The sequence below is a fragment of the Telopea speciosissima genome, chromosome 1 (assembly GCF_018873765.1).
Source record: "Telopea speciosissima isolate NSW1024214 ecotype Mountain lineage chromosome 1, Tspe_v1, whole genome shotgun sequence".
NCBI lineage: Eukaryota > Viridiplantae > Streptophyta > Magnoliopsida > Proteales > Proteaceae > Telopea > Telopea speciosissima.
Window position 1 is genome coordinate 36,615,979 of NC_057916.1, and position 144,179 is coordinate 36,760,157.

General features: G+C 42.1%; 2 protein-coding genes and 1 long non-coding RNA gene across 4 annotated transcripts in view; 2 read left to right on the forward strand and 1 right to left on the reverse strand.

Moving 5' to 3' along the window:
• Nucleotides 1-13,692: 13,692 nt before the first annotated feature.
• Nucleotides 13,693-14,481, forward strand: LOC122643502. The gene is made up of 2 exons (XR_006330179.1): nucleotides 13,693-13,994; nucleotides 14,349-14,481. It is a non-coding gene; the product is annotated as an uncharacterized LOC122643502 (long non-coding RNA).
• Nucleotides 14,482-27,873: 13,392 nt separating this feature from the next.
• On the reverse strand, nucleotides 27,874-101,465 carry LOC122643488 (5'-nucleotidase SurE-like). 2 transcript variants are annotated; one of them, XM_043837108.1, is made up of 10 exons: nucleotides 101,237-101,464; nucleotides 100,331-100,425; nucleotides 100,010-100,074; nucleotides 99,708-99,751; nucleotides 84,034-84,111; nucleotides 75,089-75,242; nucleotides 41,567-41,746; nucleotides 28,566-28,634; nucleotides 28,366-28,480; nucleotides 27,874-28,129 (listed from the first exon to the last, which is right to left on the reverse strand). In XM_043837108.1, exons 1-9 carry the CDS (start codon nucleotides 101,371-101,373, stop codon nucleotides 28,370-28,372), a joined length of 933 nt encoding a protein of 310 aa, XP_043693043.1. In that variant the 5' UTR covers nucleotides 101,374-101,464; the 3' UTR covers nucleotides 27,874-28,129; nucleotides 28,366-28,369. The 2 variants fall into 2 exon arrangements, with proteins under 2 accessions (XP_043693043.1, XP_043693047.1); XM_043837112.1 differs by lacking the exon at nucleotides 41,567-41,746 and having other exon boundaries at nucleotides 101,237-101,465.
• Nucleotides 101,466-124,751: 23,286 nt separating this feature from the next.
• Nucleotides 124,752-144,179, forward strand: part of LOC122668779 (zeta-carotene desaturase, chloroplastic/chromoplastic) — a 22,278-nt gene continuing 2,850 nt past the window's right edge. Inside the window, exons 1-10 of the mRNA XM_043865314.1 lie at nucleotides 124,752-125,036; nucleotides 126,036-126,160; nucleotides 126,552-126,686; nucleotides 130,831-130,903; nucleotides 131,003-131,076; nucleotides 131,318-131,422; nucleotides 131,719-131,963; nucleotides 132,087-132,174; nucleotides 143,721-143,763; nucleotides 143,884-144,040. Coding sequence (XP_043721249.1) covers nucleotides 124,865-125,036; nucleotides 126,036-126,160; nucleotides 126,552-126,686; nucleotides 130,831-130,903; nucleotides 131,003-131,076; nucleotides 131,318-131,422; nucleotides 131,719-131,963; nucleotides 132,087-132,174; nucleotides 143,721-143,763; nucleotides 143,884-144,040 — 1,217 coding nt within the window. The 5' untranslated portion in view covers nucleotides 124,752-124,864. The remainder of the gene's footprint in view (nucleotides 125,037-126,035; nucleotides 126,161-126,551; nucleotides 126,687-130,830; nucleotides 130,904-131,002; nucleotides 131,077-131,317; nucleotides 131,423-131,718; nucleotides 131,964-132,086; nucleotides 132,175-143,720; nucleotides 143,764-143,883; nucleotides 144,041-144,179) is intronic.

A 144,179-nucleotide genomic window follows, 5' to 3' on the forward strand; every position in this document is an offset into this window, starting at 1 on the left:
GACAGCAGTATTCACCATAATCTCCCACTTTGATTGGACCGTATGCCACGTGTCAATCAACCATAGGTGGGTCATTTTTATGCATATCATGATCTATTGAGTTAGTTGATGGCTTTACATGCTTTCGAATAAGAATGAGGGGTGCAAGACAGAACCACCACAAACCCTTATAGAGGCTTTCTTGCTGTTAATTCCACTTTTTTACTTGTAAGATAATTACTTGTTTGCAGCTGCTGCACTGCTAATTGTTTTGGTTGTTTTATGTGCAGTCATGTAACCTCTTAAACTACCAATGTTGGAGGTTGTCTCTTATATATATGGATCAGCATCTGCTAAATTCCTTCACAAGGGTGGTCAAGAAATCAAATTAAGGAACAAATTATAGCATTGCCACGTGTGCTTAGCATGCAGTTCGGAGTACTGAGGATTTAGACTACCACCAATACACTGGTTTTTTTTTTTGTTGGGGGGGGGGGGTGAGGGTGTTGGGGTTACTGAAGGATTCATGTTGTTGCTGTGGTTATTATATATTTGTAACTGTTGCCAGTGTTACCATCTGATACATCCAATATCCACCGGGCCAATCAACGACCGCCACGTGTCACAGGGCGACCCGCTCCAGAACCAAGGGGAACGAACTGGGGTCCCAGCACCCGGGCGCGGCCAGCACCCAGGCGCGGCCTGCACCCAAGCGCGGCCACCACTCAGGCGCGGCCTCACCAAGGCTTGGCCACACCCAGGCGCGGCCTCTCGTCCAAGAGCGGCCTGCACCCCGGCAGAGCATCGTGGGCACAGACGTGAGGTGGGGGCTACTCACCTATGACCCGATCGTATCGCTACAGACTCATGTCACCACCAGGACTCTAGGCCACCGCTTAGAAGTCACGTCACCCATACGGATTCAAGCACCAATGACGTTATCACCACACGCGGGTATCTATCCACCAAGGATCTTGATACCACTAGGACACTCCCTCCCTCGGGGAGATGGTCAATCAGGATAGAGCCCCGTTACCCAGGGCCTCTATCCACTCAACGGCACAATCGCCATCAAACTGGGACTCTCCACACCGCCATACACTACTATAAAAGGCAAGGTACACAACCCCATCAAGGGGATCTAAACTCATATTAAATAATCACTATTCATCTATTTGCGCCAGGAGATCTAACTTTGGCATCGGAGAGCCCTAGGCCGGAACCACACCGGTTCTCTCTGTTGACCCCTTGGTCCACTTGCAGGTGACGGCACTCGCAGGACAGCTCGACAATTTCTTGACACAACAGATTGGCGCTGTCTGTGGGAACGACGCTAGCCATTACAGCTACTAGCTTGCTTCCATATTCATTCAATGGCACGAAGGAAGACTACCACCACCAACAACGGAGCAAGGAATGGATCACCACCCCTAGAGTGCTCTCGCCGCAGAGCCAACGACCAGGACCATGTCCCTTTGGAGGAAGAGATCCCCCTTAATGACCAGTTCGTGGTCGACGAGCCCAACAATGACGAGGCAGACGATGTGGTGGTGGAGGTGATACCTGACCCCAATGCTCCAGCCACTGTGGGTCAGATCAACGACATGCAACGACAGATCCTTGATGAACAACGACTCTTTCGAGAATGCTTGACGCAGCGTGCGACGTCTCACCGTCGAAGGACTTCACCATCAGCAAGGGTGGAGTCTGTACCTCGACAAGAGCCGAACCCTAGGAGATCATCTCCCAGGGGCGTGAGATCAGAGAGACTTGCGCAACGGGCAACCCCCACTCCACAGCGGGGGGAGCCTTCCCAGCATCCCAGGAGAACAAGAGACCTCTCGCCACGGTCAGAACGTGGGAGGACGCTAACACCCAGGGCGAGAGTGTCTAGCCCACAGAGATCGGTCTAGAGGTCTGTGTTCGATGGACGACTTGAAGAAGGTCACATACCACGACGAAGCCGGACCTACAGAGAAGAAAGCCCCTCACCTTCACGACAGGGTTCATCACGGCGTGACCATTCACCATCCCGCCAACACTCAAGGCGGGAGGGGACATCCAGGAGAGAGCGTGAATGGGGTCGCAGCGAACGTCTGGCCAGGCGTGAGGGACAGACACGGGATGAGGAGCTCGATCAAAGACTCCGCGACCTGGATGAGAAGCTGGAAGGGTTGAAGAAGCAGACCAAAGGCGAGACACATTCCATACCTGGACAACACCCATTCTCGGCAGAAATCATGTCAGCCACACTACCTTCCAGGTTTCGACTACCCACCTTTGAACTCTACAGTGGCACCACTGACCCTAATGACCACATCAACTACTTTAATGGCATGATGACGCTGTATGGTGGGTCGGACGTGGTCTCTTATCGGGCATTCCCTGCATCCCTCAAGGGAGCAGCCACATCATGGTTTTCCAGGCTACGACCGAGATCTATATGCTCGTTCGCAGAGCTATGCGAACAGTTCATCACCCATTTTTAAAGCAGCGTTAAGCAGAAGAAGACCACCGTCAATCTACTGAACGTGGTACATAACCCTGGGGAATCTCTCAGGGAATACGTTACCAGGTTCACCAAGGAGTCCCTGGAGGTTCGAGACTTGGATGACCAGACACAGCGTGCAACCCTAGCAGGAGGTATTAGGGACTTGGACTTGATCAAGGACCTGGCACGTCATGAGACCAGGACTATGAAAGAGCTTCTGGAGCGATGCAACGAGTTTGCAAATATGTCCGAGGTACTACAAGCTAGAGCAAAAATAATCGAGGCCAAGCCACAGGACAACAAGAGGTCAGCACCTGATGACCGCAAAGAGGGTAAGAGGTCGAGGACAGAGCGTCGACAAGAGAAGAGTGACCACCCATCTAGGAGGACAGACCGCCGCCCAGAGAGAAGTGAGAGGGCAAGTACCCCTGAGTTCACACCACTGAACACCACCAGGTCCCAGATACTCATGCAGATCCAAGACCGTGACCTACTCCATTGGCCACGACCCATGCTAGCAGGACCAGAGAAGCGAAACCCTAACAAATATTGTCTCTTCCACAAAGAGAATGGGCACGACACAGAGGAGTGCTATCAATTGAAGAGAGAGATAGAACAACTGGTAAGAGCAGGAAGCTTGAACAAGTATGTGAAGGGGAGACGTGACAACTACTCAGGCCAAGGAGATAGAGGTCGCGACGGAGACAGAGTGGAACCTAGACGAGAAGAAAGAAGAACAGATCGAGAGAGAGACCGCCCAGAAGAGCGGAGAGATGCAATAGAACCTAGTGGCACCAAGGGACCTCCTATCCTCACCATACTTGGAGGACCGGGGCAAGAGTCCACCAGAAAAGCTAAAGCTCATGCCAGGTTCATGGGAGTGGCAGAGAAGCCAAGCAAGATAGCCAGGACCGAGGCGGTGATCTCCTTCTCGGATGAAGAGCTGGAAGGACTAAACTTCCCACATGAAGATGCCCTGTTAGTACAGGTGGAGGTAGCCAACCGACCTGTACATAGGGTACTGATAGACACAGGGGCATCTGTTGACGTACTCTCCTTGGACGCCTATCAACAGTTCGGGTTCGGGGACGACCAGTTCAAACCAGAGCCCACTTATCTCCATGGATTCTCAGGTGCCACCGCCTCCATCAGAGGTACCAAAGAGCTACCCGTCACCTTCGGGGTACACCCTCAACAAGTAACCATCATGGTGAATTTCATGGTAGTCAAATCCGTGGTATCCTTCAACGGCCTCTTAGGGCGACCATCACTAACAGCCCTTAGAGGAGTCATATCACCACTTCACCTGAAGATGAAGTTCCCCACCGAGAATGGGGTAGGCGAAGTCCAAGGAGATCAGAAGAAAGCAAGGGAGTGCTACGCCACCTTCATGAAAAAGAACAATGGTAACACCCGTGGAATGGCACTCTGCCTAGAGAGCATGGTCAGTGACCAGAGAGATGAACTGACAGAGAGAAGGGGAAGGCCAGTGGAAGACCTCATCCCAATGCCCCTCAGCCAGGACGACCCCTCCAAGGTCGTTCAGGTCGGCTCGCTGCTAAGCAAGGAACAGAAAGAAGGGCTTGGACACTTCCTCCAAGCAAACATGGATGTCTTCGCATGGTCGACCTCAGACATGCCGGGAATACCACGTTCTATAGCAGAACATCGACTACATGTCGACCCAACCAGGAAGCCCGTTCAACAAAAGCGGAGTAACTTCGCCCTCGACAGACAAGCAGCAATCAAGGAAGAGGTCAAGAAGTTAAGCCGATCAGGGTTCATCAGAAAGGAGAAGTTCCCAACCTGGCTCGCCAACGTGGTCATGGTACCAAAGCCAAGTGGGAAGTGGAGGATGTGTGTCGACTACGCCGACCTAAACATGGCATGCCCAAAAGATGAGTACCCACTGCCCAGGATCGACCTACTGATCGACTCCACCGCCGGCCATGAGATGCTAAGTTTCATGGATGCCTACTCCGGATACAACCAGATCCTCATGTATGAGGATGATGAGTCTTACACCGCATTTCGGACGGACAAAGAGAACTACTGCTACAACGTCATGCCGTTCGGGTTAAAGAATGCAGGGGCCACCTATCGGAGGATGGCCAACAAGATGTTCGAGGAGCAGATCGGGCGCAACATGGAGGTATATGTGGATGACATGCTCATGAAAAGCATCCACGCCAACCAACACCTGATCGACCTAGAGGAAGCATTCACAGTACTGAGGAGGAACCAGATGAAGCTAAACCCTGCAAAGTACGCCTTCGATGTAACGTCCGAAAAATTCCTGGGGTTTAAGGTCTCAGTCCGTGGAATAGAAGCCAACCCATCCAAGATCAAGGCCATCCAAGAGATGGCACCTCCTCAGACGGTCAGGGAAGTGCAAAGGTTGAATGGAAGGGTCGCCGCCCTTTCCAGGTTCGTGTCACGATTAGGTGATAAGTGCTTACCATTGTTTAAAATGTTGAAGAACCTCCGAAGCCCTAAAGATTCCACATGGACAGAAGAGTGCCAGAAGGCGTTCGAAGAATTGAAGGAGTACCTAAAGAGCTCACCACTGCTTGGGCGACCAGAACCTAACGAAGAGTTGCAGCTCTACCTGGCTGCCACCTCTGTCGCGGTCAGCGCAGTACTGCTGAAGGAAGAAGACAAAGTCCAGAGGCCCATCTACTACGTTAGCCATGTTCTGATCGATGCAGAGACCAGGTACACTAGGATCGAGAAGGTAGCCTATGCATTGGTAATAGCAGCCAGGAAGCTACGACCATACTTTCAAGCCCATACCATCATAGTCCTTACAGACCTACCTCTGAAGAAGATACTGCACAAGCCGGACGTCTCCGGGCGATTGATAGCATGGGCAGTGGAGTTAAGTGAGCATGACATCAGGTTCTAACCAAGGACAGCCATCAAAGGCCAGGCTCTTGCAGATTTCATTGCAGAGTGTACCCTGTCTGAGATCGAATCAAAAACAGGGGAGCCCGAAGAGAAGGATCATGGATCGGGGGACATGTTCGTGGACGGGTCGAGTAATGTGGCAGGAAGCGGCGCTGGTCTCATATTAACCAGCCCCAAGGGATTTCGTATCCAATATGCTCTCCGATTCACCTTCCAAGCATCCAATAATGAAGTAGAATACGAGGCATTACTAGCTGGACTCCGGGTGGCCAGAGCCATCCAAGTCACACACCTATCCACCCGGAGTGACTCCCAGCTCGTGGTGAATTAGGTGAATGGAGAGTATGAGGCGAAAGATGATAGGATGGCATCATACCTAGCACGTGCTCAAGCATTGATCGAGGGTTTCGTGAAGTTCGAGATGGTTCGAGTTCCCAGGGATGAGAACGCCGCCACAGCCGCTGCCCTATCCAGGGTAGCCAATGAGGAACTCCAAAATTTGGCTGGCGCAGTTTATGTTGAGATCCTGCATGAGCCAACGTATAAGGAAAAGCAGGTTAACGAAATCGAGGAGGGACCTAGCTGGATGGACCCTCTACTCAACTACCTCCAGAACGATGTCTTACCAGAAGACAAGGCCGAGGCAAGAAAGATCAGGATGAGAGCTACAAAGTACACTGTCCTAGACGGGGTACTGTACAAGTGGGGGGCAACAACACCACTACTCCGGTGCCTAGGACCCAAGGGGGCAGAGTACGCCCTAGCCGAAGTCCATGAGGGGATATGTGGAAGCCACATGGGGGGACGAGCCCTAGCCTACAAAATCCTCCGCCAAGGACTATACTGGTCACGAATGCAAGAGGAGGCGATCCAATATGCCAAGAAGTGCGAGCAATGTCAGTTGTTCGCCCCAATACCCCATCTATCCGCCACCAAGCTGACATCAATCCTCAACCCCATACCTTTTTCCATGTGGGGACTAGACATCTTAGGCAACTTCACCGTAGCACCGGGAAACAGAAAGTACCTGGTCGTCGCGATCGACTACTTCACCAAGTGGGTCGAAGCTAAACCCTTGGCCAAGATAACAGAGACAGAGATGGAGAAGTTCGTCCGCGACGACGTCATCTACAGGTTCGGGGTACCACGGATCCTCATCTCAGACAACGGCAAACAATTCAACAACCCCAAATTCCAAGCATTCTGTCATAGCTACAACATCGACTATCGGCCTGTGTCGGTAGCATACCCACAGGCCAATGGTCAGGTGGAGGTCACCAACAGAACACTACTGGAAGGAGTCAAGAAAAGGCTAGAGGGAGCCAAAGGAAAGTGGGTCGAAGAGCTACCAAGCGTCCTGTGGGCATACCGAACTAGAGTACGGACGTCCACAGGAGAGAGCCCATTCCGCCTAGCATATGTTACTGAAGCATTGGCGCCAGCAGAGCTCTGCGCCATGTCCCATAGGGTTCTGCACTTCAACGAACGTACCTATATCGATGGACTACGGGCGAACCTAGACTTTATAGATGAGGTCCGTGAGAGAGCACTACTAAGGAACGTCGCCTACCAGCAACGTACTGCCAGGTACCATAATGCCAGGGTCAAGGAAAGGCTATTCCACCAGGGAGATTTAGTCCTACAGAGGGCAAGTGCATCACAGCCACAGAAGCCAAGGAAGCTGTCACCCAACTGGGAAGGACCCTACATAGGCTCCAAGCAGATACATCCAGGGACCTACCGCTTGAAGACTCCAGGGGGCAAGAAGGTAGACTGTACCTGGAACTCAGAACATCTGAAGAAGTATTACCAGTAGAAGCAAACAGCTCCATCAAGAGTAGCCATCAAGAGTAGCAGTAGTGGTAGTGATAACAGCAGCAGTAGCAGTAGCAGTAGCAGTAGACGACATCACTGTTTCAAGGTCAATTTGAATTTCATTCAAAATAAAGAGATGTTTTAGGAATACTTGTCTTCTTCTACCACTCAATCGAATCACTGCCACTACATCAAGGCATCATGCCATCCCAGAGGCTTTATGCCTAAGGCAACGTACCACCACTGAGGCTTTATGCCTAAGGCAACATGCCAACACTGAGGCTTCATGCCTAAGGCATCACGCCACCCCAGAGGCTTTATGCCTAAGGCAATGTGCCAGCACTGAGGCTTTATGCCTAAGGCAACATGTCAACACTGAGGCTTCATGCCTAAGGCGACATGCCACCACTGAGGCTTCAGGCCTAAGGCGTCATTCCACCACTGAGGCTTTATGCCTAAGGCAACATGCCAACACTGAGGCTTCATGCCTAAGGCGTCATGCCACCACTGAGGCTTCATGCCTAAGGCATCATGCCACCACTGAGGCTTTATGCCTAAGGCAATATGCCAACACTGAGGCTTCATGCCTAAGGCGTCATGCCACCACTGAGGCTTCATGCCACCACTGAGGCTTCAGGCCTAAGGCGTCATGCCACCACTGAGGCTTCATGTTTAAGGCGTCATGCCACCACTGAGGCTTCAGGCCTAAGGCGTCATGCCACCACTGAGGCTGTATGCCTAAGGCGTCATGCCAACACTGAGGCTCTACGCCTAAGGCGTTAACCCACCAAGGTCCGAGGATTACCAAGGCACGATGCCACTACCAAAATCCCATGGCTATCAAGGTTCAGATAGCATCAACGCGCAAACAATCACCAGGAGACAATGCAATCAAAGAGAAGCAAAAGCGATCACATAGAAAAGTCATAGTAGTTACAACTCAAGTTCAAAAAAGGAAAAAGGTTGAGACATCTACAGGATCGGTACAGCCGTAGGGTCAAGGGACCACAGAGTGGTGGGTACCTCCGACCCAGCAGGAGACATCATGTCCACCTCAAGAAGATGCGCAACAGCACCCCCCTCAGGTATGGCAGCCTCCACCTCTGACACTGGAACGCTCTCCACCACAGCTACACCCGAAAGCACCGCAGCAAACTCAGAGAACCCCAAGATTGAGAAGTCATAATCGGGGGTCACCTCCAGGACACAAGCGGCTAAGTCCCGGACCCCTCCCTTATAGGCGGGCTGAAGCTGCGCCTGATACAGCGTCGAGAACCCAGAGGACGCCTGGAACTCAGCCACAACTCGCTCACCTACAGATGCCAGCTTCGCCTCATGCCTTCCCCTCAACGAATGAAGCTCCTCCTCCAAGGCAAGAACCCTAGCCGAGCTCTCGGCCGCACCAGCAGAGGTCACACGCAGCTCCTCAGACACCTCCAGGAGCTTCCCGGACGCCACCGTGAGCTCCCTCGACGCCCTCTGCGCGTTGGCCTCGGCCCTCTCACGAACATCGATCTGTCCCTAGAGCTCCCTCTCCACGTCACGCAGGGTGCGCTGCATCTGCACCTCACGAGAAGCGTGACCCTCCAATCGAAGCACCGCCTCAGCAGTATGGTGATGGACCTACAATCAACATGGCAAGCGATAAAACAATCTAAGAATAAATGGAGTAATGAACATGACGAGACAAAAAAGGGATAACTCACCGAAGCCATATCATGGTAGAGAGTCTGGGCCAGACAAGCATCGCTAAGCCTCTGCAAGGCCACCCTCGCGGTAGGGAGCCTGCCCCTGTCCACCCACTCCCGCGACACGCCGGCTCTGGCCAAGGTCGAGCCCTCCGACACGCCCAAGGTGATCACCAGGGACTCATCTAGCGTGGGAAGATCAGTGGCAGTACCACCAGAGGAACTCACACCTTTCCCCTTGGAGAGGGGCAATACAGAAGACCCAAAAGGAGCGATAGAGGGAGGCAGAGGCACAGAGCCCGGAACTCCATCATCATCAGGAGAAGTACGGGGAAGGAGGACACGCACACCAGAGCTCGTCACGTGGGCATGTCCTGAACCACCCTTCCGCTTCGCTCCAACAACCACAGGCGCAGAAGCACCACCAACATCGGTTACTCCAGCAGATGGACCACCCTGAGAAGCGGCCTTCCTCCACAGATTGCCACGAAGCAAACTGAAGTCTGGACGCGTATCCACTACATAGACCGCCCAACCAATCAGATGACATATATATTCAAATACCAACATACCAATCAAGTACAAAAGACAATGCTCTTACCAGGACTCAGCTTCCAGAGAGATAAGAAGGCCTCCGAGTCCAACTCCTGGATGTGGAACAGATCGTGACCCAGACACAGCTTGAGGGAGTCACCCTCAAAATCACTCAGCTCAAGCCCCTGATTGACCCTCTTGAGGTCAATAACTTCCCTAACAGTCCGTAGTGGGCATCGGGGGACCGTGGCAAAAAAGAAGCGATCCCTCCAATACTTCACGTGGCTAGTGATCCCCGTGAGAAGCTCCACAGAGGCATAGGGCCCCTTGAGCACGCGGCGAGCAAAGTGATAACATCCATGGTTCCCCTTCTTCAACAGATAAAAGTGGGAGAACAGGGGAACAGTGGCGGCACGCCCCAGGCGGGCGAAAAAGACATAAAAACCCAAGATCACCCTCCAAGAGTTGGGCAACACCTGCCCAGGGGTGAGGTGCCAATGCTCTAACACCAACTCGATAAAGCGAGGGATAGGAAGGCGAAGGCCCTGGAGAAAAAATGAACGGTAGAGACAGATCTCATCCGCACGGTGAGAGAAGGCATACTCGCCAGACCCAGGAGTACGCAACATGACCTCAGTGGGAATATGGAACTCCTCACGGAGGGAGACCATGTCAGAAGGTGACAAGATGCTAGCAACAGGCCCAACCTATCAGAGGGACCGGCGGCCGAGGATGCCGCCCTGAGGACCGACGATCCCTACTGGGACCGGAGACACTAGAAGGTCCCACACCTCCATCAATAGCACTAGGGGAGGGTATAGAGGATGGAGTACCCACAGAAGAAGGCGATCCTGGGGAACGCTCCTCTGAAGATCCAACCCCGACTGAAGCAGGGCCAAGGTCACCCGGGAACGACATGAAGGACAAGAGAGGAATGAACTACTTACTCGAGAAAGCGATCTCCTAGAAGCTAGCAAGAAAAAATGAAATGAAGGCCACCTGCAAAATATAAACAGCAGATCCATCACATACAAGAAGAAGAAAAGTGAAGAAGCATGAGGGTCCATCACACCCACGCCGCGGCCACCATAGGTGCGGCCTCACACCCACAAGCGGCGGCCACCCAGGCGCGACAACCAGGCAGCCTCACGCCCCACAAGAGCGGCGACCCCGGCCTCATGCCCACAGGCGCGGCCACCCAAGGTGCGACACACCTCAGGCACAGCCACCTAGGCGCTGTCACCCCAGGTGCGGCCACTCATGCTCGGCCACCCCAGGTGCGGCCACCTAGGCACGGCCACCCCAGGCGCAGCCACACTCGCAAGGCGCGGCCACCCCAGGAGCGGCCACCCAGGCGCGGCCACACCCAGGGGCGGCCACCCCAGGCGCGGCCACCCCAGGCTCGGCCACCCAGGCGCGGCCACACCCGCAGGCGCGGCCTCACCGAGGCGCCGCCCTACAAAAAAAAAAAAAAGGAAAAGAAAGAAAAGGGATCGAACTTACCTCAGGGGGAAGGCGATCGCACGGGGAGGCAGGCACATTACGACAAGGCCACACCACTAGCACGATCAAGTGAGAGAGACCACCAGAGGCAAAGCACTCAAGTCAAGCACCACTCAAGCCCTCCCAGCAAACAAGACACCAAGTGAGCACAAAGACAAACACATGGTGGGCACCAAAAAGAGGACAAAAGGCAAAAAGTGGAATGCAAAGGAAAAGTTAAAGAAGAGCAAAATGGGAGACAAAAGCAAGAGAGAGGAATGAGAAGTGAAAGAAGAGAAAGGGAAGGAGAGGGACATATGTCTACAAAAAACCAAAGATGAAAAAGTGCAGGAGAAAAGGTTTGAACCCCCAGCCTCTCCTACCTCATTACTAGATTTACAGGCAAGCCCCGCAAGGAAAGTCTATTCGCAGCGGACCCCTCACTATGTAAAGGCATCTACTCTCTTGGACATCTTATCCCAAGAGAGTGGGGGGCAAATGATACATCCAATATTCACTGGGCCAATCAGCGGCCGCCACGTGTCATAGGGCGACCCGCTCCAGAACCAAGGGGAACGAACCGGGGTCCCAGCACCCGGGCGCGGCCAGCACCTAGGCGCGGCCTCATCCAGGTGCGGCCACACCCAGGCGCGGCCTCATCCAGGCGCAGCCACACCCAGGCGCGGCCTCACCTAGGCGCGGCCCCACCCACGCGGCCACACCCAGGCGCGGCCTGCACCCAGGCGCGGCCACCACTCAGGCGCGGCCTCACCAAGGCGTGGCCACACCCAGGCGCGGCCTCTCGCCCAGGCGCGGCCTGCACCCAGGCACAGCATCGTGGGCACAGACGTGAGGTGGGGGCTACTCACCTATGACCTGATCGTATCGCTACAGACTCATGTCACCACCAGGACTCTAGGCCACCGCTTAGAAGTCACGTCACCCAGACGGATTCAAGCACCAATGACATTATCACCACACGCGGGTATCTATCCATCAAGGATCTTGATACCACTAGGACACTCCCTCCCGCGGGGAGATGGTCAATCAGGATAGAGCCCCGTTACCCAGGGCCTCTATCCACTCAACGGCACAATCGCCATCAAACTGGGACTCTCCACACCGCCATACACTAATATAAAAGGCAAGGTACACAACCCCATCAAGGGGATCTAAACTCATATTGAATAATCCCTATTCATCTGTTTGCGCCAGGAGATCTAACTTTGGCATCGGAGAGTCCTAGGCCGGAACCACACCGGTTCTCTCTGTTGACCCCTTGGTCCACTTGCAGGTGGCGGCACTCGCAGGACCGCTCGACGATTTCTTGACGCAACACCATCCTTGTCTAAACAGTTACCATTGGAGTTATGATTATTTAGCAATATGAGTTCACTTTGCTTAATGGGGTGCTTCTAAATAAACCTATTTAGAAGGTTAACTATTTGTGAATTTGCAATGAACCCAGTTGCATTCCAGATGGCGGAAGTCACAACTGGACATTTGTTGTGCAGTGCTCCCAAATACATTGTTGACCATTTGGTTGGATCACTTAATGTGGGAACCCAGCCTCTTAAAGGTTCAGTGGATCTAAAAATGTACCTAAATCGGAACAGGCTTATACATCTACCACTTGAACCATTTGTTTTTTTTTATAATCTAGAAGTTTTAGTTTTCTTCTCATTAACCAGGTAAGATAGAAGTTTTAGTTTTCTTATCATTTCTAGGTCAACAAATATTGCAAGCTTGATCCAAGTCAACACAATGGCCTTGAACCCAAATCTGATATATTGAATTTGTGACTCTGTTTTTTCTAACTTTATATTTTGAAGGTATCAACAGCACAGCTGGTAAGGGCCTTGGGTGGTGGTAGTCAGGTCTTGGGAATTGAATCCCATTGTAACTTCTCTCCTTCCCTCCTAATAAAACTCTCAAGAACCTTTGTATTTAGAAGACGAATTTTAAAAGCCTAATGAAGAGCCATCTCTTACTAAGAATCATATGATCTGTTGCCACTAAAATCTGAACTACCACATACTTGGGAGGACCTGCACACAACACACCACAGGCTAAGAATTGAGCAAGAGAGAGGACTGGAGCTGGCTCCAACTCCAGGGTTGGACTCTCCGATGCTAAAGTCAGTAATCGAAGCAACAACAGTGAGAGTTGGGAACTTAGTGAGTAGTTGGGTGAGAGTATATATATAGGATGTACAACGGTAGAAACGGGTATCGTGCTGATGCAGCAAGGTAAATTCTGGGGTGGAAGTTCCCATATCACAACTGCAATTATATGAGGAGGGTTCAAGCTTCGATGGATGACATCAGCATTCACTTCAATCTCCCACTTTGATTGGACTATATGCCACATGTCAATCAATCACAGGTGGGTCATTTTATGCCACGTGTCAAGCTTTACATGCTTTTAAATAAGAATGAGGGTGCAAGACAGAAGAACCACAAACCCTTATAGAGAGGCTTTCTTGCTGCCAATTCCATTTTTTACCTGTAAGATAATTAAATTTATCCATACCCAGAAGGCAAAAAGATTCTTGATTCATATTTGATTAAAATTGAAGTCCTTGTAGGAGACTCTTCTTGGGGCTTGGTGTTACTTGACAAACAAGAGGGATAATACTGAAAGGGAGAAAAAAAAAACAGAGTTTCACAAGTGGATGTATGTATGAAAAGTTAGTGTAGGGAAGTAAGTGTGGCTTCAGGCACAAGGAATTTACCAAATTCATGATACGAAGTGCAACCAATAGAATTCTTTGTAGTGTTAAAATGACTGAAACCCCTCTTACAAGCTAAAGAAGTAGTTGAAAAAGACATTGCACCAACAGGAAAATGTTTTAATCATATGATTGGCCTGTAAGAGAATGAAAAAAAAATATATGTGATGAGAACAGTGATCCAGACTTCACCCTTCTCTAAGCAAACCTACAGTTTCTACCTCTCTTAACTTCTCTCTCTCTATTTCCTTCCCACATCCTCTCACCTACCATGAACCACACCCACTTCTCCAAATGGGGTGGCTGCAATCGCTCTTCTCTCCATTGAAGAAGCTCTGGGTTCGTCTGCATTCAGCCCAGAAAAAGAGTATATCCTCCTCCATCCAACCCATCTTCTATTTTCCACATTTTCAGTTTTACTTCTTGAAACCATGCTTTCTTTTTTATAAGTTCTTGCCATGCTCTTCACTGTTTTCTCTATCCATTCTAATCCCCCCTCCCCTCCTCTGCCACTTCTATTTTTATTTTCTTTTCATGGGTTGTATCATAACCAAATTGCAGTCTCTCTCTCTCTCTCTCTCTCTCTCTGGGGATATAAGAGAATGTCATTCTTTTATATTCATTAGCAACTAGTCATTGTACTTACAATACCTTTTTTCAAGCTCTTCTCTCTTTACAATCTCACCTTTCCTTTAACTGGATTTTCTCCTCTGTTTTGCAGGTAGAGGAATATACATACTGTATGATGATGTCAAGTCCTGCCCTTCTGAAGATGTGCATGTCTTGTGGTCGATTTTGGTCCAGTCAAACACTCCTGCTTTACCATCAAAACAATGAAGCACTGGAAGACCTGCAAAAGAAACTACAGAAAGAAGGCTTCATGTACAAACAACACATACTTAAATCTCATTCAAATGCTCATCTGTAAGCCTTTTTTCATTCTCCATCAGCCTCAGGGGAACCAGTTTCTTCCTTTTCTGATCTGTAACTAGTTTTTTAGCAGATTTGGCTCCCAATCTCATGAACATATATTTGTTGTTGTTACAATCCAAATTAGTTTTGATGGGTATCTTTCATATATATAAAAGATGGGTTTCTTTCTTTCATTCAAGTAATCTCTTTCAGAAGGATAGGTGAAACTTTGTTTCTGTCACCAACTAGTCATGTGGCAAACATGTGAGGGTCCATGTTTATAGAAATCAAACTCAATCTCAGTGGTTAAGTTCCAAATCCTAAACAAATAGAAGCAAATCATATGGGAGTTTCTAGCTTATTGGATTAAGCTCCCTGGGACCTTCAGAATGTTTATGTCAATAGTTTGAACTCTTTTAACTGTGAAACTTTATAAGAGACCAATTTTTTCATCTTTTACATCTTTATTGTTTGTTGGGTCCTATTTAGGCTCTTTTTTCCATTTATTGCTCTTACCCTGGGATTTTAGCTTTGGCTTCCCCTTCTCTTCTTCCCCCAAAAAGAGAGAGAGTCATAAAAATGTGTTGCCATTATTGAAACTTTATAGTACATCAAATAAAGATCAAACTCACTTTTAGTCACTACCCATGAGGCTGAAATTTGATCTGTTAGATTGGGATGGGGTCCTCTATGACACTATCACATGTGCCACTCTTGTCCATACACGTGGCAAAGGATGTCGAGCTAGTGACAAATATTAAGTTCACCAAGTCTTGTGATGGTCAGATCCTCTCCACCTTTTTTGTGAATCTGAGTTTATGTTTGAGTTAGCTTATTTAGTATACATTTATAAAATGGATAGTACACCTAACCTGATTTTGAAGTCTTCCAAACAACTTCTTAAAAAATCTGAAACTTTTGAGAAACCTAAACAATGATAAGGTCAACATATTCTGATCTTATGGTTATGGTATAAGGCTTTAACCAGGTTTTTCAGGCTAAAACACAAGAGCCCTTAATGGGAGTATAGAGTTAATTGAAACTTTTTAGGGGGTAAGGAGTAATCAAATATGTTCCTTTTGCTCGTTTAAAGTATTAATAAGCTCATGATTTCCGACGGAAGGAGACTTTTTAATGTCTTTATCTGTATCAGATAACCAGATTTCCATTTTAGGGCCCTTAATTCACAAGTTAGTAGCTATGGACTCTTTTTCATTCCAACTAACGAAGTCAAATGTCCCAACATGAAGCAAAAAGATTCCATAATAACGTTGCCGACAATTTTTGTTTTTTTGTTTGGGAAATTCACATCCCCTCCCTTTACTTTGCCCCAATTATAAAGTCTTCCCCTCTATTTTCAATTATTACAATCCCTCCCCTACAATTTATATTGTATTATAAGTAGACTCAGGCCCTTAGTGTTCCTCTGTTAAGTCGTGACGTAAATGAGGAGTAACACCTTTAATTCCCAAAATACCCTTCTTTCTTCTTCCTCCTGCAACCCCCACCCTCTCCCACCCCTCCGCACCTCTGAGTGACCAAACATCGCCGCTCTCACCACCGGTATCTTAGCACCCACCCCTCTATATCTGTGAATGACCAAACAATGTCGCCTCACCACTGATGTCGCCCTTGCTGAAATCAAAGTGCTGTCGTCTAAGTCTTAGTTGCCACAATGCAGGGCATTTCAAAACTACTTAGGCACTTGTGTTTTTTTTTTTTGGTAAGACACCCAGGCACTTGTTTGAAATATACGGTACATGGCGACGATAGTAAATATGGGAAATACACAAAGTTATGAGCCTTATGCCCCCTCGAGACCTCCACATAGGCATGGAAGTCGTTATGGCCACAAGCAAATCTTCTAATCACGAGTCTCAATTGGATCCGGGTCTTTTCCAATTACTTGGGCGTCCAATTCTTCTCTAATAACCCATCCAATTATTGGGAAGATTTGAACATACATCCCAACAGTTACAAAAAATAAAAAAATAAAAAAAAAAAAAAAAAAATCAAACAAACTTAAGGGCAATCAAAATTGAAAACTCCTAATTCCCTGGTGCTCCTTTCCTCTGCTCTGCTTTCGTTCAAATTGGATTTTGAGAGGCAAGGGTGGGTAGGGGAAGAAGTTGTCATGGGCCAGTCAGGTATAGGGGTGTCACAACCTAGTCCCAACCGATGAAACCGAATTGATCAAAACCGAGATGAGCTTATTGGATCATGTTTCGTTTTGGGGTATTGTGATAATGAAACAAAATCTGACTGCACTAAAACCACTAAGGCACCGAACCAAACTTACAAATTGATCCGAAACCTATATAACCCTATAAAGTAAACTTCTACCCTCCCTTCTCCCCTGAGGTTTTAAAATGCCAAAGTTATCCCTTATTTTTTTCCACCTGTTATTGGTTACTCTATTTTTAAATTGACTGGTTCAAAAGACAACTGATTTGAATTAAAGCAATTGAACCAAGAAAATATCTAATTCCAAATTCAGATTCCCGAACTCTCACAATCAACAACATAAGAACATTGAGCCGCAAATGAAGACGTTCTTCATAATAAAGTATGAAGTGTGGTTATTTTATTTTATTCTTTTCCTTTTGTCTCATCCATCCTTGTCTTTTCCTCTTACCACTAAGGTTTTAGTAATCGGTATCGGCCGACCATGGTTTCATAAAAATTCTTGATTTTTTTTTGTATATTTTAACTTTTGTCCGTATTGATCCACTGATATGAGATTGATCAGGAATCGGTATCGATCTCCACCAATATTGATACCTACATGAATCGGTCAATCCTGTCGATCCGATACTGTAAGAGTAAAATATCATGGGCAGCAAGTATAAGACTATAAATAAAATAAACAAATAGTAAATACAAGACTTATCTGATTGGTATGGCAGATAGTATCGCACCACATCAATAATACACGTCCTCTTGTGTAAGTCGAACAGTAAATGGTAGAGTTGAATCGCATCAAACGATGCTCTTCTTAAGGTTTTTAGATGCCCCAATTCTGCAATCTGGGTTGATCATGTATCTATACCCCCAAGATAAAACAACTCTCTAATCACATAGTTTGCAGTTTCAAATGTGATTACAAAGGGCGTCCAAAGGCTATATTCACTAATTCATCGACACTGACCGACTACGATGGAGAAGAAAAAAAATGTATTTCCAAAAACAATTGTTAAAGAATGAGCAAGACCTCCTCTCTTTATATAGGAGAGGAAGAGACACCCCTAAGGGATGTCTCCAAGAGATATGTCCCAATTCATGTTTTTTCCCATAAGACTTGTTTGTTAGCCACTCAAACAAGTCTTCCAATAGGCACCTATTGGCTATTTAGGTGTCTATTAGGAAAGCACTCAACCCTCCAACAAAATCTTATTTTGAATCTTTAATTTTAAAACAATTAAAAATCCAGCAATCCCTCACAGATTCAAAATACCGATAAAACAAAACACTAAATTAGTGAATATATTAAACATAGTAGAACACATCGTTGCATGTGTCTTTCGGACTTGAATCTACACTAGGTCTAATGAACTTCGCTACAGAGTACGGGTAAAGTCAGACTTCTTGAACCTTTCCTCATTGGCGTAGCCGACAAGCTCACCATCCATATCCTACCAGTCGACCTTACGTGACTTAACCCGTTCATGACAAAACTGGACATTTTTAAAATTGACCTTGTCCCTTATCTTGGTCTCATGGATGTTTAAAGAGTTCACCTTTAAAACTCTCATCGGTAGGCAGCCTCACCTCCTACATCCACTAAGGTCAGCCAGTGTGCACCACAGTTAACACACCCCCACATTTCGTAGGATTTGGCTTGATTAAGAGTATCTAACTCGTCCTCATTTCATTGTGGTGGTACTACTTTCCCACGTAATCAGAATGAGTAAATTTTAGTAGTACTAGTTAGGTCATCGGTGACTTCGTTTGTACCCTTTGAACTTAATTCAGGAGTTAAACCTCTTCACATAGATTGGGTGTCCATCACATGACCTATGACACAGGCTTTAAACTCATTTCTTAAATGTATACCACAATAATGGTCAGAGTAATTTTCTGTCCCGACTATACTGAGCTGATAATGCTACCTTCCTTAGCCTCACCAGATATATGTAATCAAGACATACTAATCTTTATTTCTCTACTGACCATGCCCTTTGTATTTCGTGACACAATATGGCTTTGGTCATCATCATATATCTATCATTTATATTCATAGCATTATGGTTCCAGATCCGATTTTCTTACGATGCCATAAAATAAAATCATAGTGGAACCTATAACTTAGGCTTATATTATTGATTCTATAAATCACCCCACCAACACTTGTTTATACATGCCACCTTTGAACCAAGGTGTTGTTCCAAATACGTTCCATATATACTTGACTTCCTTTCCAAGTAGAAATCAAACATTTTACTTGAACTATTTCTTTGAAAAGAGACTCTGCATACGAATACACGCATTCTCATAATAACCCCCACATTTTGGGTTTATCACATTCAGAAATACAAGCCAAAATAATATGAGAATGCCCTTTGTGGGAAGATTATAACCCCCATACTTCCATACTAATTCAACTGTGCAACTTTACTTGCAAATCAAAATATAGCTTGTTAATAAACAGTCATCCACCCATGCACAAATACTGATAGAATAAGCATCCGACCAATATGTATACAATATCACTTGTCTCTATCAACAATCGATTTGATCAACAAATACGGTCACTTGGCTTTACTTACCAATAGTTGGATTTATTATAATCCAATCAAAATAAATGCCTATTAAACGTGATCAACCAAGCATTCAATGATAACATATGACAATTATGGAAATATCTTAAACCTTACATCATAAACATGTGTCTAAAACATGTAGCACCATTCATATAAAATATGAAAATCATGATGTAAATAATCCACAAATAAAATCATCAAAGCATTGAAACAGGATGTACAAAAAAGAAATAAGAATATTAAATTCTTAAAATAGAGATTCTTAATTCTCTACACTTATAAGTATTTGAATAAATGCAATCCTTAAATAAATACCCATCTATGAACATCACATGCATTGGGCTTAACAAACCAATCACCGAAAAAACAATTATGATGTTTGAAATAAGTTGCTAGATACTTTCAAGACCATTGCCACATACTCATGATCCAAAAAATCATTTAGTTACAAACATAAACAATTAAAAAGATCCACAACATCACATATACATTCGACCAGATCCTATGTATGCATGAAGACAAATATGCCAACAATAAAAGAAAATAGTAAGCAACCCACAATCCCATTCATTCAAAAGAATAAAAAACACTGGACACATCTCTTCTGAATGGATTGCTATTCAAAGTCCTTTAAGTATACTTAAAAGAATCCATCCCTTGCTATCCTTGGGAATTGTGTCTTACGAGAGGCATAAAATCAAGAGATATCCATTAAAAGACTCTAATAAATCGAAAAACATCAAATGAAACCCAATGGTTATGATGAAAAATCATGAAAAAATGTCATAAAGTACAACTGGCTCCATAAGATACATGAATCAAATAAAAACAAAGTTGGTGTTCTAATGGTTCATCCGTTTAAGCATATGCAAAGACTTTGCTATGAGGTCAAATAGGTGAAGTCCATTTATAAAACAGAACATAATGGAAGACACATTATATAACATAACTGTTAAAAGATCAAATTACCGTTACAGAGCGTCAATCCATTTGCCATGTGCCCCTTGCAAACTACATCGGACGGGTACGAGTATGCAACCCCCGGCCCCTTGTGTATATGCAAGCCCCGATGCCTTTCAAGTGTTGCTCCAGTACAGTTTTCCACTTTCAATGTAGATGTAGATATACCAAGTGTACAATCTAGAATAAATTGAAATCTCATACGGTTTCATGGCAACCATTCAAGGCATCAGTCACTATTTCAAGAATAAAATGAAATCTCATACGATGTATAATATTATAATACACCCATTACAAACATGCGTTGTGATCATGAAAAGTTGAGTCGGTCTGAAACGGATGTCGTTTCACATGAAAATGGAGGTCACCCTTTCAAACCGTTGCACATACCATGTTCTCACTCTCCATTACCACAACCAGCAATAACTCGAATACTGCTGTTGCATCAGGCATAAAAGTATCCCCCACCACGCCTCGAGTGATTCTGATCCCTCTCACGGTATCTTGAACCCATTACGCGGGAACTTTCAAAGTCGTCCTCCGGTTTGTTATTGTGTGACCCAACCACTTGGTACTCATAATGTGAATTCTGCCTCTTCCTATCCCCATTTCCAGGCACATAATTTTGCTTGCTGCTATCTTGCTCTGTTGGGTTCTGGCCTGCAGAAGGTGATTCCAGTCGCCCATGTTGGGTATCAACATTTACAGAACTGATTTCACTATTGTGAACAGAAACTTGGTTTGGGAAGACTGCACGCTCTTTGAATGAATCTACACCCTTCTTTTCTTTACTCATACTCAGCAGAGAAACACTTGTTCCTAGTTCCAACATACTTTCAATAGGTTTGTCGTAATAATCAGAATTGCAAATAAAAGACAACTCTATAGTCTTATACTCAATTCTAAAAACCTTAAGCTTGTAAGAGTAAAATAGCATGGACAGCAAGTATAAGACTAGAAATAAAATAAACAAATAGTAAATACAAGACTTATTTGATTGGTATGGCAGATAGTATCGCACCGCATCAACAATACACGTCCTCTTGTGTAACCCGAACAGTAAATGGTAGAGTTGAGTCGCATCAAACGATGCTCTCCTTAAGGTTTTTAGATGCCCCAATTTTGCAATCTGGGTTGACCATGCATCTATACCCCCAAGATAAAACAACTCTCTAATCACATAGGTTGCAGTTCCAAATGTGATTTCAAAGGGCATCCAAAGGCTATATTCACTAATTCATCGACACTGACCGACTACGGTGGGGAAGAAAAAAATGTATTTCCAAAAACAATTGTTAGAGAATGAGTAAAGACCTCCTCTCTTTATATAGGAGAGGAAGAGACACCCCTAAGGGATGTCTCCAAGAGATATGTCTCAATTCATGTCTTTTCCCATAAGGCTTATTTGTTGGCCACCCAAACAAGTCTTCCAATAGGCACCTACTGGCTATTTAGGTGTCTATTAGGAAAGCACTCAACCCTCCAACAAAATCGTATTTTGAATCTTTAATTTTAAAACAATTAAAAATCCAACAATACCGATTCCTAAAACCATGCTTGCCACCAAGGTTCCTAATCTCGGTCTCGGATCAGAAAAATCACCCGAATCGGATTGGTATCGGTTGAGACCGATTCCGATACAGCTCTGATACACCTGTACGGACAAGGGTAAAATGATAATAAAATCAAGGTTTTTTATTTTATTATGAAAAAACACAAGTAAATGCAATCGATCGATATCGGCTGAGATCGATCCAATACACTTGTACGAACAAGGGTAAAATGGTAATAAAATCAGATTTTTATGCAAAAAAAAAAAAAAACAAGGGTAAATGCAATTAGATTGGTGTCAGCCGAGTCTGAGTTAGCTGTCGGGATGTGTGCAGCATAGCCCAACGGCTGGATGCCCCCTTGGGCACTCCTCAGGTACTGGGCTCCCTGGAGAGGAGCACGATCCGTATCCTAGCCACTCAACTCCCATAGCACGGCAGAGATAAGTGTTTGGAACCCCTTCAACCATGTTTCTTCAAACTTAACTGTGACGCCTCATTATTCGAAGATAAGAAGCATAGTGGTCTGGGGTTTCTCATTCGAGATCATACAACTTAACACTGCGTTGCAGTCTCAAATCCGATTTCCTTTAAGGATATTTTGGTAGGGGAAACAATGACAATCCAAAAAGGTATGCTTGAAGCCATCTCTGAAGGAACTTATAAGCTGTTGGTGAAAAGACATAATCTCGATGTTATGTCATGCTTGCAATCAATGGATATGCTTCTAGCTGCTAAGATCCGCCCTATCATTGAAGATGAAGATATACATTTCCTTGTATCTTTGTTTGATCTCTAAAAGTTTCAATACATTTCAAGGGCTGTTAATTGTACAATAGACTCCCTTACTAGGAGGGTTCAGTCCATTGTGAGTAGGAAAATTTGGCCTATTTTTTATCCTTTTTTGATGGAGCACTATGCTCATTTCAACATTTTTGTTTCTCGCTTTCTGAAGTAGATGGCGATTGATAGAGTAACACTTGATCATAATTTTTAGTATGAATACTGTGTCCAAGATGAAACTTGTGATTGATAGTAAAACATCGATTCTTTTGTTGAGGCCCAATTCTATCTTTATAGATTTCTTAGGATACCTTCTTACAAAGTTTTGTTATAGCATACTAAAATGCTTCTGATTTAGGTGGGCAGCCCGGCAAATAGATATTCGTAGGAATTAGCTTATCGACTCTATGAACAGTACTATAAGAATCAGTACAGAACATCCCTAATGAATAGATTCCTTTCTACCATTAAAAAAAAAAAAAAAAAAAAAAATCCTTGATCCGTCTCCCTTTTTGTTAATGAGGTTTAAATGTAAATTTGACCTAATTATCTCTTCGATGCCTTTTCTCATCCTTTGAATGTAGCATACAAGCTTTCACTAAAAAAAAAAAACTAAATAAATAAAAAAATGGTAGCATACAAGCCATGCCTGAAACATGTGTTCCAAAAGATCTGGAATCAAAATTGGGCTGCTGCCCCATGGGACCTTTCTTTGACATTTCTAGTGATTAAAAATCACACCACGATGTAGAAAAACCAGCAAGAACTCCGCACAGAAAAAGGACACTTCACCAGAAGAGACTATATTTTATTACTTTGGTTGCTACTTGCTACTCAGCATTTCCGTTCGTGTCTCCTTTTTTTAAGAGAAGCAACCATATAATCAATTGAGTTGGTTACTTTTGACTTTTACGCACAATTACACGAAAAAAAAAAAAAAAAAACTTTTACGCACGCACACAACAATCCAGAAAAAAACCCAGTTCAGTACGGTAGGAAAATTGCTAGTCGGCAAGGGTTCCACAAAACTGAACACTCAATTAGAAATTTCGCCCCTCGAAGGGTTTCTGCACCGAAAAACAAAAAAAAAAAAAAATATCACCATGAAGGCAAAGCCAAATATATATATATATATATAAAAGGAACGTAAAGATCACAGGCGTATTGTATTACTCGTAACAGACGATATGTACTAGTTTTGCTAGTCACCGATACCGTATTGATAGCACAGTACGGACAAGGGATAAAAATTTCAAAAAACTCATTTTTAAAGGAGAATGATGGACAAAGTTGTCCGATACAGTCGATCCAGATCGATACTGTATTGGTATTGCATCGATTTTACAGGTTACCAATACCAGATTTGATACCATGCACTAAAACCATGCTCACAGACCAAAGCTGATTTTAGAAGTGTATTGTTTGGCTCGAACTGATTAAGAGTGCCAATTTAAAACCAAAATCGACCATATAAAACCGTACGAGTAAAAAATGAGTACAATTTCTGTATGGGAAAATAAAATCTCTCTCGATATGGTACAATATTGATTTCTAAGACAATACCATCTGTACATACTGATATAGTACTAAATTTTATACAATAGCAACAACTCAACCATATCCCAACTAAATGGAATCGGTACACGGATCCCCGCAAAGACTATAAAGTAAAAGAAAAGAAGCACAACACCACAGCTACAAGCCAGTCTTAAACAAACTAATTCAAGTTGGCTACACGGATCCTTGCCCTCCAATCAGCTCTATTCGATGTCATATTAGAAACAAAACCTACATTATATATGTTTTTCCTCACCAATTATCCAGTTATCCTAGGGTCATTTTGGTCCTGCTGCTAGCTCTTTTAGTACCTTCAATCTGAATCAAGTCACCCCTCCAAACTGGAGCGTCTGAAGACCTCCACTGAACATGGCCATGCCACCTCAAACGACTTTCTCATGGTTTATCTTGAATCGGGGCTACTCTGAAAGTTGACCTAAAATGATCATTTGTTACTTTATCCTTCTTGGTTTTGCCATTCATCCATCTCAACTTCCTCATCTTTGCTACGCTTAGCTTATTTATATGACATCTCTTAACTACCCAACACTCCGCACCATACATCATAGCCGGTCTAATGACTGTCCTGAAAACTTTCGTTTAAGCTTTAAAGGGATACGTTCGATCATATAACATTCTGGATGCTCCTCTCCAATTCCCTATACCATTCCAAATTTGTACCTAACCGAGGCTAAACTGTACCGAATTTCATCTAGAATTCCTCTTTCCCCTTCTCCACATTCTATTGGAATTCTATAACTTACATCTTTGGTACATTACTCCTACAGAATATGAATTTTAATCATTTTTAATCTTTCGGTAGACTTTCTGCTTTTCATGAAATTTTGGTTGTGACAATGCTCGTATTTGAACAAAATAAAGAATCGTATTTGATATCGAATAAAAACCATTTTTGATATCAAATACAAACCGTACCAAAATTGTATTGAATCGATACGATATTGATATTGGAAATACAATTTATATTTGATACAGTATGGTTTCGATATTTGCTATACTATCTTCTGTATCGTACCAGATTCCCAATACCGTACCTACTAACACTCTTAGTACCGATTGGACTAACGTTTAGAACAGAATTTTGGCAGAGGAAGCAATAGCTTGAACCACGATCTTATACATAAGGAAGTGGAAGTCTATGTTGACGATATGATTGTCAAGTCAAATACTAGGCAGGGGCATGTGGAAGCTCTAAGAAAGTTTCTAGAAAGGATCAAAGAATCTGATATCTGCCGGGGCTCAAAGCACCAGCTCTGAATGGTGTCGTGTTTAAGAATCTTCAGATAATTAGGAGGTCCATTGTATTGCTAAAGTGAACTGCTAAAGTGAACTGGGTTTCTATTTCTAATTTATACTTCCCCTTTGTTAGTTATCTGCTACTACAACTATATTATAAATAAATTCCATTTTATGTTTAGGCAAAAGTTTTCATGCACTAACGGCATTTAATGTCGTCAGAATACAAAATGACATAAAAAGTCATGCCCCTCTATTTGACGGAGTCGATGAAAAGAATCTCTCGTGTATGAATACCTTTCCTTATATTTATATATAGGGTGCAACTTCATGTCGTCAAAGTGGCGAACTAAGAAGTTGTAACCTCCTTTTAATTGCCTCTTGTTTTATTCCCCAAAATTATTTAATGCAGGAGTAAAAAAAAAGGTTTAATAAAATTTTAATTCAATACTTTATATGAAATGACAAGATTTACCCTCATTAAAAAGGTGTATTATATTCTGCCCCCACGCTAGTATCTCGGGGGCAGAATATCCGCCTTTCATGGGAGGTGGGGCGGTCAATTCGCCCCCGCTGTGTTTGGGCATGGCCCAACCCCCCAATAGATAACATTTTCCCTAACTTAAAACCCAAACCACCATCAGGAACACTTGGCAATCAGCTACAGGTCTAATGCACCATGCAATAGATATAATTATTGGTAGGGTTAATTTCACAGACACCCCCTGTAAGTATACAATATATCACAGACATCCCAAACTTTATCAAAATATCAACCTTCCCCTTGACGCTAAGCACAGTTAACACTCAAAGTTGAAATGTCCATTTTACCCCTTTAGTTATTTAAATAAAAAACAGATAAATTACATCTAAGGTGCCTTAAGTTTGGAAAAGTAACATTTGAGATATCCTAACTTTGAAAAATGACATTTGAGGTGCCTTATTAAGGTTAGTCCTACTCCAAACTCCAACCACTGCCACTTCCACCACCACCGCCATTTTGGTTTTCTAAAACAGAGTCGTTGAACGAAGGATTTGAAACCCTAAAATTTCAGACTTGTTTTACTGTTTGGAGCTCCTGAAATCTTCTTCCTCTTAATCTTCACTCCTCTGCAACGAAAAAAAGCTTCGTTGCATCATTGAAGAAGAAGGAACTTGGACAATTGTCGATTTACCAATTGATGTCTTACATGACAATCACCAATTTTCATTCCCTATGTCCAGAAGAAGGCCATCCGGTTGCATCATTGAAGATATGTCTAATGGATATTCGAGGGTATGGATTGAAATGTGCTTAATTTATTTGGCTTTTTAAATGGCATTTCTTCTTAGTTTCAAGTTGATGATTTAATGGAACCATTTCAACACAAGTTAAATGGGTAGAACATATAGAGATAGAGAATAAACCAGTTCATTAGGTTTTCAATCAATATGTAACTAGTGGACTGGTATTTGGGGCACAATGCTGGCTAATAGTTTTACAAATGCAGTGTGAGAGGTTATCAAGTCTTATGGCCAGAAAAAGTGATTCGTTTTCCCCTAAATTTCCCATTCTCAAATCTTCTCAAAACCCTAATTTCATTTGTTATCGAATCAAGCCTTGTGTGATCTACAAACACCGTTCTCGTCTTCGGATCGCCATCTACGATCAAGGATCTACTCATCTACATATCTCGATTTAGGGTTCAGTTGCAACATCGGCCTTTCATGGAGACGAGAGATGGAAGCAGAGCAAAGGAGAGATCTGAGAGGAAGAAGACGATGGATGACTTAGGGTTTTGTCTTGGGGTTCAAGATCGGTTTGGTCCTTTTGGTCTGATCGAACCGGTCCATGTTGGTTTGACAGGAGAACCCATTGTTTAATACCTTAAGGGTATTATGGGAAGTTCACCTGTGGTAAGGGTAATTTCGCCAAATTAACAGCAACTTAATTGCACAGACCTAACGAGGACTAAGTTGAAATAAAAACATAAAGTAAGGGTAGTCTGTGATATTTTTCCAAAGTTTGGGGTGTCAGTGATATATTGTAATCTTACAGGAGGTGTCCGTGAAATTAAACCCTATTGGTATGACATAAATCGAGCTGTCTTGGAACAATCTCGAATAAAAAATCGTCCCTTACTTCCCAGAGCGAAGCCAGATACATACATCTCCGAAGCTATTTACCCCTTTCAATCGACACCAAATCTGAAATCCTCCTTCTAAAAGGAGCCAACTAAAGCCAAAGGAATTCAGAAAATTATACCAAATCTTTCTAGCAACATCACACCCAACGAAGAAGGCCGTGACTGATATTCCTTACTCCTCACACAGAAGACAGGCATTAAGGATAATATGAACTAATGGCAAAAACAAAGCTGACATATCCCATTGAGTCACATTCCACTTATTACCAGACACAGCAAGTAGATTAGTACACTTCCCAAAAGATTTTATCACCAGGTGAAGGAAAAGCTTTTGAAAAATATTGATCACTGAAAATATATCTTAAAGATTTATTTTATCTTCAAAAAATGGTCAGTTTGTTACAATCGACAGTAAAAGTCACTCTAATAGTAATTCTTATAAGTATGCCATATGTGTCACTTCATTGTTCTCCACAAAAGCAGACTCTCTTGATAGAAGACTGAAACAAGGCTGGGAATAATGATATAGTATAGACGGGACACCCAAAGAATGTCTTTAGCAATGTCTGAACTTGGAAGAACACATGCATGGAGATCCTATACAAGGCAAATTTATAGAGTTTCAGCAAAACGAGTTTGAACTGAAAAGGTCACAACCGTGAAATATGATTGAAACTTCATAACAAAATGGTACAGAAGTCTGACAACAGGTTTAAAGTTAACTAAGTTAACCCAAGTAGAACAGAAGATGTATTTGAATTGTTAAAGCTTCATTAGAGGGAAAAATTAACATGGTATAGATGCATTATGTTTGATTTCGTAATAGAACTCACGACATTATAAGGCTGATGAAGATGGGCATTCAACTGCACGTGGCAACCAATCTTTGAAATAGGCCTGACAATCCATCTCAGCATGAGAGAGGGCACCAATAGGAGTTATTGTTATCTGAAAAGGGACGGTGAAGACCATGTTAATCATTGATTGCCACTTCCAATCACTTTCAAGTAAGTTTTAGTGAAAATTTACATACATATCCTTCTTTAAGATATTCGAAGTCTGTATCCTGACTATCCTCCACTTCAAGTTGTGGACCTAACACCTAGAGAAAAAAATTAATGATCAAAGAGTTAATATTCTGCCAAAATAAGATTAGAACCAAAGAAAGAAATATCAAGATCAATGAAAATGTATACAGAATTGATGAACTGATCAGAATTTCATGTATTGCATGGTAATTTTCCAACTTCTCCACAATTATTAGGCATGTTGATAGTCAAGAATTATATATGGATGTAGAAAACCTAGGACCTGTAACCAGTAACTTGAGAGAGAAGAAAAGAATGAGGAAGAGGAGAGAACTGTTAAACTTATCAGTCTGCCTCATAATGCTTGTATTTATAATCTCAAATTACAATAGAAAGGGGAACTCCTAATCAGATTAAGAATTCCTAATCATGATAGGATTCCAAGTTACAATAGGAAAAGAACTAGAACTAACAACTCAAACTGAAACTAAGACTAACAAGTCACAGTAGAATTAGGACTTGACATAATTAGAAACTAGGACTCCAACTAGGACTAGGAAAATAGAAGATACATATATCAACCAAATCACTGTTCACGTGAACAGTGTCACATGAACAGTACTTCAACACTCCCCTTCACGCTGGATTATACAAATGAGGAAAGAAAGAAGATCCAGCTTGAACTAAAAGGAAAAAAAAGAACTCCATAATAATGCAAACACTCCCCCCTCAAGTTGGCGCATACAAGGTATTAATGCCCAACTTGAACAAAATGAAAAGAAACTAAGTTGCAGCAGAATCCAGCTTGACAGATGAATGTAGCTCCCAAATAAACCTTCAAGAACTTGAAAAAATAGATCTTCAAAACTTGGACAGACATGATCAGCAAACCGGGACTGGAATGTCTTCCAAAAAAGGTAGCTTTCAACGATCTTCAATAGCTATCCAGTGATGAATCTCAGATTGTCATAGTGACTTAGAATCTTGAAGTGAAATAACTAGAGCAGCAAGCAGCGGACATGTTAATTCTGAAATTAGTAACCTAATCATATCTCTAAACCCTAGAATCCCCTTCTCCTACCTCCATTAGGAATTGTCTCAAATAACCTTATCTTGCTGCCCAACTTACCTAACCTGCTTCCATTCACTCAAACATCATAAAACCTATACCATTAGACTTCCCTACACCTGCCCATCATTACTATATAAGACAACCCTAACCTAAACCTAAACCTAACTTTAACCCTAATTTTGACCTAAACTCAAGTTTCACCCATTCGGATGACCTATTCAGACTAGATCCTGGTTGAACTGGCTCCTAGTAGGTCTCCTACCTATCTAGGACTACATTAAGTGGTATCAGAGCCATGGATGTACATGGCAATCCAGTTCTGCCCCCTCCACTTGATCCTATGGCTGCTATAATGGAGATGCTACAGAAGTTGAATGAAAATGTGACACGATTGGAAGAGAAGAGGACTACCCCTCATAGGGACATCAACATTCCCCTAGAAAAGGACAAATATCAGGTCAATTCGGTGGTACGAAGAGCCCCAAGGAGAGATCAATACAGAGAAGACAGAGCAAACTGAATTAGGCAGCGGAAAAAATACTGTATCAACCCAACTGAAAGTCCTCAAATAGGCAACAATCAAATATCTTCAATACTCTTCAATACTTTAATCTCCCCCTCCGGCAAACTCAACCCAATAACGAAGGATACTCAATGGCAATGGTGGAGAAAACTGATCTTCTATGTTTTGCACCAATGTTCCTGCAAGTTTTGCGTTCTTCAATGTCTGCAGCTGTATTGCACATAATCCCCCTCCTCACGTGGACATAATAGAGATGATGTAAGAGATAGGGCAAAAACATAATATTTCAGAATTTTCCAAAGGTGTTATAGGTAAGTAAAAAGGAAGGAATGGCAAAATTATAATTTACTAGAAGTTTCCAAAGGTGTTATGGGTAAATACCAAAGGTATGGGATATGAAGGGAATTAGAATTATTGAAAGAGAATGTTGGAAAAAAAAATGGCATGGCTGTAATTTGGTGGAAATCCACTTTTAAATACAATCCAAGCCAACGGGCAAACTGGTAATAAACCAGAATTTTAAGGGTCAATTGGATAGTCAAATAGGGGAATGTATGAAAAAGTAATGGCAGTTTGGTAAATAACCAGAATTTTGCAAGGGGCCCTTGGTAAATAAGAAAGTAATGGGTCATGTAGGGAATTAGATTTATAGATGAGGGACATACTTGGAAGGAGCAAACTCTTAATGGCAAGATGTAAATAATCATAAGAAGGATGGGTACTAATAAAGGTAGGGTAGTAGGCTAGTAGCATTAAATACCTAATAAGTTAAAACTTAAAAGGAAAAGGAAAAGGAAACGTGAGGAAGGGGAGTCAACAAGAGGTAACGTGATATGGGTAGTGACATAAGATGGCGTTAATATGGGAAAATTAGGTTAAAATAAAATAAAAGGAATCATAAAGAAGGATGTCAACTTCTTCCTTATGACTCAACAGAACCAACAACGCAAACCCAACATGATTCAGGTAATAGATCTCTCTCTTGCAAGCTTGGTTCAACCTAAAATTTAAGATGTTGTAATGTAATACCAGGGCCTATTGATTCCCACAATATTGAGTCCAGAGAGTACCGATAGAGTTGAAGTGGTGATTCTGAAATCAGCCGTGGCAGTAGTTGCAGCTCAGGTCGAAACCAGGGAGAAACCATAAACCAGCAAGTGATCGATGCAGCCAGTCAAAGAAGAACCAGAAAAAAATAGTTCGATATTTGGAGAAATCGATTCAAGAGAGTGAAAACCTTTGATAGATGCTGTCCATGGCTACTGGAATGAATCTCCAATAAGAACAACCAATCTCCAAGGCAAAAAAGGAGACTTGGTCTTCAAGGGAATAGAGACTCCAAAAAACGCAGGTGAAGAGGGGCAGCAGCTACCGCAGGAAAAAGAACTTCTTCAAACCATTAATTGATGAAGTTGAGTGTCTCTCTTGATGATAGTAATCCTCCAAAAAATTACTGCAACAATAAGCAAAGCAGAAAATCGATTCTCGAAGGTAGGCCAGCAACATCAGCATCGATAGGAGCATTACAAGTGCAAATAGATTCAGCAAATCAATGCCCAGATAAGCAAACAAAGCAGCAATTGACTCCAGGAGACAGCATATACTCCATCGACCAAACCTTCGAACCAACAAATATCAGAAACCATAACAGGGACCGCAATAATCGAAGAACCAATGAACCCCTCAACATCAAACAGAAGGGGTTTCAACAATATCAAAACGCCATCAACAATCGACTACCATATTCAGCGATTTCAGAACCCCAAAATCGATAGCAGAAACCAGACAATCCATGCGGCAGAATAAACACCACGACCAGCAAACCTTCGAATCAAATATGTATGATTCATCATATGAAACCCTAGTTCTTCTTCTTTTATGAACTAAGGTTTCCTTCTTCAAACCAAAAACTTAAAATAACTCTCAAAACGGCTATTATGAAGAGAATTAGTACTGGTTACAATAGCTCTGATACCATGTAGAAAACCTAGGACCTGTAACCAGTAACTTGAGAGAGAAGAAAAGATGAGAAAGAGGAGAGAACTGTTAAACTTATCAGTCTCCCTCATAATGCTTGTATTTATAATCTCAAATTACAATAGAAAGGGGAACTCCTAATCAGATTAGGAATTCCTAATCATGATAGGATTCCAAGTTACAATAGGAAAAGAACTAGAACTAACAACTCAAACTGAAACTAAGACTAACAACTCACAGTAGAATTAGGACTTGACATAATTAGAAACTAGGACTCCAACTAGGACTAGGAAGACAGAAGATACACATATCAACCAAATCACTGTTCACGTTAACAGTGTCACATGAACAGTACTTCAACAATGGAGAACATCCGTTTTGGTAAGGGGGTATTCAAGACCTATCTGCTCAGAAATTGCCTGGTAGATGTTTTGCAAATTCACAAGATTAGATTTATAGTTCAGTATATACATATTGAAATCCAAATCTAAATCTGAGGTTTGTATATTTTTCTTATTAGTGATTTTCAGTAACTCAGAATTGTTTCAGGATAACATGTACCAGTGGGGAAGTGCTCATGAAATCAAGATGAATTTACACACACACATAAAGAGAGTTTATTAACGTGGGAAATGGAAAGACTATTTGAGGAAGTTGTCTATGATTAAGCTTCATAACATGTTGTTAGAAGAGGGAAAAAATTAATTTTAAAGGACTATTTAAAGGACTATTAACTGTAAATGAAATGACCTAGAATCCTAGATAGGTTATTAGTGGGCCAGAAACATGTATGGATTAGTAAAAAAACTAGCGAAATAAACATCTTATAATGGGTTCATCAGTTTGTAACTACTGAAACTGATTCCCCCCCCCCCTCCATATAATAACATGGCACTTTAATAGAATGTCTACTGAAGTAATTTCACATTATAATGCAATCTACATATAAAAAAAAGGGAGAGGGTTGGGCACGCCACAGGCTTTCCTGGAGCTAGCGGCTGTGCCCAATGGAAAGGGTGGGATGGGGAGGGCAGGGGGGGCATTTCCAAAGGGGTGGGAGAGAGACAGACTCAGGCTGGGCACAGCGCCGGCGTGCCCAGCCTTTACCCAAAAAAAAAAATAGTGCAACCTCCCCTTTCCTCTCGCTCCTTCGACCACTTCTCGCCAGCACTCTAATCCAGTCCGCTCCAACTGCACCCCTGACCGCCTTACTGCTGCAACGCTTGCCCAATAGATGAGTGCCCCAATTGATCAGCTGCACCTTTGTCTTGTCATCGAAGACAATCAACTGGAGTCAAAGATGGACCTTTCACAGAAGAATCATCACTTGCAGTCTTAGATTCATTATGAAAGAATCGGAACTTGCCTCACTCCAGCAAATGAAGACAACGAGCCATTCAGTCCTTTCACAATGTGGAGTTTAGGCCTAATGTGAAAAAAATGGAGATATGGAGCTGAAATGCAGGCTTAAGTTACAATGGCAGTTGGCTAGGTAGATTGGTCAGATGACTTGGGTTGAGACAGGGTGAGGACCGAAGGTTCATGAACCTCCCATTTTCCTTCTACAATGTCACAATAGATGAATCAGAAAAATTCCATTTCCATATTCACTCCACTTCTTTTCCGTTAATTGCTTTTAAATGAACCATACAAGCATCCACAAGAAATGAAAAACCTGCTATTCTTCTTTGCCTTCTTATAGAGAAATGAATTCTCTCCCTCAGCCTCTTTCTCACTGGAGTCCCATGGTTGGAATAATTAAAAAGGAAGGGGAGAGAAAGAGATAACAGAACAAGTGAGATATGAAAGAAAAATTAGGGGGGGAGAGATTGAAAGGTAAATAAAATAGGGGGGGAAGGTGTTAGAGTTGTTAGAGTTGTTAGTATATCTTGTGGGGGTAGTTCTGTCATTGCCATATTATAAGACATGACCAAATTGTATTTTTCTTGTTCTTATTTTATTTCCCTTTACCTCCTTAGGGAGGCCTGTGTAATTTAGAAGAGATTATTAATGAAGTAATATGTGTGTTGAGAATCACTCAACACACACAATCGATTCTCTCATTCCTTTCTGTTCTTCTTCTCTTCTCTTCTCTTCTATCCTTCTTCTTCTTCTTGCTGTAAATCTCATCTCTCTTACTAGATTCGATCCATCTTTAAGTTCCAACTTGGTATCAGAGCTAAGCAATCTGGTTTGAGAGTTGACTAAGCTTTGCTGTCTTGCTCTTCACCTCTCTTTGGGACCCTAAGAGGACAAAGGGGTTCCATTAGAGGCTGTACTATGTGAAGCTTACACATACAACACTATTTGGTGGTTCATTCTTCAAACCCACACACCATGGATGAAGTTTAGTGGCTGTTGTTGAAGATTGAAGCTCTTACAGCCACCCTGTTTTTCCGCCAGCTGAAGGGAGTGTTTCTCTCATTTCTCCCTCATCTTCTCATCTTTTGGGAAGAGGTTTGCTGCTTGTGGATCGCCTAGGGGTACCCTTTTGAACCCCCCACCACTCGGTTGAAGAAAGAGCCTGTTTGAGGAGCATAGCTCCAAACTGTGACACTTTCAAGGTACCGTCAGCTCTGTTTTTTTTTTGTCTCTGGCCTGTTTTTTTTTTTTGAAGCTCAGTATCGTGGATGTGTTTTGGTGTATCCGAATGGAGTTGTTTGTTCTTTTTACACCTGTTGTTGCTATGGACTGAAGGTTATTGGGTATTAGAGCAGTTTGATTGATGTTATACAAGCCTTTACTGCCTATACACTTGCTGTTTTTGGTATTGGTTCTCCGTTTGGTTGCTTTGGCTGTTGGGGACTTGGTTGCTGGTCTGCCTACTTTGTTTGGGTTGAGGGTACTCCCCATTTGAGCAGCCCACTATTGTTTGTTGGAGTGTCTGCCCATGATGTCTACTGTGTCTGGACAAGATTTAGAGGTTAGTGGACCAACTACACCTGGCAGCCTAAGTAGTGGTTTTCCAACCATGGCTTCCTTTGATAACCCCAACACCCAAATCTCTATTGTGAAGTTGGACAATACCAACTACTTGGATTGGTCTCGGTCTGTGAAGTTGTCCCTACGCAGTACGGGAAAGTTGGGTTACATTACTGGGTCTATCACAGCTCCTGCTATAACTGATCCAGGCTATCTCAAGTGGGAGACTCAGAACTCCACTGTTATGACTTGGCTTATATTCTCCATGAAACCTGAGATAGGTAGGAGGTTTATGAGCAAGGAGACTGCGAAAGATGTTTGGGATAGTGTCTCCAAAGTTTTGATAGAGTTGGAGATGCAACAAAGGTGTATCAAATTCTCCAAAAAATCATCCATATGAAACAGGGTGATAGGAGTATCTCTGAGTACTACAACTCTGTTATTAGCTTGTGGGAGGAATATGATCATTATAACAACCTCCAGTTGTCCAACTCTGATGATCAGGCAAAGGTCTACAGGAGTCAAGAAAAGGAAAGGATCCTTATTTTGCTTGGAGGTCTTAAACCAGAGTATGAGCCTCTTCGCCTGCAAATCTTAGGAAGATATCCCTTTCCATCTCTGGATGAAGTGTGCAGCTACTTGCAAAGTGAGGAAACCAGGAGAACCACTATAGATATTGCACCATCAACAGAGAGATCTGCTCTTGTTTCCAGTTCCCACAGAGACTAGAAAAGTGGGGGGAAAGGCCAAGGGCTACCTCGTGGAGATCACCGTGAGAGATACAAGTGTGATCATTGTGGCAAGCTTGGACACACCAAGGACATGTGTTGGGATCTTCATGGACAGCCTCCTGGTATGCGTGGTAGTTCATCCAGTGCCCGGGGAGGAAAGCGAGGGGGAGCTAGGGCTCACTCCGTGACATCTGAGTCTGAGTCACCTGGACCCCAGCCGGCCTCTGATTCCCTCTCACAGGATGATATTGCAGCCCTCCGTTGCCTGATGTCTCACCTTGGAGCGTCTGCTACTGGTTCTCCCTCTGGAGGGTCTTCTACTTCTGCCTCAGCTCTGCAGGTCTCATCTGCCCCTCCTACTGCACCCACCTGGATTATTGACTCTGGAGCCTCTGATCACATGATTGGTATGTCACAGTACTATGATTCCTATTCCATTTGCTCTGGCTGGGACAAGGTAAGGGTTGCTGATGGTTCCCTTTCTTCTGTCTCTGGTAAGGGTAATGTGCGAGTTACTCCTTCTATTTCCCTTGAGTCTGTCCTTCATGTTCCTGATTTTGCTACTAACCTATTATCAGTGAGTCACCTAACCAAATCCTTACATTGTTGTGTCACTTTCTTTCCTTCCTATTGTGTCTTTCGGATTTGGAGACAAAAAGGGTTATTAGCAGTGGGGACCGAGAAAGGAGGGCTATATCTTCTTGAACCACGGTTACCGCCCAATCTGCTGCAGCTTATGTTTGTGGTCGGAGTGACCGTAGTACTTTGGAGTCATAATGCTTTGGCATCAGCGTTTGGGTCATTCCTCTTTTGTTGTTATGAGGAGACAGTTACCCCACTTGTTTACTTCTTTTCCTTCATTTTATGTTTTTCAGTGTGAATCTTGTCTTTTTGCTAAACATTGTCGCACATCTTATCCTTATCGTGGTAATAGATCTACTGCACCTTTTTCTCTTGTTCATACTGATGTTTGGGGACCTTCTCCCACTACTTCTTTATCTGGATTTCGTTACTTTGTTTCATTTGTAGATGACTATTCTCGGTCTACTTGGACTGTTTTGTTGAAACAAAAGAGTGATGTTTGTGATGCTTTTAAGGATTTTTATCATCTTATTAGCACTCAGTTTGGTACCCGCATTCAAATTGTTAGGTCTGATAAGGGGGGTAAGTACATGTATAGGGGGCTCCAACAGTCTTTACTGATAATGGCATCCTCCATCAACTGGCTTATGTTGATACCCCACAATAAAATGGGGTGGCTGAGAGCAAAAATCGCCATTTGCTGGAAATCACCAGGGGTCTTCTCTTTGGTATGCATATGCCTAAGACCTTCTGGTCTGATGCACTTCTTACCGCTGCATTTCTTATTAACCAGATGCCAACTCCACTCCTTGGCTCCAAATCTCCCCTAGCTCTTCTTTCTCCTCAATCCTTAGCTTTCTCCTTGCCTTCGAGAGTCTTTGGTTGTGTTTGTTATGTTCATGTCAACAAATCAGCCCGTACCAAGCTTGACCCCAAAGCTCTCAAGTGCATCTTCTTGGGCTACTCTGATTCAACCAAAGGGTATAAGTGCTACCATCCTCCTTCCCGAAGGCGACTTCTCTCCAAAGATGTCACCTTCTTTGAGTCTATCCCTTACTTTTCTTCCCCTCAACATTCTGTTCAGGGGGAGAGTACTAGCAGTGAACAGAATGTTGATGTCATTCCCTTTCTATCTCCCTTGCCTACCTCCACTTCCCCATTCCTATCTCCCTTGCCTACCTCTACTTCCCCATTCCTATTTGATATTGGAAAGTACAAAGAAGTGGATGTTGTTGATGATGCTGATGCTGATGGTGTTGTTGATATTGATGCCAGTAGTGGTGGTGATGCTAGTAGGAAAAAAGAATACAAGGGAATAAGATTCAAAGAAGATGGTGTATTCACAAGAAGTGAATGCTTGTTGAAGGAAAAAGGGAAGCAACCATGGTATAAGCAACCCTGCCGAAACCCCTCTTTGGATCCACATCCTCAGTTTCATCCTCTTCCGTCAGGTAATTCCTCTCCTTCTGAATTAGACCTTCCCATTGCTATGAGAAAGGGGAAGAGAGCCTGTACTAACCCCATAGCCCAGTTTGTTTCCTATGACTCCATTTCTCCTACAAGTATTGCTTTTTCCACTGCCCTTGAGTCTTCTTCTATTCCCAAAAATGTCACAGAGGCCTTCTCTGATCCAAAATGGATGCAAGCAATGACTGAGGAAATGGTGGCTCTAGAGAAGAACAATACTTGGACACTAGTTGATCTTCCCAGGGGGAGAACTCTAGTGGGATGCAGATGGGTTTATACAATCAAGTATAGATCCGATGGTACAGTGGAGAGGTACAAAGCTAGACTGGTTGCAAAAGGGTATAGTCAGGTGTATGGCATTGACTACCAGGAGACTTTTGCCCCCGTAGCCAAGCATAACTCAATCAGGGTTCTTCTTTCGGTGGCAGCCAATAAAGATTGGCCAATGTACCAATTAGATGTGAAGAATGCATTTCTTCATGGAGATTTAGCAGAGGAAGTGTACATGCAACCTCCACCTGGTTTTAAGTGTCCCTCAGCTGAAGGGAAAGTGTGTCTCTTGAAGAAGGCTCTCTATGGCCTCAAGCAGTCTCCTAAGGCCTGGTTTGAGAGATTTAGACAAGCCCTCTTGAAGAATGGGTATTATCAGAGTCAAGCTGACCACACCTTGTTTATCAGGAGAGGTAATGGTACAGTTACAGCCCTCATTGTCTATGTTGATGACATTGTGGTGACTGGGAATGATGTTGCTGAGATAAACAGATTGAAGTCTTATCTGGCTAGACAGTTTGAGATCAAAGACCTTGGACTTTTGAAATACTTCTTGGGTATTGAAGTATCTAGATCAAGGAAAGGAATCAACATTTGCCAAAAGAAATTTGTCTTGGATCTTTTGAAGGAGACAGGGATGATGGGGTGCAAACCAGCCACTTCCCCCATTGATCCGAATCATAAACTTGGTGATGAATGTGGTTCTTCTCTTATAGATGCAAGCAAGTACTAAAGGTTAGTTGGGAAACTAATCTATCTCTCCTTGACTCGACCAGACATCTCCTATGCAGTTGGAGTGGTGAGTCAGTTCATGCATGCTCCCAGAAGTGGACATCTGGATGCCGTGTATCGCATCATTAGATACTTGAAATCCTGTCCAGGAAAAGGTCTTCTATTTTCCAGGCATGACCATTTGCAGATTGAAGCCTACACAGATGCTGATTGGGCTGGTTCAGTTTCTGACAGGAGATCTACTTCTGGGTATTGTACTTTTGAGGGTGGTAATCTAGTTACCTGGAGGAGCAAGAAACAACCAGTTGTAGCTAGATCCAGTGCAGAAGCTGAGTTTAGGGCCATGGCCCACGGAGTATGTGAGCTTATATGGTTGAAAAGGCTTCTTCAAGACTTGAGCTTTGAAACTGAAGGGCCAATGAGACTTTATTGTGACAACAAAGCCGCCATAAGCATTGCTCATAATCCGGTTCAACATGATCGAACCAAGCATATTGAGGTTGATCGTCACTTCATCAAAGAGAAGCTGGATTCTGGGTGCATTTGTACTCCCTTTGTGAAGACAGGTGATCAAGTAGCAGATATCTTCGCCAAGGGTCTCACTCTTAGTCTATTTAGTGCCCTATTGTGCAAGCTGGGAATGTATGACATTTATTCTCCAGCTTGAGGGGGAGTGTTAGAGTTGTTAGAGTTGTTAGTATATCTTGTGGGGGTAGTTCTGTCATTGTCATATTATAACACATGACCAAGTTGTATTTTTCTTGTTCTTATTTTATTTCCCTTTACCTCCCCTAGGGAGGCCTGTGTAATTTAGAAGAGATTATTAATGAAGTAATATGTGTGTTGAGAATCACTCAACACACACAATTGATTCTCTCATTCCCTTCTCTTCTTCTTCTCTTCTCTTCTATCCTTCTTCTTGCTGTAAATCTCATCTCTCTTACTAGATTCGATCCATCTTTAAGTTCCAACTGAAGGTGTGGGAGCTTGTGGAGAAAATTGATTGGATGGGAAATATGGGGGCAGGTCGGGGATGTTGTGGGGAGTGGGGGCAGGGCGAGGGAGGGGATGCTGCTGGAGTGGGGGAAACAGGGTGGCAGCTACAGGAGCAAAGGTCGGGGGCCGAGAGTCGCAGGGAGAGGGTGGGGGGGGGGGCAGGGAGTTGTAGGGGGGAGGGTGGGGTCAGGGGTGGGGAGTTGCAGGGGGAGGGAGATACGGTGGGCAGGGGAGGGGGATGAAGATGCAAAGGGCGGGAGTGGAGAAGGAGAGGGAGAGGCCAGAGAGAGAGGAAGGGAGAGGGACAAGGGGAGTCGGGGCCAGGAGGGAAAGGAGAGGTAGAAATAAAATTACAAGAAAAACCTCCATTTAGAGAGAGAGAGAGAGAAGAAAAGGGAAAAAAATAGTTACAAAAATAAATTGTAATCACTTTGGTTACAAACAGATTTTCCTTCATATAATAACTCCAAATAATAGTTTTATCCAAACAAACACGTCATAAATAAAATACACTTAAAAGGTTCAAACAGTCTCAGATTTTAGAAAGAAGAGAGTGTGATCCCAACAACTGAAACTCAGGAAGTCCAGAACTCAAGTTAGGAATTCACGTCAAAATCTTAGACATAGACATTAAAGTTAGGAATAAAATTTAAAAAAAAACGAAAAAGGAGAAATAAATCCCAAAAGAAACAAAGAACAAGGAGTTATGGAATATGGACCACCAGTAGGTCTACTCTTGATGCTATTTTATTAATATTCTGGAATGAAAAATACTCTTTTTGATAACATTTATGACTTTGACGAGATGCTTATGCACAATAAAACGACCATTTCATGTTCAATGACTTGAAATGTTTCCAAGAAAGGACAATGCATTGACTTCAGCCAACCAGCAAGGCTTGGTAATGGTAGAGGGTGTTTGATAGGAGCCATCTTCTGGGCAGGTCATGTGGTTTCTCTGCTAGGAATTTTTCCAGGTTTGGTGCTTTCTTGATTATCCTCTCATGTTGCCATGTTTGGTCACCAAAAGGCAGGGGGAGAACATCTGGGGTGTTGTAAACAAAACATGTAAACAGCAACTTGAAGGATTTTGAGCACAAATATGAACAACATAACCCACATGTTCGCAACATATTTGGCATGCTATTTTTCCGATGCCAAATATAGATAAATTAAATCTCAATGACAAGATGCCCAGGATAGTCAATGGGAACTGCTGTTGGTAGACTTTAAGTCCCCTTATATTGATTTCTTAGTTATTTTTTCCTTGATGGTTTAAAATCTATTGTTGTTGAAAATGGAATCATGGAAGCTTGAACTTTGGTCAGTTTGTTGATTATTAAACTGATATTATTCCTCTATTCTTCTTATTCCTCTATTCTTCATTGGCATTAGAATTAGCCTTTTTTTCTAAACAAAGAACGGAGGAGCTAAGATTGCTGTACGTAAAATAGCATAACTAGACAAATAAGCATCCAACAGCAATATAGCTTTTCCAGTACACATTATCAACATTCATTGTTTTAGATTCGGAGATTCTACAGAATAACCAAATAAACATCAATATTATGCTCTATGGTAAAGAGGGAAATTCCTACACACATACAAGAAAATAAATGAGAACTATCAGATAAGAGAAATAAGAGTAATCTAAGCAAAGGCTGGGAGAGTATCATTGAAGAGAATAAAAGATCAAAGTAAATAAATAATGAGCAAGAATAAAAAGGGCCTCACTTCTTTCTTGAATAAAAGTTGTTCTTCTGAAGCTGGTGAGTCTGCCTCCATCTCGGTAGCTGCTGGTGTGTCAGTCTCCATAGTCATTGTTGATAATATATTTCCTCCTTGTGTCTCAGAAGTAACCTGCTTCCATCCCATTTTGATAATACTCTTCCCCTGTTTAGTCACCCTATATCCCTATTGAAGGCACAAGAAAAAAGCGGGGAGACTAAATCAACATTGCTACCAGCATATCTCTATTGGGAAAAGTTGGGGGGGGGGGGGGAAAGATTGCTTAATAGAATTTGCTTTTGAGGATGACTATTAACCTCAATTGGTAGATTTATTATCATATTCTTTTTATGGATAACTAGATAAAGTTAACGAAAAAACTGGAGTACATAACGGTGAAGATACTGACACTGTTAAGAATGGCTGTATTGTATCAGGGGTATATGTGTAAATATCCCCTTGTATTATTTTCTTATTTTTTGTCATTTGTATAAGGCCAAGGGCCTAGGTGTAATTTACTATTCTTTTCAATATAAGCATGTTAGTCTCTAGGTTAGAGACATAACACTTGAACACCAAAACCGTGGCTGCTCTCTTCTCTTTCTTCTCTTCTCCTTCTTCAGCCTAAAATCTAACATGGTATCAGAGCTGTTTGCTCCTGGAGTTTGAAGGTGATCGAAGATTGTTTGGAAGGTGAAGAACAGTCTCTGTGAAGGAAAAGAGCATACCTTCTCAGACCTGTTTCTCTCTTGTCTGCTGTCCAAATACTGAGCAACCAAGTGCTCTAGTTTCGTGTGGAGGTCTTGTTTCTTCTCATTGTGTCCTCCCACATCTCTTGGAAGCACCCAAGGAGTAGAAGGGAATCTCGGCCAGGCTGTTCTGCCTCTGTTTTCCGCCAGCTGCAGTGGTTTTTGGCTCTTGTTGCTTCAATAGGTTCTTGTTTGACCAGTTTCTTTGGTCTATTTGAATCGTTTTTGGTAAGGAACAATACTCATCCTTACTCTGTGGTTGTTTGATCAGTTTTTAGGGATTTAAAGGCCTATTTTCCGGCTATTTATCTCTGTTTTTCCTGGTTTTCTATTGCTGTATTTGTGGGACTGTTGTTGTGGTTGAGATATTTGTTATTTGGGCCTATCAAGTGTTTGATTAAAGATCAAAATGGGTGACAAAGATGCTGCAACACCCCTGCCTCTTGTAGACACAGCCCAAACAGCCCCATTTCTTCCTTTCTCCTTTGAGAGTCCCAATATCCAACTCCCTATTGCCAAACTTGAGAACCACAACTATTTGGATTGGTCCTGGTCCATGAAATTGATTCTCCGGTGTAGGGGAAAGATGGGTTACATCAATGGTAGTATACAGGCCCCTCTTCCGACTGAGCAAGGGTATCCCAAGTGGGACTCTGAGAATTCCCTGGTGATGGCCTGGCTTCTTTTCTCCATGAAACCTGAGATTTGAAGAAGATTTATGGGCAAGGAGACTGCCAAGGACATTTGGGATAGTGTGGCCCGTATTTTTGATCGGGTTGGGGACTCTACTAAGGTGTACCAACTTCTCCAACAGATTGTCAGCTTGCGCCAGGGTGAGAGAAGTATCTCTGAATACTATAGCCTTGTTGTGGGCCTGTGGGAAGAGTATGACCATTATAGAGATCTCCAGTTGTGCCCTGCTGATGAGGTCAAGGTGCATCGGTTGTTTGAGAGAGAGAGGGTCTTATTTCTTCTTGGAGGACTTAATGCTGATTTTGAGCCTCTTAGGGTGCAAATCCTTGGCCGTCGAAGTCTTCCCTCACTGGAGGAGGTGTGTGGATATCTACAGAGTGAGGAGACCCGTAGGGGTGCTACGGGGACTGCCCCCACTGTTGAGCACTCTGCACTTGTTTCTTCCATCCCTCAAGACTCCACCAAGGGGGCCGATAAGGGGGTTGCTAAGGGAGCTGTGAAGGGTCGATTCCTATGTGACCATTGTGGCAAGAATGGGCATACTAAGGATTTTTGCTGGGATCTCCATGGGAAGCCCCCTGCTGGTTCATCTGGAGGGCGAGGACAGCGGAAGAAGGGCCTAAGGCTCATGTTGGAGTTGTTGAATCTGATGAATCCTCTCTTTCCAAGGAGGACATTGCTGCATATCGCCGGATTGTGGCTCATTTGGATGGTTCCTCTGCCACTTCCTCAGGTTCCTCTGCCACCGGTTCTTCCACTGCACTGCAGGCTTCCTCCTCCGGCCTCACCTCTTGGGTCATTGACTCAGGTGCTGGTTGCACCTTTTTTACCCTTGAAGTCTGTTTTTCATGCCCCCAACTTTGCCACTAACCTTCTTTCTATTAGTCAATTGACTAGATCTTTGAACTGCTTTGTCACCTTCTTTCCTACCCATTGTCTTTTTCAAGATTTGGTGACGAAGAGGGTGATTGGCAGTGGTCATGAAGCTAATGGCTTGTATGTTTTGGAGACTGGTACTTCCCCTGTTCTACAAGCTCAGTCCTATGTTTGTGGGCAAGAAGGTGGACATACTCAGGAGGATATTCTGCTGTGGCACTGTCGCTTGGGGCACCCCTCCTTTTTTGTTATGAGGAAACAGTTGCCACATTTGTTTACTTCTTTTCCTGTCTCGCATGTTTTTCATTGTGAACCTTGTCTATTTGCCAAAAGTTGTAAAACAATTTATGCATCTAATGGTAATAGATCTACTTCACCTTTTCATCTTATCCATACTGATGTTTGGGGGCCCTCCCCTGTTACTTCTTTGCGTGGCTTCCGCTACTTTGTTTCTTTTATTGATGACTTTTCTCGGGTTACTTGGGTTTTTCTTTTGAAACATAAGAGTGATGTCCATGTTGCATTTACCAACTTTTATGAGTTAGTGTATACCCAATTTCAAACTCGGATCCAAATTGTCCGCTCAGACAAAGGTGGGGAGTATATGTATAGTGGTTTGGAAAACTTTTTTCTGACCATGGCATTATTCATCAGGTGGCTTGTGTTGATACCCCTCAACAAAATGGGGTGGCTGAAAGAAAAAATCGCCATCTCCTTGAAGTGGCTCGATCACTTTGGTTTACCATGCATGTTCCAAAAACTTTTTGGTCTGATGCTTTACTCACTGCTGTCTTTCTTATTAATCACATACCTTCTAGTGTCTTGAACTTCCAGGTTCCTCTTGCTCTCTTACCTTCAAGGTCCTCTTCTTTTTCTATCCCTCCAAGGGTGTTTGGGTGTATTTGCTATGTCCATATTAGCAAATCTGCCTGCACTAAATTGGATCCTAAGGCCCTGAAGTGCATCTTTCTTGGGTATTCCTCCACCTCAAAGGGGTATAAATGCTATCATCCTCCTACCCGTCGGTGGCTCCTCTCCAAGGATGTTCATTTCTTTGAAAACATTCCGTATTTTCAGTCCCCTCTTCAGGGGGAGTGTGGTGGTGGTGTTGAAGGTGAAGAGGTTCCTGAGTTTGTGTCATTTCCTTTCTCCTCTCTTGTTCCTATTTCTCCTTTCCAGCTTGATAAAGGGAAGAAAAATTCTGTGGATATTTTTGTTGAAGGGGGGGGGGGGGGGGAGCCTCCTAGTGCACAGGAAAATAGAGACCAGGGGGAGTTATTGGTGTATACGAAGGATAGGAGAAATCCTCCTTCATGGTTCCTATAAAGAAGACCTGCCAAAATCCTTCTTCGTCTCTTCATCCTGAGCCTTCATCAGTTGAGACAGGTATACCTTCCTCTAATTCTCCATTCTCAGACTTAGATCTTCCTATTGCTCACCGAAAGGGAACTCGGGTATGCACTAATCCTATTGCCAAGTTTGTTTCCTATGATTCTATCTCCCTTACAGGTAAAGCCTTTACTGTGGCTATCTCATCCATCTCTATTCCCAAGATCGTGTAACAGAGGCTATGGCAGATCCAAAATGGAGAGAAGCAATGAACACAGAGATGTTGGCTCTTGAGAAGAATCACACTTGGGATCTTGTTAAACTCCCTAAAGGGAGAATCCCGGTTGGGTGCAGATGGGTATTCACAGTCAAGTTCAAGTCTGATGGTATTGTGGAAAGGTATAAGGCAAGACTTGTCGCCAAGGGGTATACATAGGTGTATGGCATTGACTATCAGGAAACCTTTGCTCCAGTGGCCAAGCATAACTCCATCTGTGTACTTCTCTCAATGGCTACAAATCTTGATTGGCCATTGTACCAACTTGATGTGAAGAATGCATTCTTACATGGTGACCTAGAAGAAGAAGTATATATGTACTCTCCTCCTGGGTTCAAGCATCCTAGTGATAATGGGAAAGTGTGTCGACTTAGGAAGGCTCTCTATGGACTCAAACAGTCTCCTAAAGCTTGGTTTGAGAGGTTCAGACAAGCCCTCCTACAGAATGGCTACACTCAAAGCCAAGCTGACCACACATTGTTTATACAGAGGAAGGGCAGCACTATTATAGCTCTCATTGTTTATGTTGATGACATTGTGGTCACGGGAAACAGTGAAGCTGAAATCTCAAAGCTTAAGCTTTATTTGGCTCGGCAGTTTGAGATCAAAGATCTTGGTCTATTGAAGTATTTTCTGGGGATTGAAGTTTCAAGATCTAAGCAAGGGATCAATGTTTGCCAAAGGAAGTTTGTTTTTGATCAACTTAAGGAGACAGGCTACTTAGGATGCAAACCAATCTCCTCCCCTATTGAGCAAAACCACAAACTAGGGGAAGATTGTGGTGAACTTTTGGTGGATGCTGAAAAGTATCAGAGGCTCGTAGGTAAACTTATCTACCTCTCACTCACCCGACCTGATATCACCTATGCTGTTGGAGTAGTGAGTCAGTTTATGCATGCACCCAAGATGGGACATCTTAATGCAGTTTATAGGATCCTCAGGTATTTGAAGTCATGCTCTGGAAAAGGTCTTCTCTTCTCTACGAATGGTCACTTGAGAATTGAAGTATATACAGATGCTGATTGGGCTGGGTCTATCTCTGATAGGAGATCCACATCTGGATATTGTACCTTTGTTGGAGGCAATTTGGTCACCTGGAGGAGTAAGAAACAACCAGTGGTAACCAGGTCAAGTGCTGAAGCAGAGTTTAGAGCCATGGCTCATGGTGTGTGTGAAGTCTTGTGGTTGAAGAAGCTTGTCCAAGAATTGGGGTTTGAGACAACTGAACCTATGAGTCTATATTGCGACAACAAGGCAGCCATCAGTATTGCTCACAACCCAGTTCAACATGACAGGACAAAGCATGTTGAGGTTGACAGACACTTTATTAAGGAGAAAATAGACTCTTAAGGCTATTTGTACTCCCTTTGTGAAGACGAATGAACAAGTGGCTGATATCTTCACCAAAGGACTTGGCTCCAATCACTTTAGTTTTATGTTAGACAAGCTGGGTATGTATGACATATACCACCCAACTTGAGGGGGAGTGTTAAGAATGGCTATATTGTATCAGGGGTATATGTGTAAATATCCCCTTGTATTATTTTCTTATTTTTTGTCATTTGTATAAGGCCAAGGGCCTACGTGTAATTTACTATTCTTTTCAATATAAGCATGTTAGTCTCTAGGTTAGACACATAACACTTGAACACCAAAACCGTGGCTGCTCTCTTCTCTTTCTTCTCTTCTCCTTCTTCAACCTAAAATCTAACAGATACAACCTGAAAGAGGAACTATACCAGTATGATACCGATACAAGCAACTCTAGACATGAGAAACCACAAAATTGGATATGCCCCTAGGTCAATATGTTCCCTATTAGAACCCTCACTAGTTAATTTGACTGATAACAGTTGCTTGATCTTGCTCCCCAAAGAAAGTATATGATGGCATCATTTTAATGTCATATCAAACTAGCTTTCAGTCAACATATCAATCAGATTTTCAATTTGCCACAAGCATGCCTCATACAGCAAGTCGCAGGAGCATCTTAGCAAGAGATGCAAGATACCATATACATTAAGAACAACTGAGATGTACAAAATGAAGGAAGTTAAAAGGATTATTTAGTAGTCGCATCATTCTCTGTCCAAATCAAGGATGAGTAGTCTACTAGAGCATCCCAGTGCACAAGGCTCCTGCTACTGCAGGGTCTGGCAAGGGCAAATGTATGCAGCCTTACCCCCTTCTTTGCAGGAGAGGCTGTTTCAAGTTTTGAACCCGCAACCAACAGGTTGCAATAGCGCAACTTTAACGTTGCGCCAAGGCTCGCCTATTAAGGATGAGTAGTCTACATTCCAGGAAATTGAACTTTTGAGTAGTACAGCAGATACTATATTTGTTTGCAAACAAATATCTCTCAGATTCATGCAGAGATAAAAAAATAAGTTTGGGAGGATGGGATTGGGCTGCACCAATCCTGACCTGGATCAGCCGATCATGCCCAATCTTTGACTATCGTCACCTAGGCGACACCTAGGCATCCAGGCTCCTTGGTCACCTTGCCGCCTTGTTGGTGGCGCCTTGATTTTTTTTACCCTCTCCAACACCATGGCTGTCTTGCCGGCTTGATAAATATGCTGATACTGTGAGGTATTGTTGAGCATCAGATGGATCTGAGTTGAGTGAACACCGATCCAATCCCGATATTAAAATCTTGGATTAACTGGACTGAGAAGGAGAAAAGGTAAATTTGGAAGAAGGAAGGGAAGCTTTGAATCAAAAGGTTTTAAACTAGAACAGAATGTACGGAGTGTAATTGTAGTTACTAAGTATTGATTGGTGACAACTGACAATATATAGCTGAAAGTAATTTTCAACACCTTGATTCAATCACCCATTAAATGAATGCTAAGCAACAGGGGAAAAAAAATTACACATTAAATGAGCTGCTGAGCATGGTTGAAACATTGAGATGAGTCGAAAGACTAGAACAATAAAAACAGAAATGAATCATTTGAGGGAGAGGTCAATATGTTGTTCTCTTTTTTTGAAAAATGTCAATATATGCAAGTTGAAGGTCTTAAAAGAACAACTGCAAGACCAAACAGGACTTGGTTAAGAATTGATCTCTCACTCCTCATTCTCTCCATTTCTTTTCTTTTCTTCATTTGCTTCAACCATAGTTTGACACAGCCTATATTAAAAACTTAGAATAAGATCTACGTTTGTGATTCTTGAAGACCTAAGAAACAAGTTGTAAGCCTAGATGCAGGAGTTGGATTTTAGGTAGTAAATGCAAGTAAGAGGGAGAAGGAGATAGAGGAGGAAGAGAGAAAAAGAAGGAAACAAGAGAATAGAGGAGAGGAGATTTTGGTGGTAATGTGTGTGTGTTGGAGTGTTGTCTCCTTCACACCAATATTAATTCATTGATAATAATAAGGAAGAAATTGCATACACCTCCCTAGGGAGGTAAAAGGTAAAAAGGAAAATTACAATATAAAGTAACTAGACAAAAGACTAGTTCCCAAAGTACCCTTATTACATAAACTCTAACACTCCCCCCTCAAGCTGGAGAATAAATGTCATGCATTACCAGCTTGCATAATAAGGTACCAAACTGAAGAGAAGTAAGACCTTTGGTGAAGATGTCCACCAGTTGATCACCAGTCTTCACAAAAGAGTACAAATGCAACCAGAGTCTATCTTCTCCTTGATGAAGTGTCGGTCCACTTCGATGTGCTTTGTCCTGTCATGTTGCACCGGGTTGTGAGCAATGCTTATAGCTGCTTTGTTATCATAGTAGAGCCTCATAGGATCTCCAATGTCAAACCCCAACTCTTGGACCAATCGTCTCAACCATATGAGTTCGCACACTCCATGAGCTATAGCCCTAAATTCTGCCTCTGCATTGAATCTGGCTACAATAGGCTATTTTTTACTTCTCCATGTGACTAAGTTACCTCCCGCATATGTGCAATAACTAGAAGTAAACCTTCTGTCTGAGATGGATCCAGCCCAATCGGCATCTGTGAAGCTTTCTATTCTCAAGTGATTGTGTCTGGCATAGGAGAGGACTTCAAGTATCTGAGAATGTGATATACAACATCTAAGTGGCCACTCTTGGGAGCATACATAAATTGGCTCACCACTCCCACTGCATAAGAAATATTTGGGCTAGTCATAGGTAGAAAGATAAGCTTCCCCACTAGCCTCTGGTACTTCCCTGCATCAACAAGAGAGGGACCACAATCTTCTCCTAGTTTATGATTCTGCTCAATAGGAGAGCTTGCTGGTTTGCAGCCCAACATCCCTATCTCAGTTTGACAAGTCAATTAAAGTTTTTTGTTTTGACAATGCTCTTGAATACACTCAAATTGAGATTTCTGATTTTTGTCTCACTCATGGTATTGTTCACCAAACCAGTTGTTTGTACACCCCACAACAAAATGGAGTGACTGAATGCAAAAATAGACACTTACTGGAGGTGGCATGGTCCATTATGCTCCACATGCATTTTGGTGTGATGCTGTCCTCACTACTTGTTACCTTATTCATCGTATGTTATCGTCCGTTTTGAATAATAAAATCCCTTTTTCTCTTCTTTACCCAGATCGTCCTTTGTTTGCCTCTCCATCATAAGTTTTTGGTTGCGTATGCTTTATTCACATCCTTCACCCTATCGTTGATAAGTTATCCCCTCGGTCTATTAAGCGTCTTTTTCTTGGTTACTCTAGGACCCAAAAATGTTATAAATGTTTTGATCCAGTTTCTCATAAATAGTTTCTTAGTGCTGACATCACCTTTTTTGAAAATACTCCTTATTTTTCTTCTCCTACACCGTCTACTGAGCAAAATGAAGATCTTCTAGGTCCTCCCATACCTGTGAACATACCCATCTCATCACCTCAACTAGTTAATGTTTATCACTATCTCTGCCATCGCTAATCTATTGTCCCATCTCCTACTACTGAGTCGGCCACCGTTGACCCTGGTCCGGTAACCTCTTCTCCTAGTATTCCGGAGCTGCCATCCACTACAGTAGACGCCGTTCCTCCTGACACTCAATCTGATTCTAATGTTGAGATCTCCCTCGACTTGCCAGTCATTGTCTGTAAAGGTACTCGCTCTTGTACTCAAAAGTCACATCAATCCCACCTTGTTTTATCCCGTTGAAAACTATGTCTCAATTTCTCACCTACCATCCCACTATTATCCACTTACTTCTGCTTTATCTAATAACTTTGTTCCTAAGACCCACTGTGAGGTATTACCTCAACCTGGTTGGAAGGCAACAATGGACATAGAAATGGATGCATTGTTATCTCGACACACTTGGACTCTAGTTTCATTACCTCCTGGGAAGGATCTTGTTAAGTGTCGCTGGGTTTATACTATCAATACAATCCCGATCGTTTTGTTGAGCGGCTTAAGGCCAGATTGGTTGCTAAAGGATATACTCAGACTTATGGTGTTGATTATTTTGAAACCTTCTCCCCGGTTTCCTGTTTGAATTCTATTCGGATTCTTATTCCTCTGGCAATCAACTTTGTTTGGCCCTTGTATCAGATAGATATCAAAAATGCTTTTCTTTATGGTGACCTTCAGGAGGAGGTTTATATGGAGCAACCTCCAGGGTTTGTTGCTCAGGGGGAGGATTCTACTAAAGTATGCAAACTTGGTAAGGCTATCTACGGGCTAAAACAATCTCCAAGAGCTTGGTTTGATAAGTTCAGCTCCATTGTTACACAGTTTGGGTTCTCATAGTGTTACTCTGACCATTCCGTCTCTGTTCGTCACCAGCATTCAAAGGTAGTTGTGATGGTAGTTTATGTGGATGACATTATTATATCTGGTAATGATACTTCTGGCATTGCTCAAGTTTTTTTTTGGATGAATAAAAATTAAATTACGAAGAAAAAAAGCGGAATAAACAGACCCGAGAGTAAAAAACGAAAAGAGAGAGAGAGCAAGAGAGCCTAGAGCTAGCTAGACTGCAAAATAGAAACAGGAAGACCCCAGGATACAACAATGTGTCTGTTCCTTGGGGAATCCTTTACAACAGCAAGAGGAAGCGAACTAATTTTAGAGGAACATCGAAGGAGATGGCATTCCAAATCTTTTCTAGAAGCGAGAGTTGGAAGTCCATCTTCTAAGGTTACATTCCATCCAAATGTGGGAAATGGCTGCACAAAAAGCCAACTTGCCAACAGAGTCACAAATAGATTTTCCTCCAAAAGTCATGTCTATACAAATCCACTCCCTATGAAGAGGGAGGGGTCTTCTGCTACCAGGCCAGCAAGAGCGAAGGACTCGCTTCCAAATGGAGGAAGTCAGAGGGCAGGAGAAAAACAAGTGATCTGTATCTTCATGACCATTCCAACAAAGGCAGCAGCGAGGGGAGACCTGAATATGGCGATGAATGAGGAATGCCTGGGTCAGAAGGCAGTTGGAGAGAGCACGCCAAGAGGTGAGACCGTGACGAGGGATATGCCCTTTGAACCAGACTACTTTGTGCCAAGGATAGTGGGTCCCACTTTGTCTAACCATGTTCCAAGCTGAGTGGGAGCTAAATCTGCCGGAGGGGGAAGGGAGCCAAAGGATTGTGTCTCCTCTGCCTCGGTGACCAGGGGGATGGGGGGGAGGGAGCTTCAAAGATCTGCAAGGGGGGGGAGATAGGGGGATCAGGAGCCTCTGGAGATGATGGAAGCAACCAAAGCATCTCTGCCAAGCCCAGAGGAGTAGATATCACGGGCACTCAAAGCCGAGGATAGAACACCGGAGGGGTGCCATTTATCAAACCAGAGAGAGGTTGATAGGCCATCATCAATCATGCTAGAGATGGTATCTATGTCTATGTGTCTCACTTGGAGAATTTTGTGCTAGACCCAGGAAGAATTACCCGTGGGGCTAACAGACCAGATGGAGTCCCTTCAGAGAGGCCTGGCATAAACCCAAGACGACCCAATGTTGTCTTTGTTGGTGAGGAGCTTCCAAATGAGCTTACGAGAGCCTGCTAGATTGACATCTTTGATCCTTCTGAGACCAAGACCCCCTTTAGATTTAGGGAGGCAAAGCGAAGACCAGCTCTTGGGGTGGAGAAATCTGGCTGAATCTAGAAAAGTGCACATAATAGACTCTGCTGTCTTGATGATGGCCTTGGAGAGACCGAAGACTCAACTCCAATATATGTAGCAAGATTAGAGCACAAATCTGATGAGTTCCAAACGACCTGCATAGGAGATAAGCCGGGCTTTCCATAGTTACAGCCTCTTGCGAAGGAGATCCAAAATGGGGGAGCAATGGTGAGCGGTAAGTCTAGTAGGGATGAGGGGAAGGCCAAGGAAACGGACAGGCAGGGTACCCAAGGTGAAATCTATAAGGGAGGAGAGGAGAGCTTTGGTGGTGTCAAGGACCCCGGCAAGGAAGATGTGAAACTTAAGAAGGTTGATGCGGAGGCCAGAGACGTTTTGGAACAGGAGAAGGGAGGACATGATGGATTCAATGGAGAGCAAGTCAACCTTGGAGAAGATCATGAGGTCATCAACAAAAGCAAGGTGGGTCAGGTTTGTGGGCTTACATTTGGGGATGGGGGAGATCAGGTAGAGGTCAATTTTGGATTGGAGACTGCGAGATAGCACCTCAAGGGAAAGGTAAAAGAGGAAGGGGGAGAGAGGGCAACCTTAGCGAATGCCAACGGAAGAAGAAAAGAAACCAGCTAGACTGCCATTTACCAGAACCAAGAAGCGGGGGGAGGAGATACAGGAATGGATCCAATTGACAAAGATAGGGGGAAGACATTTTGAGCAGGACATTGGGGATGAAGTCCCAACAGATGGAGTCGAAAGCTTTATGAATGTCGATTTTCAAGAGGGCGGAAGGAGAGTGGGATTTGCGATCAAAGCCTCGGATGATTTCCTGTCAAAGGATGATGTTATCAGAAATGCTACGCGCCGAGATGAAGGCAGATTGGTTAGCACTAACCAGGGAATCAATGACAAGTTGGAGATGGTTTGCGAGGATTTTGGCAATGAATTTGAATAGGAGATTGCAAAGGGAGATGGGTCTGAAGTCGACCATGGAGGAGGCGTGCCGATTTCTTGGGGATGAGACAAAGGAAGGAATGGTTAATGCAATGGATTTGCCTAGGATTGAAGAAGAAGCTTCTAATGGCATTAATGAGGTCAACGTTGATGATGTCCCAGTAGGAGAAGAAGAATCCCATGCTAAAACCTCAAGGCCAGGAGCTTTGTTTGATTTATGGGATAGGATAACAAAGAGGATTTTAGATTCAGAGGGGATGGAATGGAGAGAGTTGAGGAGGTGGGCAGGAACGAATTTGTTAATGAGATCCCCAAAATGGGGGAACGAGCAGGAAGGGGGGTAAAAGATATCAGTTAAGTAAGATACGGCTTCGGATTTGATGGCATCCACAGAAGAGAGAACTGAGCCATCAGAGAAGGTGAGGGATAGGATGGAATTTCAGTTGGAACGGGCTTTGAGGGAATGATGGAAGAAGCCGGAATTGCAGTCACCAAGCTCGAGCCATTTGATATGGGATTTTTGCTTGAGGAAACTTTCTTCTTGGGTGAGCAAGGAGGAGAGCTCAGAGGCGGCGAACTTTTCATCCTCCACAAGAGAGGGGTTGTAAGGGTCTAACTGAAGACGAGATTGAATTGAAGAGAGGTTGTCACGGTAGGAAGAGACATGAGAGGAAATGTTACCAAAGTTAGAGAGATTCCAGGCTTTGAGGTCAGCTTTGACATTTTTTAGCTTTTTGGAGAAGGCAAGGAGGAGGGAGGAGAAGGGATGGACTGGAATGTCAGGTAGCTTTGACAACAGGGAGGAAGCCCTGATGAGAGGACCACATATCGAAGTACTTGAAAGGTTTGGGACCGAAGGATAGGTAGGGGAGGACATAAAGGGAGATGGGACAGTGGTTGGAGAGACCAGGGAGGTTGAAGAAGGCATAGGAGGAAGAAAGGGAGGAGAGCCAGGATTCATTGACGATGACTCGATCAAGTTTACAGGCAACTTTGTTGGGGCCGGAGCGTCTATTGTGCCAGGAAAGATCAGCACAGGACCATCTAAGGTCATTAAGCCCAGAATCTTTAAGATAGGAGTTAAACGCTTCAACAACTTGTTGGTCAAGAGGGGCCCCACCTATTTTTTCATGGCTGAAACAGACAACATTAAAATCTCCTCCAAGACCCAACGGAGAGGAGCCCACTGAAGAGGAAAGGGAGCTAATGTCATCTATAAAGGGGTCTGATCTGAATGGCGGTTTAAGGCATAGACTATTGTGAAGAAAAAAAAAGGTGATTATCAAGATGGTGAGAATCTTTGAGTAGTTGTACGAGTCCTCGTGCTCTTACTCAAGATTTCTTATAGTAAAATTCTCTCTAAGTTGAGAGGAGTGGACGTGGCGAAGTGTTGGCTAAACACTATAAATCTCTTGTGTCGCTCTCTTAATTATTGCTTGTTTATTGGTCATCTTTACATTGATAATTTGTTTTATTTTTGCATATTTTTTAATTTTTCATCCTTCCTATTACTTGCCCCTCTAGGTGAATTCACATTTGGTATCAGCGGGAGCTGAGCCGTGATTATTTTTAATTAGACCGTGATTATTTTTAATCCAACAAAGAGTTTTAAGACCATGGGATCCTCTTGTTGTCGCGAAGTTGAAGGATATAACATTACTGACCTCCCTTCTTTGGCGATGAAGGATTCTCTTATTGGAAGAATCGTTTGAGAACTTCGTGTGTGCGATAACATTGCGCATGGGAAGTAATTAAAAATAGACCAAATACCATAGACAAGCCCGGGGAAGAGTGGACTGACTGAAAAAGTAAAGATGCAATAGTAGCTATAAGTGAGGGGTCCCGAGAATCCAGATGCAACCATTTGGGGAATGGGAGTAGTTAGAGAGAAACGACTAGGACGGCGCAATGGAGGAGATAATGTGGGACGAATTGGACTCCATAACCTCGGTTTCCATAAGGCAGCAGAGGGGGGACTTGGAAGACTTAAGCCGGGAATGGATTTCAGATTGCTTGGCCGGGACATTAAGGCCACAGACATTCCAGATGATCCAAGAGATCATGGCAAAGGAGAGGGGAGGGGCAACCAACCTGTGGAGGAGCTCAAGTGAGAAGCCAGGGGGTGCTTCGGGGATGAAGGCGATATTCCTTTAGGGGGGGAAGTAGAGCAATGGAGAGGGGATGCGATAATGGCTCAAAGAAGGGGGAGGAGTAACCAAGGGGAGAGATGGAGACAGAACCATTGTTGGGGTAGGAGAGACCGAGGAGTGGGAGGGGAGAAGAGATGCCTCAGGGTGGGATGGGTGGGGACTCAAGGGATTAGAAAGTGAATCTGGGTCTGGTTCAGAGCAGGTAGGATTAGGGTTTAACCAGGTCCTAGGAGAGTAGTTTTAAAGGATAAAAGGAGAAATGGGGTGGTTTAACCGGGTTGAGTCGGGTGGTTGATATGGGACATGGTTGGGAGGGGAGGAGGGGTTTAAGTAGTGGGAAAAGGAAGACGTGGGGTAAGGGCACGATGGAAAGGGTAAGAAGGGAGATGAAGGGTTAAAGGTGATTTTGGTTTAGGTAACATCGCAGACTGCGATTTCGAAGGGCCAAGAGAGATAGAAAAGGGGCGACAAAAGGGGGTGGTAGAGGTTGGTACGAGGACAGGGGTATGAGAGTGGATGGGTTGGGTAGCAGGGGTGTTCAGGTGGCGAGCAAGAGGCTGCAACCAGGTTTTGCGCAGCTCGTCAGGAGGAGCCGATGAATCAGGAGGAGTCACCCAGGGCTCAGAAGGAGTAGGCAAGACGTCGCAATCAGCGTCAAAGTAAAGGTTCTTGAGCACTGCGAACCTGTTGTGACTAGGAAAAAGAGCTTTGCAGGCCGGAGGGTCAGAGGACATCTCGCCGGAGCTCTGGAGCTCAGAGGGAAAGATGCCTGAAGTTGGAGGCCTTTTCCTAGGGTGGTGATTTCTCTCTCTTCTCCGACCACGGGAGATTTCAGGGAGGTTTGTATCTTCTGGGAACCCAGAGACGGCGGCAGGAGAGCGATCAGCAGCAGTCGGAACAAATGCTTCTCTCTCTTCAACAACACTTTCAGATGAAAGACTTGGGTGTTCTCAAGTATTTTCTTGGTATTGAGGTTTTGCGAAGCAAGAAAAATATTAGCTTATCATCGTAAAAATATGCCTTTGATCTCCTATCTGAAACTGGAATACTTGCTTCCAAACCAGCAGATACTCCCATGGATCCCCATCAAAAACTTGGATCCAGATTTACATCGGCATAGGAGATTGGTTGGCAAACTCATTTATCTTACTGTTACTCGACCAAATATATCCTTTGTTGTTGGAGTTCTTAGTTAGTTTATGCACACACCAAAGAAGACTCATAGAGATGCTGCTTGTCTTGTGCTACAATACCTAAAAGGTGCTCCTAGCAAAAGTCTCATTTATCGACCTAATCGAAATAGTAACCTAGTTGGATTTTCTGATGCAGATTGGGCTGGTGTTGATGGTGATAGGCGCTCTACTACTGGTTATTGCACTTTTGTTGGAGGTAACTTAGTTAACTGGAAAAGCAAGAAACAAACTACTGCTGCTAGCTGCTAAGTCTAGTGTTGAAGCTGAGTATCGAGTCATGGCACATACTACTGCTAAGTTGATGTGGGTAAAGTCTTTGCTTCAGGAGTTGGGCTTTCCTGTTACTCAGCCTATGCAAATGTTTTGTGACAATCAAGCTGCCATTTATATTGCCCGCAGTCCAGTGTTTCATAAAAGGACAAATCACATTGAAGTTGATTGCCACTTTGTTCAAGATGTGGTTATGAAGAAATTGATTTCTACTCCATTTGTTTCCACTACCAATCAACTGGGTGATATGTTTACCAAGCCGCTATTTGGACCTGCTTTTCGTAGTTGTTCCAAGCTGGGTCTCGGTGATTTGTACGCTCCAGCTTGAGGGGGAGTGTTGAAGTATCGAGCATTAGGTGTGAAGGGAATCTCAATTAGGATCTTCTCATATCCGAATCGAGATTCCCCCAGTAGTTGACTCCTTTTTATGTTATGTTTTATAATTAGGATGGGTCTAATTCCTAGTATGTTTATGTTTGTGGATTCTAATACAATTAGGAGTCCCTCTTTGTAATCCATCATATAAATAAAGGTAGTGAGGGGGGACTGGAGATTATGACAATCGTCTCTCTCAGTCCCTGTTCCTCTTCTCCGTCTCTTCTTCATCTCTTCTCTTCTCCCCTCAAGTTCTGGTGATTTAGGGTTTTGATCTGCTACAAGTTTAAACTTACTTAAACTGACATAAAACAGTTAACCTAAAAAGGATTCTTACTAGATTTGACAACTTAGGTACTCACACAACCTTTTATCCTAATACTTAATTTCATGTACCCCTTATATCTGAAATTTTGAACTTATAAAAGAGGCCCATTACATTAATAAACCCAAAAATAAAATGCCTTAAGGCCCACAGAACCCAACCATGGGTCAAAGTAAAGTCTTCCGAGGCCCAATTGGTCCAATTAGACACCCTTAAGTGCATCAAGGTAATTAAGGGAAGTTCAAAGAAAGTTAGGGAGTTGTTAATCTATAAATATGTTGACTGATCGACATGCAATGCAGTGAGTTTTAATTAATCAAATGAGATTTTCAGGGGTTGCAAGATAGCAACTGATTGAATGGTTTGTGGGTAAATTTCCAGGGTCACGGTCTGGTTGATTAAGCATACTTCTGTCTTCTTCTTTTCTGCTTTATAATTCTGTTTTCTCTACAGTTCTAATACTCCTTTCTTGAGGCCTGCAGATGCTCTGTTTCAGCCTTTTTTTCCTGTTAGATACAACCAATAAACCTTGTTTGCACACCTGATTTCTTACCTATTTAAACACCTTGCTCCATTCTTGCCGCATATCATTAATAGGAACCTGTCGCACCAGCCTACAGTTGGTATTGGTTTGATACCAAAAAGAAAGAAGTCATCATGGCCTCAGATATAGACCAAAAACGAGTGAGAAATTGGATGACTGACTGTAACACCACGGTTCGACTTCTACTTGCCATTGCGGCTATCAATGGCCATTATATCAACGTGAATAATGCATTCCTTCACAGAGACATTTTGACTATTTTCCCTCAAGATTTCAGCCACTGGTAGGCCCGCCAGGAACCCCTCCTGACTGTTACTGTAGCCCCAATCGAAACCCTATATCTTCAGTTATCAATGTTAAGATATCGGGGGCCCTCTTGTGTAAGCCACGATAGAAGGATTCCTATTGTGGACTATTTTGTTTCTATTTTTATTCCTACTGTTTTTAGTAGGTTAGTTGTGCTTCTATTTTTCTAGGAGATTCTTCTTTCTTATTTCTTTCCTATTCTGATTAGGAAAGTTCTGATTGTAATCTTCTTCTTCTATTATTAGTTGTGCTTCTATTTTTCTAGGAGATTTTTCTTTCTTATTTCTTTCCTATTCTGATTAGGAAAGTTCTGATTGTAATCTTCTTCTTCTATTATTATAAATAAGATCTGGGAGAGAAGAGAGTGCATCGGCCGTGAGTTCTCTCAACAGCTTCTCTTCTTCTCTTATCTCCTCCTTCGTCTCCTTGTCTCTCCCTGCTGCTGGTTTTTCATATTCTGACGTTGTAACATGGTATCAGAGCATTAAAAACCAGTAGCTCCTCTCTCCTTCGATTCTGGTTTCTTGGTGATTCTCACACAACTTTGTTTCTTCTGGCGGCAGCAGCCTATACTGCATACCTTCTGCCCTAGTTATTAATGATATGAAGTAAACTAGGGCTGCATACTACTACTACTACTACTACCTATTCCCATCAATACATGAAGAAATACTGAAGAAAGAGATCGATTTTCAGCTACTATGGTGCTTGCGGCTCCTCTGTTTTCGGGTTTTTTTTCAACAAGAAGTCATCAGCTTTACTTCATTGTCCACCCATGATGTGGATGAATTTTTCAGAGATCATTGGCTTCTACTAGTACTTCACTCGACCCAGAGTTGGAAGCCTTCTACTGGTTGGATTTTCTTCTACAATTTTTTGCTCTATACACCTGGCGGATGCTCTGTTTTCTGAGTCTTTTTTTGTAACTTCCATCTGTCATTTAAGACTGATCAGGCCTGCTGATCAGAGTAAGGTTTTGGGGATCTACTCTCCTCCATCTACAGAAATCTTGCTCCAATTATTTAAGGTATTCTGCTCTGCAATTCTGCCCTGCATATTTTTTGGTGTTTTCTACCGCTACTGCTCTGCACACCTTCTGGTGCTTTCCTGGTGCTGCTGCTTCTCCTCGGTTTTCAACTTGTTTTACTTCATCTGTGGTTGCTACTATTTTTTGTTATGGCTGATCCAAAGCCTACTGTAGACAATGTCCATATTCAAATTACCAATATTAAACTGAATGGGTTCCACCAAAAAAAATATATTAAACTGAATGGTGTTTCTAATTATATGTTGTGGTCAAAAGCTGTACTTGTTTGTATCCATACCAAGGGAAAAATGAAATATCTTACGGATGATCCCCCCATTGTTGATCCTAAAGATCCCAGTTCTTTTACAACACATGATGATTGGATGCGTGAGAATTCTATACTCAAAATCTGGTTATGGAATAGTATTGAAACCTCCATTGTTGCCAACGTTATGTTTCTCAAGACTGCTAAGGGAGTATGGAATGACTTAAAAGAAAGTTTCTCCCAGGAGAAAAATATTTCTCGTACTTATGAGTTATATTAAAGACTGTTCAGCTTCTCTCAAGGGGATAAATTTCTAAATGAATATTTCAGCAGCTACAAGGGGATTATTGAGGAACTTCAAGTCCATCAACCACTTACTACTCACTTGGAGCAGCTGAAACTCCAACGGGCAGAATTTCATGTTGCTAAATTTCTTGCCAGTCTTCATCCGGATTTTCAGTCGGTTAAGAGTCTTCTTCTAGCTGGTGAGAAAGTCCCATCGTTGAATGAAACCTTTTCTCGCCTTCAGCGCATATCTACATCTACTAAGGCTGATTCCTCTCCTTTTCCAAAGGAAAGTTCAGCATTTATTGCTGGTCGGGGTTGTGGTTCTTCCTTTCCTAGTCGTGGTCGAGGGCAAGGAAGAGGCCGTGGCCATGGTACTAGTGGACGTGGTGGACAGCAAATTGACAAGTCCAAACACCCATTGTGGCAGGCAGAATCATACTGTTGATACTTGTTGGGTTAAGCATGGCAAGCCTGAGTGGGCCAATGAGTTGGCCAATACTGTTATAACCAACCACACTCCTGAGAAGATACATTTTGGCAACCCAGTGTTTGCACCTGAAGCTGCTTCCATTGTGTCCAGTCCACGTGATGATTATACTCAGATCCTAAAACGATTGCAATCTGGAGTTACTCCAACTGCTACTCTTGCTCACACAGGTAATTCAGCCTTTCTTACTACCACCACTCCTTGGATCATAGATTCCGGTACTTCCTCCCACATGACAGGTAAGGCTGATTTATTTACTTCCCTTTCTAAAATTCGTCAGTCTTCTCCTGTTATTCTTGCTGATGGTTCCACTACTACAGTGACAAGTCATGGTACTATTTCTCCTACTTCATCCATGACTTTGTCATCTATTTTACATGTTCCTTGCTTACCTTTGTTCTTATTGTCTGTTAGCCAAATTACTAAATCGCTACACTGTTCTATGACTTTTTTTTGTCTTAATATATTTTTCAGGACCTTCAGACAAGGAGGACGATTGGTGGTGGGGTTGAGCAAGCTGGTTTGTACTATTTGGACAGCACAAGCCCATCTATTGTTGCTGCAACATCTACTGGTGGTTCTTCTTCTCTACAATGGCACTATCGTCTTGGTCACCTATCCTTGTCCAAGCTGTAACTTATTGTTCCCAGCTGCAAATCCATTACCCGTCTTGAATGCAAAGTTTGTGAATTAGGCAAACATCATAGATCTTCTTTTTCTTCTCGTGGTCTACCTAGTAGTGTTGTTATTTCATTTAGTTCACTCAGATATTTGGGGTCTGTGTCGTGTGAGTAATAGGTTTGGTTTCCATTATTTTGTCACCTTTGTAGATGATTACTCTCGTTCAATTTGGGTCTACTTGTTAAAAGACCAGACTGAGTTTCTTAATGTATTCAAGAATTTTTATCAAGAAATAAAAATGCAGTTTGATGTTTCTATTAAAACTTTCAGATCTGATAATGCTCTTGAGTATGTTCAAAAGGATATTTCTGAATTTTTTTTGGATAATGGTATGCTTCACCAAACCAACTGCTCTCATACCCCCCAACTAAATGGGGTGGCTGAACATAAGAACCGGCATTTGTTAGAAGTTGCCTGGTCTCGTATGATTCACATGCATGTTCCCAAGAAATTTTGGTGTGATGTTGTCCTAGCTACTTGCTTTCTAATTAACCAAATGCCTTCTTCTGTGATAATAATCAAACTCCATTTACTGTTCTCCATCTTAGTGGTTCCCCTTTTCCTCTTTCACCCAAGGTGTTTGGTTGTGTTTGTTTTGTTCAAATTCTACAATCTCATGTTGACAAGATCTCTCCTAGGGCAGTTAAGTGCATCTTCCTTGGTTATTCTCGCACCCAAAAAGATACAAGTGCTATGATCCGTTGTCTCATAGACATTATGTGAGTGCTGACGTTACCTTCTTCGAAAATACACCATATTATTCTGCTCCTACTTCTCCTTCTCCTGCAGGTTCGGATATTCCTCCTCTTCCTCTGGTTATTCCTCTTGATGTGCCTGACAACTCCACCACATCTACCAAACCATTGCAGGTGTACCAGCGACAAAAGAAACCTGTACCTCCTACTAGTGCTGACCCTGCTCCACCAGCTGCCCAATCTGATCCAAGTCTAGAGGTCTTCCTTGACTTTCCTATTGCTCTTCAAAAAGGTAAGCGTACTTGCACTCATAAGTCCTTAACTGCTTATCCTATTGAAAAGTATGTGTCTATTTCCCATCTTCCGTCTCCTTTTCACACCCTTGATTTTTCCTTATCTACTAATTCTATTCCCCGTTCTCTTTCTGAGGCCTCCTCTCACTCTGGCTGGAAGTTGGCTATGGATACCGAAATGGATGCCTTGTTGTCTCGTGGAACTTGGACTTTAGTGGATTTACCTCCAGGGAAAGATATTGTAAAATGTCGTTGGGTGTACACTGTTAAATACAATCCTGATGGTTCGGTTGAACGTCTTAAAGCTTGTCTTGTGGCAAAAGGGTATACTCAGACTTACGGTGTTGACTATTTTGAGACTTTCTCTCCTGTCACTCGTCTGAATTCCGTACATGTCCTCATCTCTATGGCTGTCAATTTGAGTTGGCCACTTTACTAAATGGATATCAAGAATGCCTTCCTTTATGGTGATCTCCAAGAGGAAGTTTACATGGAGCAACCTCAAGGGTATGTTGCTCAGGGGGAGAATTCTACCACGAGCATGCAAGTTACATAAAGCTATATATGGGCTGAAGCAGCCACCCAGAGCTTGGTTTGACAAGGTTAGTACTATTGTTACTCGTTGCGGGTTCTCTTAGTGTTATGCTGACCACTCTGCATTTGTTTGACGCAAGGATTCCAAGGTTGTTGTGCTAGTAGTCTATATTGACGATATTTTTTTATTACCAGGAATGATGAATCAAGAATTGCAGCAATTAAGTCCTATCTACGTCAACATTTTCAAATGAAGGATTTAGATCCTCTCTGGTATTTCCTTGGAATCGAAGTGCTGCATAGTAAAAAAGGAATCAGTCTATACCAGTGGAAATATGTGCTGGATCTTTTGTCCGAGATAGGTATGCTTGCCTCTAAGCTGGCTGATACTCCCATGGATCCCCATTACAAGCTAGAGGTTGATGGTGGTGAAGATCTTGAAGATATACACCAATACAGGAGATTGGTGGGTAAACTTATTTATTTGATTGTTACTCGACCGGACATATCTTTTGTAGTGGGTGTCATTAGCCAATTTATGCAGTCTCCCAAGAAGCCTCACTGGGAGGCAGCTTGTCGTATTCTACGATATCTAAAAGGAGCTCCAGGAAAGGGACTGGTTTATACATCACATCAGAGAGTAGATTTGATGGGGTTCTCTGATGCTGACTGGGCTGGTTCTGTTGGTGATAGGAGGTCCACTACTGGATATTGTACCTTTGTTGGTGGAAACCTAGTCACTTGGCGGAGCAAGAAACAATCTATTGTGGCTAGATCTAGTGTTGAGGCTGACTATCAGGCTATGGCCCATACTGCAACTGAACTAATGTGGTTGAAATCCTTGTCACAAGAGTTAGGGTTTTCTGTTTCAACTCCCATGAAGATGTTTTGTGATAACCAAGCTACCATCTACATTGCAAGAAATCTTGTGTTTCACGAGAGGACCAAACACATCGAAGTTGACTGTCACTTTGTGAGAGATGTTGTTATGAAAAAACTCATCTCCATACCTTTTGTCTCCTCCTTGGTGACTTATTTACTAAGCCCTTATGTGGTCCGATGTTCCGGAAGAATCAAGGATTTAAGTCTCGGTCCGTATCGTATCGTCTCGGCCGATACGTCTCAAGTATCGGTCGTGGTCGATACGATCAGCCGAGACGATCTTTTTTAAAAATGTACATGTCTCGATCGATCGAGACGTATCGACCGAGACGCATCGATACGATACAATACGATCGACGTATCGATCGATACAGCCGAGAGTTTTTAAAAATTTATTTTATTATATTTAAAAACTATATATATCGAGACGTATCGAAGTCGTCTCGATATGTATCGATATGTGACCGATACATACCGATACATATCGAGACACTCGATACGTCTCGGTATGTATCGTTAACTTAAAAAACACATGGCCATTTCATCATTTTCACCCAAAACTCGATTTCTAGCAGTCCAGGCGGAAAAAAGGTCTTCCCAGCTTTGAGAAACCCTTCCAAAAACACATTTAAACTTGCTTTTTGGGTAAGATTTCTTGAGGGCTTTCAATTCTTTGCCAAAAACGAACTTAGAGGAGCTGAAATCACATCATTTGGTGGATCTAACAGCCTACATTCGAATTCAAAAGCTGTTCTTGAAGGGTTAGGTAAGTTTTTTGAAAAAAACTTGAATCTTTTGCTTTAATCTTTGATTATTGGTATGTTTTTTTGTATGAATCAAAGAGAATATGTTAAACAAACATAGAAATTGCATTCTTTGTATGCATTTACAAAGATTTGGTTTCAAATCACATGTGAGGCAGGATACACACATACTACCCAAGATATGGATCATGGTGCTGAGCCTGCTGGCCATAAGACTTACTCGCGGAAGCCGCATAAGGGCAAGTCCCGCAAGCGCTCCCACAATCCATATGATAGTGATGTGCTTATGAGTGGCATGGAGTCACTTAGCATTAGTTCGATTATGCTTGGTGCTTCATCAGGCCATGGGCATTATGCATCGGGTTCTTCTTCAGGCTATGGACATGGGGCTTCTGTAGGGTATGGAAGTTATGGATACGGAGAGAATCAAGCACAAGCACAACCTAGTGCTGTCGTGACATTAGCCACTCCAGAGCAGTACACACGATTCTACTATGAGTGGGAGAGTCACTACCATCAGTATTTTGACTGGGCTCAGTATTGTGCTTATGTTCGGACAGTAAACAACATCATCCTAGTCGCTCCTATTGTTAAAGACCCTTACAGACATGACTTTGATCCACCCCGACATTCTTCATGGCAATAGAGTGACTCTATATGTAAAGAATTTCATCATTTAATCTTTTATAACAATTTCAAAGTGCCGCACTTGCGGTTATTGATTATTCACAATTCTTAGTATATATGCATGATATATGACACAAATTGCTTGTTTATATTGTTTTTGTGTCCAAAAGTGTATTTTCATATGTATTTTGATCATTTTCATGCGTTTCTGCACCGATCGATACGTATCTCCGATACGATACGATACGTCTCTTAAAATCGCCTGACCGATACGATACCCGATACCGAGACTTAAATCCTTGGGAAGAATTGTGTCAAGTTGGGCATGGGTGATTATATGCTCCAGCTTGAGGGGGAGTGTTAAGATATCGGGGGCCCTCTTGTGTAAACCACGATAGGAGTCCCTCTATCATGGACTATTTTGTTTCTATTTTTATTCCTACTGTTTTTATTAGGTTAGTAGTGGCTATTACAGTCTTCCAAGAGGGTGCCCTGGGGTTTCACATTGCCTCTTTGTAGACGACACTATCATTTTTGCTAGAGGTTTGAAGAGCTCTCTCAAGCGAATTATGGGCTTCATAACCAGATATGAAGGTTTTTCAGGGCAGCTTGTTAACAAGCAGAAAAGCTGCTTCATGTTGGGGGAAAAAACCTCAATGGCTGCAGCCTGTATGGTGGGGGTGGTCACTGGCTTTCCCAGGAAGTCTCTCCCTATCACTTATTTGGGAGCTCCTCTCCACTCGGGTAGGCTCAAAATCTGTTTCTTTGATGGGTCGGTGGAGAAGATTAGGAGTAAGGTGGCGGGGTGGAAAGGAAGGTTATTATCTGCTGGAGGTCGTGTTACGCTTTTAAGGCATGTTCTCTCCTTAATGCCACTTCATGTCCTGGCCACTCTGGATCCGCCAAAAGCTGTCCTTCGTAGGCTTTACGGGATTTTTGCTGATTTTTTTGGGGGCAGCTCTGAATGGGGTAATCGCAGGCACTGGGTGAACTGGCAGAAGGTTTGTAGGCCTCTTGAGGAAGGGGGGCTGGGAATTCGGCTCCTTGAGGATGTGGGCCTCTCCCTCAGGCTGAAAGGTCTTTGGAAAGTATTGTTGGATCGCTCTCTGTGGGAAGATTTTTCAGAGCCAAGTACTTCAAGAATATGCATGCTTCGTTGGCAGGATTGGTGGGGGCTGGCTCTAAGACTTGGCATAGCACGTTGGAGTTCAAGGGGTTCATGTTGGAGAGGTCAAGGTGGCTGCTTGGATCTGGCAATATCTCCTTTTGGCTGGATAACTGGGTGGGGGTTGGCCCCTTGATCGATTTTGTGGATAATGGTCTGCTAGTGGATCTGGATCTGTGTGTTAAGGATGCGGTTGATGAGGAGGGGGCTTGGAGGGAGGACATCTTAAGCCTCATTGACTCTGAGGCAGTAAGGGGCAGCATCACACTAGGGAATTTTGTGCTTTCAGATAGAGACGATGTTTTGGTTTGGACTCCTGCTAGTGATGGCCGTTTCTCTACTAGGTCGGCATGGAATGAAGTTCGGTGTGGGTCTCCAGGAACACCCTTTGCTAAATGGGTATGGCGTCAAGCGGTGCCCCTGAAAGTGGCTTTCTTTTCATGGCAGCTTCTTATGGGTAAGATCCCCATTGATGATTCTCTGATGGCTCTTGGCATTCCCCTGGCTTCTAGGTGCAACTGTTGTGGACAGCCAAGGAGGGAAACCACGGATCACTGCTTGGGTTCTAGTGGTACGGCTTCTAAGGTTTGGGATTTCTTTTCCCGGCTTCCCGGCTTTTGGTCATACCTTTCTGCCCTCTCAGGATGTCAGAAGTCGGGTGTTGCTCTGGCAAGAGTCGGGAAGCTGCAAGAGTCGGGAAGCTTACATCACTGGAATCTTGCCTGCTTTGATTGTTTGGGAGCTTTGGAAGGAGAGAAACAGTAGAAGGCATGGGGAGAGGTGTTGTAGTGCAACATCCATTATTGAGCACATTAAAGGATGGGTAAGAGAGGTTTAGCTGCCCTCCAAGGTCGGTCGGCTGGGATCCCCTAGGGATGACTTAATTCTCCAGTGTTTAGGCTTGATGACGCCATCTACAAAGCTGAAACACCCCCTCCCTGTTTAGTGGTGCCCCCCTTTTCTCTCCGTTAAGCTTAATATGGATGGAGCCTGCAAGGGGAACCCTAGACATGGTGGAGGGGGAGGGGTGATTAGGGATCAGAATGGAGTGGTGCTGGCAGCTTTTGCTAATTTCTATGGGGAATGCACTAATTCCATAGCAGTGCTCAGAGTGCTGAGGGATGGTTTGTGTCTATGCCAGGAGCTTGGTCTTGCGAAGGTGGTGGTAAACTCTGATTCGGCTACCATAGTTAGAATGGTCAACCTCAAGAGGTGTAATTTATGGAAGGGATGGTACTGGTTCCACGAAGTTTTGGCGCTTGTCTCTCTGACTCGGGCTAATGTGCCTTTCGCATTTCGGGAAAGCAACAGAGCAGCGGATTGGCTGGCTAATCACGCGTGTGATACGGGCTCTTCTTTCACCTTCCACCAGGGCTGCCTGCTTGGGGGGGGGGGGGCTTCACAGGTATTATTAGGGAGGACAAGGCAGGGATGCCAGTCTTCAGGTTTTAGCATGCGGGCTTTGCTTGTATGGGAGTAAGAGTTCACTTAGAGAGGCTATTGAGCGCTTGTGTGACTTGGTTTGGGGTAAGGTGGAATGTCCCCCCCTTGTATTCTTTGATTCTTTTTGGAAATAAATAAAATGCTAGGGGCTGACATGGGTCCCAGGTAATATTCAGGTTTAAAAAAAAAATTTGTGGTTCCATTTTTCTAGGAGTTTTTCCTTTCTTATTTCTTTCCTATTCTGATTAGGAAAGTTCTGATTGTAATCTTCTTCTTTTATTATTATAAATAAGATCTGGGAGAGGAGTGCATCGGCTGTGAGTTCTCTGAACAGCTTCTCTTCCCTCCTCCTTCGTCTCCTTATCTCTCCCTGCTGCTGGTTTTTCATATTCTGATGTTGTAACAATCAAAAATATCCCTAATCTGTCCTGTGTGAACTCTGGCCTATATCCTCATTTCTCAGCTCTAATTCCTTAGTTTATGGTTAGTGTTCGTTGGCCCTCCATCAAAGAGTTTGTTAGTAGCTTCAGACTTCATCTAGCACATGGTTGATGTTACCAGCCACACTGTCAATTGAAGCAAAAAATGGTTCAGTGAGTCATTAATCTATATGCCTAAATTTAGGAATTTTACAGATAAACAGGATGTGACATGGTTAAGCATGTAAATTTTGGTGGGATTTTTTTCAAAATTGTCAGAAAATACTGCAGAACTTAGTTCTTGACAAAATTCCTATGCAATATTGACTCTCTGAGTCATTGGTGCTTTAACTGGAAAAGAGTAAATCAATTCTTTGGATCTGACTATTTCAGAGTGGAGGCAGATCTGAAATTTGGAGAACGAGCAAATAGTAGTTTCTTAATCATTGCTTTATGTTAACAAAACAGGTTTGTGGAATAATGCTTGAATGACAATGAGATCAGTCAAGCTCTCTATTTATAATAATAATAAAAGAGATTAAAAGGGGAAACACTATTCACGACACTGTTCACATTAACAGTGTCACAGCCCTAATTACATTTCTACCCTTGCTCATAAATACAAATAAAAAATAAATAAAACACCCAAAAGACCAGAATACCCCCATGGTATTCTGGTGTACATAATTTAACACTCCCTCAAGTTGGTGCAAATATATCAATCATGCCCAACTTGACTAGAATGGGATGGAACAATTTCCCAGATAATCCCTTAGTGAAGATATCAGCAACCTGATCAGCAGACTTCACAAAGGGAACACAAATCAACCCTTCTTCCAGCTTTTCCTTGATGAAATGTCTGTCCACTTCAACATGTTTAGTGCGATCATGCTGTACCGGGTTGTGTGCAATGCTGATTGCAGCTTTGTTATCACAGTACAACATCATGGGAAGATGAAGATGAACAGGAACACCAAGATCTTGTAGCAAGCCTTTCAACCAAAGTAACTCACAAATGCCTTGTGCCATAGCCCAAAACTCGGCTTCAGTACTAGAACGAGCCACCACATTATGCTTCTTGCTACACCAAGTGACCAAATTGCCACCTACAAAAGAACAGTACCCAAAGATAGACTTTCGATCTGCAGAACCAGCCCAGTCAGCATCGGTATACGCCTCTACCCGTAGGTTGCCATTAGGAGACAGAAGAATGCCTTTTCCAGGAGCTGACTTCAAGTAGTGGAGAATCCGAAGAATAACCTCTATGTGAGAAGAATAGGGATCATGCATGAACTGACTCACAGTACTCACAGCAACAGCAATATCAGGACGAGTGTGTGAGAGATAAATCAGCTTTCCCACTAGGCGTTGGTACCGGCCTTTATCAACAGGTTCACCCTCCTTTTCTTTGAGACGAACAGTAGCCTCCATAGGAGTATCTGAAGGGTGGCATCCTAACAGACCAGTTTCAGCCAACAAGTCTAGGACATACTTCCTTTAGGAGAAAAAGATGCCTTTAGAAGATCTGGCAACCTCAATCCCAAGAAAGTACCGTAGCGGCCCTAGATCTTTAATCTCGAATTCCTGCCCAAGAAACCTCTTTAACCGGCTGATCTCATCCCCATCATTACCTGTAACCACAATGTCATCCACATACACTATAAGAACAGTGAGCTTCTCACCAGCCCTCTTTATAAAGAGAGTATGATTAGCATTACTTTGCTTGTAGCCAACAGATGTCATTGCCTTGTGGAACCGACCAAACCATGCTCGAGGTGACTGCTTCAGCCCATACAATGCTCGCTTCAATTTGCATACCTTGCCTTCATTATTGTCAAAAGAAAAACCTGGTGGAATATCCATGTATACCTCCTCACAAAGTTCCCCATTTAGGAAGGCATTCTTCACATCCAACTGTTGGAGATCCCATCCAAGATTAACTGTACACGATAGTAAAACCCGAACTGTATTCAATTTTGCAACAGGGGCAAAAGTCTCCTGATAGTCAATCCCATATGTTTGGGTGAAGCCCTTTGCAACCAAACGTGCCTTATACCAATCCACAGACCCATCAATCTTTTGTTTGACCACAAACACCCACTTACATCCCACTGGTTTTTTTCCTGGAGGGAGGGTTACAAGATCCCAAGTGTTGTTTTTTTCTAAAGCTCTCATTTCTTCCGACATAGTTGCCTTCCACTTTCCATCTGTATATGCTTCCTGCCAATTTTTAGGAATAGGAACAAAAGAAAGAGAGGACACAAATGCACGAAAAGATGGAGAAAGAGAACTATAAGAAACAAAGCGAGAAATGGGGTGCAGAGTGCAAGTCCTAGTACCTTTTCGATGAGCAATAGGTAGATCGGAAGGAGAGGTCTCACCACAAGGAGGAGGAGGATCTGACTCCTGGGTTGGTAATTGGATAGGTATTGGTGCCACAGTGGATTGATGCTGCCCTCTGTTGGAGTGTCTCTTGTAGGTGATGATATTAGAGTTGTCAATTTTCTTCTGAAATTCACTGATGGTTCTCTGGACTGGAGTCAACTCCCCCTGACAATGATCACTACTACCATTATTTCCTACTTACTCCCCCTGTAAAGGAGTCCCTACAGATGAAGGGACAGCAGCCAAAGGAGGCTGGGCAGCAGCCAAAGGAGGCTAGACAGCAACGATAGGAGGCTGGGCAGCAGTGGTAGGAGGCTGGGCAGCAGCCAAAGGAGGAATTTCAAGGGGAGGAAACACAAGCACATCTTCACTGGAACCAGAATTCTCCCCTTGAAGATGTGAAGACTGATAATAGGCAAGACTTTCATGAAAGACCACATCCATACTGACCAAAGTACGATGAGAAGGAGGGTGCTAACACTTATAACCTTTCTGGGTTGGAGAATAACCCAAAAAAATACACCTTAACCCACGAGGATCAAATTTGCCATGAGGTTTAGTGTCTCTGGCATAACACACACAACCTAAAACTTTAGGAGGAACCACAAAGGTGGAATTCCCATGTAAAATATCGGCCAGACTGCGGGAGTCAAGAACACGGGAAGGCAACTGATTAATAAGATAGGTTGTAGTAAGAATAGCATCCCCGCAATATTGGGAGGGAACATGGCGCAAAAACATCAACGCCCAGGCCACTTCCAACAAGTGTCGGTTCTTCCTTTCAGCCACACCATTTTGGGTTGGGGTATCAACACAACTTGTCTGATGACCAATCCCATTATCAGCAAGGTATTTCTGAAATTGAGTCTCTGTATACTCAGTCCCATTATCACTTCTTAAGACTTTGAGAGTAGCATTGAATTGAGTTTTGGCCATGTTATGGAAATGCTGAAAACAAGAAAAAACTTGACTTTTGGTGTGTAAAAGATAAACCCATGTGTGTCTAGAATGACAATCAATAAAAGAGACAAACCAACGGTGACCAGAAACCGAAGTCTTACAACTGGGGCCCCAAACATCAGAATGTACTAAGTGAAAAAGTGAAGAACTCCTTTTATTAGAAATAGAATAAGTTGAACGTGTCTGTTTGGCCAGAACACAAGCCTTACAAAAGAAATCGGTTTTATCACAATGTTTGACCAAAGTAGGAAATAAAGATGTTAAGATGCTTAAGGGGGGGTGACCTAATCTAGAGTGCCACAGATAAATTTCAGAAGATACTAAGGAATTCTGATGTAGTGGTAGTAATGGAGGTGGAGTGAGACGTCCATCGTCAAGCAGGTATAGGCCACCATGCACTTTACCCAATCCAATCGTCTTCCCAGAGTCCAGATCCTGAAAAACACAATGGAAAGGAAAAAATGTTATTTTGCAGTTAAGATCACGAGTTATACTACTAATAGAAAGAAGGTTAGTAGTAAAATTTGGAATATGTAAAACATTGGACAAAGGAAGGGAAGGAGTGCAGTTAATGATTCCTTTTCCAGAAACGGAGGAAAGGGAACCATCAGCCACCTTGACTTTGTCTTTCCCAGAGGTAGGACAATAACGATAGAAGAGGCTAGAGGACCCGGTCATGTGATCTGTAGCTCCAGGATCAATGATCCAAGGATAGGAAGCTACAAAGGCACAATGACCACCAAACGAAATACCTGACCGAGCAAAGTGTGAACCTGAAGGAGTAGACGAAGTGGCAGTAGCTGGTGTAGTAGAGGCAGCAGCAGTGGAAGACTTTAGCACACGTAGGAATGCCTGTAAATCCTCCTGAGATAGGCCAGTGTCAGTAGTAGGGGCTGCAGTGACAAACTCAAAGTGATTGGCCTTGGTTTTGGTTTTCGCTTGGCAGCCCGTTTAGCCTCAAAGTCAGCAGGCTTCCCATGAAGTTTCCAACATTTGTCCTTGGTGTGATAAGGCTTATGACAATGCTCACAAGTAATAGTGCTGTTAGTAGTACCACCCACAGAGAGAGTGCCAGCTGGTGTAGAAGGAGCCGGTATAGTAGTCTGAAGGGCTGATCTGTCAGGGACAGCAGGGTGCAACATAGCAGCTCGGCGATTTTCTTCAGAGGAGACCAAGGTATAAGACTGCTCAAGTTTGGGAAAAGGGGAATGGCCCAACACTTGAACACGAATTGGGTCATACTCAACATTCAACCCAGCCAAGAAGTCATAGACCCTGATTTTATCCACATGCTTCTTATAGGCAGCCAGATTAGTAGCATTATCAGGTTGGTAATCAGAGAAGTGGTCCAACTGTTGCCAAAGGTTGCGCAGAGTAGCATAATATTTAGAGACTGTTAAGTCCCCCTGAGTATTATGAAGAACCTTCTTCCTGAGTTCAAAGACCTGTGCATCATTACCAAGTTGTCCGTACGTTTCCTTATAGGCTGACCAAACCTGAGAAGCTGTATCAAAAAGGAGGAACCCATGTGCAATGTCCGAAGTCATAGAACCAATCAAATAAGACATGAGAACACCATTGTTGGCAAGCCAACGAGTCAGGGCAGCAGGCATGGGAACAGTGCCATCAATGTGGCCAGTGAGACCACGGCCAGCAATAGCAAAAGAGGCTGACCGAGACCACAATAGGTAGTTGCTGCCATCAAGTTTGATGGGATTGGGCTGAAAAGTATGATAATCTGATTTTTCATGTCCAGGTTGATTAGAAGTTGCAGTGGAATCAGCAGAGTCACCCATAGTTGCAATAAGGCTGTGGAGAATGAAAAACCAGCAATTACACCAAACCAAGAGCTGAAATCAAGGTTGAGTGGGCCAATATGAAGGGCAAAACAGCTCCCAAAAAATCAGCAGCAACAGAGAGATCCCTTCCACAGAGATCGATAATGTCAGGGTTTTGGAAGAGAACCCGAAATTGGAGATCGATGTGGTGATGGGGATCCAAAAAAAATTGACGAAGAAGCTTGATCGAATCTGTCCAGGAACCTGTAGAGGATGTCCTTGATGAAGGGAAGAAGCTCCAATAAAAAACAGCAGCAAACAGCCCAATTCCCAAAAATCGATAATGATCAAGGTTTTAGAAAACCCTAAAAAAGAGGAATCGATTGGGAGAAGGGGTCTTCAACAACCAAAAAAGGCTTGAGGGCAGCTGGTCCAGATCGCGAGATGAGTGTCCAATATGCAGAAAACCAGCCTTGATCAATGGTAGTGGCTAGGGCTTCAAAATTCTGGAAACTCCAAAAATCGCAGACAGGAACCAGCAGCAATCGAACCAAATAAATTATCTCATAAAGGGGAAAAACAGAGGTGGGAATAGGGCAGCAACTAGATCATATGGTCACCTCTGTAGTGCTGACCTTAGGAAGGGAGGAGAAGCAAAGGGGAAAAAAGGAGAGAAAAGAAATCGAGAGAAGGGGAGGAAAGAAAAAACGATAGAAAGGGGGTGGGTTTTGAAAACTTAGATCAGAGAAATTTTGACTCTGATACCATGTTAACAAAACAGGTTTGTGGAATAATGCTTGAATGATCAATGAGATCAGTCAAGCTCTCTATTCATAATAATAATAAAAGAGATTACAAGGGGAAACACTGTTCATGATACTGTTCACGTGAACAGTGTCACAGCCCTAATTACATTTCTACCCTTGTTCATAAATACATAAATAAAAAATAAATAAAACACCCAAAAGACCAGAATACCCCCGAGGGTGTACATAATTTAACACTTTAAGTAGCTATTGTCTGAAGAGTGGTATTCATCTGCTATCTTTGTGTCCCTAATCTGGTTTTTGGCCTGTTTTTCTACAGTGTCTTAAATTAGTAAATGTATCAGCTAAGACTGTTGTTCACTTGTTCTTGAGGTTTTGGGGAAATTTCAAAGGACAACAGAATCAGTTATGATGGTGTGGTGAGAGTCATAGAATGGTAGTTGATCTGCAAAGTTCTTGGAATAGACCCGAGGAAAAAGGCTAAAAAAACTTTTGCCACGCCATTTTATTTTTATTCTTTTTTTTTTCAGTCCTACATTGCTCAACCAGTTTGGGAGTGGGCTTGTTAACAATGATCTCCCCCTCCCTACACCCCTTGCAGAAGAGTGTTCTGCTGTAACTAACCTACTAATATCTTTTATTGTATTCACTTCTTGCAACCATCATCCCCATACTAGTAACCTAATTTAGATCAATAAAAACAGATAAATAAATAATACAATGACTTCTAGTCAGCCCAAATCCAGCCAACATGAACATGTGAAGATTTCACCACCAATCATTTAGCTATGTTACAAAAGATTAACATATTTGCAGAGTTGGTTCTCTGACACATTGGTAAAAAAGATCTACGATCCCTTAAATATCCGTGATTGCCCCTAGTAACGATTGTTCGGTTTATTTGATGGATACCGAAAGCTCATATTCTTCCAATTCTGATTTGATAAAATCAGATGAAAGAATAGATTCTCTAGCCATTAATTTGATTCTGAATATCACCTTATGACTTGCAATGGTTGTCGGCAAATCCACATTCAAAAAGCATCTTTCAGGATACGTTTTATTTTTCAGCTCAGTCAGTATTGCATTTATGATGGGCAAGCAAGCCTCAGCGCCTAGTTTGAAGTCATGAATGCTGCTAAAGCCTCTAACCCTGCAAATTCATTTTACATTATAATCATAAAGCAGAAATCAAAAGCCCATTGAGAATTTGTTGTTTAATTATTAAAGATAATGATTTACAAAAGAGAAATAAAAGGGCAACCATGAAGAACATTTGCATACACAATATCATGTTTATTTTTACAGTTTCCTCTTGCTCATTTAGACATGATAGTTTCAAATAAACTATACACAAAGTTCTTTTGCACACATGATAAACATCATATGAATTAGAAGGCGGGCCTTGGTGAAAAGGTAAGTTTGCTCCATTGCTACCTAGTGGTCCTGAGTTCAAATCAGGAATAGCCTCTCCGTGAAGCAGGGGTATGACAGTGTACATATCTACCCCTCCCCAAACCCCGCAGTGGCAGGATCCTCATGATTAACGTCATATAAATTGAAGAAAGAAAAGAGTAAGGAATGACTTGGAGTAAGCAGTCATATTTAGAAGTCTATATTTTTCTTTTGTTGATAGATAAAAAAGCATTTTATCGCAATAGAAGAAAAAGGAGAACCAAGATGGAGTAGTATACAACAAAAACAAAGAGCTGAAGCCCCAAAGAAAAGACCAACAGCGGCACTACAACAGGGTACTGTCCCAAATACATTATGCAGTAGTCAATCATAATATTCATGTAAACTTACCATTGTTATCTTTCAGTAATATATATATATATATATATATATATATAGAGAGAGAGAGAGAGAGGAAAACTATAGTGGCGTTCCTAATGCATTAAATGGTTTACAAGGTCATTATCCAAGATAGATCTATGATTCACAGCTTTTATGGTCCATTAGTCTATTGTCAACGCAAACTAAAAGTGATAGAGAACAGAGCAAATTAAGAACTTCTTAAAATGAAAGGAAACTAAAAAGAAGACATAATCTATTGAAATGTTTGATAAAACAAAAGAAGGTGTTGAGGATTAGGAAGAGAGAGGAGAACTCAGCATTGCTAGCATTGCTTAGCTTCGTTTTATCGGTGTTCATCCATAATTTTAGCGTCATCATGGCACCCATTACTGAATGTATGAAGCAAAGGGTAAATCCCAATGAACACCTGCTACGAAAGCTTTTGCACTGATTAAGCATAAGATGAGAGAGGCTCCAGTGCTTCACATGTTGGAATTGGTGGCGTTATAATTCAAGCAGGAAAGACACTATCACAGCCCTCATTGTCTATGTGGATGATATTGTGCTGACTGGGAATGACAAAGCTGAAATAATGAGATTGAAGTCCTATTTGGCCCAACAATTTGAAATTAAAGATCTTGGACCTTTGAAGTATTTCTTGGGAATTGAAGTGTCCAGATCTAAGAAAGGAACTTACTGAAAGAGACAAGAATGCTGGGTTGCAAGCCAGTAAACTCTCCTATTGATCAGAATAAAAAATTAGGGGAATATTGTGGACCTTCACTAGTTGATACAGGGAAATACCAAAGACTTGTAGGAAAATTGATTTATCTCTCTTTGACTCGCCCAGATATCACCTATGCAGTTGGGGTGGTGAGTCAATTTATGCATGCACCCAAGAGTGGGCACTTGGATGTTGTATACCGGATTCTCAGGTACTTGAAGTCCTGCCCAGGGAAAGGCCTCCTATATGCCAAACACAACCATTTGAGAATTGAGGGCTTCACTGATGCAGATTGGGCTGGTTCAGTTTCAGATAGACGATCTACATCAGGTTACTGTACATTTGTGGGCGGTAATTTGTTCACTTGGAGGAGCAAAAAGCAACCTGTGGTGGCCAGATCTAGTGCAAAGGCCGAGTTTAGGGCTATGGCCCATAGAGTTTGTGAACTTCTATGGTTAAAGAAGCTAGTTCAAGAATTGGGGTTTGATACTGAAGCACCTATGAGACTTTGTTGCGATAACAAAGCTGCTATAAGTACAGCCCACAATCCTGTGCAATATGACAAAACAAAGCATATTGAGGTGGACAGGCACTTCATCAAAGAGAAGATCGACTCTAGACACATGCACTCCTTTTGTAAGAACTAGTGACCAATTAGCAAACATCTTCACCAAAGGTCTTATTCCTCATCAGTTCAGTACCTTTCTGTGCAAGTTGGGAATGTATGACATTTATTCTCCAGCTTGAGGGGGAGTGTTAGAATTAATAAGGTTATTTTAGGTATATGCCCATAATGTTGTAATTTGATGTATTATGTCTTTTATCTTTTTTACCTTTTACCTCCCTTAGCTATCTTATATCAGCTTGGGGGGCAGGGATGTCATTTCTATTTTCCAAGTTAAGTGAATGAATATATGGGAGAGTTGAGAATACTCTCCCAACACATTCCACCGAACTCACTCTCCTCCCTTTCTTTGTCTTCTTCTTCTTCTCCTCCTTCTCTCTTCTCCTCTCATCTTCCTCTTTCCTTCTTTCTCATCTTCATCTCCTAAATTCCAACTATTGGAGTGAGGCTGTTCTCACGGCCGCATATCTCATCAATCAAATGCCTTCATGTGTTCTGGACTCTCGCTGCCCTTTGGAGTTGCTTCTGGGATCGTCCACCTTTGTTGTTCCTCCAAAGGTTTTTGGCTGTGTGTGCTTTGTTCGTAATCATCACTAGCACGGTAAGCTTGATCCACATGGCATCCGGTGTATTTTCCTTGGCTATTCGGCGAGTCAAAAGGGGTACAAGTGTTATCATCCTTCCTCTCACCGTATGTTTGTCTCTATGGATGTGGAGTTCCATGAGACTGAGGCATATTTTTCCACCGCCACACCTCTTCAAGGGAAGATGTGCCTCTACTTGCTCCAATGCCAGATTCGGTTCAGGTTCAGGAAGATACTGATATGCCAATGGTTTCTGTCCAGGGGGAGCCTATTTCTGCCCAAGAGGAACCAACGGCTTTTGTTCAAGAAAATCCACAGTTCCATTAAAGGTCTTTGTTCGCTCCAAGTCCAAACGGCAACAAGATGAAGCCACCACTACCACTGCGCCACTCCAATCGTGTCCTCCTAATCCAAGTTCTCCTGCATTGTATCCATCTGGTGAGTTTCTTTCTCCTGGTGTTACTATTTTTTATCCTACACTTGATTTACCTATTGCTATTCGTAATCCCCTTAGGACTTGCACTTAACATCTCATTTCTAATGTTGTCTCTTATGATTATCTTTCACCCTCTTTTCATACATTTGTTTCTTCCTTGTCATCTGTTCCTACTCCTACGCACTGGCAAGAAGCTTTGGCTGATCCTAAATGGAAGGTTGCAATGGTGGAAGAGATGAGGGCATTTGGAAAAAATGAGACATGGGACTTAGTCACTCTTCCTCCAGGCACCTGTGGGCTGCACGTGGGTGTTTACTATGAAACAAAAAATGGATAGCACAATAGACAGATACAAGGCTAGGTTGATTGCCAGGGGCTTTACTCAGACTTTTGGCATGGACTATCAGGAGACATTTGCTCCAATGGCCAAGTTGAATACTGTTCGAGTTATTCTTTCGTGTGCAGTCAACTTGGGATGGGAGTTGCAACAACTAGACGTAAAAAATGCATTTCTTCATGGGTAACTTGAAGAGGAGGTGTACATGGATGTTCCTCCTGGCTTCTCTAGTCCGAAAACCCATGGTAAGGTATACAAATTGACACGGACGTTATATGGGCTAAAGCAATCTCCTCAAGCATGGTTTGGGTGTTTCCATAAAGCCATGTTGTTTGTGGGTTACAAACAGAGTAATGCTAATCATACTTTGTTCATCAAGAAGACTGGTTAGCTGATTACTATCCTCATTGTATATGTCGATGATATCGTAGTTACAGGGAATGACGTTGTTGAAATAGCTTGACTAAAGACCTAGGTAAGTTACGATACTTCCTTGGGATTGAGGTTGCTCGGTCTGATCAAGGTATTTTCCTTTCTCAACGGAAGTATACTCTTGACCTTTTATCTGACACTGGGATACTACGGTGCAAACCGGCTGATATTCCACTTGAAGCAAAAGGATGCTGAACCTATGGTCAAAGGAGGTTATCAAAGATTGGTTGTGAGTGATTTATCTCTCCCACATTAGACCAAATATTGCATTTTCCGTAAGCATGGTCAATCAATACATGCATGATCCATATTCTGGACACTTGGAGGTTGTATATCGGATCTTGAGGTACTTGAAATCTGCTCCTGGCCAAGGAGTTCTTTTTTCTCTCAATGATCATCTACACAGTGGGGCTTACACTGATGTTGATTGGGTTGGCTCTCTCGATAATAGACAATCTACCTCCATATATTGTACTCTAGTTGGTGGAAATCGCGTTACTTGGCAGAGCAAGAAGCAGGCAGTGGTTGCTCATTCTAGTGCAAAGGCTGAGTTTAGGGCTATGGCCCATGGAATTTGTGAACTTCTTTGGCTCCAGGGTCTTCTTCAGGATTTGTGTGTTCCTGTTCAACTTCCCATGCAGCTTTTTTGTGACAGTAAATCTACCATTAGTATTGCTCATAACCCGGTCCAACATGATTGGACGAAGCATGTTGAGATTGACCATCACTTCATCAAGGAGAAGTTAGAACAAGGCATCATTTGTATTCCCTTTATTACCTCTTCAGGGCAGTTGGAGGATATGTTTACAAAGGGCCTTCCCGGCAAGGTTTTTCATCCAATTATTTCCAAGTTGGGCGTGATTGATATCTAAGCACCAACTTAAGGGGGAGTATTGTAATATGGATACAAGGGTATTTTTGTCTAATTGTTTTATTTTATCCCTTAGGGGTATTCTTGTACTTGTACCTATTCTAGAACATTCTCTAGTCTATTATAAATAAAGTGGGCTATGGACATAAGAAAAAAACCATTATTCCTAATTTCATCAATATATATATAAAGGGCGTACCTAGTGCACGAGGTTCCCGCCACTACGGGTCTGGGGAGGGTCATAATGTACACAGCCTTACCCCTGCTTTCGCAGAGAGGCTGTTTCCAGACTCGATCGCGTGACCACTTAGTCAAGGTGGAGCAACCTTACCATTGAACCAAGGCCCGCCCTCATATATGTATTCAGGAATTGTATGCTAACCAATATGGAAAATAGGCAATGGCATGTCTTGGATACATATGCTCAAAGCAGCTCCGAATGTCAATTTACCAACATAGTCTAGCAGTTCACCATAAATTACTGGACAGAAGAGGTAAAGTCAGTACGCATATGATCCAGTATCAATTACCTTATATAAATTTCTATAGGTTATTAAGTATTAAAACTATGGGAAGCTGACTATCTATTCCATCTTGTCTTATGAACTCCCTTTTGTATCTGTGCTTTCATGGGGTCATAGAAATGTAAAAATTGGTGAACTTCCCTGAGGATTTGTATGTTTTATTAATTATAGCTATAAAATGTAGCCCCTTGAAACTCAAGGAAAATTTTCCTAGAATTGTTTTTCTCTGCTTTTTTTAGTATCTACCAAAGTAAAGGTCTTTTTTCCTTGCAAAGCTATTTGAATGTGGTCCTTCGTCTACCAAGCCTATTGATCAAAACTTGATATAGTTCCTTTCCTCCAAATCCAAAGACATAAGGGGGGCCTCACATTGATTGAGAGTTACCCATTAGTCTTATTGGTGGAAATGAAAGACGTCAACGAGGAGACACTTGCATTAGTTGATACCTCCAGTAGATTCCCCTAGACTGTCATTAGTGAAATGTGGTTAAAGGGACAAAGATAGGGTTTTCCCTAGCAATGCCTTCTGGAGCATTTTGTAAAATCAGAACCAAAGATTTTTGCCGGTAAAATATCTGTTAGCTGGGAAAACTAAACAAAGGTGACCGATAAAAATATTGGCCATGGCTTATTTGTACTCTGTTCAGGGCCGGAGGCCATGTGTGTCCTGAAACATGATCCAATCATACAAATGGCCTCAAAATTGACATAAGTACTAAAGATTAACCCTGCCATTGCTCTAAATAGTGCGGAATGGTGAAATAGGATTCATTTAGCAGACTTTAATTAGTTGGATTGAAATTTTGTATTAAAGACAAAACGGGGAGAGGGAAGGAGACAAAAGCCCTTAAGTAGTGTAATGTGGAAAGGCCTTGGGTAGTTAATCAGTAGATTAGTTGGAATTGCTCAGGAATCCAGATTCCAAGACTTGTACTATTATGTCCCTAGTGATTGACAGAGGATCTTAAGTCATCAAAATCCACAATTTGAACCTTGGCCGAGTCATCTTGATTGATGCAGATAGATTCTATGGAAAGCACTGAACAAGCCGTAGGAATCAAAGGAATGGTCCATCCAACCACTTAGTGGACCAGCCCACAGGGCCATAGAGCCAACCAGCTCTCAAGCTGGGCCAGCCCACCTGGGCTGGGAGTTTTTGGGTCTCTCAAACCTAAATCGTGGGATAGGTTTTGCCTTTAATTCAGCAAGAAATAAAGGAGGTCTTGCTACTGATTTTGTTACCTTTTTAGTTTATTCTCTCGGGAAATAATGTGGTTGTCTATCAAGCATCCAAGTTACAGTTTAGGACAGAATAGAGTTTCTATTTTCAATTTTATTGTAACCTTCTATTTTTGTTTCTTTCTTGAGGAGCAAGTCTGCTGCGTAGATAATGTAACAGGCTCCTATGGAGTCTCCCACGATTTTTATGAAGAATGAAAGCTTGCTTTGTGCATGTTTATTGTCCTAAGAGATGTTGTGTGTCTCGAATTCTTGTACCTGTTTCGAAGATTGACCCGCTCTGACATTTTTGGTGGCAACCCGAATGGGATTTTTTTGAGGTCTGTGATAATACTGATGGATCGACCCATTTGGAGGAGTATTTATATGTTTTCATGTCTTGTTGTGTAAGCAAGTGAAACATGTGACATTTGGGGATTTGAGTTAGGGTTTCTAGATGAGAGTTCTTGCTGTCGTTGTGGTGTTCTTGAGAGATCTCCACTGTAATCTTCTTCCATTTACATAGTGAATCATCTTCAGTTTCGCCCGTGGATGTAGCACATCATATTGGTGTGTGAACCACGTTAAATCTCTGGGTCATCTTTGTTTGCTCTGTTTTGTTTTTGTTCGTGTTTCGTCGTGTTTGTTTTAACAAGAGAGGCTATGACTGAGAGAGTCAAAGAAAGGTGAGAGGCCTGGGCTGAGAGAGCCACCTATCTCCCTTCCCTTCTTCTATCTGATGCAGGTGCACCACAACCTAAAAGAGCCAGCACAAGAGTCCAGATCAAGACAACTCAGCCCTGGCCCACAGCTTAGCCTAGCCAAGCCAAGCTATTATCAACCTTGCCGTGGACCCATTTGGGCATCCAAGACCCAGCCAGCACTCCCTAAAAGCTGACTGTTCAATTTGTGCCTTTCTAGTTTGTCTTTCCATGTTCCTAGGTTAATTAATGTAGTGGGTTTTTCTTTCCTAGGTAATATTAATTAGTCTTTTAGTTTTCCTAGCTATATAGTTATTATTGCTTGGTTGTAGTTGTCTGTCTTGTTTTTGTTTCTTACGTCTGAGATTTTCGGCAACCTTATATCTGTATTAAACCTTGGTTCCATAGGGTCACAAACCCCATTTGAGCCCTACAGTTGCTAATTCTAGTTGGGTTATTTTCTGGCCATATAACTGTCTGTCTATGCCTGCGGCATACTTGTTAGCTGCTGATTATTGGCTCCTTTGCCAGGACTGTTATATGTCTATTGTGGGTACTACTGGGGTTAGTTTACATGTAAATTGACCTCACATTATTGATGCTTGTATCAATGGCCTCAAACTGGATCAGGTCAGATGCAGAAGGAGATACAGGAGTCATCGACTTATCTTGTGTAGTGGAAATCTCACCAAAAAAGTCAAGCCAGGCAGCTCTGGCTTTGTAAGTGGTAAAGACATTAGAACTGTTGTTCCCATGTGGAAACGAGTCACTTTGTTCAAAAATTTGAAGAAAGGAATCATAACAAGAAAGACTGAAAAAACTGACCAAATATCTTTTAACTCAGAAATCTACTTAAGAGAACCAGAATTATGAATCTAGTACTAGATATTCCTACGATTCAAAAGTAGTAACTGGTAAAGACATTCAAAAAAATCTACTTATTGGAGTAACCAAGTAGGACTCTGTGGAGATCTCATTTCTTTGCTATTTCTCGCCATTATTATCTTTTTTTTTTTTTTGGGGTGATCCATTTGCCAGAAGATACACCAGGCCACACTATACCATTCAAGACCCACAACAGCTAGACTATACAAAAATGTACAAGCTAGTCCATTTTCGCTTAACTCAATCCTCTGTTTTTGCTTTCTGTCCTCAACCCATCCCCTTTCTTCTTAATATATTTTTTTCTTGTAGCAAATCACAACAACAACATAGCCTTATCCCAACTAAATGGGTTCAGCTACATGGATCCTTGCTCTCTGATCAGCTCTATTAGAAGTCATACAAGATACAAGGCCTAAGTTATGCATGTCTTTCCCACCACTTCACCTATGGTTATTTTAGGCCCCTGGCTCTTTTAGTTCCTTCAATCTGAATCAAGCCACTCCTCCATACTGGAGCATCCCAAGGCCTCTGTTGAACATGGCCATGCCACCTCAAACGACTCTCCTGTAGTTTATCATGTATCCGAACTACCCCCAACTCATCTCTAATAGGTCATTCCTTACTTTATCCTTCCTAGTTTTGCCACACACCCATCTCAACATCCTCATCTCTGCTACACTTCAGTTTATCTATATGACACTTCTTTACTGCCCAACATTCAGCACCATACATCATAGCTTGGTGTATAATGCATACTTCATACAGTTTCAACCATAGTGCACTACATGAGGGCTAATACAGCTTGCATACCAATCATATGACACAGAAATAGAAGGTACACCATAAAAGAAGGCCTCTCGAGCACCAGCCACTGTCCCTGAATAGACACTGCAAGCCAGAAACAGGAGAAGTCCATCAAATAAAGTCCTAAGCAGAAATAATGGTTAATCACTATTTCAAATGACAAATTGAAGTACATTTTTTTTTGGTGTGTGTTCACGTTTGTGTCTGTGTGTCTGCATGTGTGGTCACAGTGAATACTAACCAAAGGCTCCAAAATTTATTAGCAGATACACAAAAGACAAAGACATAATCATGGCCTAGTTCAACTGAATTTTACCACCAAATTATAGGTACAAAACCCTGAGAAGGTAAAGCATAATGAAAGCCAGAATCTAAGCACATAATAAACTACAACTCCAGTTAGATGCTTAAATTAATTACATCTTTTCATATGTCCTGTGAAAAAAATCAGCAATTTGCAAGTAGGGGGTATTCTCAATGTTAATGATAATTTAACAACTCATTGAGGTTAAAGATATGGTACGAAACAAAAGTAATGAGACTCGTAGAATAGTCCATGAGAAAATACGTGATAATCTTAGGTCCTTTGAATTCTACTGCAATAAGATAAAGAGAAATCCATGTAATCACTTCAATTATTTTCTTTTCTTTTTTTTTAGTAGAGGCTGCAGATTATGATATTAAGGCTCTGTTTGGCTCGATAGAAAACCATGCTGAAAAAATGTTCTTGGTAAGTTGGATTTTTTTTTCAAATGGCATATGTTTGCCACCAGGAACAGATCCATTTCATTCTGAATTATAAAATAGCATTTGAGTATATTCCTTTTTTGGTTCTGGAAGGTATGATGGCTGAATCTATTTTCTGAGGTGGTAGAGAGTTTTATGTTCAGGATGTTGGTCATGAATGTTTATTTAACCCTCTTCCTTTTTATTCTCTTCTCTGTACGTGTACACCCAACATTTCATGTTACAAGTAATGAAACACATATTCTTGTTACAGATCAATCAAAAAGAAAAATACTTGTAATTTCTGAAATTTGAACGTTGTTACAAATCCTGAGAAGAAAAGGAAAAACCAGAGACGAAACGATAGAAGAAGAAGAGAAGGGAAGAAAAGAAGAGAACTCAATGCACTGAGTTCCTCTCCCACAGTTTGTATTTATAATAATAACTAATTACATCAAAATAGGAAACTTGTTCCTTGACAACCAAGAAACTAACCCTAACTAGGAAACTAAAATAAAATGGTGGAAACAAACTAAGAAACCAAGATAGGGACAATCCCCCTATTCATGGTAAATTACCCAAACTACCCTTGTACCCCCACGGCACAAGGGCCCATTCTCAACACTCCCCCTCAAGCTGGGGTACACATGTAACAAAAAAAAAATCTCCAGCTTGAAACAAAAGCACAAGGTAACAATTGTAGCACCACCCAGCAGCACATCAATAGCTCAAGCACAATGACCACCAATCAGCAACAGTAAGTTAAAGAAACCGTGTCGAATAGAACCAAACAGCAACGAGCAATAATAAGCGGTAGAGAACCCCAACCGCGATCTAAAGATCATATAACGGCAACAGCAACATCACAGGTAGTAGATAGGCCTCTTGCCAAAGAAGACAAGTAAAAGTGCAGCATCAATAGCTACATCACAAGAAGAATCTCGCAACTCTTTCAGAGGAACCATTTCACAGAAGGCTACTGTCTCAGAGGTACTACTGCGGTACTTGTACATCAGCTCGGTGCTTGTAGAATGCGGAGCCAAGTAAAAAAAACTGCATATGGTTGCTGACCAACCAATCAAAGACAGCATATGGTTGCTGACCGACCAATCAAAGACAGCATATGGTTGCTGACCGACCATACAAAGACAGCATATGGTTGCTGACGAACCACTCGGCATAAGGTAGCCGTGGACCAAATAGATAAAAGTTTTATTGTTGCTGAACCAAACACATAAACTCTTAATGTTGTTGTGGATACGAGCAGATGACACGCATAGATAAAAATAATCTTCAAGAATGAGTGACATAAGCAATCACACAAAACTTCCAATTGGGTTCGTGTGATTACATGTGGGCCCATCCAAGTGAAGAAACAACTCAAATCCAAACACCAGTGGCAAAAGAGTAAATATTTAGAGTTTTAATAGAGCAATGGCAGAATGGTGAATAATTAAAAGTTATAATTGGAATGGCAATATTGTAATTAATCTAACGTTGTAAAAGGGATATGGCAGATTCGTAATTAACAGAAGCACAAAGGTTAAAACAATTAAAGGAAAGGTAATGTATGAGTGAAAGAGGTAGTTTTGGAATGGAGGAACAAAGTATGGATATGAGTAATATTAGAAGAAGGAAAGGGTAAAATAGGGAAAAGGAAAAACAAAGGGGTTTAATTACCTAAGGAAATAGAGATCGTCTTCAACCTGTGAGCACAACAGAACCAGCGGTGATGGAAGTTCTGTGTGATTGATTCAGACCTCCAACTCAAGCTCCGATTGCACACAAAAGCTTCGAAAGAGTTCGTAATCCTTAACGATATTGTTTCCAGATTATAGAGACACCATCAGGTAAGCACCAACACAAAAACCAGCAGGTAACGACGACAAATCGATAGAAGCAGCAATAGTAGCAGATATTCCAATTTGCAAAGGTGAATCGAACAATACGGGTAAGGTTATCACAGGAACAGCAGGGCGTCCATCCAACCAGCAGGAAAGCTCTCTACCACGGTGACAACAGAGAATAACTCGAATAGATGTTAACTTCAGCAGCAACAGTCGGTAAACATAACGGAGACCTTTAAACGACTCTCAAACCGGCAACGTTTTGAACCCAGATCGATTCAAACCATCAACTCTGATACCATGTTACAAATCCTGAGAAGAAAAGGAAAAACCAGAGAAGAAACAATAGAAGAAGAAGAGATGGGAAGAAAATAAGAGAACTCGATGCATTGAGTTCCTCTCCCACAGTTTGTATTTATAATAACTGTAACAGAACAGAACCCCAGGCTAATCTGTAGTAGAGAACAAAGAAGAAGAAGAAGAAAATAGAGAATAAAGAGAAGGAGAAGAGAGAGATCGATAGAGAGCATGAAACTCTCCCACGATTTGTGATTAATCAAATCGTGGGGAGGGGAGTCTTATTTACAATCTCAGCAATAATTAAAATACAATCAATTACCCCAAAATACCCCTAAGACAATAGAAATAACTAGAAACATAAACAGGACTAAAATACCCCCAGCATATGATAAACATAAAACGATAGATCTTAACACTCCCCCTCAAGCTGGAGCGTAGACATCACCAAGATCCAGCTTGGAACAACCACTCAAGAACTGAGGTCGAAATAGAGCCTTCATAAACATATCTCCAAGCTGAAACTAGGAACGAACAAAAGGGGTAGTAATCAGCTTCTTCTGAACAGCATCTCGAACAAAATGACAGTCAACTTCAATGTGCTTGGTTCATTCATGAAAAACGGGGTTGTTGGCAATATAGATGGCAGCTTGGTTATCACAATACATCTCTATGGGCTGATCACTGCAATAACCAAGCTCATGAGCAAAAGAACAAACCCACATCAATTCTGCGGCTGTATGAGCCATAGCTCTGTACTCAGCCTCTGCACTCGAACGAGCAACAGTGGTCTGTTTCTTGCTCTTCCAAGTAACCAAATTACCTCCAAAGAAAGTGCAATAACCTGTAGTCGATCTTCTATCGCCATCAGAACCAGCCCAATCAGCATCAGTGAACCCAACAATGCTGGTATGACCATGGCGACAATAAACCAGCCCCTTACCTGGAGCACCCTTGAGGTAGCGTAACATGCGACAAGTAGCATCCCAATGTATTTGCTTAGGTGTCTGCATGAACTGACTAACAACACCCACAGCAAAGGAAATATCGGGACGAGTAACTGTAAGATAGATAAGTTTACCGACCAGGCGTCAATATTGATGTGGGTCACTAAATTCCTTGTCATCAGCAGAAGAACCAAACTTAACATGGGCATCCATAGGAGTATCAATAGGTTTACAACCCAACATTCCTGTCTCATCAAGTAAATCAAGGACATACTTCCTCTGAGATAAGCTAAGACCTCGAGAACTGCGAACAACCTCAATACCAAGAAAGTACCTGAGATTACCCAAATCCTTGATCCGAAAGTTATTATGTAAATACGTCTTCACCTGTGCAATTCCAGAAGCATCATTACCGGTAACAATAATGTCGTCGACATAGACCGCTAAGATGACCACGTTAGACCCCTAACACCTAACAAAGATAGAGTGGTCAGAATAGCACTGAGAAAACCCACAACCAACCACAATACTGCTGAATTTATCAAACCACACACGAGGAGACTGTTTCAGTCCATAAATTACCTTATGAAGGCGACAAACCCGGACACTATCCTCCCCCTGAGCAACATAACCAGGATGTTGCTCCATGTATACTTCCTCCTGGAGATCACCATATAAGAAAACATTCTTCACATCCATCTGAAATAGAAGCCAGTCAAGATTAACGGCCAGGGAAAGCAAAATACGGACAATATTTAACCGCGCAACAAGAGAGAAGGTCTCAAAGTAGTCGACCCCATAGGTCTATGTAAACCCTTTGGCAACCAAACGGGCTTTGAGCCACTCCACAGAACCATCTGGATTGTACTTAACCGTGTACACCCAACGACACTGAACAAGATCTTTACCAGGCGGTAGATCAACCAATGACCAGGTCTTACGAGAAAGCAAGGCATCCATTTCCACATCCATAGCAAGTTTCCACCCAGGGTGGGACAAGGCAGACGTATAAGAGGTAGGAAGAAAAGTAGAATGTAAAGCAGCAGCAAAAGCACGATAATGGAGTGGAATATGAGAAACAGAAACATAATTAGCCAATGGGTAAAGAGACTGTTGAGTACAAGTACGAGTACCTTTTCTCTGTGCAATGGGGAGATCATCAGTGTCTAAAGTTGGATCCGTAGGCAAGGAGTCAGCTGGTGGCAGTGGAGGGGCAGCCACAATAGTTTGAGATGGCAAAGATGGCGGCTGCTGTTGGGCACGGCACGCGTAGACCTTAACGGATGTGGAATCAGGATTTGCAACTAATGGAAGAGGAGGAACAGGGGCAGCAACAACACTATCGCCACCACCAGTATCAAACTCAAGACCAAGGGCAACAGAAGATCCAACAAAATAAGGGGAGTTTTCAAAACAGGTAACATCGGCGGAAACAAACTGCTGGCGAGAGACGGGATCAAAACACTTGTAACCCTTCTGGGTACGAGAATAGCCAAGGAACAAACACTTGATAGCCCTAGGAGATAGTTTATCAAGACCAGGGTGAAGCACATGAACAAAACATTGGCAACCAAAGACACGAGGGGGAAGAGAGAAACAGCCCGGTCAGGAAAAACAATATTAAAAGGAATTTGATTATTAAGAACAGATGAAGGCATACGATTAATTAAGAAACAAGTTGTTAATACCGCATCTACCCAATAGAACTTAGGGACATTCATATGAAACATCAACGACCTAGTAATGTCTAACAAATGGCGGTTTTTGCGCTCTGCCACACCATTTTGCTGCGGTGTGTAGGAGCAACTAGTTTGATGAAGGATGCCATTGTCAGAACAAAAGGAGGAAACCTCACGTTGGATTATTTCTAGGGCATTGTCAATGGGCAAAATTTTCAAATGAACACCAAATTGAACACGAATTTCATTATAAAACTGTTTGAAAGTAGATACAAATTCAGATCGATCCTTCAAGAGGTACAGCCATGTCATACGAGAATGATCATCAATAAAACTAACAAAATAAGAAAAACCTAACCGACTCTTGACCCTACAAGGACCCCAAATATCAGAATGAACTAATTGAAACAAAGAAGTACTCCTAGACTCTGGACTCAAAGGAAACATAGTACGATGATGCTTGCCAAGCTCACAAGCTTCACACTCAATGCAGGAGACAGATTTGCAGCTAGGAACAAGATGACGTAGCTTGGATAATGAAGGATGTCCTAGCCGATAATGCCAATGTAAAGGAGACACACTAGAAGAAGTAGCAACCGCCGCCGTAGAAGTAGATGCCAAATCAAAATAATAGAGGCCACCCTTCTCATGCTCGCCACCAATCGTCATCTTTGTTGCAAGATCCTGAATGACACAATGAGAAGGATGAAAGGTTATAGAACAATTCAAAGTCTTAATTAATTGACTAACAGATAGAAGATTAAGAGGAAGCTTAGGTACATGAAGAACATCAGATAAAGAAAAAACAGAAGATAAGGGGATGTCCCATGACCAGTAATAGGTATAAAGGACCCATCGGCAATAGAAATCCGAGATGGGACAGCAGGCTGAGTAAATGAGGAAAATAAATTGGGCTTATCAGTCATATGGGAGGAGGCACCGGAGTCAATGACCCACGAAGAAGGTGAGGAGGCAAGACATGTAGTGGATGTACCTAGATGAGTAAGAACAGCTGTAGATGTAGATGAAGATGCCTCAAGTTGCTGAACGCGTTGTAAGAGCTGAGAAACCAGGTCATTGGAGGAACTACCACTATCGGTGGAAGACCCATGTGTAGTGTCAGGAGGATGCACAGAATCAGCCGCTCCATCAGAAACTGCAGCGTTTGCAAACTGCTCTCATGCCCATTGTGGTTTGCCATGTTTCAGCCAACACTTGTCAATAGTGTGGTTAGGAGGACGACCACAATGAGAGCACCACCGAGAACCACTATCACCAGAAGACGAACCAGCAAGGTGAGAACCAGTTCCACGACCACTAGAACCAGCCCCACGTCCACAACCAGATCCAGAACCACGACCTCGAGAAGAGGTACCACCACCACGACCACGCCCTCCAGTAGAAGTGAAGAGGGCAGAATTATCTTTAGAGACAGGGGCTGAATCAGATTTCACCACCGTAGGAGAAACAACTCTCTGGATTCGACAATATGCTTCATTCATAGCTGGAATCTTCTCACCAGCCAATAATTGGCTCTTGACGGATTGAAGATCAGAGTCCAATCCAGAGAGAAATTTAGCAACCAAAAATTCAAATCGTTGGGATTTAATCACAAAGGCATCAGTAGCTATAGGCTGATACACATTGAGTTCTTCCCACATCCCCTTCAGTGAACTATAATATTCGCCAAGAGACTTTCCTTCTTGCTTGAAAGAGAAAAACCTCTGATACAAATCATAAATTCGGGACAGATTGGTATCTGGAGAATAGCTCTCCTTGAGTTCTTCCTAAACTCCCTTGGCAGTTTTATGAAACATAACATTAGAAGCAATGGAAGGTTCCATGCTATTCCAAAGCCAACACAGAAGGGTGGCATTTTCTGCCTTCCAATCATCATATTTGTCATCAGTAGGAGCTGGTGGTGTCATAGTGACATAAGATATCTTCCGGCAAGCAGTAACGTAAACTTCAAAGGCTTGAGACCAAAGAAGGTAGTTGGAGGCACCATTTAACTTAATGGTAGTAATCTGAATATTGAAGTTGTCCGTAGGAGGCTTAGATTCAGCCATGAGACCAAGTAAAAACTGTGAAATAATTCCTGGGATAGATAGAGAGCAGCAATAGCCAGCAATGAAGAGGAATAAGGCACTAAATCGATTCCAGCCAAAACCCTGATTAGGGTAAAAATCAACAATCTGCAGAGGAGGCTAAAACAGCCCAATATGTGACCAATTATTGGTGTAAATAATCACCAAAATAAAGAGAATAAAGATCCCCAAACCAGCAGCCAATGTGAAGAAGAATTCCCAGGAGAAGAGAAAAAATCAATTTCACAGGGTTTTGAGAAATCGATTTCTCAGATGAAAATAAACACCACTTCAATTTGCAGTAATCTTGGACAGCAGCAGGTGCAAAACACAATCAGTCTTCAGCATATCAGGGAACCCTAGTCCTTCATTAGTGTATGACTAGGGTTCAGACAAGAGAATACAGCATTTGGTTGCTGTGGACCACGGCAAGAGAGCAAGGAGAAGGAGAAGCCTTCAAAACCACAACACCAAGGAGGACTGTGGATCAGACTTAGGGCTCTGATACCATGTAACAAAACAGAACCCTAGGCTAATCTGCAGTAGAGAACAAAGAAGAAGAAGAAGAAAATAGAGAATAAAGAGAAGGAGAAGAGAGAGATCGATAGAGAGTATGAAACTCTCCCACGATTTGTGATTAATCAAATCGAGGGGAGGGGAGTCTTATTTATAATCTCAGCAATAATTAAAATACAATCAATTACCCCAAAATACCCCTAAGACAATAGAAATAACTAGAAACATAAACAGGACTAAAATACCCCCAGAATATGGTAAACATAAAACGATAGATCTTAACAATAACCAATTACATCAAAATAGGAAACTCATTCCTTGACAACCAAGAAACTAACCCTAACTAGGAAGCTAAAATAAAACGGTGGAAACAAACTAAGAAACCAAGATAGGGACAATCCCCCTATTCATGGTAAATTACCCAAACTACCCTTGTACCCCACGCACAAGGGCCCATTCTCAACAAACGTTATAAACTCTCTTTATGCCAGTGTACTACATGCGCCCATAACTCCGCCAATGTTTGTTGCCGGTCCCAAGCCCGAATAAAGGAGTGTTGGTGCATCAGGTCAGTAGCCACCAGCCGGTATTGAAAAAACTCTAGCCAAACCCTTTTTACATGGATTCTAGAACCTTATATTTTCATTGCTATGCTAGGGCGTTCTCCGCAAACGACACGCTACACTTTGACCCAGGTGTAGTGAATTGTGAGCAAGGATTAGATAGGGTGTCCACTGTAATGTACGTACTACATCACCGCCTGGATGCTGTGACAAGTAGGCAAGGGTATCGCACCATGGATAAGGGTGGGTAAAGAAGCTAATCCAAAAGCATAGGATTAGATTAGCATCTTGGAACATTGGATCTTTAACGGGTAAGAGTCTATAAATTAATAAATGTTATGAGGAGAAGAATGATTAACATAGCTTGTATTCAAGAATCAAGAGATTATATAGAAGGGGAAAAAGCTAAGGAGTTGGATGACTTTAAACTTTGGTATATGGGGGATAAAAGTAATAGAAGTAGAGTGGGCATAGTAGCGGATAAAGATTTAAAGAACGATGTGATGGATGTTAAAAAATTTGGTGATAGGATTATATCCATCAAGCTTGTGTTGGAGAAAGAGGTTGTCAGTATAATGCGTACCCCAAGTAGGATTGGGTGAAAGAAGTAAGTTACATTGAGAATACATGGATGATTTAATGCAAGGTTTTAGTCAAGGGGAAAAGATTACTATAGGGGATGATCTGAATGGATGTTGGGAGAGATCATAGAGGCTATGAAGACGTACATGAAGGATATGGTTTTGGAGAGAGGAATGACGAGGGAATTGAGTTTAGATTTGATGTGTCTTATGATTTATCCATTGTAAACACATACTTTAAAAAGAGAGAGGAGCATTTAGTTACCTTCAAAAGTTGGCATCATAATAGCCAAATAGATTCTTTCTCACTAGAAGGTCTGATAGGTTGTTATGTAAGGACTGTAAAGTTATACTAGGAGAGAGCCCAACTACACAACATAGATTAGTAGTCATGGATATGTATCTCATTACGCCGAATTGTATGAAAGGTGAGTTTATTCGCCCTAGGATAAGGTGGTGGAGCTTAAAAGGATATACTTTGAAATCATTTACTGAAAAAGCGATCAAATGAAAAGCTAGTCTTTGGCTCTGCTGTATATCACATTTGGATGGAAAGGAATCTTAAAAGATGACTTCCAAATCTCGTTCCTTTGATTCGATTTGGAAAGCCATCTCTTTTGATGTCTCCACCAAGCTCACCTTTTGCTCCCATAAACCTTTTTGTGACTCCCCAAGGAACAGGCATATTGTTGTTACCTGGGGCTTAGACATGTCTCTCTTGCAACCTCCAGCCTCTTATTTTTTTGGTGAATAAATATATTACCAAACCCCAAGAGGGGGCAGGGAGCAAAGGGGAAGGGATATACAAAGAAGGAGGAAAAAAGGGGGGGGGAGACAAACAGCAATCCAACCTGCACAGAGGTGGAGGGATGTAAAATAGGCAAATCAAGACCCCAGGAGACAACAATATGCCTCCAACCTCTTAAGGATGGCCTGATTTTGAGTTTCTCTCCCCCCCCCCCCTTTCTATCCCCTTTGTATATTCCCCTCTCCCCTCTTTTTCCCTCCGGCCCCCTCCTGGGGTTTAGTAATATATTTATTCACCAAAAAAAAAAAGGAAAGTGGGACTATGATAGAGATACTAATGCGATGTTGAACAAGATGAGTGCTTGTATTAAGAGGGTTGCTAACAATATCCTAGGCAAATTGAAAGGTAAAAGTCATTCCTCTAGGGAAACTTGGTGGGATGATGAGGTTCAAGCAGCCATTAAGACTAAAAAAGCTAATTTAAGACATGGCAAAGGACTATGGATGTAGAGGATCTAAAAATGTATAAATTGGCCAGAAATGAAACTAAGAAGATTGCGGGAAAAGCAAGGGCGAAGAAATATGGAGATCTTTATAACAATTTGAGCACAAAGGGGGAAAAGTTATATATAAGATAACTAAAATGAGGGAAAGGACGAGTAGAGATTCCGACCATGCTAGATGTATTAAAAGTGAAGATGGTAAACTACTAATAAGGGATGAGGACATTAAGGAGAGATGGAAAGATTATTTTTACAACCTACTAAATGAAAACATTTCAAGTAATAGAGTCCCGGAAGACTGCATTACTCATCAAGACACCACATGTAGTAGATGTATACGAAAAATTAGGGTGCCTGAAGTAAAAAAAAAAAAACTTTAAAAAAGATGAAAATAGGCAAGGCACCAGGTCCAAATGGGGTCCTCATAGAAGTGTGGAAGAACTTAAGAATTTGCAGTTTATCTTGGCTAACCAAGCTATTTAATAAGATTATGAGCACAAGGAAAATGCCAGATAAATGGAGAGAAGCATTGTGATTCCGATTTAAGAAAATAAAGGTGATATTCAGAGCTGCAATAACTATAGAGGCATAAAACTAATGAGTCATACAATGAAATTATGGGAGAGTTGTTGAAACTCACCTTAGACAAGAAACGACTATTATGGAAAACCAATTTGGTTTTATGCCACAAAGATCATAGATAGAAGTAATTTACTTACTTACAAGACTCATGGAAAGATTTAGAGATTGCAAAAGGGTCTTCATAAGGTCTTTATTGACCAAGAAAAAGCTTATGACAGAGTCTCACGCGAGTTAATCTGGCGAGTACTAGAGAAGAGAAGTGTTTTAGGAAAATATGCGGGCATAATCAAAGATATGTATACTGGTGAATTGTGGGGTGTCAAGGTAGTGAATTCCCAATTACAGTTGGGTTACATCAAGGATTAGAGCTTTAAGCCCTTATTCGCTTATCATGGATGATTTAACCAAAGACCATCAAGATGAGGTTCCTTGGTGTATGATTTTTGCTGATGACATTGTTTTGATGGATGAGACAAAAGCAGGGATTAACGCCAAGTTGGAGTTATAGAGATCAACCTTGGAATCAAAAGGTTTAAAGATAAGTAGAACGACAACGGAGCATGTGTTGTGTAACTTTAATTATACTAGGACGGATAATGAGGGGGTGAAAATTGATGAGAGGGAGATTTTGCAAAGTGATTATTTTAGGTATTTTGGCTCAATCATAAATAAAGAAGGTGAGGTAATATAGAGGATAATGTTTCACAGAGAATTAAAATAGGATGGATGAAGTAACGAGGCGTGTCCGGTGTTGTACGATCGACGTATTCCTTTAAAACTTAAAGAACAATTTTATAGGGCAATCATATGACCAACTATGATGTATGGTGTGGAATGTTGAACTCAGTGTAGCTGAAATAAGGATGTTGAGATGAATGTGTGGCAAAACTATGAAGGATAAAGTATGGAATGATCATATTAGAGCTGATTCAGGAGTAGCTCCAATATATGATAAGCTGCGAGAAAGTCGTTTGAGGTGGCAAAGCCATGTACAACGGGGCCTTTAGATACTCTAATACGGAGGACTGATTTAATTCAGATTCAAGGAACTAAAAGAGGCAGGGGCAGACCTAAAATAACTCTGGAAGAGTTGGAGAGGATATACATGCATAGCTTAGTCCTTGTATCAAGTATGACATCGAACATAGCTGACTGGAGGGTAAGGATCCATGTAGCCGATCCCATTTAGTTGGGATAAGAGTAGTACATATGCCCATAACATGAGGCTTTGCCCCCTAATTTGTTTTTTAAGCATTTGTAATTGTAGTATTTACAGTTCAGGGATTCATATCATATTTCTATACATCTACTTAGGGCTTCCCATAGTGCTCATGGTCTCACTCCTACTCAAACGGAATATACTCTTGATTTACTTCGATGCAGTGGAATGCCTAGCTGTAAGGCTTGTTCTACTCCTGCTGCTTCTGGCTCCAAACTCTCTTCTTCTGCAGGCACGCCAATCTCTGATCGCAGCGAATTTCACCAACTTGTTGGGGCTCTTAGAAAAAGCATGCCCAAAATCTTTTGCAAATTTTTCAACTCTAATTGATGCAGAAGACAAGATGTTTGGTAAACAATTTGTTAGAACCAAACACAAGAAGAGGGCTGGTTCACTTAGTCAATTGGTGAACCAACCCATTGGGCCATAAGGCCAACCAACCTTGAGTTGGGCCAGCCCAATAGGGGTGGGAGTTGCTGGGTCTCTGAAACCCAGAATCGGGGGGGTACTTTAGTCACTATTACATAGTCACTCTTCAAGACAGTTGCTGGCCAATAGTATCTATGTGGGGACCACATGAGACTCCAGTTTTGACAAGAAAGAGAGAATCGGCTGTACTTCTAGAAGACCTGAAGATCATTTATTTTGTTTCTATTTTCTTGTCAATCCTAGTTTCTGTTTTTATTTCATAGCAAGTTAGTTTCTATTTTATTGTAACTTGAGAGGCAAGTCATACCCCCTATACAATTTTAAGTTGTAACAGTCCATAGAGGCTCCCCATGATTTAATGAGCTGATTGATTTTTGCTTTGAGCAAAGATTCACCTTGTCAAAGAGTGTGACAATGAAGGACTGTTAGGAGCCTGGCTGAGAAAGCCAAATCCCACTATCCCCTGCCTTCTATTTTCTTATTTCCTTCTCCCTTTCATCTGCTACACCCAACCGAGCCTGTCTACTACTGTGATTTGTGACTGCAACCGCTGCAAGCAACTGCTACTGAATTCTAGAAGCTGTTCTCCAAGCAAGTTCTTGGCTGTTGCTGCTGCTGCTCCCTGCAATCCAACTTGATTGCTGCAACTCCTGAGTTCAATATCTTCACATCTACTGGTCAGAATAGACCAAGATTTGGAGCAGTTTCTCATTGGCCCTGGACCTCTACTCGATCCTAATCCCAGCCCAGTCTGCTGGCTGGTTTGGCCTGTAGGCCTTAACCTTCTATTTTGGTGCAACTTCTATATCTCTCAACCTCTCCATCAGAATTGATTGAAATTTTCAGCAGTGCTTCTCCTCTATACAAGCACCACTCGACCTGAGTTTGGTCCCTTTTCATTGGCTGGTTTGGTTTTTATCCACTGATTTCTACTTTCTAATTTTGTGGTCTGTTGATAATTTGTGATCTGGTCAACCTATTCTGTCCCTGTTTGGAGGGTTTGCTGAATACCCCAGGACCTACACTCGACCTTGCTATCAGCCCTACTGAGTGTCTGAATTTTGGATTACAACCTAGGTTTTACATCTGAGTTTCAGCCCTTGTTTATGCCCTGCTGTTGGGGTTAATTTTTATTGACTGCTGTGAACTATTGTGGGTTATTTGGGGCTAGGTTAACCCTAATCTAGTCTTACATTACTAATATTACAACATGAAATTAGCATCTCCTACATTGCGAAATTCCCCTCTGAATCGTTGTTTGGAAACTTAAATAGAGGTTACCAAAATGATTAGGCATGGGTAAAATGCTAGGGCAATCGGAGAAACTATGTAAAGGACTGAAGGAGAAATTTATCTTCAAAAACATTGCAGGTCAAAACAATTAAAGGTCTATAAGAACTAGATATTGAGGTTGAATTGGGTACTAGAGTTCAATTAATTGCAAAAGATATTTAAGAGAGAGAGAAGAAGAAGAAGAAGAAGAAGAAGTACGCAAAGGCACCCATGTTTTAGAGGATTCACACTCTTCAGACAAATAATCAGACCTCAAACTCAATGGCTGCTGGAACTTCAGCAATTATATCTATTTACAGAGGAAGGGCACTTGGTAGTGGAGCCTGTCTCTCTTACTTAGACTCCAATTTATGTTATAAAAATTACTTATACATCCCATTGTAAGCCAACTACAACTAGGACAGTACTAATCCACTTAGAAGCACTGCCCTTGGACCAAAGTAAGAACCAAATACACAAGGAAAAATGACACCCTTTATTTGGCACAACCACCTTGCAAGCTTAGCATGATTAGACAATCTCGAGCATACTCTAATGATGAACAGACCGATTAAATAACCCAGTTTCAGCAGCTAAACTACAAATAATTTATATTGAAATAAACTAAGAAAAATTCACTCATATATCTGCAATCCTTCTAGACAAGGTCCCAGATGGATCCCACCCACCTAAATAAAATGATGCCAAAAAATAACAGAACTGTTAGAACTAAGGCCCATTGCCTTCTTCCATGGACCTTATGTGGTTGTCAGGGATCAGTGTCACACCTTTTTTTTTTAAATTGCTGGGGAAGGTCTTCATCAACTTATGTTAACACTTCCTGCAGTTTCATCAAAAACTTTCATGCATCTTATAATTATTTATAATATTTCCCTGATTTTTAAAGGATTTTTCTATTAGTTTGTATCCATATCTCACATGATAAACTATCTGTTAAAAAAAAGGGCGTACCCAGTGCACGAGGCTCCCGCCACTGCAGGGTCTGAGGAGGGTCATAATGTACGTAGCCTTATCCCTGCTTTCGCGGAGAGGCTGTTTCCAGACTCAAACCCATGACCACTTGGTCACAATGGAGCAATCTTACCGTTGCACCAAGGCCCGCCCTCTATGGTAAACTATCCGTCAAAACCAAAATTTTAAACCTTGATAATAATACCAACAATAACAACAATTAAAGATAGTCATGATGTGACTGAGTAAGACATGTAATGGTGATGGATGAATGTTATGATTTGACTACTGGTGGTCCAGTTATGTGGTGATGATGATGCAATTTTGGTGAGTAGTGCTCATGATTATGTCATTAAGATGATGTAAGGCAACAATTAAATGGCAATTACAATGTTATGGGTCTCCACTCCATTAGACTCTAGCCACATGAGACAATAGTGGGATAAAAACCTTTCTTCAGTGTCCATGATTGGCATATTATTACTTTCCCACCTCAAGCAGTTCATTTTCTTAGTGTAAGTGGGGATCTCCCAAGTCCTGACCACTTTCCACCTTCAGCCAAACAACAGAAGATACAAATATTTCTTGAAGGCCACTTCCTTCTCAGAATATGTTTTTAATTTGACCAAACTGGGTTAATAATATTTAGGTCATAAAGACCTTGGTAACATAGCTAAACTCAAAGGAGACGAAATAAAGGAGATGTTACCAACATGTGATATCCACAGTTGCTACCCATATTGATGCCACTGATAACCTGCAATTAAATACAGGAAAAATACTAGTAATTGACAAAATCAAAACAAGTTTATAAGTCATGGCTAGTACTTTAAAAAAAAATTCCTTATGTGCCCCAAGTGGTTATAGAAATAATCAAGAATTAACGATGACAAGAGCACATAAGATTCACTTACTACTAATCCTTACAGCAACATAAAAATATGTTAATCCGGACTTGACTTTTTTTTTGTTCTTAAATTAAAATTTAGAAAAATATAAAAGACGAGAGAGCTACCAGATCAGGAACTGCAGGAAAGAGGACTTTGGAGATTCCCAAAGAAGCACAATCTGCTGGTGTTCCTGCAATTCATGTCATAATTAGACAGATCCTAAAAAACTTCTAGGAGCAATAATAGGACTCAGATTGTAAGAGTAATGACCCATTGTGGCAAATGATGACCCACACTTTCATAAATGGGCATTCTACAAGTCTACTGGAAAAAGTAAAAATCCAAAGAATAAGAAAATTCTATCAAGGAGATCACATGGTAAAGAACAACTTTTAAAACCAAAATCTACAGAAATTGTTGAATTTAAGTATTAGATCATAACAAACCAGAAACTGCGTAAGCTGTTGCTCCTTCAATTTCAACTCTGCTAACAGAAAGAGCACGACGCCAAGTAATGCTATGACTTACAGCAGATTTTTCCCTGGCAAAATTGAAAAGTCAGACAGAGAGCTCCATAATCAATCTATTTCAAAAGGAAGTTCTTGTGCTTTGCATTTTGCAACAACAAACAGGGAAAGGAAAGTGCATCGATCCTGACCATCCAATTGGTCAGATGCCACTTATACATGCTTCCTAACTCTCTATCAGAACTCAAACGATAAGATTTTGACATCTCAAACAAATATACCTAAATGCTGGAGAAGATGCTCCCATTATTGGGTACCATAACATTCTAGACTTTTACGTCTAGATGCAAGTCAGTAAGTGATATGTACAATACAATACCAACTGACATAAATGGACTCTGGCCATTAGAAACTAGATAAACTTAGTTAACAATAAGACACAACTAAATATATGTCATGGCAGGTGCAAATGCAAATGTTACTCTCAGGAATTACTTTGAGAAACTGTCTTCGCATCAAATTAGAGATACTCTACACTTATGGCTTGACAAGCACTACGATTCGTGAGAGAAGGGGATAGCATAAGTTATATATGCTCGAGCTATTTATTCCGATCCATTTCCTCCTCCCTTCTAAAGGGATGAAAAGGTACTCTCCATTGCAGAACACAATAGAAGATGAATCCGAAACCAAAAGGTATTGCAAAAGATGTTAAATGACGTCTCGCTCTGCAGTCCAATAATCGAAGCGTAGCAGTTCGAGAAACCAGATAAACCAGAAATTTTTTAATGATTTGATCCCAGTGACATAAAAATTTCCAAGACCCATGCGGGATTGGAAGCGGAAAAATTAACAATCAAAGAATTGGAATAACAGAAGACTTACGAATCAGGAGCGCAGACCTGAACCTCGTAACGACCAGTTGAGACCAAGACGTGGACTAAAGCTCGTAAACCAGGCGCATCGATTCCATCATCGTTGGTCACCATGATCCTCGGCCGATAACTCATTGTGCCGTCCATTTGAGGGAAACCAAAATTTGATGATGAGGTTGAAGATGAAACACAAGATCAAGCTCGTGAAAGAGAGATTAAAGGGCAGGCTTTGGTTTGACGAGCAGAATAGGGAAATTTCGAAATAAAAAAGACACTCAAAGAATGCGAGAGTACCTCATCTTCTTTCTTTCTTTCTTTCTTTGCTAAGAATTCAACTAGTCTTCCAGACTGGCTGTACTCTGTGGGGATGATATGCATACCCATTGCATGACAACTCCACGCTTTGCTGACGCAAAACCTTTCGTGAGTGTTGGTTGGTTCTGTTCGGACATTGCTTTTCTTGCTTTGATTAATGACAATTGTCTTCCGCACACTGTGGTCGTGTCCCATCGCGTGCATTTACGGAGAAACATGCGTGACGAGTGACCGCACGACCAAATCACATGAGATGAAAAGGCATCTAGACTTACTACCCTAAATACACGCGTGAGTGATCATTGGCGGTGTTCTATCTCCCTTATAAAACATCCTATCATATACTAAAGTCTATAAAGGTGAAGCGTTAGCCATCAGAAATGGTATGCTCCTCTGTATATCAGAAGGCATTGAATGGCTCCAGGTGGAGTCGGATAATCAGGAGGAGATGATCAAGTTCATCAATTCGGACTCATCCCCGTCTTTTGAGATAGGTTCGGCTATCAAGGATATTAAACTTTTAATGACTTACATTATAACTTGTTTTTTCTCTTTTATTCTTAAGGAGATTAACAGCGTGATTAACTCCTTGGCCGAAGGGTTAAGTCCATAACGGGTAAGACTTCGTGGCCTTTATCTACTCGTTGGTTGTTGGAGATTTGTAATTCTGACACCTTGCACTTTTCTGCGCCAATAAATGAGCTTCTTCTTACCAAAAAAACAAAAGTCTAAACAAATTAAGGGAAAAAATACGCCATCTGGCTGCGGTGTGCCACATCCCTAAGAAATTTCGCCTTTTCATGGAGTTGTGATGGTTATTTCACCCGCTCTGTGACTCGGTGCAGGGGCAGTGTATTGTACTCATCCAGGTAGCTTTCTCTTTCCCACAAACTAAACATGTGAGTTGGTTGCTACTTTGCTTCTTACAAAAAAAAAAAAAGGTTGCTACTTTGCCGGTAGAGTAAAGGCTCCCATGAAATTAAGGAATATTCTAGGGATTATGTGTCAAAATTCTTAACCTAATTCAATTAAATAAATTCCCATGTATGTCTATACATGCCTACGATATTCTGTCAACTATTGTATGCTTTCCCATAGCATTGGATTTTAAAAGTTTAATTTTACCATGTAGCAAATTCTGATGGGGACAAAAGTCACAAAACTTGACTTGTGAGTAGTAAATCCTTACTTGTCTGCAAAATTTGGACCCCGTTTGATCTGCCACGTTGTAAGATTTTAAGATTGTTTATATATGATTTCAGTTTATTGTGAAACAACTACAACAACTGTTGAGCACTATTGGTTAAAGTGCTGCTTGTCGAAGCAAATCACCTAGAATGTCTCGAGTTCGAGAATCCTCCACACCCTCCACCAGTCCACCCCCCTCCCCCCGTTATTTTGGATTCTAGAGTCTCCCCATTATTCTATTGGCCTATGGGCCCTTGATTATGATAGGAAGAAAAAAAAACAAAAGGTTTGTTGTGTAAAAAGACTTTGCCCATTTAAAAAACTACTAACATCATAAGCCCATGATCTCTTGTGAAGTGTTTGAATAGGACCAAGTGAGAACTGTGAGGTTAAATATGTCTTATAATGCATGTATAAGTTTAAACAACTATAGTTCCGTTAAGTTGGGATTGGAGATGTGTATGCAGCCCCATGCTGCTCAAGGGTTTTCAAAACCCTACCGATTTTGACTCTCACTCTTAACACAAACAAAACAAATTGTTGCGTCAAGAAATCGCTGGGTGATCCTTCGGGTGCTGCAACCTGCAAAAGGACGTCAGGAACAAGGGAGAACCAGTGTAGTTCCGGCCTAGGACTCTCCGATGCCTAAGTTAGAATCTCTCTGAGAAACAGATGAATAATTGGAATTCAAGATGGGTTAATGGGGTAGAATACCTGAGTAATTATAGCTGGGTATGGTGGTGGAGAGTCTAGGTAGTTGGTGATAGGCCTCTTTGGTAGTAGAGTCCACCACGTAGTAGATCACCTCCTCTAGGGAGGTAGAGTTCGGATAGGGAAGGTGTTCCCTTGTAGAGAGACATGTGCTTCCCTCGCGTATTGGATAAGATCCTTGAGGGTCGTGCGTAGATAAGGTTCATCTCTTTTGGGATAGGATCCCTTTGCCGGTAGGATGATGTTGATCTGGGTGGTGATGCCTTGCCGATTTGTATAGTAACCTTGGTCCTTGAGTGACCTATTAGGTCTCTTCCTCTTGGATTATCAGACTGGTTCTGTCATGGCCCGGCTTGGGTTAGCTTTTCCTTTGGGTCAGGATACTTGGCGGCTCACGATTGGCTTGTATAATTTTGGTTTATCACTTGCCTCCCACTCTCTTGGAGCGAAGTGCTCAAGTGAGTAGTTTTCGTGTCTTCGTGCCTTTGAGGGGCTGGATGTAAATAAGCTTTCTTGAAGGACGTTCCTATAAAACCTTTAGTGAAGTGTGAGAGGTTGGGGGATCCAATCCTCTCTTTTTCTCTTCTTTTTGGCTATATCTTCCTCTCTTTCCTTGAAATCTTGTCACTTGTCTTGCCCCCCAAGTGTTTGCTTCTTTTCCCCATAGGTGTCTTCCTTTCCTGTTCTTGACTATAGTCACTTGTGCCATAGTGGTTCTCGCCCAAAACTTGGTAGCTTGTCTGCCAACATTAGGTGTTCTCCCCCAAGGCCTCCATAGGGTTCTCACCCCAGGCTTTTGGGTTCTTGCCCGCGCGTCGTCACTCGTCACCCAAGCCTGTTGCCTGAGGGTTGTCGTCCATCGCTCGCACCTGGCGCGGGTTGTCACCTGTTGCTCGAGCCGATTTGTGCCCAAGGGTTGTCGCCCATCTTTCCTTCTTGGACCTCAAACATGCAGTCGCCTGACTCTCGGCCAGGTAAAAATTTGTTTTTTTTTTTTTTTCAACTTTTCCCTCTCTTTCTTTTACTTCTCAATTTTCTTTCTTCTCTCTCTTACTTTTTCTTTTCCATCTTCTTCTCTCTTTTACTTTTTCTTTTCAATCTTATTCTCTCTCTTACTTTTTCTTTTCAATCTTCTTCTCTCTCTTACTTTTTCAATCTTCTCACCCCATCTCCTTATGCTCTCGCCCAACCTTATCGCCCTTTGCTGTCCGCCTGGGGTCGTCGCCCTTCAGCACTTGAGGGCTGTCGCCTGCTAGGTATGGCTCTTCAACAAATTTTTTTTTTTTGGCCATCAAAGTTCTCGCCCCTTTTTTTTTTTTTTTCCAATGCTCTCGCCCCTTTGTGGGATTCCAATGCTGTCGCCCCTTGGGTTCCTTTGGGGTTCTCAACCTCTTGGGGTTCTCGCCCCTTCTTCTTCTTCCTTTTTTTTTTTTCACGTTCTTGCCCAACCTTCTCGCCCTTTGTTATCTGCCTGGGGTCATCACCCTTCAGCACTTGAGGGCTATCGCCGGGCTCTCGGCCAGGTTTTTGGCTTTGGCGTTTCAATTTGTGGCCGACCAACTGGGGTCAGCTTTGTGGTCATGACGAGGCTGACCTTCTAGGGTCAGTCTCTATTGACTTGGATCTGTCGACTTCTGAGGGGTAGGCTTTGTCGAGTGTGGATCTGCCTACCTATGAGGATTAGTCTTCGTAGTTCGAGTCTGCCGATCTATGAGGATCGGTCTTATGACCTTGAAGTTACCGACCTAAGAGGATCGATCTTGGTAATTTGAGTCTGCCGATCTGTGAGGATCGGTCTTATGACCTGGAAGTTGCCGACCTGTGAGGATCGGTCTTGGTAATTTTAGTCTGTCGATCTATGAGGACCGATCTTATGACCTTGGAGACTGCCGACCTATGAGGGTCGGTCTTATGTCTTCGAATTATTTATCTCGCTCGCTTTCTACGTTGCTTTTCATTATCTGGTGGCCAGTAGACCTTATTGGCATTCTGCCTCGTGGCCGATGGCCTTGGTTGGCATAAAGCCTCATGGCTGATGGCCTTGGTGGCATAGAGCCTTGTGGCCGATGGCCTTGGTTGGAATAGAGCCTCGTGGCCAACGGCCTTGGTTGGCATAAAGCCTCGTGGCCGATGGCCTTGGTTGGCATATAGCCTCGTGGCCGATGGCCTTGGTGGCATTCTGCCTCATGGCCAATGGCCTTGGTTGGCATATAACCTTGTGGCCGATGGCCTTGATGGCGTTCCGCCTCATGGCCGATGGCCTTGGTGGCATTCCGCCTTGTGGTCGATGGCCTTGGTTAGCATATTGCTTCGTGGTCGATGGCCTTGGTGTTTACAAGAACGAACTTCTATTACTTCAAAATCTTCAAAACTTTAAAAAAGGTACTTTAAACCCAAAAAGAAACTTTAAACGACTACTGCAACTATAACTGCGGCTGCGGCTGAAAGCCATATGCCCTACTAGTAGTACTTCTTCAGGTGCTTTGAGTTCCATGCTCGATCTATCTTCTTGGCCCCCAGAGTTTTCAAGCGATATGTCCCTGGCCGTATCTGCTTGGAAACTATGTAGGGTCCTTCCCAGTTTGCGGACAGCTTGCCTTCTTTCCTCGGCTGTGATGCTCGAGCCCTCCTTAGAACTAGGTCTCCCTGATGGAATAGCCTCTCCTTGACCCTTGCAAATCGTTGTTGGTATGTCACGTTCCTAAGTAGTGCCTTCTTGCGAACCTCGTCCAGAAAATCCAAGTTTGACCTGAGTCCATCATCATATGTGCGCTCGTTGAAGTGCAAGACTCTATGGGACATGGCTAGGACTTCCACTGGTGCCAGGGCCTCGGTACCATATGCAAGCCGAAATGGGCTCTCCCCTGTGGGGGTCCTTACTATTGTTTGGTACGCCCACAGGACACGAGGAAGCTCCTTGACCCACTTCCCTTTTGCTCCCTCTAACCTTTTCTTGATTCCCTCGAGCAATGTTCTGTTTGTCACCTCCACCTGACCATTGGCCTGTGGGTAGGCCATGGAGACAGGTCGATAGTCAATGTTGTACGACTGCCAGAACACCTTGAACTTGGGATTATTGAACTATTTTCCATTGTCCGTGACGACGATCTTGGGCACCCTGAACCTATAGATTACCTTGTCTCGAACAAATTTTTGCATTTCTTTATCCATTATTTTTTCTAATGGCTCATCCTCGACCCACTTGGTGAAGTAATCAATGGCGACCACCAGGTACTTTCTGTTCTCGGACGTGGGGGTGAAGTCGTCAAGGATGTCCATGCCCCATATGGCGAACGGGATGGGGTTGAGGAAGGAGGTCAATTTGGTGGCTGGCTAGTGTGGCACTGGGGCGAACAACTGACATTGCTCGCAGCCTCTTATGTACTTTATGGCGTCCTCCTGCATTCGGGGCCAATATAACCCTTAGCGGAGGACCTTATAGGCTAGCGCTCACCCACCAATGTGACTTCCGCATATTCCTTCGTGAACTTCTGCCAGGGCATATTTAGCTCCCTTGGGTCCTAGACACCTGAGCAGTGGGGCTGTGACCGCCCTCTTGTATAACACTCCATCGATGACTATGTACTTCGCTGCTTGCATCCTTACTTTCTTGTCCTCGACCTTGTCTTCCCGCAGTATGTCGTTCTGTAGGTAGTTGGCTATTGGGTCCATCCAGCTTGGCCCCTCCTCAATTTCATTGACTTATTTCTCTTCGTACGTCGGCTCATGAAGTATTTCAATGTAGACGGCACTAGCCAAGTTCCAAAGCTCATCATTTACTAGGCTTGATAAGTTGACTGTTGTGGTGTTCTCGATCCTCGAGACTCAAACCATCTCAAACTTCATGAACTCCGTGATCAACACTCAAGCATGCGCCAGGTAGGCTGCCATACGTTCATCTTTCGCCTCATACTCCTTATTCACCTGGTTTACGATGAGTTGGGAGTCGCTTCGGATGGCTAGGTGAGTGACCTGGATGGCCTTGGCTACTTGCAATCCGACAAGTAGTGCCTCGTACTCTTCCTCATTGTTGGAGGCCTGGAAGGTGAATCGGAGGGTGTACTGGATCTGAAAACCTTTGGGGCTGGTGAGTATGAACCCAGCCCCGTTTCCTACCGCGTTACTCAAACCGTCCACGAACATCTCCCACGATCCTTGATCACGCTCTTCAGGTTCCGCTTCTTCTAGCTTGACCTCCGATAAGGTGCACTCGGCGACAAAGTCTGCTAGGGCCTGACCTTTGATGACCGTCCACGATTGGAACTTGATGTCATGCTCACTCAACTCTACCGCCCAGGTGATCAACCGTCCTGACACATCTGGTTTATGCAACACCTTCTTTAGTGGTAGATCCGTGAGCACCACGACTGTATGGGCCTGGAAGTATGACCTCAGCTTCCTTGCCACAATCACGAGTGCGTAGGTTACCTTCTTAATCCAGATATACCTGGTCTCTGCATCGATCAACACGTGGCTAACGTAGTAGATAGGTCTTTGCTATTTACCTTCCTCCTTCAGTAATACTACGCTTACCGCAACTGGGGTGGTGGCCAAGTAGAGTTGTAACTCCTCGTTAGGTTTCGGTCGTCCTAGCAGTGGTGGACTCTCTAGATACCTTTTCAGTTCCTCAAGGCTCTTAGGCACTCCTTCGTCCAGGTGAAGTCTTTAGGATTCCGAAGGTTCTTCAATGTCTTGAAGAATGGCAGACACTTGTCCCCAGCCCGCGACACAAACCTTGATAGGGCCGCGATCCTTCCATTCAGCCTTTGTACCTCCCTGACCGTTCGGGGTGGCAACATCTCTTAGATGGCCCTAATCTTTGATGGATTGGCCTCTATTCCTCGTACTAAGACCATAAAACCTAGGAACTTTTTGGAAGTCACGCCAAAGGCGCACTTGGCGGGGTTCAGCCTCATTTGGTTCTTCCTTAGTACCCCGAATACTTCCTCTAGGTCAGCTAGGTATTACTCAGCCTTGACACTGTTCACGAGCATGTCATCCATGTACACCTCCATGCTGTGCTCGATCTGTTCCTCGAACATTCTATTGACCATTCTCTGATAGGTCGCCCCTGAGTTCTTTAGCTCGAATGGCATGACTCAGTAACAGTAGTTCTCCTTGTCTGTCTGGAATACTGTATAGGACTCATCTTCCTCATTCATGAGGATCTGGTTGTAGCCGAAGTATGCGTCCATGAAGCTCAGCATCTCATGGCCTGTGGTAGCGTTGATTAACAGGTCAATCCTTGGCAGGGGGTATTCATCTTTGGGGCATGCCTTGTTCAGATCGGTGTAATTGATGCACATCCTCCATCTTCTGTTTGGTTTTGGTACCATCACCACATTAGCGAGCCAGATTGGGAACTTCTCCTCTTTGATGAACCCCGAACGGTTCAACTTCTCAACTTCCTCCTTGATTGTCGCTTGTCGATCAAGGGTAAAGTTCCCCCTCTTTTGTTGTACTGGCTTCCTGGTTGGATCCACGTGCAATCTATGTTCGGCTATGTGCTGAGGTATGCCTGGCATGTCTAAGACCAACCATGCAAAGACATCTGAGTTCTCCTAGAGGAATCGCCCAAGCTTATTTTTCTGTTCTTTGCCTAGCAGCGATCCAATCTGCACTACCTTGGTGGGGTCATCCTCGCTAAGAGGATATGGGATGAGGTCCTCCACCGGCCTTCCCCTTTGTTCCGTTAGCTTGTCTCTTTGGTCGCTGATGAGGTTCTCTACACACAGTGCCATCCCCTGAGCGTTGTCATTGTTCTTCTTGACGAACATCACGTAGCACTCCCTGGCCTTCTTCTGGTCTCCTCTGATCTCGCCCACTCCATTCTCTATTGGGAACTTCACCTTTAGGTGGATTGAGGAGATAATTCCCTTGAGAGCAGTTAGGGATGGTCATCCTAGAATGCCATTGAAGGACACTATGGACCTCACAACCATAAAGTTAACCATGATCGTGGTTTACCGAGGGTGCTCTCTGACGGTAACAGACAATTCCATTGTCCCTCTAATGGAAGCGGTGGCACCCAATAACCCATGGAGATGGGTTAGTTCAGGCTTGAGTTGGTCGTCGCTGAATCAGGACAGCCCGTAGGCTTTCAGTGAGGGCACGTCCACCGATGCTCCGGTGTCCACCAATATCCTGTACATAGCTCGATTAACTATGTCCACCTGCACTACTAGGGCATCTTCATGTGGCAGGCCCAGTCCTTCTAGGTCAGCGTCCGAGAAGGAGATGACCGTCTAAGTCTTGGCTACTTTGCTCGGCATCTCTGTTACTCCCACGAACCTAGCATGGGCTTTGGCCTTTCTTGTGGACTCCTACCCTGGTCCTCCCAGAATGGTGAGGATTGGGGCTCCTCTGGTGTTGCTTGGTCCTGGGGTATCCCTTCTTTCTTCGTGGCGGCCTCTGTCTTCATCACGATCCGCTCTTCTTTCCTCTCGTCGTGGCTCCTCTCTTCCCCGATCACAATCTCTGCCTCCTTGGCCCAAATGGCCCTCTCGTCCTCTTCTCATGAATCTATTTAGGCTCCTTGCCTTTACAAGTTGCTCTATCTCCCTCTTCAGTTGGATGCAATCTTTCGTGTCATGTCCTATGTCATTATGGAAGAAACAGTACTTGTTCGGATTCTGCTTCTCGGGTCCCGCAAGCATGGGTTGCGGCCAATTGAGCAAGCCACGATCTTGGATCTTCATGAGGATCTGTGACCTTGTGGTGTTCAGGGGAGTGTAGTCAGGGCTTCCAGCTCGATCAGTCCTCTCTGGGCGGCGCTCAGTCTTCTCTGGTTGGCGATCACCTTTCTCCTGTCGACACTCGGTCCTCGATCTTTTACCCTCTTTACGATCCTCCGACGTCGATCTCTTGTTGTCCTGAGGTTTGGCCTCCATCACCTTCTTTCGAGCTTATAGTACCTCGACCATGTTGGTAAACTCATTACATCGCTCTAGAAGTTCTTTCATCATCCTGATCTCGTATCATGTCAGGTTCTTGATCAAGTCCAGGTCTCTGATGCCCCCAGCCAAGGCTGCATGTTGGGTCTGGTCATCTAGGTCTCGGACCTCCAGAGACTCCTTCATGAACCTAGTGATATATTCTCTAAGGGATTCCCCAGGGTTCTATACCATGTTCAGCAAATTGACCGTGGTCTTCTTCTGCTTGACGCTGCTTTGGAAGCGGCTGACAAACTGCTCGCAGAGATCCACGAACGAACTTATCGATCGAGGCCTAAGCCTAAAAAATCACGAGGTGGCTGCACCCTTGAGGGATGCTGGGAATGCTCGACAGGAGACCACATCTGATCCCCCATATAGGGTCATCATCCCGTTGAAGTAGTTGATGTGGTCATTGGGATCTGTGGTACCACTGTAGAGCTCAAAGGTAGGTAACCCGAATCTGGAGGGGAGAGATGCATTCATGATATCTGCCGAGAATGGGTGTTGGCTTGGTATGGAGTCTGTTTCGCCTTTTGTTTGCTTCTTCAACCCTTCCAATTTCTCGTCCAATTCTCGGAGTCTTTTATCTAGCTCCTCCTCAAGTAACTATCCGTCATGCCTGGTTGCACGTTCACTGCGCATCCGCTCTCGACCTCTCCTTGATGTCTCCTCCCACCGTGAGTTTTGGAGTGATGGTGAATGGTCACCACGTAATGAGCCTTGATGAGAACGTGAAGGACTTTCTTCACGATAGGTCTGACTTTGCCTTGGTGTGCGACTCCCTCCTAGTCGCCCTTGGAATATTGATCTTCTGATTGAGCCATCTTGATTAGATTCCACCGACTAGTGTGTCAGTGACACCCCACGTTCTGATCGGATCGGCAGGTCCGCCGTTCTCCTGGGATGATGCGAAGGTCTCCTCACTGGTGAGTTGAACTTGCGTGCCTCGCGGTTTCACCCCCAAGGGGTGACCTCCTAGGGTTTTGCTCCTAATGAGGGATTGGATCTGTCCTTGGTGGGGACAACGCCCTCCTGCTACGGGACGTCACCCACTGCCTCAGGTAGTCTCAGAAGAGTCTTTGGTCCTGGAGGATCTGTCTCTACAAGTCATTGATCTAACCTACAGTTGCTGGTGTGTTGGGGTCAGGTACTGCCTCTAGGACTACTTCATCATTGAGATTGACTACGTCGACGTGCTCATTCTCCGGGTTCTCCATCTCGGGGAGTTCCTGGTTATTGGCTCTCCGCCAAGAGCTCTCTGGTGGAGGTGACCCATTCCTCTTCCTCGCAGCGTTGGTGGAGGGAACAACCTTCTTACCCCGTGGTGCCATTGAATGTTTGAGGAAGTGAGCTAGTAGATACGCTAGCTAGTGTCATTCCCACAGATGGCGCCAATCTGTCCTTGGTAGGGGCAACACCCTCCTGCTACGGGACGGCGCCCGCTGCCTCAGGTAGTCTTGGAAGAGTCTTTGGTCCTGGAGGATCTGTCTCTGCAAGTCATTGATCTGACCTATAGTTGCTAGCGCATTGGGGTCAGGTACTGCCTCCACGGTTACTTCGTCATTGGGGCTGACTACGTCGACGTGCTCGTTCTCAGGGTTCTCCATCTCGGGGAGTTCCTGGTTATTGTCTCTCCGTCGAGAGCTCTCTGATGGAGGTGACCCATTCCTCTCCCTTGCAGCATTGGTGGAGGGAGCAACCTTCTTTCCCCATGGTGCCATTGAATGCTTGAGGATACGAGCTAGTAGATACGTTGGCTAGCGTTGTTCCCATAGACGACGCCAATTTGTTGTGTCAAGAAATCGTCGAGTGGTCCTTCGGGTGCCGCAACCTACAAATGGACGTTAAGGATAAGGGGGACCCGGTGTGGTTCCGGCCTAGGACTCTCCGAAGCCTAAGTTAGAATCTCTCTGAGCAACAGATGAATAATTGGAATTCAAAATGGGTTAATGGGGTAGAATACCTGAGTATTTATAGCTGGGTATGGCGGTGGAGAGTCTAGGTAGTTGGTGATAGGCCTCTTTGGTAGTAGAGTCCACCACGTAGTAGATCACCTCCTCTAGGGAGGTAGAGTTCGGATAGGGAAGGTGTTCCCTTGTGGATAGACATGTGCTTCCCTTACATATTGGATAAGATCCTTGAGGGTCGTGCGTAGATAAGGTTCATCTCCTTTGGGATAGGATCCCTTTGCCGGTAGGATGATGTTGATCTGGGTGGTGATGCCCTTCCCAATTTGTATAGTGACCTTGGTCCTTGAGTGACCTACTAGGCTTGGGCTAGCTTTTCCTTTGGGTCAGGATACGTGGCGGCTCACGATTGGCTTGTATAATTTTGGTTTATCACAAATAATGTCAAAAAAAAAAAAAAGAAGCAATAATACTATTAATCATTTAATTGTGATGTTGTAGCTGAATCATCATTAAAAACTTTTATTTATATAAAATATATTTGATGTCGTCATCCAATACTCAACTCAATTCAACTATCTAATCCCAACTAAATGGGGTTAGCTGCATTAATCTTATGTTCTCAATTTACTATATTAAAAAAAATTACAAATTAAACTTAAGGCTGTGTTTGGAGGCCAAGAAACAAGAGAAAAAAATCATAATAAGATAAAAATCATGATGAGATAATAATTGATTTATGTGTATTTTTCTCTCTTCAACTTTTTTTTTTTTTAAAAAAAATTTGAATTTTTTCTTCTCTTTTATTGGCTTCCAAGCATAGCCTATGAGAAGACATTCATATATGGCCACTACTTCACCATAGGTAATCTGTCTCCCTACCCCTGTTCTTCTAATATGCAAATGCATCCAATGGTTGTTGTATATGCATGCTTTAATCACCTCAAACTTTAGTAGTAGATCAAAGTGGTTTGGCTCTCACCTACGCATCGGGATACCTGACAATCGTCTACTAAAGAATACAACTGTTATTCATTATGAGTCTTCATAGCACAACAGAAGAAGCAGGACCTCTACAGACCGAGTTGATGACCGGTTGCCAAAATTGGATAGGAGTCATATTGTCACCGGAGAAGACGAGGAGGTTAATATGGGTACAATCTCTAACATTTTGGTTATTGCCTTGTCACATGTCTTCAATACATATATTAGGCCCTGCAACCATGCGTGCATTCCCCTGGACCACCTACCATCCTACAAACCAATTGTATTGCTCAAAACATCCCCTATATTCAATCGATCACCCTCACCCGCACAAGGAATTTCCAATCATCGATCAGCTTAATCATTATTTTAGGCAGTATCTATAAAAGCTACACAACATCATCAAATTTCCTCAATGTTATCTCAGCTACACACCTCCCAATCTACCCCACCACATATGCAACCCCCCCCCCCCCCTTGTAAATATGCCTACTCATGTTGTTAGTATCTCATCTAGCCTACTTTTCAATAGCAGGAATAGGGACTAATCATTCTCCCAAGTTATCCATCCCAAGCCCATCTTAGTACCCACTCTGATACCCCTCAGTAATACTACCCATGATGGTCCAACCTCAACCGTAATCACACAATAACCTCCAATACCCATCTATAAATTTACCATTGATGGCCCACAATCCACCTCACTCGTAACCACACAATCCCAGCCAACCACTTAATCTGCACCATCAATACCTATCAAATCTAACCGATACCACCCCCAATCAATTAACTGCCACACATCTAGACCTGGACCCTAAATCCTATCCCCATGCCTTAAATGACCAGGCTCATAGTACCCAACCCAAAGCTACCAGGAAGAGGCCATCCAACACAGTAACTCAAAGACGCTCTTCTGTTAAAAGACAGCGAAATGTGGCAAAGGTGGCTAGTGATGCCCAGGCTACTTCCCCCCCCCCAAGAAGATGGTGATTTTTTAATGTTGGACCCCATGGTGGCTGGCGTGAAGCAGCCCCATGGGCAGAGATATGAAGAATGTAAGCTAGAACTGTAGGGCCATGGGCAGATATGAAGAATGTAAGTTAGAACTGTAGGGGCTTGGGGAGACCCCTCACAGTTTGCTCATTAATGAATATCTCCAAATCAGCTAATGTTGATATAATTTTCTTAATGTAAATGAGATATAGACAAAATAAATTGGATAGAACCCAAAGAATCCTATGTATGACTGATAATTTCCTAAACCCCCCTGTGGGATGGGTAGGACCGCAGGAGGCCTATCCATTTTATGGAATTTCCAGGTTAAGATAGAAGTTTTGTAATCCAATTCTAGGCTTATAGACTATTTTCATCAGAGAAGCATCTCACCTTCTTCTTTACGTTCGTGTATGGTGACCTGGAAAGAACGCAATGTAGGGTGTGCGACTCTCTTATTTCTTTGAACTCCAATAGGAAAGGGAGATGGTTGTGTTTAGGGACTTCAACTCCTTTCTCTCCTGGCACGAAAAAGAGTGGAGGCAACAGTAAAGTGGGTAGGGATATTGCTCAGTTAAGAAATATGGTTGAGAGATGTGGCTTCCTTGATCTGGGAGCGCAAGGCATATCTACGCATGGAGTAACAAGCATTTGGAATCGATGAATATCAAAATTCATATTGACAGAGCCCTTGCTAGTGGAGATTTGATGTAGAGGAGATATCAGATGAGTTCTTGATCCGATTGGACTAGCAGAAGTCCACCTGGACTAATTGGAGGTATTAAGCAATATATGTCCCGATCTCTTGAGATTAAGACCTCCACTTCTCTTAGGTTGACAGATGGAGTTCTAGCTTACAATTGGGATTAACAATTGTTCCCCTTTCGACCAAAAGAATTTTTGACAAATAGAATCCAATTCACGGTGTACTGCTGAAGGAAGACGGAAGCACGACATATAATGGAGATGCATTGCTAACAGAGTTGATCGGATCAAGGTGTGTTTCCCAACCGCACTCAAAAGTTTAGATTTCTAGTTCTAAAATTTATGATTGACCCATTGAATAAGAGAAGAGCAATGAGCTTCCTTTAACTTACCATAAATTTGAGGGAGTCCAAGGTATATATATCCATACATGAGGTTGGAGTAATATGGAAGTAGGTAGAGAGCTCCCTTTTAAAAGTAGCTGGGACATTCGGGCTATAGTGACCTCTTATCTTAGTAATATTAAGGAATTGATCAAAATACTTGCAATAGAGATTAAGAATTTCAACGAGTTCATGAGCCTCGGTAGTGGATGCTTGTCCAAATAAAATCAAGTCATCCGTGAATGCAATGTGAGAGAGGGTTTCCCCCTGACGAGAAAGTTTAATACATTTAATCCCCTTATTCTGATGGGCATCCGCAAAGTGAGAAGACAATGTTGAGGAAAAGTCCTCATACTTTAACTCCATCATCTATCAAGATGAAGACATTGTTTTTTATGATAACAAATAAAACCATATTGGACTAACTCTTGTTTAAGATGTATAGATAAGAGCATGGCACCAAGTGAGGGGGAGCACTCAATTCAAGAGATTGATGCTCAAGTATATTTATCTTATCTTTCAAAGACATCAAAGAATCATTAAGAACTGGAGAACAGTTTTGAAGATAAAAATCAGGACAAGTTGGAAGCACTTACCTTGAAGACTTTCAAGATTTTCAAGACTTAAAGTTTGTACTTTAGTTGTAAATTTTTTAAGTCACAAATGATGTAATGTACACACACACAAGCATGCATTTAGATAGACTTTAGGAGGTTAAAAATAACCCCAAGTCATGTGACCAAACTCGTTGGTAACCCCCAAGTTACTCCATCAAAGGAATTAGCTTATTTTAGCAAAAATTAGCTGATCCGGCATACCAGATCCTTAAACGGCATACCGGATCAGTTATGATCTCAGGGAATTGCCTACAGTAGCCTTCCAGCATATACTGGATTGTGATCCAGCATACTGGATCAAAGGTTTGTTGTGTTCTACTCTGAACCGGTATACTGGATGAGATATAACTATTGAAAATTTGACCGTTATACCAAAGATCATTTTAGAAAATTTGGTGAACCAGCATACCGGATTAGGAACCGGTATACCGGATTATGTCTGTCAAATTAAATTTGATCTTAAGACAGATTCCTAATTAATTTGAGCTACCTAGCCAATAAATAGGCACCTCTTTAAGCTCTAATTACTACTAATCACCATCATTAAGGGACTTCATTACAAGCTCTACATTGCAAAAGCTTCAAGTGAGAAATCAAGCATTCATTCAAGCACACTCTCTCACAAGCTCCTTCACTTCACTTAGCATTAAGCTTCAAGTTGAAAGGTAGCATAAACACTACTAAGGTTGAGGTAACTCCTTCTTTAGTACCCGTTATTTTGTATGGTTGTGTGAGTCCTCTTGCTCGGAATCAAGAGTAGTTTGAGTCTTCTTGTTCGAAATTAAGATTAGTTAATTGTGTGAGTTCTCTTGCTCTTAATCAAGATTTGTACGAGTTCTCTTGCTCATTCTCAAGATTGGTTTTAGTGGAATTCTCTCTAAGGTGAGAGGAGTGGATATAGGCAAGTTTTGGCCGAACCACTATAACTCTCGGTGTTATCTTTGTAATTTACTTGTTTTATTTTGATAACATTTTTATTTCTGTAAAAATTTATACGTTCCACTACGTTCACCTATTCGCCCCCCTCTAGGTGAATTCACATACAGGATCTCGACACAAAGCACATAATTCAAGGTGAGAACCATTAGGGAGCATTGCTAACTAAGATGATTCAACACCGAGCATAATGAAATTGATCCAATTTTGCGCAAACCTACAGCTTTCAAGAGTGCATCCCAGAAGAAGACCATTCAATTCTACCATATGCTTTACTCATGTCCAGTCTAATTGTCATGAGTTCGACTGAACCTCTACAGTGCTTCTTTATATGGTGTAACATCTCATGGCAGATCAAAATATTGTCTTGAGTATGTCTACCTTTGATAAAACCATTCTAGTTAATGAGATAATCTTATTGAGCAAAGGTCTTAAACGAGTCATCAAGATTTTTAAGATTATGTTATAACAGAAATTACATAAGCTTATGGGATGATAATCACCAATAGATGAGGGTGAATCTATCTTTGGTATAAGAGAGAGGTAGGTTTGATTTAAATGGCAGGCAAAAGTACCTATTTGAAAATATGCTTGAACCACAGGTACAACAATAGGATCGATGATGTGCCGCTTATGCTAGTAGAACATACGAGAGTAACCATTAGGTCCTGGGGATTTGTCAGGATGCATTCTCTGTACGGTTTTAAAGATCTCATCCATTGTCACAGGCAAGGTTTAAAATATCAGTATTAGGTATCGTATCGATCGAATGATTTTAAGAGATATCGTATTGTATCAGAGATACGTATCGAACAACACATACACATAGAAATGGTCAAGATACACATGGAAATACACTTTTGGAACAAAAAATAATAGAAATAATCAATATATAACAAGTGTCATGCATAAACATTAAAATGGAGAATAATGTATAACCAAACAAGTGCATTAAATTGAAATTGTTATAAAAGATGAGGTTTCTTACATGTTATAATCATCTATAGCCATGAAGAATATTGGATGATGCAATGGATGATATTGTAGCACTCCTTGATTCGTTTTTGAGTCAAAGTATGCAAAACCAAGATTAAATCCAAGATTTTAGACTCTTGGTTGAGAGTTTTCCTTCATTTTTTCATTAGATTAGGAATTGTATAGTCTGTGAGTGAAAATGACTTTTTTATGGAATGTATCAATGGTATCGGTATGTATCAAGCCGTATCAACCGGTACATATCGATACATATTAAACCACCCACAAAACCCTATATATCGATCGTATCGTATTATATTGGACAATACATTTTGATACAATTCAAGACAGTATATAAAAAAAAGAGATGTATCGGTATCGATCGATACCGATACATATTGCATCGGTTGATACTTTAAACCATGGTCACAGGTTTCAAAAGCTTTGCAATTGTCCTCCGAGGTGACGCGATCTCTATTAAAACAAAAATAATTAAGAATCTTGTAAGGAGGGGTCGAAGAAGTAAAAATACCACAAAAATGAGAAGAGATAATTCTTGCTAAAGCAACTCGATTTGTTAAAAAAGGCCATGGTAGTGGAGTCCTTGAATGAGATTCCGAGCACGGCATTTTAAGGTAGATAATTGGAAGAATCACGAGTTGCTGTCACCAAACCGAACCCATTAGAGTTTTGATTTTTGGTGCCAGAGGAGTTCTCAGTGATTAATAATTCTTCTTAGCAGAGCTAGGTAGAAACTTTCCGAAGCAAACCAATCTTTGTCCCTCAATACCATATCCTAGTTATAAAAAGATTGTAGGATTATATGAATGGATTCATCTTTGTAGTGCAAGTTGCCAACTACCATGTAATTCCATCGCCTAAGCCTCCTCTGATGCTCAAAGAAGATTACCTACTAATTGGTGAGAAGAAGAACCCGGGAGGTTTTGATGCCACAAAGAGGTCACCAAGTCTTTGAAACTTGGTTCCAGTAACTAGCACGATTCAAATCGGAATAGTCATTGGATCCATAATATAGGTTTCCAAAGAGGAAGCGGGAAGCTTCTCAAGCCATGATGTAGAAAAAGGAACCTATACAAGCGAGCCTCCACTCTTCTAGTGTCGCATTGTCGGTTGTCCCATGTGAAACATGAGCCTGATAAGGGAAGATACATAAGGGCACTATGGTCAAGAAAATTAGAAAATTCATGGAGTTTTCATGGGGACATAATTCGACCACCCCTTTTGTTGGACATCAGGGCCATGGATAGATACGAGTTCCAGTCTCCGGCTAGTAACCATAGCATTTGATGATTAGGAACAAGATTTTTTAAATATTTTCTAAGGTTTGCCATTGCAAGGATCAGGGTAAGTGATAGGGGATCATATAAACAAAGGTATACATCCAACATAAATGATCCGAAGGGATCAAAACTGATACATGAAGACGTCTATATGACTGCCACTGAGATTGAAGATGCACCGAACTCACCCAAAACAAAAGTAAACCACCCACCCCATTTACTGGCAATGAGAACAAAAAGTGATCAAAACCAAAATATCAACTTAAAGATGTCGGACATAAACTGGAAGATTTAACTTCAAAAAGAAATAATAAAATAGGCCGAACCTTCGGTACCAGTGATCGAATTTTCCTTCTAGGTGAGATGTCTAGCCCTCAGTAGTTGAGGATTATGAGTTTCATGGCTGTTGCGGTGGCTGTTGTCGGCTAACCACCTCCGCCTCAGAGTAGGGGGAATCAAAATGCATCGTTCCAGTCGCTCGGGGAAATGAGGAGTTCGGAGAAGATATCGGTGAAGGATTCATGGCGTATACAAGAACTGCTTCCACAATGGTACAAATTAAGCAACAAAGACACCACAAATGATGAATTGCTTGCTCAAATGTAGAACAAGAGTTGCAGACCCAAGAGAAAATGATTCAGAACATGCCACCGCCAGTAACGAATATGAGGAGCTATGCAAGTAGGAAGTACCATAAATGCAAATAGGAAGATGAAAGGACTCAAATGCAGCAGATGATATGATTACCTTAAACATTAGAAGGATTGGGAACGAGAGGAGATCGAAGAGAGAGCACAAGGAACCAACTATAGAAACACAACTCCTTCACAAAAAGAAGTTGAAGAGACAAAGGTAGAGACACGTACCAGATGTAAAAGAATGAGGATATGAGATGCTGGGTATATGAGTAGCCCATCTAATTGCTAATAACTCACCCCATAGTAATCAAGGAGCTGAAATCTATCAAGAAACCCATTATCCTTTTGCATGCACTTGCAACAATTCCTTCACTTATCCCAATCTGAACTACTTGGAGAAACTCCCAGCCAGAGCGATGAGCAGAAGATGCGTGGAGCTCAAGCTCACTCTCTAATTACTATAGAAGTGAGAACACTGTATGCACCTTAAATGGTAATAAATGATCAGACAAGAGCTCTCCCTCTCCAATCTAGAAAGAGTATGGATTCGCTTCTCTAGACTCTTGAGGAGTTGATCACATGGAACGAGGGAGAACAGAATGAAGAGTTGGCATCCTCTAACCGTACATGCAGAGCAACTCAACTCATTTGCATCGAAATTACTAGCAGACAATAATTTTATATTTGACCTATCCTTTGTCCCATATTGGACGATATCTAATTAGATTGGCCCATCTAAGTTACACCACATTGTTGACCACTTTTGAATCCTTAGATGCCCATAGTTTAAAAAAAAAAAGAAAGAAAGAGAACGCTACCATGTGGCGTGTGGCTCCTGTGCCTAGACACAAGGCTGTGTGAATTGATCGTTGTGTCCTTGTGAATTTTTGTCTTTCAATGAGGGCGTAATGGTCATTTTTGCATGGCCCTATGTTTAGCCACAGGAGCCTCACACCGCACGCAACCAGGTAGGCATTCTTTTCCCAAAAAACAAAAAAACAAAAAAAAACTATGCATTATTCCAAAATCAAAGGTTGATGGAATCAAGCTCATGGCAAGTCTTATTAGGGAAAAAAAAACATGACATGAGGTAGGATGGGGTGGAAGCAAGGATCGAGCTAAACGAAAAGGTCATTTAATTGCTTGGGATACCATTTGTAGACCTTTGAGTAATGGAGGCCTGGGTATTAGGAAATCAGCTGTTCAAAACAAGGCTTTAACTTTGAAGCTAGGGTGGAGACATATTTCTCAACCTCAGTCTGCTTGGGCAAATGTACTTAAAGCAAAATACTTTCCTCGATCATTTGTTTTTTATACTAAAACCTTTGCTAAAAGGGGATTCTGGACCTGGAGCAGTATTGCTATGGTTTTACCAACTTTAAAGAACATGGTCCATAGACAAATTGGTAATGGTCTCTCTACTTTTTGTTGGTATGATCCTTGGATCCCATCAGCTTCAGGTACTGTCTCACCTCAAGCTTTGTCCTTAAATTCCAATTATAATCATGTTGCTGATTTTCTAACATATAATACTTGGGATCGGGTTAAGTTACAAGAGTGCTTTTGTGCTAATTTTGTGAGGAACATTCTTAGGATTAACATCTCATCATCTGATGATTCCTAGAGATGTTCTTTAACAAAGGATGGCAGATTCTCAGCAAAATTGGCAGCCATTTACATATCCAATCTTGATCGTCCGAATCATTTTTTATCGAAATGCTGGAAGTTTTTTTGGAAACTTAATCTACATCCTCGGTTTAAAATTTTCTTTTGGCTTCTATTGCATGCAGGAATCCCAGTTAGAGCCACTATTTCGAAATGGCTACCAGTCGACCCATCATGTGTTTTCTGTGGCAATTGTGATGAATCAATTTGGCATTTATTCCTATCATGTGATTGGACTAAGCGTATTTGGGCTTCTAGTCCTCTTGGACTAAGAATTGAGCATCTCTCTGGCCCTTCCTTCATCAACCTTTGTGCTTCTCTACTTACATCTCGTGATGTTGATAAACAATCTCTCATTTGGATGTTTTCTATTATTATTTTAACATGTTACTTTATTTGGTTTGTAAGGAATAATGTTATCATGCGTGCTGCTAAAACTGACCGCATGGTGGTCATTAAAAATGTTTTGAAATGGGCACAGACTTTAATATCACTCCACTTACTTTAAATCCATCTTTCCTATCCTCACCTTATTGTGGCTCTTGTACATCTATTCTTACTAACTCCATGATGAATCTGACTGGCTTAATTGTCGCAGGAATTTCTGAACCCGAACTTAAATTAGTTGAATGGAACTTTAAAATTTGATAGATGGACAGACTTTTCTAACAGATGCAGGTAGTATCTGCTTAGAGGATTCGAAGGAAGCGGAGCTCGTTGGTCTTCTCAAGGATGGGAAAGAACCAAAAAAAAAAAAATTCCAATCCAGCACATCTGCCTACGCAACAAAGAACTCTTTCAGTTTTTTTGTTCTCCTGACAAGCATCCTAAACCCTGGAACCTTATACATCTCTTTTTTGACTTAGTCAAAAAAACTGACAACTTTGATAATATTATTTTCCACTATTGTAAAGACCAGGCAGGGGGACGAAATTTTGCTGGTACACTAGTCGCAGGAATGTTCCTGCTACAAGGCTGGCAGCCAAGGAAATGGGATCTTAAGGGGTATTTTAGAAAATACTAAAACCTAGGAGGGTAATTATGAACGCAAAGGGGAAGTGAATTATTCCATTTCCTTGGCTGTTAGCTTTGCAGCAAGAACATTCTTGCTATGGGCGTAGTAGCAAAAATTTTTCCCACGCAGGGACCACTGCATCTCAAATGTACTCTCTTTTTTAGTTAATATAATCTTTTATTTTTATTATAACAAAAAATAAAAAACAGAAAAAACACCTATGCATTACTATGACCATTTTAGAAAGTAAACAATATGAATACGGATCCTAAAAAAAATGGTAAATTTGACGGACACCCCCTCTAAGTATTCAATATGTTACGGACTTGCCAAACTTGGTCAAAATGACAACCTTCCCCTTGGTGTTAAGCACAGTTAGTACCCAAAGGTGAAATATCCATTTTACCCCTTAGTTATTTATCTAAAATACTCTAATTCAATATTCTTCCATCTTCTTCCCCCTTCTTCCCTGTTCAGACCATTGGAGAACTGCGGCATTGCGGCGACCATCACTCCATCTCCGGCGACCATCATCATCCACCTGCAGAACATGAAATAAAGAAAATGCAAGTAAACTAGGGTTCTGTAACCCATTTTTCTTCGATTTCCATGCTCCCAAAGAAAATGTTGGGAGCGGATGATCGCTTGTCCTCTGCAATCGCAGAGAGTTGGTTATAAAGAGGTGAAAGTCATAGATTTGGGTAAATCGTTAGTTTCCCTTTCAGACCAATAGTGTTACTTCGTATGAGAGTTAGAGGGGTTTGGTCAGTAGTCTGTTTGGATTATTTCCCCTTTTGCTCATTTTTAATTTCCGTGGAAACCTCAAGAGCGTTGCTTTCAATCCGCCATTGATCCTATGTTCGTTGGAGCTCATTTTGGCAACCTTCCTCCATGTTTTATTTGTTTGCTTCTTGGACATTAAATGACGGGAAGATTCTATCTTTGTCTGCAAATGCAGTGAGAGAACGTGTCTTTTTTTTCTGGGTGTTTTCGTTTGTTTCGAAGAAATGGTTTGCAATTCATGCTGAGGGTACTCTGTGTAAGAAATTTAGGGTCTTTTTGGACGAAGTTTTTGAAATTCAGTGATCGAATTTGTCAAGCGAGGGTCGGAAAATCGAATTCTGGGTGACGTTGGAAATTCGCGGATGCTTCTCTCTGAGGAATTCTCTCCGTAGGACGATTTGAAATCCGTTGTAAGAGGTTTCGGAATCATGTTGTCTGCAGTATCGCCTTCGATAAAAATACAGAACCACTTGGAACTTGGAATCCAGTTTGATCCATGGGACCATGAACTACAACAGATACGATTTGCAGGAAAAAAAATACATTAGAACCAATTAAGTAGAACGACCGCAAATTTCTTATAAAACTGAAATTGTTTAAAATCTGAAAACACTTACTTTGAAACCTTCTGCTTCCGTTCAAACTAAAATTCTACATTCGCAGATTACAGGTTTCGGAAGAAAGGTACCTGAGCAGCCTCTTCTTTTTGTTTATTTTTTCCTATTAATCCTTGTGAAAAAACATCATCTTAAATGGACAGAGATGAATGAATACAATAGTATTGTGGGTTTTCTTAGCTTCTCTCTTTTCTCAGATACGGTTTTTCCTTTCTCCTCTTTTTATCCTCCCTTTATCCGTTAGGTCTGCAGCACGATTATCCTTCACTATTATGGTAATGAAAGGTGGGAAAATGGAGAAACAAACAATGGAAGAAGAAGAAGATGAATCAGTTACGGATTTACCAAAAAATGGCGTCGATTGCAGAAGAAACGATGAAGAGAGAATGGTTTGTATTTGGGGTTTTACTCTTAAGGGTATTATGGGGAGTTCACCCAGTGGTAAGGGTAATTTTGTCATTTAATAAGAATTAACAGTCACTTAAAATATTCTCTGGCGGTAGTGCGGTGCGGTCGTGGTGCTTCCTTTTCCAAGTTTCTCATAATGGGGCTGAGATAAGGCGCACTCTCCTCTCCGTCACAGCCCAAAGTGATCGAAAATGGGATTACGTATTTAGATTTAGAAATGGCCATTCTCCATTCCAAAAATCTTCCTTTTTATTTCAAAACAAAGTAACAAGTGGCAAAACCCAATAGCAAAGATTTAAAACAACTGACATCTCTCAGTAACTCCTCATCTTCGATTGTCGCCATGACTTCCCCGCCAAACTGCAAATGAACCACAACCAAGTGAAGAACTAAGTTTACCTAACAAAACATCAGGCATGAAAGCCATGAAAAATCTTACTAATCGACCATCTATTGGCAGAAGATGAGAAGATACTATCTCTCACGGCGAGTATAGAGGGAGAGTTTCAGTTTTTTTGTTTTATTCCTATTTCTCATCTTTTTGCTGATTAGACAGGCGGCTATGGCTTCTTCGACCTGTTTCCCTGCTACTTTCACCAACTTCCGTTGCGAAACTATGGGCTTATCAGTGCGTCCTGCCATGATTCTTCATCATGGTAAGGTCCAATTGAAGACGGAAAGATTGAAAGTTCGGTCGTCCTTGGATACAGATGTTTCCGACATGGGCGTTAATGGTACTTCTTCTCTCTGCTGTCTTTGGTTTAAGTGAATTTCTGTTTGTATGTGTTATTTGCTTGGTGTTTCAGTGTCAAATTAAACTTGGGGTTTGGAAAGGTACTTTGTTTGTTTGTGATTGGGGACTTTTCAATTTTGGGCGAATTTGAGCTGACTTAGTAGTGGGTGTTTTCAAGGAAGGTAATACAGGGATTGAAGGAGTAGGTTACGAAGTTGATCAGTTGCAACTCTCGTTTCTCTAAGCAAGTACAGACGACGAACCTGAGAATCCAATTGCAGACGAGCAGATTATCAAAATTTTCATATTTATGGCTCTGTTTGGATCTTGGGAATCCAAATTCCACTAGTTTAGGCTAGGCGCTTTATGTTGTCAAGGCTGGCATTGCCTCGTTGGAACTCCACAATAGTTGGTGGTTTTCAAATTTTATGCTTTTTAAGAGTTGAGTATGGGGTATAAAAGCATCAAATTCCCATAGTGCTGATCATCTTACTTGATTCAACATGAAGCTAGACCAATTCAGAGCAGCCAGCTTGCTTTCCCAACATCCAAAACCCAAGCATACTTAAACAAACAGGTGGGAACTTGGCCGTTGGTGATTTTTATATTGTTGAGAAGGATGTATATGTATTTCGGAAGGCCATTTCCCCCCCCCCCCCCCCCTCCCCCCTCACATCCTCTTTTTCAAATTGCTTTTTTGTGAAACCAGAAGGCCATAATATGAGAAAAGCTTCATGGCAATTGTGTACAACTAATGTGGTTCTTGTAATAAACTTATTTAGGTATGAGTGGATGGCTTCCAAACTGCTATCTGCACTTTGAGTCAATAAAAAGTTTCCCAGGGCCTTGTGATACTAACAATTTTGAAGCTTTGTAAGAAAAACAAATTCGGTTTCATAACTTTCTGGAGCCGCTTCTTCTTTACTTGCATCATTTAAATAGAGCTGCATTATCCTTGGAATTTTACTGTGAGAATTCTTAAGTTAATGTCTATCTTCAGCTCCAAAAGGGTTGTTTCCACCAGAACCTGAGCATTATTGGGGGCCAAAGCTGAAAGTGGCAATCATTGGAGCTGGGCTTGCAGGCATGTCAACTGCAGTCGAGCTTTTGGATCAAGGCCATGAGGTTTGGCTTAAAACGGCACTCATTTCAACTATGTTCATATTCATGCATCTTCACCAGCATCAGTTGTTGTGATATTTTGGCCTCTATGAATGTCTTGTACTGGAAGGGGTAAAAAGATTTATTTTGTTAACAGAGAGTTAGTGAAAACAGTGATGTTCTAAGAATATATCATGCCTGGATTTTGGGATTATTTGCCTCTGTCCCCTGGTTGGTCTATTAGCTCTTCACAGCTCGTTCAACTTAACTTTTCATTGTTTTGAAGTATATGTTGGCTAGTCCTACAGGGTTCCTTCCCTTTGGCATTTCCATTGAATATTTTTTGATTTATATGCTTTTTGTATTTCGAATCTTATAAAACTAATTTTGATGGATGTTTTGGTTTTATCTACAGGTTGATATATATGAATCAAGGTCTTTCATCGGTGGTAAAGTGGGCTCATTTTTGGATAAACGTGGGAACCACATTGAGATGGGGCTACATGTTTTCTTTGGTTGCTATAATAATCTTTTTCGTTTGATGAAAAAGGTGTAAATTTCTTGCTCATCAATTGTAGTATGAATGTATGATACCATAATAACTATATATTATGCTCAGTCTAAAAGTTTTTTCCTTTTACCAGAAAGAGAAATATTCTGTATGGGAGGTTAAGGGTGTATCTATCGTATGCATAAGAACCTTAATTTATGAAGGACAGGATTAAGAATTCTGCGAAAACCCTATTTTAGTGGTAGCTGATTTGCTGGAAAAGAAAAATATGCAACCAGATTCTCCTGATATTATAGTGCTATATTAGACCTGTTGAAAGTGATGCTTTGAGTTGTACATCATACTGTATGCTCCATTTCATGTAGTTAAATAGAGTGATATCGGACAATCTAATTAGTATCATATCTTGATTCTTGAAAGACTATTACAGTCTTACTTGAAGGTTTTACAAAAGTTGAGCAACAGAAAATGAACTGGGGTGCTTAATTTGCTTTTTCTTTCATTTTTTTCTCCCTTCTTGAATGTAACTTGTGTATTTGAAGTTCTTACTCTCTTACTAGTTGCCCAAGTAGAAAACAATCTGAAAATGTATATTTTTGCATTGCTTGTAAAGTATGGTAGGTGGATCATGGAAGTCCCCAATCTCTTTATCCTCTTAATTTTAACTTGATTTTTTTTTGGGTGAATAAATAATTCATTACCAAAACCTATAAGGGAGAATACACAGGAGGGAGAAAAAGGGCGGGGAGAGGGGGGGGAGGGGGGGGAAGCACCTCTGGTCCTAAGAGGAAGGCGCAAGAGACAACAATACGCTTGTTCCTTGGGGTATCAACAATAGAACGAAGAAGCAATAAGTGAAGCTTGGAGCTAACATCAAAGAAGATGGCTTTCCAGTTCATGTCAAAAGATCGGGAGTTGGAGGTCCATCTTCGAAGATTCCGCTCCATCCAAATGTGGGAGATGGTGGCAACAAACACAAGCTTGCTTGCAGTAACACAAATAGAGCTACCTGAGAAGGTCATGTCCATCCAAAGCCACTCCCTAGAGAAGGAGAGGATTCTTCTGTAACTAGTCCAGCAGCTATCCAACGCATTTTTCCAAATTGAGGCTGTGAAGGGACAAGAGAAGAAAAGGTGGTCAATGTCCCCTAGACCATTCCAACAGAGAACACAAGTGAGGGAAACATGCATATGTCTACGGAGGAGGAAGGACTGGGTATCCAATGCATTTTTCCAAACTGAGGCTGTGAAGGGACAAGAGAAGAAAAGGTGGTCAATGTCCTCTAGACCATTCCAATAGAGAACACAAGTGAGGGAAACATGCATCTGTCTACGGAGGAGGAAGGATTGGGTGGGAAGGCATTGAGTTAGGGCTCTCCAAACTGTGAAGCTATGGTAGGGGATGTGATCCTTGAACCAAACAATCTTACGCCAAACGATAGTGGGAGCACGAATTCTAACAAAATTCTAAGTTGAGAAGGAGCTAAAGAGGCCATTAAAGGAGGGGAGCTAGGAAATAGAGTCAGACAAGGAGGGGGGCTAGTTGGAAGGGGGGAGGGAGGCCCAAACCGAGGAAAGGACAGGGGGGAGGGACAGACCAAGTATCATGAGAGATGATGGAGGCAACAAAGGAGTGCTTAGCAATATCGGAGGAGTAAACCACCTTCGCAGCTACAACAGAAAAGAGAATGCCAATAGAGTGCCAGTGATCTAGCCAGAGGGAAGTAGAGGCCCCATCAACGATCCTAGAGATGATGGCCCTAAGAGTAATGGGCCTGAGGAGGAGGATTTTGCGCCAAACCCAAGAAGAGTTTGAGGACTGGGAGACTATCCACATCGAATCCTTCTTGAGGGGGCTTGAGTGTACCCATTTGACCCAAATACTATCATGTTTGTTCATGATTTTCCAAATCATTTGAGGATACCCACGATTTTGGAATCCCTAATCCTTCTCAAGCCAAGGCCTCCCTCATCTTTGGAAAGGAAAGTGGAAACCCAACTAATGGGATGGAGAATCTAGAGGAAAACATTAAAGATTTTAGGGCCTTGATGGTGGATTGAGGCAACCCTAAGATACCGCACCAATAAATGTAGGAGGATTGGAAAATAGATCTGATTAGCTCTAACCTCCCAGCGTAAGAGAGAAGTTTGCCCTTCCAAAGTTGGAGCCTTTTACGGATTAGACCAAACATCGGGGCATAGTGATGACCAGTCAACCTGGCAGGAATCAATGGGAGCCCTAGGTATTTAACAGGGAGACGACCGAGGGAAAAGCACATCAATCCATGGAAAGGGGCCTTCTCCGCTTCAGAGACACTAGAAAGGAAGAGGTGGAATTTAAGGAGATTGATGCGGAGAGTCGGAGACCTGAGAGGCTTTCAAAGAGATGCAAGGAGGACATGATAGTCGAGATAGAGGAGGGTTTAGCCTTGGAGAAGATCATGAGGTCATTGACAAAAGCAAGGTGGGTGAGCTTGAGGGCTTTACATCTAGGCATGGGGGAGATGAGAAGCTGGTCAGTGTTGGATTGGATACTGCAGGAGAGGACCTCAAGAGCCAAGATGAAGAGGAAGGGGGAGAGAAGGCAGCCCTGACAAATACCAACAAAGGAGGAGAAGTATCCAGAAGGAGTGCCATTCACCAAAACTGAGAAGCAGGGGGTGGAAATACAAGAGTGGATCCAATGAACAAAGATGGGGGTGGGGGAAGGACATCCTAGTCAGGTCATTGCAAATGAAGTCCCAACAGATGGGGGGGGGGGGGGAGGACATCAAATTTTATTTTGAAGTTTGTCATTTGCTATTTTTTTTTTTTTATTGTGCTTTTCCATTCTTATTGTGATGACTGACCCCTTCAAAGTTCAGACCTTAATTAAACTCAAACTGAAGTTTTTGTAGAAATTAAGCAATAGATTTAAGAAACAACGAAGGATTTGAAGTTATTGTAATCACTCACCTTTCCAAATTCTATCAAACTAAGAGGTAAATTCTTTGTAGAAAATCTGGGAATTAGATTTAAGAAATAAGAAAGGATATGAGAGCATGCATTTGATATCTAAAGATGTCAAATACTAAAAAAATACGTAGTTACTTACTTGGGACCTTTTTTTTATAAGTAAAAGACACTTGTCTAGTAAGACAGTCACCTCTTTTAGTTCATGATAGAGAGTATGTTTCTGATTAAAAAGATGCTACGGTAGAAAAATTGTCCTCATGCTAATTATGCAGGTGCACCCTGTAAAAATGTAAATCCATGATAGTTCTAACTGGACTTAGAAGGGGAATCTGTATGACAAAAGATCCAACAAATGATTGAAGGCCTGATACAGTTGAAAATCATTGAATTTCTGTACGCTTATTGTATATGTAACACTCATAGAAGTTTTGCAAATTTCAAGTGGGTGGTTGAGCAAAAGATTTGTCAGATTTAGATACATAAATTGGTCAGGGAGTATGTCATCATTTTTCCCAATCTATCTTTGTTGGACATGTGTTTATCATGTCAAGAATTAGGACAGCCTGTGAGCTATTTTTAGGCCTATAAATCATCTTTTATTTTCTTTTATGGTTTGGAACATGGTAGTTTTTTTTTTCCTTGACTATTTATGATAGCATTTTGAATTACTAATGTAAAATTCATGCTCTGTTAGGGTCATTCTTCAGTTTGACTCTGGCCAATCTGATATCATTGATGGGACATGTTGGATGTTTGGTTTTGACTCCTTGTTTTTGGGACCGGTCAGTCTGGCCAAGCTCAAATGTATCTATCTCCCAGACTTCCTCTTTGTATTTTTGACCTTCAGATGAACTATTCCAGGGCTATTACCTTTTCTCTTATTGTTATGAAGTATTTCAATGCCCTTACATATGATATGATTATGGTCAAAATAATTTTGATTAATATTTGCAACTTTAATTTGTTACTTTTAATAACCAGAGTTATGCCCATAAAGGGAATTCTTGTTAGTTAATAGTCTTGGCTACGAGTTGTAACAAGTTTCTGCATTAGGTAGCTTCTTGGTTTTTCCAGTACTGACTTCTGACTGACTGAGGGAGTTATTTAAGAAATGTTGGTTCTCTTCTGCTGGTTTTTGTCAGCAATTGAAATTGAACTATACTTTCTTTAAAATAGGCATTAAGTTATGAATTCTCTGACTGTTGTTCTTAAACTTCTGCTAAATATAGGTTGGTGCAGACAAAAATTTACTTGTAAAGGATCACACACATACTTTTATAAATAGAGATGGCCAGATTGGTGGTATGCTTTACTTCTTTAGATAAATAAGTTTGGTCATATTTACCATGATGCACTTTGAATTTCTCGATTCCTTATTTTTATCTTGATTTTTTAATGCAGAACTTGACTTTCGGTTTCCATTTGGAGCACCAATACATGGAATTCGTGCATTTCTGTCAACAAATCAGATTAAGGTGATTTCAAAGACCTTAAAAGCAGTGTTCTTAGCCATAGATTGCCCTTAAACAGATTTCAAACGTTGACCGCTGATCTAAGCTCTAGGTACTACAAGAATCCTAATGAGAGCCAGCTAGAAGAATCCTGTTTGATCAGTTTATGAAATATTGAAATAAATTGATGGCACTGTGGCATATGCTTTTTGTTTGACTGTACATGTATCTGATGAATTTTCTCCGATGTTTCCTTTAACTGCAGACTTATGATAAAGCAAGGAATGCTCTGGCCCTTGCCCTAAGCCCTGTTGTTCGGGCTCTTGTTGATCCAGATGGGGCAATGAGGGACATACGCAACTTGGACAATGTAAGCATGATCCTCTATCGTCTCTTGGTAGTGTGACTTTAGGTGTCATTTGATATTGCAACACCTCACTGGAAAAAGAAATATGTGTGAAAACTTCACCGGAGGAAGCTTTTTCATTTGCTTAAACCTGGCTTATTTTACTGTTTTATTTCTTTTAGAAAATAAAATTTGACTCACATCTATGTCAATTTAATAAGTTGTGCTGGTTACACTGCATGCCTACCTGCTTATGCTTGATAAGTACTAATAATTCCTGGTGAATTAATGTTACTGAAGCCTTCATTTGTCCCCCACAGATTAGTTTCTCAGATTGGTTCTTGTCCAAAGGAGGCACACGCATGAGTATCCAAAGAATGTGGGATCCGGTTGCATATGCCCTCGGATTTATTGACTGTGATAATATCAGTGCCCGTTGTATGCTTACCATATTCTCATTATTTGCTACTAAAACAGAAGCTTCCCTCCTGCGCATGCTTAAGGGGTCTCCAGATGTGTACTTGAGTGGCCCAATCAGAAAGTATATAATAGACAAAGGGGGCAGGTATGAACATGAAGATAGATTTCTTTTTTTGTTGTGTAACTTCGACAGAGCTGCATCCCACCCTCACCTCATTTCATTTTTATTACGTTAAAATGCCTGAAGTTTCTTTTGCTATTGCAACAGGTTTCATCTCAGGTGGGGATGCAGAGAGGTACTTTATGATAGATCTCCCAGTGGAGACACTTACATAACAGGTCTTGCCATGTCTAAGGTAGATTACTGCTCATTTAATTCCTGTTGAAGTTATTTCTTAAAACTTAGAAACTACCCTTCTAGGAGTGAAGTTTTCCAGGATTATACTTTGATAGATGTAATTATTACCTGACATGCAACTAAGCACCTCCCCCACAGTTCAGTTGCTCTATTTGCACAAATTATGGTTTAGCTTTCTTATTTTGCATGACATATTGTACCTTTGTTGCCTGCTACATGGAATGATGGGATTGAATTTTTAATGGAAAGAATTGTTGGATGAGTGGCCAAAGGTATTCCTTCTTACAGAGTGGACTTGATTTCCATTGTCTCCTTTCCAATAATTTATAACATTTTTTACTCGAGGTTCGACTCTGATGGGGTATTTATCTTGAGAATTTAGAAAACTGTGGGAAATTTTTGCTGCAATTTATTAGGGATATATCCCAATGTAAAATTTGAAGGCATGGTATAAAATCTCGCGAAATATCGGCGATATATCGCGATATTTCGTGAATCTCGACATGACCGAGATACGAAACAAGGTCGAAATAAAAAGTACAATAACTCGTCGATATATCGAGATATTTCGACGATATATCGTGGAACTCACGATATATCGCGAGATATCACGATATATCGCGAGATATTGTAAAGTGACAATAGTGTCACATTCAAAATCCTTATAAATTTCATATTTCGCAGCTCTTGGTCGAAATATCGACCAGAAGCTGCTGAAAATGAAATTTTCTCTCTTCTTCCTCCCTTCCAAGCCTCATTGAAGCTCCTTGTCGCGGGAAGACGTGGAGGGTCATCTAAGCTCATCATCCAAGCCTATTTTCATTATTTAAGGTAAATTATATTTCTCTAAAACTATTTTTTTAAAAAACTTTGTACAAATGTTGTTGGATGTTGATGATATTAATATATGTTAGACACCGAGGCCGATCTACAGCCTCACGGTGTCGAAATTTTTTCCCATATGTATTTTTTTATTTTTTTCTGGTTTTAAAAATTCATTTTCCTACAACTAAAATAGGAAATAATTAGGGGTAATATGACTTAGATGGTAATGAATTAAATATATGTTAGACACCAATGGCCGATCTACGGCTTCACAGATGTCGGATTTATTTTTCTGCTCTTAAATAATTCTTTTAATTTTAAAATTAAGAAAAATATATAAAAAATTAAAAACAGAAATAAATAAGGAAAAATATGAGTTTTAAGTTTAAAAAATAATGAAAAATATGAAAGTTATTTCTATATGTTTTGAGATGCATTACATGTATATTATGTTTACTAATTCATAGTTTTGTTGTGTTAGGTCAATACTTATATTAACATTATATATAAAAATTGGTTTTAATTTTGTGAAAAATATAAGGGTTAGGGAAAAATATTAAATAACTATACAAGTGTATTAGTAATCTAAAAGTGTCAATTGAAGTGCATCTACATTAAGTTTTTAATTATTTGTGTTACTTACATTGCGAAGACAAGTATCATTATGGCGGATCGTGATAGACAACGTGCAGGGGCAAGCAAAAGGTGGGGAAAGTAGTCAACAAAGGGGGCGGACGGAACAAAGAGAACAGAGGGAACAAGAGAGACCAACCAGCAAAGATAGGGGTGACATTGCATGGTTACATGGTACTCCCATGATGGGGATAAGAGAAAATCTATATGTAATTATTGTCACATGCAATTTATGGGAGGTGGGTCCAGAGACTTAAACAACATCGATGGAGGATCTAAAGATGTGAGGTTGTCATATGGTCCCTACCAAGTAGCAGGGAGATTGGTGATAGTTTGAGGGAAGAAAGAAGAGGAAGGTCAAGCAAAGGATAAGAGAACAACTTGAGGATACAGTGAGGAGTTCGATGGGAGGAGGAAGACGATACAATGATGATGATGACTCCTCCTCCTCCTCACGATGATGACATCGTAGCACTGATGACATACAAACAAGCAGAGGAGGCTAGGGATTTTAGGCGGATCTGCTTTCAGAGTAGAGGAAGTTTTCAAGATGATCAAAGAGAGAGCAAGAGAGGGGTGGATGAGAGCTGGCGTTCTGGAGGTCCTAAAACTTTGAATCCTTTTAAAAGATCACAAAGTGCGAGGGCAACCCCAACACCTCTACCAAGCAGTAGCCACCATCAACATCTCGATCCTAAATTGCATAAGAAGAAAGGAAGCAACAACCCGTAATCAAAGGAGCAAGGAAGGGGATGAAGGGATTGGTTAAAGAATCAATAGCTAAGTGGATGCTATACCATACCATCCCAAGAACATCGCACAAGGCCCCCATTATGATACCACGATAGATACCATTGCAGAGGCGCCCAGGATTCAAGGGCCCCACCCTATGAGGTAATGAATGTTTATCTACCTCAACAAAAGAGTGAGATTGATGAGTACATTAGTGAGATGAAGAATATGTGGGAGACATATGGGGTGACTATAATGGCAGATGGATGGGTGGGCCTACAAGAAAGTCCATCATCAATTTCATGATTTATTGTGATGGGAGGACGGTGTTCCTCAATGCGTGGATGCATCCAAAGAGATAAAGGATGCAAAATATATTTACTGATTGTTAAAGGAAGTAGTGGAAAAAGATGTGGGTATTGAGAATGTCAGTTATTGAACCGATGGAAGTAACTTCAAGTGGCGGTGAGAAGATGATGAACAATAATAAGACCGCTCTTCCGGACTCCTTGTGTAGCCCATTGCATTGACTTAATGCTAAAAGATATGGGAAAGTTAAAGTTGGTGAAGATCTGGGTTGAAAGTGCAAGACAAGTCACCAACTTTGTATACAACCATTCCTATGCACTCAATCTAGGGAAAAATGTGGGGAGTGACTTGGTTAGGCCTGGCATCACAAGATTTGCCACCAACTACATTGCCCTCAAAAGCATTGAGACAAAGAAGGCTTGGGCCGAGAAGCATGTTTGCTTTCGAGGAGCGGTTTCAATGGAAGGGTTCCAAGAGCGCAAATGGGAGGGAAGCACAAACAACGATGTCATCTAAGGACTTGGACCAAACTAAGCAAAGTGGTGAAAGTTTTAGAGCGCGAATTCAAGTTCTACATGTTGCCGACTCCGCTCTCGGAAGGGCCCAACCATGCCATCTCCTATATGCGCAATAGACTTGATGAAAGATAGTGTCTATAGTGTGGGTCCTCAAAGAGCAAACACTTCTTAGATATCATAAATGCTCATGGGAGAATCAACTTATGCATCCTGCATAAATTTGGTGAGTAAATTTGTTTTATGTTTACTAATTCATAGTATTATTATTTACTAATTACCTATGCATTTGACAATACCTCTATTCTATATGTCATATTTCAACATACTACTTCAACCCTAAGTATCAATATAACAATAGGCTTGGGTTGGAAACTCAACTTATTGATCTTGTGAACAAGTAGTGAAGAAGTTGGAGCGGATGGTGCACTACAAGCAATTTGTAACAATGAAGTGAGTTCATTTGGAAACTCAACTTATTGATGCTTTCAAATAAGTAGTGAAGAAGTACTTACTAATTTTCCACATGGGTATAGATCAAGGTATTTAGGGATGCATTGGGAAGTTTTGGAACCGAGGTCTGCGATACAAGGCGAGCACGTGGTGATGCTGGTAATTCTTTTAAGTTTTAAATTACATATGTATTGAAATTTGAAAGTTGAAAGTTGAAACAACATTTGACACATGTCTTTTTGTTGTAAACTTATAATGCAAATTGAATGGGGGTGCCAGACAATGGGAATCGGTCTGAAAACTTAAGAAGAATAGCAATTAAAGTCTCTTGCCCAAACATGTTCTCGTATCGGACTGTGAGAGGAACCGAGTACCTTTTGCACTCATCCACTCCAAGAGGCTGAATGCAGTTGGGGTCTCAACGCTTATCCGACATGGCGATATGCACTACAACTCGAGGCCGAAACCGCAACACATACGCACGGGACATGAGGGACGTAGGGGCACCATCGATCTAGCCGACATCTTTCAAGTTGACTCAGACGATGAGGACCCTATCGTGGATTGGGTGAGGATAGAGGTGAGCCGTCTGGATGAGGAGGGAGGTAGGCCCGACCTCATGATAGCTTCCGAGATTGGTGCGATGTGGACGAGTATATGGGCCGACGAGGGTCGATACATGCAAGGGAAGCCTCACCCATACCATTCCTGTACCATTTGGTGGCAATGTTGCGATGATGAAGACTGGTCTAAGTCCTCGAATGATGATGATGGTGATGATGGTGATCTTGGTGGTGGTGATGGTGATCTTTGGTGGTGGTGATGTTGGTGGTGGTGATCTTTGGTGAAGAATATGACGGCATGCGAGGCGTTATGTGGTAGGCCGGGAGGCCCAGGATTCGGCTGTAGGCCGCTCCGATTCACTGGAGAGACACAGTTTGATCATGCCACACAGATACGGACCACGAGCACGTGCCCCGCGCCCCCACCTCGAGAGGCCCCTGCATACATGCAACAGAGCGTGAAGGGGTCGACAAACACAGATTGCAACCTGATCACATGGACATTGATAACCTATCTAGCTCATTGGTGGTTTGAGTATGGGTGATAGGGAGGAGGACCGACCAGACATTGGCGTGCCCCATCTTTTGACGCACATGCCGCTCCATTGGCATCGGATTATGGTGCATCACAACCTTACGGTGGATATGGATATGGATCATCATCATATGGGCGATTTAGTGGGGTAGGGGACTATGACTACCCCAGTCCGGGACATATCGGATCATCTTTTGTAGATAACATCTTTGCATACCCTAGCGGACCTAGATACCAACCTCACCACCATACATGCGCCAATGCCATCGCCTCTTGCGCCGGCGCCAACATCATATCACAAGTGGATCATCTTCTTCACGATGGATCGATTGGTAACCCTAGTTTATATCCTAGGATAGGTTACCTACAGATCGTTGATGATTCCATTTACGTGACACTTGTGGATGACTACACTCGTTTCTTCTCCGATTCTATACCGTGGTCCACATATGTCATTCAAAGCAGAGAGCAATGGACGTCGACTCAGCGAGGCATGAGTGGGATTGATCCAGGGAGGCAAAAGCAACTACTATTAGCAGTTTAGCACTTGTAATTTGTAACTTAAGTTGTGATTTCATTAATCTATGTGTATTTAACTATTTATACATTAAGGTCGGCGACCGTATGTCAATCAAGGGTGCAAGCCCAAAACACCAATTTGAATTCACATTTTTACAATTTTATGGTTTAAATGTGTTTATTAAGCTTAAATAAGGCTGTCCATGAAGTTTCGGCCTAAATATGGCCAAATACCCCGAGATGGACCCCGAAATATTGCAGAAAAATGCAATATTTCGAATATTGCGATATCTCGGATATTTCGGATATCTCGGTAGGCCCGAGATACCGATATATCGCGAGATATAGTACTATGTTTGAAGGGACAGCAGTGAAATGTTAAAATGAGCATGATTATATTTAGAAATCAAAACTGTGGAAAGCATTATTTATTCAATTAAGGGTTGATTTAAAAACTGAACTAGAAATTGCTGAAATTTTTGATTTATTCAATAACATAGGTTTGTTATTGGTGCCATTATTATTATTGCTATGGTTATTTCACATCCTAAATTCAATTCAACCAAATATACAACCTCTTGCATTGTATTCTCCGTTTAATATCACAAAGAATTCCAAGTCAAGTTATTGTTCCTAATGTGGCGGCAATGGTATTGCTGCATCTACAGGCTTCTCTTTTACAAGTCGCACTCAAAACTTTCCTTCAAAGTTTTCCGTTGAGAGGACACTCGGATGGTAGATCTCTAATATTGGGAATCTGCTTTTCAATTTCTCATGATCTTTGTTCTAGAAAATCTACTGATCTTTTAACAATGGATATGCTACCCAAAATGTTTCACAGGATATTGGGGCAAAAGTGATACTTGGGAGGATTTATTTTTCAGTGGATTTTTTGGTTGTTTTTCATAGGCTTTTTGGAAAAATTATTGAAAATAAAGGAAAAAGTATATAGATTGGGAAAACTTCAGAACTCACCCTTACTCTTTTGAAAAGTATACAAATGCCTACCCAACATGATGCAGTATCACTTGGATGGTTGGACCAGCATTATAGGATTTGGAGACCCAAATCCAAACAGAATCGGTCCAATGGTTTTTGTTAGTTTATTTACTTCAGTCTTTTATTTGTTTTAGGTTGAGTACGTAGGAGTTAGAGTTTGAGTTTCATATTCCAAGTTGTTATTTCAGTTTCATAGTCTAACTAGGAGTCATGTAATTTATCCCTTTATATACTGGCATGAAACCCAACAATGGGAAGTGAAGTGAATTGAATAGAAGTTTTGAGTTTTACTCTTTGGGAGTTTTTTATTGTGCGATCTCTTTCCCCTTCCCCTGCAACTATTCTCTTTTCCTAACCGGCGGCCCTCCACCGCAACATTAGTGAAAATTTTCCAAAATACCTTTATCCCTGGAGATTGATAGAGAAAAACTTTACATCAAATTCCCCATATTGTTGGTCTGTTGTGATTAAATGTTAGTTAAAAAAAAAGATTGTGGAAAAATTTGGCCTGAAACTTTTATTTAAAAACCAAAACTATTCTTATCTTAGTTAAATGTAACTTAAGTGGATAAAAGTACCTTTCCCTCCTTATGCATATACCTGACCTCATTGCTTGTTTACGAACCTCTATTTTGGGACTAATCCATCAATCGGTCTTCCTCCCTGTCATCAAATTATGTCTAGTGATAACTTCCTCTGGGTGATAGTGTGCTCCTTAACAGAGAATAGAGCTCATTAATGGTCTCAGGAACCCCCAAAGGACCTGTCTCGGATTATCATTTCAAGGACCAAACTCATCTAATTCCCGAAGTGAGTCATGATTTTATAATGACATTGCAATAAAGGTAATGTATACTAATCTTGAACCAGTAAATTCCAATAGGAGATTGAACAGGATCGCAGAACAGAGAATATAAGATATAGAACCAAGGTTCTAAATCTTGGTTTCAATGCCAGTTTCGACCAGCCAGGAAACCGAGCTTTCCCAGGTTTCGACCGGAACCAGGTCGAAACCTGGAACTTTTTCCTAGCCAACTCGATACCATGGTTTTGAGGGCCAAACAATTGTTTTTTTCCCTTAGTGTTTTTTTTTCCCCTTCTGGGCAGACTATTTTTGACATTTTAAACATAATCCATTAAGTAGTTTCACACACACACGCACACACAAAAAAAAAAAAAAAACTCAAAATGGTACTTGTGGTTTTTGCCCATGTTTGCTAGCGTACACTAACCTTATTATAAACACGAAGTCAATATATAGATAAACTACTGGAAATGTAAATAATCCATTTTAACAATCAAAACATACATTAGTTGTTAAATAAGCATAAATGATGGACGATACAACACTCACCACTCAATTCCATGAGGAGTTTCTCGGTGGGTCCAATCCATGAGCTGCGTACCATTGAAGATGTCGTAGCCATTCCTCAGAATGGAACACGTATGTATATGTTTTGGGTTCAATTGTTCTGATAGTCCATTATTGCCCATCTATAAGCCCCAACATCAGCTTGTCCGAGATATCCCAATCTAGGGAAGAGCTCACTGAGACTATAAGAAGGTGGAGCTGACACACACGGTTGGGCTGGATGCTTGAAGATGCTGTCGACAAAAGATGACCCAACACCTGACCCTTCCCCATATTTAAATGAAGCAGAAGATGCACCATGGCCACTCCCATGTCCAAAAGAAGCATAAGATCCACCATGGTCACCACCATATCCAAATGAACCGGTGCTCTCGGAGGTTGGTCCACCAGTATATCCACCATACGGTCCATACCCAGCATGTGATGCTGGTCTGATACTCTTAAAGCCACTATCACCATGATGCACTGGACCAGGACTCTCTTCTACGAAGGATGGCGTGCGCCAATGCCCAGATCCTTTACTATCCCCCAAACTCTTGGCTTCCATTGTGCTAGACAAGCTTGATATATCCATCCAGCTGCCTCGTCAGCAGGTGCAAACCGCCTATGAGGACCTTGAGTATAGCCTCTCCCAGTACGTGCACCATGATCCTCATCCTGCGTTACATGAGTGAATAGTCTCCCTCGTGAATCTTTGTGGCTCTAGCTCCTGCTCTTGAATCATCTAGTCCTCCTCGCGTAAGGCTGCTATATCACCACCATCATACCCACCATTGTGGCCTTGAGTCAGGAAAGGTGTGTGAGCGGCTCCGAGGAACGGATCCACTCCTCATCCTCATTAGCTCCACTACTGCCAGAGTAGGCCTCAATGGACGTGGGTTCTCTGGGTAAACTCTATCCTCTGCTGCCATATACTCATCCATGTCAGCACCCATCTGTGAAGCAATTTCACTGTTGGGGCGACCCCCAACCTCATCTAACAAAGGCTCACCTCGATCCTTGACCTACTCATAAAAGGGATCCTCCTCATCTTCATACAACTGGAAGATTTCAGCCAACTCAATTGGGCTTTTATCGTTCTCTATTCCAAGGCGTATGTGCTCTTCTCTCAATCTCATATTATAATGCACATAAACCAAGTCCTCAAGCCACTTAGTACCCATCGGTTCCGCCTCTTGGAGTGTATGAGGTTGAACGTACTCTAGTTGCGCTCTCACCCAGTGGCGGAACATGTTTGGGAAAGCACTTTAACTGCTATCTTAGTAAATGATGGTGCATACTTAAATATGAATGGAAAGATTAAGGTGATTGGACCAACCAGCAACAGTGCCATCCCGAGCCACTACAGCTACTGTCTGGCCGAAATTCCCAGTGCCATCCCTAAATCCTTTCATCTATATCCATTTTAGTTGTTGGTACCAGTGTTAGCATCAATAGGTTAAATTATAATTATAGGATTTCTTAACTACCAAACAATTTTCTACGCTCACCTCTTGATTGATAGTTGACTGTTTATGTGGATCTGGCTCAAGTCTAGTGACCACTATGTGAATTGCTTCTATCAAATCTTGTTTCACCCCAAGTTTATGCTTGTATTGGTACTTAGGATTTTGATAGTATACTGAAAACAATGCAAAGTACCATAATAAGAAAATAAATGACAAATTGACAAGTTGAATAGAGGTCAAGAAAGTAACAACTCACCAACCTTATGTAGTGGATGCATGAGCTGCCTCTCCCAGCTATCCCTGATAATGGAAATGAACCTTGTGTTGCCCCATCTGTACACTATCTCTACTTGCATCTTCATCACATCAATAGCTACCCACAAGACTGGTAAGGTGGGCTTCTTCTTTCAGCCCACCATTCTCAACATGGTGACAAAGAGGTGGTTTTGCTGGCGAAAGTCCGATTTCACGAGTGAAAGGCCCTTTCACCGGTGAAAAGGGGGGTTTTGTCCAGCAAATTGCTTGATTCGCCGGCGAATTATGACTACTGGTCAGAATCCCCCTATTTAGTGGGCTTTTTTGCATTTTTGGCATGAACTTTTGGGGGCGATATCTCTCAATCCGATCGTCCGATTTTGACGATCTAGATATATTCGTAAACGTACTTTCCAATGGCACGAATATCATAGGCAAATTATGTTGGAAATCAGGTCGGAAATGTCCCAGAAGTGAGAGACCTGTAATTTAATTATTTGAAAAGGTGTTCTTCACTCATACCTCCCTTGGTGGGTACAACCAATCTTTTTTTGCGGGAGTTGGTTGCGAGTGGAAAAATTAGTGTCTACAGCTTGATGCCTTGATGCTTGGGAAGGATCAATCGGAGTGATGCTTACCCATCAACTTGTCCCGGCTAATTCTCCATATTTAGGTTCATGCTTTTTCATCAATCGACATCCATATCAGTAGTCACCAAAACATAATTCAATATGTAATATTCCAACATTTGTTTTTGGGTCAAGCGCATACCACTACTCTAAAAACCCGAGCTTGTGGGAAGGGCGCAACTTTATTTTCTTATACTAGTAGCACAGAACCCCCTACTGAGTGGGGAGCGGACATGAGGGGTTGCACTCTCATAAGCGCCGTGGGTAGGCTGTCAAGCTCATTAATGTAGATCTCCCACCCGACCGTGCAGGTACGTCCAATTAAGGGTGGATGCTAGCCCCCATAAAACCAACAATCCTCCCACCCCACCCCTATCAAGTTGATGAGTGATGCTTACTGATCAAGCTGAAAACATAAGCAGTGTATCCATCGGCATACGTGTCATCATCAAAACATAATTCAATATGCAATATTCCAACTTTTATTTTTAGATCAAGTGCTTACCACTACTCCAAAAGCCTGAGCTTGTTGACACTTGAAAGGACACAACCTTGTTTCCTTATACTAGTAGCGGAAAACCCCCTACTAAGTGAGAAGCAGACATGAGGGGTTGCGCTCGCCTTAGTGCCGTGAGTTAGGCTGTTAAGCTCACTATCGCAGATCTCCCCACCTGACTGTGTAGGTACGTCCAATGTAAGGCTGGATGTCATCCCCCCCTATCAAGTGCTTACCACTATTCCGAAAGCTCGAGCTTGTGGGAAGGGTGCAACCTTATTTCCTTACACTAGCAGTGCTGGACCCCCTACTCAGCAAGGGGTAGGCATGAAGGGCTGTGTTCCCATAAGCGCCATGGGCTAGGCTGTCAAGCTCACTAGCGTAGATCTCCCTACGAACTGTGTAGGTATGTCCGATGCAAGGGCGGACGCTGTCCTCCATAAAACCAACAATTATAACAAAAACCCCTTGGCCCAAAGGTCCAACACATACGTAACCCAATCTGAGGCTTATTTCCACTAAAATAAGTGCACTTCTATGATTTATCTGCATTAAGAAGCCCTTTGACAATGACCAAGTGTGAAAATTATAGCACATCAAAGTCATGAGAGATCTTTTTCCTGGGATTATCACAAGAAAATAAAAAGAAATTACCAAAGTTTCTTCCTTGTCTAGTAAAAAAGACGGGTTTGGGGTGGGGTCAATTGTCTTCTCAGTTTCAGGTACATTATCTCCAATGAGCTTGAGTGTTTATTCTTTTTATTGAAATAACAGAAGTTCACATTCTCTCTTGTCTTCTGGATTAGTAACAGCCATAGCCTTTGGACATTATGATTATTCTTTCATTTTTTATTGGTAAAGTAAATCGTTATGAAATAAAAAGAGGAATTATGTGACTGCACTGTCAGTTACAAGGTTCATGCTTCTTTTGAAATGTATGCCAATGGTAGGGTAGTTGACAGCCATTAGATCTTTGTCCTCCTTTTGGGAGTGGAGATTGGAGTGGCGTGTGAAGGCAGGATTGTCTGTGAGGGCTGCCAGTTTCCACTACTAAATACATATAGCCATTGGCCATTATAGCTGGAGATAGGCTACAAAATAGGCTATGTACAGTTGACATCCCTGAATCCTTGATGTACTGTTGCTGACATCTATGCATAAATAATTATAATTGCACTCTCTATTTACTTAATAATTATGAGTACATCCTGAGACTCTTAATAAGTTTTCCTTTTCTCCCTTTTCCTTTCATGTCTGTCAGGCTACAAACAAGAAAATAGTGAAGGCGGATGTCTATGTTGCAGGTCCATTGTTAGACTTTATTTTGTCATTTATGTTCTTTTAATTATTTATTATTTACATTCTTTTGGGGGGTTACATCATCAAAATATTTAATGAATGTGATTATTACTTTCTTTTGGCAGCTTGTGATGTCCCTGGAATCAAAAGATTACTTCCACTACAATGGAGGGAGTGGGATTTTTTTGATAATATATACGAACTTGTTGGTGTGCCTGTTGTCACTGTGCAACTGAGATACAATGGCTGGGTTACGGAGTTACAAGATATAGAAAACTCAAGGTGACTGTCTAAATACTTTGTTTGGATGTAAATTATTTGTGTACTAAGTGTTTGTGGAGCTAGTTATGAGTTTTCAAAATATTTCTCATTGCACCATCTATTTTGTAGTCTTCTGCATGATCTCCACTAAGATTATTTA

Coding starts and splice junctions, on each gene's coding strand:
- LOC122643488 (XM_043837108.1), bottom strand. CDS start 101,373: ATGGACGGCACAATGAGTTATCGGCCGAGGATCATGGTGACCAACGAT. Junction 84,112..99,707: donor AGCAACTGTGGATATCACAT/GTTGGTAACATC, acceptor TCTGGCTTGCAG/TGTCTATTCAGGGACAGTGG. Junction 28,481..28,565: donor AATATCTTAAAGAAGGATAT/GTATGTAAATTT, acceptor GTCCCTTTTCAG/ATAACAATAACTCCTATTGG.